The sequence below is a fragment of the Myxocyprinus asiaticus genome, chromosome 30, assembly GCF_019703515.2.
Source record: "Myxocyprinus asiaticus isolate MX2 ecotype Aquarium Trade chromosome 30, UBuf_Myxa_2, whole genome shotgun sequence".
Taxonomy (NCBI): Eukaryota; Metazoa; Chordata; class Actinopteri; order Cypriniformes; family Catostomidae; genus Myxocyprinus; species Myxocyprinus asiaticus.
The window spans coordinates 3,497,373-3,619,268 of NC_059373.1; the positions used below are offsets into that span (position 1 = coordinate 3,497,373).

Below are 121,896 nucleotides of genomic sequence, written 5' to 3' on the forward strand. Positions count from 1 at the left end.
GATTTAGTCAACTTTATTGACTTGAATGCTCAAGTTTTGAATGACCCGCTCTTTGGAGATATCCAGGATGTTAAAGTGGAGAGAAAAGGAAAGTCCAGTTCTCCAGACGGGAAGGGCTTGAAGAAGGGTGGCTTCAAAGGTAGTATTTTTGCCACAAATGTCTTGCCAGCTGGCAAGGACAAAGCAGAATACTCACAGCGAAAGAAACAGAACACAGAGAAATCTGATTCTGCAGTCCAAAGATCTTGTTTGTTCTGTTACAAGGAACACACACTGGATTCCTGTGTTAAGCTTAAAGAGCAAGAATACAAGGAAAGAATTCAGTTTCTCAGAAGTAAAGGTCTGTGCTTTGGCTGTCTAACACAAGGACATATGAGTAAAGATTGCAAGAAGAGAATGTCATGTCCAGATTGCTCACTAAAACATCCAGGTGTCCTTGTATTATCAAACAAGAAGATAACCAAGGTGAAAGGTCTGAAGACCACTACTTTGGAGTTTCAAATGCTCTTCTCTCACTGAGTCAGGAAACTTGTGGATACACGGGGGCTGGTGATGGTGAGTGCATCCTCTCCATTATTCCTGTAAAGGTGAAATCAAAGAAGAGTGAAAGATCAGTAGAGACATATGCTTTCCTAGACCCAGGAAGCACAACCACCTTTTGTACAGAAGACCTCATGCATCGACTAAACATGCAGGGCAAGAAGACTGATTTCCTGCTTTGCACTATGGGTCGACAAAGAAAGGTGCAAGAATACTTGCTGTCTGACTTAGAGGTGTGTGGTTTAGAAGAGAATACTTACATCGATCTACCCAATGTCTTGACTCAGCGCCACTTGCCTGTAAAAGAAGGAAACCTTCCTAAACAAAAGGGTATTGAGAAATGGCCTTACCTGCATGAAGTTCGTCTTCCACATATTGAAGCTGCAGTGGGGCTACTGATAGGAGTGAATGCTCATAAGGCCATGGAACCATAGAAGGTGATAAACAGCAGAAACAATGGCCCTTATGCAGTGAAGACGGCTCTTGGCTGGATAGTGAATGGACCAAAGGAAAAGAGCATCAAGACAAGAAAATCTGGTATACACAGCTATACAGTGAATCGTATATCTGTGGAGAAGATTGAAGATTTGCTGGTGAAGCAGTTCAGTCTTGATTTTCCTGAACGTCGTTATATGGATAAGTCTGAAATGTCTCAAGAAGACAGACAGTTCATGATGTCTGTGACCAAGTCTACTCAGCTTCTGAATTGTCACTACTGCATGAAATTGCTTCTGAAGAACGACAAGATCCAGATGCCAAACAACCAGGATGTAGCAGAACAGCGTCTTAAGAGCCTTCAAAAAAGACTCAAAAAGAATCCTGAGTTCCATGAGGATTACACTGGATTTATGAACAACATCATTGAGAAGGTACCTGATGAAGAGTTGCACCGTGATGATGGAAGGGTGTGGTACATTACCCACCACGGGGTTTATCATCAGAAGAAGAAGAAAATCCGTGTAGTCTTCGACTGTAATGCATCTTACCTTGGATTTTCTTTGAATGATCAGTTACTTCAGGGGCCCAACCTCACCAACACGCTTATCGGAGTCTTGGTCAGATTCCGTGAGGAGCCTATTGCAATGATGGCTGACATTGAATCAATGTTTTATCAGGTTTGAGTACCGAGTGAGGATGCAGACTTCCTGAGGTTCCTTTGGTGGCTGCAGGGCAACCTAGATCAAGTTGAAGTGGAGTACAACCTCTTCACCAAGTTGTTCTTGTTATGCTCTTCAAAGTACAGCAGAAGATGGAATCAACGACACTACTCCAGAAGCAGCTCAGACACTCTTGAAGAACTTTTACGTAGATGCTTGCCTTAAATCAGTGGCAACTGAAGAACAAGCAATCACTCTTGCAAGGGATATCAGAACGCTTTGTAAGCAAGGTGGGTTCCATTTGACAAAATGGACTAGTAATAGCAGAGCTGTACTTTCGTCCATACCTGAAGAAGAACAAGCCACTTACGTGAAAGACCTCGATCTTGATAGTGAGTTACTTCCCATGGAAATAGCATTGGGAATTCGCTGGTGTACAGAGAAAGACACATTTCATTTTAAGATTGAAGTGCAAAACAAACCACTCACCAGAAGAAGTATATTATCAGTTTTTGGCTCTGTTTACGATCCCCTTGGGTTCCTAGCACTGTTTGTGCTACCAGCAAAGCTGGTGGCTGTCCTGGCTGGAAGATTTGCAGAAGCTCTCAAACTTCAGTGTGAGTAGATGTATCAAACCTGCAGGGTTTGGGCATGTCAAGACTTTTCAATTGCACCACTTTGCAGATCCTAGAGAGAACGGCCACGGGTCTGTCACATACCTGTTGTTGACAATCGACCATGATCAAAAGAGCTGCAAATTTATGATGGGAAAGTCCAGAGTAGCGCCACTCAAGCAGTTTACTATTCCAAGAATGGAGTTGACAGCAGCCACCATCGCAGTCAAAATTGATAGAATGTTGAGACAGGAGCTTCAACTTGGTCTTGAAAAGTCTAACTTTTGGACTGACAGCACCACGGTCCTGAAATACATTGAGAATGACTTTTATTGAAACTGTTTATTCTGAAATGGTTTGCTCCGATTTAGTATTGGACTGTCTTTAGCGCCTTTAAGATTTGGCGTTCCCTTTAAGATTGGCACGTTTTCTTTAAGAACGAAAGAAAGACGGAGCAACACAGTTTTAGCCACGGAGTTTATTTTTGTTCTTTTAATTGTGCAAGAATTTTCAGTAAACAATTGAAACTTGTATGAATACCCGAGTCAATTCTTTGCCCGAGAGAATAACGAGAAAATAATGAAGGATTATTGCTACTACATTGACCAAAGGGGACACAGATCACCTTAATGTTGACATCACACCAAACAAATATGCAACAAAACAACAAGTAATACTACAAGAGAGCTAAAACCTCTATAAATTCTTAATAACAACTATTTAAATGGGATTGTGGGTATTTCCCATAGCCTCAATTGTTTGAGTTATTAACACTTAAAATCTTAAGTCTATGGATTGTTAGAAAAATTAGTTCAAGGAATGTAAAAATTTGAGTTATGAGCCTAAAACTTGACATTTCTAGTAATGTTTATTGAAAACAACTTGATTTTTCCAGAAATGACAACATTAGGGTTTACAGTGTGTATTGATAGTTTGTGGAGTGGTACATTCCTGTTAAAAACTACAACCAGGGGGCCTGGGTAGCTCAGCGAGTATTGATGCTGACTACCACCCCTGGAGTCGTGAGTTTGAATCCAGGGCGTGCTGAGTGACTCCAGCCAGGTCTCCTAAGCAACCAAATTGGCCCAGTTGCTAGGGAGGGCAGAGTCACATGGGGTAACCTCCTCGTGGTCACCATAATGTGGTTCTCACTCTCGGTGGGGCGCGTGGTGAGTTGTGCGTGGATGCCGCGGAGAATAGCGTGAAGCCTCCACACGCGCTATGTCTCCATGGTAACGCGCTCAACAAGCCATGTGATAAGATGCATGGATTGACTGTCTCAGACGCGGAGGCAACTGAGATTCGTCCTCCGCCACCCAGAATGAGGCGAGTCACTACACCACCACAAGGACTTAGAGCACATTGGGAATTGGGCATGCCAAACTGGGGAGAAAAGGAGAGAACGATAAAAAAAACTACAACCAAACATGCTTCACATTATTCCATTAAGCTAAAAAATGCATCAGTTTACTCACTGACAAATGCACATGTCAAATAAAAACATTCCAGGCAATCATTCTGGGACACACCTCTTGGCCTGAATTCACAACGGAAAGACAGAAAGCACTTAACATTTATGTTTGGCTGATTTTACGTCATTCACACAAGGAAACGTTAGTCAGCTCAGACAAATCGGAGACCGTCCAGCACCCAGGATTCCAGGACTTTGACAAGAACACACACACACACGTTTACAGCAATGAAGACATACCATAGACTTCTATTGTTGTATATAAAGCTAATTACAGTGACAACAGACAAACCCAAAACCTAAAAGAGTATTTTTAGCATTTTAAAATAAAAACATTATGTTTGATTATTAAAAACATTATTATATTAATTGTTTTTGTCATCCCCAATCAGGGATGTCCCCAAATATGCCCAACAGGAGGTTTTGTCAGATTTTGTCCCGAAAGTATGGCTCAGTAAATTAACAAGTCATAATAAAAGTACCAGATGGCAAAATCGTAAGAAATCGAATGAGTAGGCTTGTACAAAATTGTATGACTTTTAATAAACAAACCAACAAAAAATGTCATTATGATCTTCCACAAGTACAATATATCCCCTTATCCAAACACTAACCCTAAACTAGGATTTTAATAGAAAATAACTTTTGTGTGTCACAGATGAAAGAAAACATCAGGGATTGGAACGAGACGAGGGAAGCATATTACAGGTGATTGATATACATCAGTCATATGTATTGCATTAAAGGTATACTGTATGTAAATGAGTAACCAAATTTGTTCACTGACATTTCCTTTCTTAAAATAAAGTGTTCAACCTAGTCTCATAGAATGAATGTTACTATGCAGTGTAACTACATTTTTGCAAACTGACTTTTACATGCCGCGTTCTACATTTTGTCTCAGTTTCCTGGTGAAATGAACACTAGAGGTGCTGCAACAACTGTGTGTTTTATTCACATTCACACAAATCACGAGTACAACGGCTGATTGTGACTTTATAAACATGTCATTTTAACTCTTTTACTCACACATTGCTATGTAATTTTATCAAAACACTTTTATGCATTATTTATAAAATGATAAATTTGAACGTTTGTACAGTATTACAGACCCACCTACATTTACACACTTATTCCAAAGTGTTTAGCTTGCGCCATAGCTCACCTGAATGAGTGTTGGACTTTGGACTCAGAAATTCGCAGTTGGAGCCCAGCCAAGCACACAAGCAGACACGTGAGACAAAAGTACGTTTTGGTACGTTTTACTGATTAAAACCATCTAATATTCACCTTAAAAACCTCGTTTGATTGCAACACCATTTCACTCGCTTTTGGCGCCCCCTGCTGGACTTTTCACTGGGAAACTGCAACGAAATGTGTAATAAGGCGGCACATAATTTTGTTTTGCAAAAATGTTGCCATGGTCACGTAATGTTCATAAGATCACGTGTTGTAAGTGTTGGATAGGAGGCATATTACAAGTTGTCATGCATTAGACTATGTTGTATGTACCAGATAAGTAGTTGACAGACATTTAACATGCATTCTTTATTTTCATATTAGGATGTCTGCTGTTCCATAATAAATCAAGATATTCAATTCCTGTGGTTACTGTCCAAAAGATGTGTCTTTTAACACCTTGCAAGCTTCCGTGTGTTCTGTTTTTTTATGCCAGATATGAGCTTTCTGCTGCCCTGAGGGGCATAAATGCCATAATACATCATATGGACTTCTGCACAGAAAAAGCTCTGTTTTAACAACATGATCACACGTGAAGTCGGCATGATGTTTCCCATAGTTTCGGTTCCCTAGGATCGGCGACTGTATGCCGACACACTGACATGCAGCATTCTTATCAGACATGTTTGCAGTGGTTTCATTGTGTTTGCTTTTCCACCTGGTGGATTGGCAGCACATTGCATCAGCTGCGTGGGAGACTAGTGTTCAAAGTCTGGCAGTAACCACGTTTAAATAATCAATGACGAGCATGATTTGGAGGTTTCATTTTTCCCTCTAACATTAATTTTTTACGCCACTAATGGTTAAGGTAAGGTTTGTGTTTGGGTTGGGGGATAGAATCTGTAAATGTATGCTTTTCTCTTCATTGTATAACGTCCTGTAAAGCTGAAAACAACTTGCTTCACTACTAGCTTTTGGTGACCTCTCCTGGACATAAATGGAGCTCACACGTTCCCTTATGCCCTACAACACTTACCGCTTTGGCCACTGGGGGCAGTGTTTCGAAATTTCGGTCAACGTATACCGATTTTGACGAACGAAAAGTCGGTCTACTCTTTCCGATTTCACTATGAGATCAGGCTAGTTTTAAACAATTGCATAGAGGGATCTGAGTGGAGCATAAAATCTGTTTCTGAATTAATTTTATGTCCATTCAACAGAAAAATCCACTCATGAACCTGTTGACAAGATCAACTACACTTTTTGTAGTACATTAAGGTTTAAAAAGGCATTTTTGTTAGCCTGTCAACACCTATATGAATGAGTAAACACTCACTTTATGAACAAGAGTGTGGCGTGCCAAAAATCTCATTCACTAGAGAGGCAGTAAATCTGTCGTAGCTACACCCGCAGGATATAGAGACACTGAGACGCCTGTCATACAAACGCAACTTACAGTGAAGTGCACAACAAGATAACTGAGCATTTAAGTAGAAATAGCTTTCCAAATTGTAGTTCTGTACAGTTTGGAAATGAGATTCAATGGAGAGTCTCCAGCTTCTCAGATGTTTCTCCAGAGAAAATGACCGCGGTAGAGTTTCAGGAGAGATCTCAACAATGTTTCATATTTGTGATAAGATTTCCCAAGTCACCAAAGTCTGCAATAAAACATCAGAGATGTCAATATGAAATCAATCATTCCTCATGAAACTCTTCCAAGAGCAAATGATCTGAGCTTTGCTATTCACATTAGTTGTATAGCTCTATGCTCTTACTGAGTTCCAAAAATGGTTTCATTTGTGTTTATTTAGTTTTTTCCCCCTAAAGGAGATTTGAATACCATCATTCTGAGAAACTCAAAAAGTACCTGGAAAAAAGTTTTTGGTGACTTGCAGAAGGTGTACTATTACCAATTCATCTACTGGCTCCTAGTGGTCATATGTGCAATGCAACTGCCAAAACAGGTCTGGAATATTATGTGGGCAACTCTTTAAGTCACTTAATGTTGATTCCATTTAAAATGTGATCATTGGTGCTACAGATGTTAAGGGCATACCAGGATTTAAAATAATGTGGGCTGTTTTTTACATTTAAAAACAAGGCATTAAAAGACTTACAAAGACAGTATAGACCTTATTCACAGCTGCGCCATCTTTGATTTTTAATGGGAATGACAAGAGGCTGTGAGAAATTTGTTTACCGTCTCTTCAATTGACTATTGCAGTTTAAAGTGTTTTTGGATCATTCTGCGGACAAAACATTGGGGAGAAAAAATCTCTCTGAGAACATTCAGCTGACATAAAAAACTCCAGACAACATGAGTTGATCAAGCAGCTTTTTACATGTTTATACTGTTCGTGCCATTGGAGAGATCACAGCCTCGTTGTCATTCCCATTAAACATCAAAGATGGTGCGTGAATAAGGTCACCAACACTTGCATTTTTTAATCCAAACTTTGTAGGTTGAATGCACAGTGTTTCACATCATGTTTATGAATAAGCTACTTAACAAAAGTATATATTTACAGTATATTAGATTAAAGGTGAACTTCTTTTTTTTCCTCATTAAGAAAGTTTAACTCCTAAAGTTATTAATTGCAATTTTGAATCATAAGTATATAATCATGATGACTCTTGTAAAATGAAGACTCCAGTCATATCAGTAACCTTATAAAAGCTCTTTTATTCCACAAGGAGAGGGTCCCCTCAAGCAGGCTGCCATGTTGAGATCACATGACCAGCAGGATACTACTCGCCTAATCTCAGTAACTGCTGTGTTATTGGACACTTTCTCTCGTGGATTAAATTAATAATGGCTGACTCATTGTGATTTTTAACCAAACACTACTGCATTTGAATGATGCTGCATCCAGGCTGCTAGGTCTGTGCTTTTTGGAGCTCTAAAGGGCTGGTCACCATCGAATTGTATTGTACAGACCTACAGAGCTGAAATATTCTTCTAACAATTTTCATTTGTCTTCTGCAGAGGAAAGTCATGCACATCTGTAGGTGAGTAAATAATGAGAGAATTTTCATTTATATGTGAACTATACCTTTAAAGCTGTAAAAAGTGTGTAATATCTGCACCACTAGTATCGCCATCAACGGAATTGCAAAAATAGACATTCAAACAGCCTTCTGCATACGCCCCTAGTCTCCTGTGAATTGAACCACCAGATAGTCCCACCCCCAACTCATTCCATTGGTCGAATCAATGTTGTTGTCGGCCTGGATGGGTCATTCAAAACAAACAGAGGAATTTTCATAGAGCCACAGAGACACAGTATTTACAGTTTTCCAGAAAATTAACCTTTGAATCCGATCTGCATATCAAGCAAGGCTAGGAGAAAGTATTTTAACACTGAAAAAGTTACACACTTCAGCTTTAACAAAGCTTTGGACACTGTTGTTACTGCCGTTGTGAATTTTCAGCTTATGCCTAGGGTGCAACTTTTTACACAACCACCAGAGAGCATCACTGACACCAGTTTCAGCTTTAAAACACCAGTATCACAGAATTCAATGCAAAATGCCTTTATATAAATGTCTTATGATTGCAATAAATGAACAACTATTAAATTCACTTTAAAATGTCATTTTAAATAAAAAAAAAAAATGGAAACAATAAACATTTTACAATGAAATATACAATATATCTATTCTTTCAATTAATTAAGACATGCATTCTTGCTGAGTTTGGTATGGCATACTACAATATTACTCTTACTTTATTTGCCATATCTATATACAGCAAATAAAGTAAGAGTAGTACGGTAGTACAGTGCTGTAATAAAGTATTTGTCCCCTTTTTTTTCATACTAAATTGTTTTAGATCTTCAAACGAGATATAACATAAAACAAAGACAACCTGAGTAAATACAAAATACTGTATTCAATATATATATTATTGAAGCAAAAGTTATCCAACACCTTTATCACCCATGTGAAAAACTAACTGCCCCCTTAAATTGAATAGCTGGTTGTGCCACCTTTAGCAGCAACAACTTCAACCAAACGCTTCTGATAACTGGAGATCAGTCTTTCACATCGCTGTGGTGGAATTTTGGCTCACTCTTCTTTGCAGAACTGCTTTAGTTCAGCCACATTGGAGGGTTTTCGAAAATGAACTGCCCATTTCAGGTCCTGCCACAGCATCTCAATCAGGTTCAAGTCAGGACTTTGACTAGGCCACTCCAAAACTTTAATTTAGCTTCTTTTGAGGCATTCAGAGGTGGACTTACTCCTGTGCTTTGGATCATTGTCTTGCTGCATAATCCAGTTGCGCTTGAGCTTAAAATCACGGACTGATGATCGGATGTTTTCCTTTAGGATTTTCTGGTAGAGAGCAGAATTCATGTTTCCCTCAATTATTGCAAGTCGCCCTGAAGCAGCAAAGCATCCCCACACCATCACATCACCACCACCATGCTTGACTGTAGGATTGATGTTCTTTTTGAGGAATTCTGTGTTTGATTTACACCAGATGTAACGGGACCCCTGTCCTCCAAACAGTTCCACTTTCGACTCATCAGTCCACAGAACATTCTCCCAAAAGGTTTGAGGATCATCAAGGTGTGTTTTGGCAAATTCAGACAAGCCTTAATGTTCTTCTGGGTTAGCGGTTGTTTTCACCTCGCCATTCTTCCATGGATGCCATTTTTGGGCAGTGTCTTTCTGATAGTGGAGTCATGAACAGTGACCTTTATTAATGCGAGAGAGGCCTGCAGTTCCTTGGATGTTGTCCTTGGCTTTTTTGTGACTTCCTGGATGAGTCGTCGCTGTGCTCTTGGAGGAATTTTGGAAGGTCGGCCACTTCTGGGAAGATTCACTACTGTGCCAAGTTTTTTCCATTTGGAGATAATGGCTCTCATTGTGGTTTTTTTGAAGTCTCAGAGACTTTAAAATAGCTTTGTAACCCTTCCCAGACTGATGTATTTCAATCACCTTTATCCTCATCATTTCGACCTTGAAATAGTGTGCTACTGGGTGAGACCTTTTAGCCAACTTCATGCTGCTGAAAAAGTTCTATTTAGGTGTTGATTTGATTGAACAGGGATGGCAGTAATCAGGTCTGGGTGTGTCTAGTCCAGCTGAACCCCATTATGAATGCAGTTTCATAGATTTGGGGATTTAGTACTTTTTCCACACAGGCCCAGTTGGTATTGGATAACTTTTTTGCTTCAATAAATAACATTGTAATTTAAAAACTGTATTTTGTGTTTACTCAGATTGCCTTTGTTTTATGTTAGATTTTGTTTGAATTTTTGAAACAATTTACTATGAGATATACATAAAAACAGAAGAAATCAGGAAGGGGGCAAATACTTTTTCACAGCACTGTATTTTGCAAGTTGTTATTGTGTGTACACACTTCCCAGTTCTGGACCACCACACCTCCCAAGAACAGATTGCGCACACACACACATACAGACAGACACACACATAAACAAATGAACAGAAATCTATCATCTTTCTGTGATGTGCGACAGACACGAGCCTAACCTGCAGATAAGGTCTTTTTTTTTTTTTTTTTTGTGCAAATGTGTTCTGAATATTACAGACAACAACAGTTTTAAAATATGGATTTGGATGAATAAGAAATTATCTTGTCAGGTAGCTTTCCATTGAAAATGGTGGTTTTAACTGGTAAAGCTCATTTCAAGGGAATGTAAGAACCAAATAAATTTGTTTATGTCAAATATGTTTAGGCCCTGTTTTTGTGACCGCGCTAGGAGCTGCACAACGTGCAACAACCATGTGCTATGGCTTATCCAATTTCCGTGAGAGCTCTAATTCTAAGCATAATTTTCGTGCCAGCGCAAAGCGCGAGTGGGCGTGGGTGGGAGTGTTTGCGCTATCTGTGGGTGTATGCGTGCAAACTGTGGGTGTATTGCTTGTTAATGAAGTGGCACAAAGCGCAATTTGCTATTTTCCTGAGAAATAGGTCATTGCACTAAGACGTCTGAGAAGCACGTCTAATCTCTGCGCAAAGTCTTAAATCAGTTCCTGCATTTGCAGTTTGGAGATTCTACCAACAGGTGATATTAAAGAGCTATCGATCACTTTTAAAACCATGATTTCTGTGTCACTAGATCTAAAAGTTTATTTTGTATTGGCCTTTCCAATGCTCAAGGACGCTTTACAGAGATTAATCATAAAACATTAAACAGAGAAACATATAACAAGTATACATTACAAAACAATGAACGATGGGAGAGCAGTGAAGCATCAAGCATCCAGTAACACTGTCAAGACTGCAGGTGAGACAGGCCAATGGAGAACAAAGAGGACACACAAACATCCTTGGTAGTATTGGAACGATGGCAGACAAAACGGGAGAAAGTTCACGGCAAACATGTAGTTATTGCGCAAAAGAACATAAGACACAAATGGTCCATATTTCTATTATTCTAATGCATTACAGTTACACCCATTTACACAACCAAATACTTATATATAATTGTTATCAACATTACTTCTCAAGGAATGGACTATATTGGACGCAGACGGTGCAATAACCGGAGAAGGACTTCAGAAATAAATTGCACTTGACCCAGCCTATTAGCGCTGTGTGCACGTGATTTTGCCAACCCACTTCTGCCTAGACTTAGCACATGCTTGCATGAAAATATCAAAACTTCATGGCCATGACCACTGACTTCGTGTGTATGACATATTGCTTAGCACTAGTGCTCTTAAAATAGGGTCCCCAAATGTCTTTATTCTAAGGCCAAATATTTGAGCTTGTATTGGCTTTGGTAAGATCAAATGTGAGTTAAATGTGTGCATTTCGCAAATTGTAAAAAATGGTTCAAGTATTTCACTTACACGGGCCCCAAAAATGTATTTGGACACCTGTACCACTCTTAAAAATGTCTGAGTATCATTGGATAAGATAAGAAAACATTGCAAAACAAGTGTCTTCTGCAAAATAAATTTAAAAATTGTAATTAATTTTAACCAACTGGTGTCAAGATGATTTTTAGTGGATGTTTGAAGACCACACAGGTGTCCCAGCAGAGGAACCACAGGTGTATTTCATCATATTAACTATGGATATGTTCCACCAACATTTGACAACCAAAAAGTGTGTCAGATACTCAAGGGTGTAGATTTGGCTTGAAAATTGGGGGAGTTACAGTGTGACGAATTTACATGTTTCCATTGATCATTGTATAAATATTGGGGGGTTGTACTTGCTTGTTTTGTTTATTGGGGGGTTACCTCCCTCCCATCCCCCCAGAATCTACACCCCTTCAGATACTTCATGTTGAACTATATTTGTGTAAACTCTTTTTTTATAAGATATTTTGCTTGTTAAGTGTACTAGTGCTATTTTTCTTTCAAATAAAAGTCAGTTAGATATTTTGTTTTGCACATTTTTAAGTGTCCTAATACATTTTGTGGGCCTCTAAGGTGCAGCCATGAAACCTACATATAGCAGTCCTAATTATATTCGACAGTTATTTAGCGCAGTGTTTGTTTATTTCCTTTATTGAACAATTGTGTTGGGCTACGTGTGGTTAAGGGCGTGTATTTTGAGTGGGTTGTGCGTTTATTCGACGAACTGGGCCGATGGTTCGTGTTTCTCCACCCGTTTCCACTCGCCCAACCCCCACATGCCACAAGAGCCCGCCCTTCTTCATTCCGAACAACCGAACGTGATAACACCCCCTTATGGAACGTCAAGCACGTCAACGTACAGCGTCATTGGAGTTGTAGTCCTCTTGCAACTGGAGCGAACGGGCTTCGCTCTCTGTTAAACTACAAACCCCATACGTCACCGCGCCGGCAGTCGGTTCCCATCCAATCTGAATATGTGGGCGGGGAGCATCCGCCCACAAAAGCCATAGCAATTTTTAGTGAGGCTCCAAAGGCAATAGTGCACTAAAAATTGAAATTTCGTGAGAGAATTCCGCGGAATAATCCCATTCAAACTCATCCTGGGCCGATAGAAAAGAGAGAAATAGACCGGACGTGATGGTTTGGCATTCGTAGATATTTAAATGGGAGTGGGTGGGCCTTCGCGCGCACGGAGCTCGCTGACAGACCTGCAAATATATATGCGGAGGAATATCATTTAATTCCGAGGCGCGCAGCACAAATAGGGCGGATTTTAACGCGCACAGGACCGGTTCTGTTGGACCCGACCGCTTGGACTCCATTGGCATTTTGTGCTCCGTTATTGAAGGGTGTTTTTGCATTGGCACCGCCCTTCCTGGCGGGGTGGGTCCGTGCGTCAGAGCTGCGCCACAGTCTGCGGCCGCTGGAGAAAATAGGCCGTCCTTCTTCTGGGCCGCTGCCTGCCTTCTTTCCACGGCGTCCGGCCTTTTTTCTCTTAAACAACTCCTCTCCGGGTTTTATTAATGCGGAATGAGTGGTACGTACCCTCCCCTCCTTATGCGTCTCCACCCCTTATTTCTCCAAGCGTGCATATGTGCCATCTATCCATCTGTGTCCCACCTTAGGTTCATATGGGATCTGCTGTTTATTTGTGCCCATTGATCAGTTTTGGGGCTTGTGCAATGCTTGTTAAGGAGATGCATGTATGTTTAGATATCTAGGAAGGTTTTGCATTGTAAAACTTAATATATTCATCAAGTTGTTTTAAGTGTAATGTGTTATTTGCATTCATTTAATTTGCAGTTCCCCACACACATTTCTTTGACTCTGACATAAAACTCTTTTTACAGAGCCAAAGAAGGAAGCAATGGCCACAGATGGGGGGGAAACCAGTGGGGAAGGGGGTACGAAAGGGAAAAGTTCTGGATCACAGGTATTAGAAATGCAAAGTTTTGATTGAAGTGTGTTGCTTGTGTGCCAGCTCAGTTTTTGCACTGAAAGCACTTCCTGATTATTGCTTGGGCACAGTTACACACTGTTCCTGTCTTATCTTGTTATGCCTTGTGTGTGCAATTATTACTAAGTCTTAGATGAAACATTTGTGAACTGTTATGTTACACTTTTAAGCATTTTAGAATTTAGAATTTAGAATTGTGATGCATTTGTACAAAATGTGTAGGTGCTGGGATTTTTAAATTTAAACCTGGAAATAAAGTTTAAGGATTTTGAAATATTTAAAACAAAGAAAGTTTGTAATGTAAAATGAATTCGAAATAGTATGCACTGTTTCTAGATCACTAATCTAAGCAAAGAGGCAAATTTGTGACATGTTAGCTAGTGGTGCACCGATCAGGAAATTGGAGGCCGATACCGATCTCTGATTTTTTTAACACTAAGATCGGCCTATACCGATTTTTGTTTAAAGTGACCTTTGCCACACTTTTTCAAGTTATATGCTACAGTTATACGTTTATGCCCCACACAGTAAAATTACGGTAACACTACTAAAATGTTCCATTTGTTAACATTATTTAACAACATTGCTGTAGTTAACATAAACGAATGTATTTAATGTTATTTACAACATATACAAGTTGTATTAGTTAATGCACGTTAATGCACTATGAGCTAACATGAACTAACAATGAACAATTGTATTTTTATTAACTAACATTATCATTAATAAATGCTGTAAAAATATTTTGTTCATGATACCTAATGCATTAACAAATGTTAACGAATGGAATCTTTTTATTAAGTGTCACCAAAATTACATTAAAATTACATTAATTGTGAATTGCTAACTTTTATTTGTATTAAAAACAGTCATGAATAGCTTTTGTCAATATCAAAAGGTCATCATGACATATTGGCAACCAGTAAAAACCATGAGAGCATCACACACAGCAGAGATACATTCAAAATAAGAAAAAGATATCCATTACAAGCTTTAAAACTGCTCCAGTGAGAAATCATTAATATCTATGATTTGTTTACCGTCATTGACATCTTGTTGTAACACAAATCACTATTTATTAAGCAAATGCGTGAAGACGCGGTGCCGTTATTGAAGGTTAAACAGTTACTTCTTATTATCTGTTATAAGTGGTATTGTGACCAACATTAATCTGATTTAAATTGGGATCCTCACAATGCTGAGATGAGTGACTGATGAGATATTGAGAGCGCGCATGTTTGATTGATACCACAAGTGAGCATATTGAATAGTGATGGGTCGTTCATGAACGATTCGTTCATTTTGAACAAATCTTTTATGTGACTCAGAAGAACGTGTAGTCTCAGAGAGTGATTCGTACATTTTGTGTTGACTGCGCATTTGCATTGCGCAACCTCCGTTCGGTTGTTACGTGAAAACCGCATAGGCGCTGTACAGGAAACAGAAATGATTAGTTCACCTTTCAACTCTTTTGGTCAGAGTCGTTCGTCATTTTGTCACATGACAGCCGTATATGCTATGGTCAGAGTTGTTCGTTCTTTTGTCACGTGACAGCCGTATACGCTATGGTCGGTGTCGTTCGTTCTTTTGTCACATGACAGCCGTATACACTATGGTCAGAGTCGTTCGTTATTTTGTCACATGACAGCCGTATACACTATGGTCAGAGTCGTTCGTTATTTTGTCACATGACAGCCGTATACGCTATGGTCAGAGTCGTTTGTTCTTTTGTCACGTGACAGCCGTATACACTATGGTCAGAGTCGTTTGTTCTTTTGTCACATGACAGCCGTATACACTATGGTCAGAGTCCTTCGTTCTTTTGTCACATGACAGCCGTATACACTATGGTCAGAGTCCTTCGTTCTTTTGTCACATGACAGCCGTATACACTATGGTCAGAGTCCTTCGTTCTTTTGTCACATGACAGCCGTATTCGCTTTGGTCAGAGTTGTTCGTTCTTTTGTCACATGACAGCCGTATACGCTATGCATTGCTCATACAGGAAACAGAAATGATTTAGTTCACCTCTCGAGTCTTCTGGTCCGAGTCGTTCATTCTTTTGTCACGTGACAGCCGTATACGCTATGGTCAGAGTTGTTCGTTCTTTTGTCACATGACAGCCGTATACGCTATGGTCAGATACGTTTGTTCTTTTGTCACGTGACAGCCGTATACGCTATGGTCAGAGTCCTTCGTTCTTTTGTCGCGTGACAGCCGTATACGCTATGGTCAGAGTCGTTCGCTTTTTTGTTACATGACAGCCGTATACGCTATGCATTGCTCACACAGGAAACAGAAATGATTAGTTCACATCTCAAGTCATCTGGTCCGAGTCGTTCGTTCTTTTGTCACGTGATAGCCATATACGCTATGGTCCTTAAACGGCTGTCACATGACAAAAGAACGAACGACTCGGACAAGAAGATTCCAGAGGTGAACTAATCATTCTGTTTCTCATAATTTGCCCTTGGCTGCATTATAATTTTTTCCTTATTGGGACTATAATTAAAGCTTGCATAAGTAGACGTGTTGGGGGGATTTGGCAATTGAAAATTTTACATTTTAATTTAATTCTGCTCAAATGAATGAAATGACTTGAATAAAGATTACAAATCATTTTGCTGAACGAGACTCAAAGATCCAAGTCAGTAAAATGATCAGATTTTCCCATCACTAATATTGAAGCTGAATGTGCTCATGATCGCTCAAACAGTCTCTATCGCGCCACACGTCTGATTGTCATGACTCGCATTACAACACAAGTACTCAGATTTGTATTTGCATGTTTATATGTTGTTTAATTAGTTTTTATACCCGTTCGCAGCCTCTTCCTGCTCACTGTGCAGCGAGTCAGAATTACTACTGTAATGTGCAACTTAATATTCATACACGTGTAATTCTTAACACATTTTTAAATACAAAATGGCATATTCACATGAATTACATTATGTCTAAAAGTTTAAATTTGTGAATGCTTAGAATTGCCAACAACTCACCCTCCAAAGGCCACTCTGTCATGCTTCAAGGGCTGAGCAAGTGCTCATTTATTAGAGTAGCAGTGCATATGTGATTAACTGCATGCTGCAAAAAAGATCAGCCCTGATTCTAGGCACGATCATGGATTTAAGACAAATATCGGCTGATTTCGATCAGTGCACAATGTTAGCTTATTTGTACAGATGGTCATATTTCTATGCTTCCATTGAAGCATTTTTTAATCATACTGGATAACATGATCAAGTTTTGTACAAACTTGTGGAGTCCATACCAGCTCGAGTGCATACTGTCATTAAAGCAAAACATGGAACATACCAAATATTGTTATGTTGACAGTATATTTTGTTATGAGAACAAACTGTATTAAATACAAAAAATGCAAAATAGAAGCATTTTCACTTGTAGCCCCAAACTTTTAGGCCACACTGTACTTAGATTGTTGGATATTTTTATTTATAATAACTTGGTTTTATCTGAAATGTCTTAGAATGAATTTTGAAATGAAGAGCTTGTCTCTCGAACCTGTGAAAGACAAATGGAGAGATTGTGGTTCATATGCCCACCAGCTCTTCCTGTAAACCCACCCACAACTGCTGACATTGACATCACACTTTTTTTGTGTGTTTGTTTGTGTGTGTAGGATGCACAGCCGTCCCCCCTCGCATTGCTTGCAGCGACATGCAGTAAAATAGGAGGTGTTGGTGGCGATGGTCAGGGTGCCACACCACAGCAGATAATTATCGACCCGAATCAGGGTCTGCTGCAACTCCAGAACCCTACGCAACAACTCGAGCTAGTTCCTGCGCAGTTAACAGGAAATGGCTGGCAGATCATTGCGACTTCCCCTGATGCTGCGACCACAACCAAGGACAACGTCCAGCAGTCAGGGGTTGCAATCAGTGAAGGCACAGCTGGACGAAAGATCAAGGCGGTCACTTCAAATAATGCATCTGCTGGACAGCAGCAGCAACAATTTCAAATCATCCAGGTGCAGAATTTGCCTAACTCAACGGGCGGAATTCAATATCAGGTGATTCCTCATTTGCAGACCGCTGATGGACAGCAGATCCAAATAAGTCCAAATAACCCCTCGACCTTAAGTGTTCAGCCGGAACAGATCCAGCTCATCCCTACCGGAAACAACCAAGCCATTTTGGCCACGCCCCAGAGGGCGGGGTCGGCCAGCATCGTCACACAGAATCTAGCCAATCAGACCATTCCGCTTCAGATCAGGCCATCATTCCCTCTCCAGTTGCAAACTATTCAGGGTACGCAAGCGCCAATGGTGACTACGTTGCCCATCAATCTTGGTGGCGTAACGTTGGCTTTACCGGTTATCAACAACGTTGCCGGAAGTGGTGGGTCTGTTCAGCTAGTCCAATCAAGTGACGGAAGTATTTTGAATGGCAACCAGGTGATAACGTCAACCATCGCTAGTACTGCTGAATCTTGCACAACGACTTCGTCGGGAACCGATTCAATTGTTGTATCCTCTACGGATGGTACAACATTAACAACGGCTACTGTGGTGTCCACTGGATCTACAGAGGCCCAGAAGGATGGCGAGACGGACATCCAGAACGTTTCTCAATCCAATGGGCTTCAACTTGCATCAGAACAAACTGGCCAAATACAGCAATTCCAAATCGTAGGCCACCCTGTTTTCCAGCAGATTCAGATCCAATCGCCACAGCAGCAGGTGGTCCAAGGATCCATACAGATCCAACCGGGCCAGACTTTACAACCAGTTCAGCAGAACCTCCAGCTTCAGGCCTTCCAGAACCCAACGCAGGTTCTGATCCGAACGCCAACTCTCACGCCCTCAGGGCAGATCAGCTGGCAGACCGTTCAGGTGCAGAATGCGGGCGTACCCCAGCAGCTGACTCTTGCCCCAGTGGCATCAAACACAAGCGGGAGCACTTTCACGAAAATTGCCCCACTGACGCTCGGTGGGTCGCCCATCACACTGAGCGCAGCACAGCTGCCCTCCGGGACGGGGGTGCAGATGTTGAATATTGCGGGTTTGGGTACAGCTGGAGTCCAGGTGCAGAGTGTACCACTCACCATCACCGGTGTGCAAGGTAAGAGCGTCTGGCCTGTTCAGAAGTATCGATACTTTGGTACCAAGTCAATGCTAAAATAAAAAAGATTTAACAATGTCAGTGTTTCTCCAGTACTGGTAGTACAGAGCACCGAGTAGTAGATGACAGAAGAGAGCGCACATTTACTGTAAAGCACACAGCGCCTCCAGACTACATATTTATAGAATTAAATCGCAACATTCTGCGCTTTAATAAACACACTTATACGCCATATAACAAACGTCTTATCTGGAGGTGTGAAACTACCGTCAAAAACACAGAATGGAAAAGCCTTAATATCAAAATAAAAGTGCAATTGAAAATACAAGCTTGATGGCAGAATTGAAGAAATTGCTAAATATATTACTACTGCATAGTACAATGTAGTATTTACTGTAATAATAATAATAATTATTATTATTATATTTAAGAAATATCTCACAAGCAAGAATGCTGTTGTATTGAATAAAAGTTTTTATTTAGAAAAAACAAATAAAACCGATTTCATAGGGTCAGACTTAAACTATTTGTTTGGGTAGTTTTGCATTTATGGACTGGCCCCATTCACTTCCATTGTAAGTGCCTCACTGTAACAGCAATTTGTGCTTTTTTTTTTAATTAAGGAGGGGTGAGTCACAATTGTTATAATTTTTTTAATGTGCTTTGATTAATAAATGTTGCTGATGTTTATTTGGTATTATGAGCTTTTCTTGAATTCACTTTGAGTCAGCATGAAAATAAAATGTTTGTATATTTATATATATTAAAAGTTTAATATACGTTCCTGTTTTTATTGTGAATGAATCATCAGTGCATGTTATTCCATATGAAACATTTTATATTTTCATATTATTTTATTTATTATTTTTTATTACATCAAAATGCCTCTGGAATGACTTTTAGGCTGACTTTTTTTTTTTTTTACCCCATCCCTTAACATCATTTACAACCTGTCATTTAAAGACCATTTTTCACAATACAATCAATTCCAGATGGAAATAACAAAGTCCTGCCCTACATTATTTTTGTTGAATATTCTTCCACTCATAAATTTGTCAGTAAAATTGGTTGTGAATGCTGTTTCATGTTGGCTTCAAGGATCTGATTGTGAAATTCTCAAATGATATCAATACATTTTCCAAGAATTATCACATCACAAACTTATTCTAACCATACATCCATTTTGGTTGTCTTGGTTGTATTTGGTGTTATTTTGAAAACGACTATTATTTAATACAATTTTCTAATATTTGAATTTCCTTTTCTTTTCCTGTAAATCAGCTGTAAACAATAGCATAAAATGCAGTTATGTCTTTTTCCATGGTCTCTTTATTACTTCTGCAGTAAAACGGCAAATTAAGCCATTTATATTTTATGAGTTGGAGTCTGAATGTTGTTTCCGAATCCTTCGTTTGGTGTCAGATTTCAGACTCTTTGTTCAAGTTCGTTCCCACCCTTCTCTGGCTTTTCTGAGGAGAAAAGTTTGGACAGATTCCTGAGATGTACTTTACCTAGGTAGCATCGGACCATGTTACAAAATGGTATTAAAAATATAATTATAGAATAATTCTATGTTAGAATTATAAATAATTTCAGTACATTGTTATTTATTATTTGTATAATTTATTTATTTCATTATATGATATACTATTATATTAGATAATTTTTATATTTAATTTTAAATATTTTTAATTAATTATATTTTTAATGCAGTGTAAAAATAATTATTTTATTATATATATATATATATATATATATATATATATATTTTTTGTTTTTTTTTTTTTGTTTTTTTTGGTGTTTCCCTAAACTTGCCATTGTAGTTTTCATCCATTGACATTTGAACCAGTTCTTTCAGTCAACCACTCAGAACCTGATTTAATCACCTGCACTGTTTCATCATTCCCACAGGTCAGCAGCAGGGTCAAGAGGGGGTCAAAGTTCAGTCGGCCCCAATGACGGTCACTGTTGGCAACATCAGCAGCACGACCCTGAGTGCAGCGAGTCCGGATCAGATGGGGCAGGTCCAGAGCCCGTCTGACCAGGAAGGTCAACCCAGCAAGAGACTGCGCAGGGTGGCCTGCTCCTGCCCGAACTGCAGAGATGGAGAGGGGAGGTACAGCCGAGAAGAAAAGGAGAGGGAAAATGAGAGTAAAGGAGTGTAATATGAGAGTTTTCAAGAGGAGGAGTGTACCAGAACGGAAGGGGTTTTACACGCAATGTAGTTTTTGGTTTACACTCAAGTATTTCGCTTTTTATGCTGTTTTTTGTAAAAGAAAGTATGAAAATGCCAAGATGTACTTACACTGTAAAATAGTGGTGTTTGTGAAGTATGGCTGCAACTAACGATTATTTTTGATAGTCGATTAATCTAACGATTATTCGGGCGATTATTGCAACGATTAATCAATAGCTCTTAACCGATTATTCGGCTTGTGCCCCGACTTAAAAGGTTGTATTAAACATGCTTACTAACAATAAAGAGGACAAAATCATCTTTTAAAAATACCTCTAAATGACATTCACTGAATTAAAGGAAAAAATACTTTTTGACGGCAAAAAATCCTGTTGATATCAAGTGTTTTTGTCTTGTTTTCCATTTTAAAATTGTCTAAAGATACATTAGCTTGAGAAACAACATAAGATATTTAGACTTAGAATATAGGTGTATTTTATATATAAGTGTATTTTTTTCACTTGGTTATACTTCAGTGAGTGCAGTAAAGACAAAATATACTTATATTCAAGATATATTCTCTAAAAGCAAGTCTAAATATCTTATATGCTGCTTCTCAGGTCAATGCATCTTTTTTTAAAGGATTTTTACATATTTTAAAATATTTATTATTATATTCAACATTCTCAGATAAAAAACATTTTCTTAAAAGAAAATGTACATTTGTTTAAAAGGAGTTTTAGATATTTATATTGGAAAACAAGCCAAAACAAAAACAAATCAAAAGCTCATCCATCTTTAACTCAAACTTTCTCTTCTTAATAGAGCTGCGTATCACCGATTTCTTCACGAAAAGATACACACCTTGACAAATATATTATGATTTAATACGTCGTGAGTCATCACTTTATAATCTAGCTGCAGCAAGAGAGAATATTCATCAGCCAGGTGCAGTCTCCATCTCTCCCCCTTAGATCGTGTCACTTCACGCGACTCATAGAAGAGGTGCTGACCGCACAGAGAAATGCCAGTTTCGGAGTTTGTCCGTATTTATATGACATGCTTCTTTATTATTTGAAATTTAATAAAGGATGCATTAAAGATATAATGCCGGGGTGTTGCCTTTAAAGACGCTTTGTAATGTAAGTTTTGCTTAAGCTCCGGCTCCACAACGAGAGTATTTACTTACTTTGTATTTTTGTATAATTTCCTCATACTTTGCGATCTACATCACCTGAAGCTGTTCGGAAGGTTTGGAGTCATCTGGACTGTGAGCTGTGTTTTCTTCCTCTCCTCAATCAGGTGTGAGCTGCAGTGCTGCTCTCACGCATCATCACTAGAGTTTCATATGATCTTATGTTACGTTAAATGACATCAAACGACTATTCGACAACAATTTTTTTTATTGTTGATATTGTCGATAACGTAGATTAATCGTTTCGGCCCTATAGCGAAGGCATCACTACTGTTATTGCTCATACGTTGGGCTTGAACAAAGCCCTAACCCTAAGTATTAAACTTCCCATAACTTGTGCAAACATATGTGTTAAGGTCAAAACAACTGGACTAGCAGATGATAAAACGAAATTCAGAGACCTAGCAACCACCCAGAACACCCTAGCAACTGCTCAGAATACCCTAGCAACCACATTGCAACGTGCATGCTTACACTTAACAACACCCTGGCATCGTGGAGCACCACTCATCTTTGCAAAATAGTAAAATGCACAGAAAATCTACATTGCAAAAGACCCGTTTTTACATAAAGAAACGTTTCGAATCATTTTAGAGTTTTATTGCGGGTTAAATGTGTGTTTGAAAAGGTTCTGTAAATCCGTTTTCTGTATTGTGCTCTTATAACAGAAACAACAGCGACCCCTCAAAGAAGAAACAGCATGTGTGTCATATGGAGGGTTGTGGGAAGGTTTATGGTAAAACATCTCACCTGAGAGCCCACCTCCGCTGGCACACGGGAGAGAGACCTTTCGTCTGCAACTGGATCTTCTGCGGAAAACGCTTTACAAGGAGCGACGAGCTACAGCGACATCGCAGGACACACACAGGTACACACACCTGAACAGATCCACACAGAGGCTGAAACGAACATTTAGGGGTTTTAGCATGCTTAACAATTGCTAAAAATCAGTAATTCGCACTAGAGATTGACTGTTGTATCGTTAATTTTGAGATTATCAGCTTCATATTTACCTCATATCTACAATCTATATCCTAGTGTGGATAATGCACATTTCTGTTTTCATATATTTTAAACAATTTTAAATAAATGCTAGCTCTTTTCCAAAACTTAGTGAGAGGCCTTGTCTACTGCCTGTCTTCTTAGGGGCTGTTCAGACCTAATGCATCCTTGCGTTAAAAATCTAGGTGCAGCGTAACAAATATAGCAGAACACAGGTGTCTCGAGAACTCTCTTTTAAAAGTTGACATTATTTTTAACCTGACACGGCATTAAAATCAATGGCACTCCTGCACAAGACAATAAAAAGTCAATCAAAGATGTCCATCTAGCCCGTTTAGACAGAAAAACCTTTGGAAAGCGGCCCCTAAAGCCTCAACGTAATTGGAGTGGAGCCTCATGAGTGAAGCGCACAGGAAACTCTCAATAAGTTTGATGATGACAAAACTCTAATAAACGTACAAATACATAGTACACACAAAAATTAGTACAAATAGACCATTTTTAATTAGAATAAACTACCTGTTGATAGTTTTCAGTATTTAATTAAATTGAAGTATAATTATAATCGAATTTCAAACTTTTCTGCATAGGAATAATGCAATGTTTCTTTATAATTTGACCAGAAATTGTATTTTAATTGTATTATCATTTTTACATAATTGTATTATTCTGAGTACAAAACTCAATTTTAATAAGATTGAATTATTTATGGAAAGTCTTTAGGATTGAATAAAACTGAAGTGTTATTATAATTTAATTTTGAACTTATCTGCATTAGATTCATGCAACTCTTCCTTAGAATTTGGCCAGAAATCTTATTATTTATCATACTATAATTATTTAATAATATACGTATATAGATATAATATAATACAAATTAAATATATATTATTATATACAGTATTTTGTATGATTATTTTTATATAATTTGATTATTCTAAATATAATAGTGCATTTTTATTAAAAAAATATAATATTTTTTTAGATAATTTAATTATATAATTAAAATTATTATAATTGTACTATATAAGTATTAGATCATTTGATAACAAATAGTATATAAGAAATTGTATTATATATACACACACACACACACATATATATATATATATGTATGTATGTATGTATATACACTGATCAGCCACAACATTAAAACCACCTGCGTAATATTGTGTAGGTCACCCTTGTGCTGCCAAAACAGCGCCAACCCGCATCTCAGAATATCACCACAATTGTACAGAGCAGTTATCCGAGTTACCGTAGACTTTGTCAGTTTGAACCAGTCTGGCCATTCTCTGCACCAACAATCATGCCACGGTCCAAATCACTGAAATAATTTTTTCCCCATTCTGATGGTTGATGTGAACATTAACTGAAGGTCCTGACCCATATCTGCATGATTTTATGCACTGCTGCCACATGATTGGCTGATTAGATAATCGCATGGATGATTGTTGGTGCCAGATGGGCTGGTTTGAGTATTTCTGTAACTGCTGATCTCCTGGGATTTACACACACAACAGTCTCTAGAATTTACTCCGAATGGTGCCAAAAACAAAAAACATCCAGTGAGCGGCAGTTCTGTGGACGGAAATGCCTTGTTGATGAGAGAGATAAACAGAGAATGACCAGACTGGTTAGAACTGACCAAATCTACGGTAACTCGGATAACCGCTCTGTACAATTGTATTTAGAAGAATATAATCTCTGAATGCTATTCTGAGATGCGGGTTGGTGCTGTTTTGACGGCACGTGGGGGACCTGCACAATATTAGGCAGGTGGTTTTAATGTTGTGGCTGATCGGTGTGTATATATATATATATATATATATATATATATATATATATATATATATATATATATATCAGCATTACATTGGCCACCCTGCTCTCTAGGTGTCAGCATCAGGCATTTACAAAACAGTATCTGTCGATCAGTAACAGACACAACTATTATCTTTTCTTGCATCAGTCTACATAAACGAATCATTTTCCCTGTCCCACTCAGGAGAAAAGAGGTTTGAGTGTCCAGAATGTTCCAAGAGGTTCATGCGGAGCGACCACCTTTCAAAGCACATCAAAACCCACCAGAACAAGAAAGGTGGAGCAGCGCTTACCATCATCACCACAGAGGACATGGAGGAAGAGGTGGACGAGGTCCTGGGCTCGCCGCAGATCGTGACCGTGGCATCACTCTCGCAGGATTCGAACCCAGCCACGCCCACGACTTCAAACAATTTAGAGGAGGAGTTTGAGTAGTTTTCCCTGCAAATATTATTAGAAAAAAGCACCATGATATTGTTTGTTTATATATGTTCATTTGTTATGTTTGTTCTTTTTCTATTGAGAATGGACAGCTGTTTGAGCGTGGTAAATTTTTTTTTTTCAAATGGAAATTTAATACTATCAAATATTATGACAAAGAATAATCTAAAGAAAGTATGGAAATAACATAAGCTGTTAGAAGACATTACGCATTGAATGATGGAGTTTTTTATTTCGAGTAGCACAAGAAGTTCCCAGATGACTGAAAATGTGTGGCTATGCAGAAAAAGTATGTTTTAAAAATCATCATGAATTTAAAATACACTTTGTTCCAGTCGGGGATGAAAATCTTGTCTTGGAGCCTCGCATTTCACAGCTGCAGTCGCGCATTGGTCTGTCGTTTTGCATGCGATAAGGCTAGGAGGTTGCACACGATCTGTGTTGGTAGTGACCAGACATGTTAAAGGGATAGATCACCCCAAAAATTAAAGTTGTCATCATTTACTCACCCTAATGTTGTTCCAAACTTTCTTTGACTTTCTTTCGTGGAATTCAGAAGGAACTTTTTTTAGTCTCAATTAGCTTTCATTACATCTATATTTTCCATACAATGAAAGTGAATGGTGACTGAGGTTGTCGTTCTGGTTAAAATTTCCTAAAAACAACATGAGGATGAGCACATGATTTCAGAGTTACATTTTTGGTTGAACTATCCCTTTAAGAACCTTAGCACAAGCTTTTTGAGTGACGTGGTCTGTGATTGAAGTGCGTTCATCAGCCAATCATAACCTCACATACAGAATGGTTTAGGGATTAACGCCGTGCGTGTTGGATGCTCGACTGTTCTGCATTGAACCTGACTTACAGTATTTAATTATAATATTTTGCACTGCACAAGAGGAACGTGGCCCGACAGATTCACCTTGTGCAGATTTGCAGCAGTTAAATCAAATTTATGTATGAGAAACAAGAGTATAGAAAAGGATTTAGGGGCTATTTAAAAGAACAACAAAAATAAGCACATTAGATTTACAAACGATGCATTCCAGTTAAAGGGACAGATCACCCAAAAACGAAAAATCTTTCATTATTTACTCAAATGTACCTTAAATTGTTCCAAACCTGTATTACTTTCTTGCTTCTATGGATAAAAAGATGCAACGAACGTAAATGTTGACTGAGGCGCTCAGTCCATAACATTCAGCTCCAGGCAAGGGCGACATGGGCAGCTGCCCAGGGCGGCATCTTGCGGGGGGCGGCGGCATCCCCCGTGAACAACTTTGCGGGCGTGTTGAAGCGTGTTTCGCCCAGGGCGCTATACAAGCTAGAACCGCTACTGTTCAGCTCCTTTTGTGTTCCACGGAAGAAAGAAAGTGACATGGTTTGGGTGAACTATCCCTTTAAGAATAGATTATGATTTGAAAGACGTTTCTGTTTAAAAAAAACAATAGAAAGAAAAAGCTTTCTAAGACATGCTCAATGTTCAGTGAAAGCAATACTATAAAGACAATCTTCGTAAAACCATGTTTACATTACCGAGGGGTAGAATAGGTGTCTTTACGGAAAAACATCTAGAGACGTTCTCCCTAGTCATATGAACTGTACTCTGATGCCTTAACAAAGACTGCAGTATCACTACGTTACAGCTGGGTGGCGATGTCGGCTTCGTTTTAAAATATATTTATGTGCAGTAGTGCCCAGCTGACCACATAATCTTTTTATACAGCTGAATACTGTGGTCTGTGAAGACGAGATACTTCGAATGAGGTTATCAGAGTCTCGATTATCCGGCTGAGATGTAGATAAACCCAACCCTCGACCCACGTCAGTGCTCGGCTCTTTTATTCAAATGTGTGTCCACCTGTTGCCCATTGACATTTGTGATCACTTTATGTGCAGTAGAGATTCGACCCTGTTACATGCAGAAATATCCACGGTACCGAATGTCTTTATTCACTTTTCCACCATCAGGTCGAACTGTTTTCGTTGCAGAGCAAATTTATACAGAATAAATCCAGGCTCGTTGGCTCGTTCAAATGAAGATTTGAAAGGACTGACTGGGCAAGTGACAAATCGCCGCTACGTACGTAAGAGTAACCGGAACGGTTTGTTATCGTACCGAACCGTGCTCAAGTGCAAATGCAACTCAAACCGATCGGCCCGACGACGGAAAAGCGGCTTTGAGGTGGAACACACCCCTAAAGCCACTCAGTTCAGTTCGATGTTCAGAAATATGTGTGGTGGCGTTCTTATTCGTGAGTTTTCTAGCATTCTTTATTGTTATCTTTATTTTTTCATTTTTAATTTGAGGCCCCGCGTTTTGGTTACCACACAGCACAAGTAGACGACGCTGTGTGTGTGTAATTTATTATTTATCCTAAATATTAGTATTTGCTAATGTGTGTTGTGTGCTGTTAATGCAGATGACGTGCTGCATGGTTCATTTTCGCTAACGATCTATTTAGTAGCGATCTGTTATTTCTAAACGTGGTCCTTTTAGGAAGTAAAACCATGGCTTTTAATTTATCTGACTTTTTCACACCATAACATGTTTCAAAGAGGAAAAAAAAAAAAGTTTAAAAAGTGGTTGATACCAAACAATTATAAATAGACGTTTTTTTTTTTTTGTTTTTGTTTTTTTTTTTTTTTTTGGTAATATTTTCTGTGGCGACCGATTTTTCTTTAATATTTTCTAGTGACACCTCATTTGTAAATCATTTTTCTAAGATGTTTCTTTGTCCTCATGGCATTTGATAATGGGTTTTTAGCCAGGTTAGCCTGAAAGGCTGCAGTTTATTGATATTTTTAAAAATACCTTTGTACAAACGTGTTATGGTAATGGGTAAATAAAACGAGGAAAAAGATTACAAATATTTGCCTGCATAACACTTGAAATTAAAGTGAGTAATTCTGTCTTAAATATTCCATGTCTAGTCTAATTCTTTATTATTTATTTTAATCTGCACGGGGAACATTTAAGCACCTAAACTATGCCATGTACGGGTATATTAGTAGTTCAGGTTTCTGAAAGAGAGGTAGCCAAATTGTATAAATATTTGTTTATATATATGCTGAAAGTGAGTGAAAGCTGCTGAAAGGTACTGACAGGAGAACAGAAGTGAGGTGTGTGTGTGGAGGCAGAGATGAGCTCAGGTGGGGAGGTGGGCGGCGCTCTTTTGTCTTTCTCTTAGTTTGATTGACAGCTCTGCAGTGCTTCAACAAAGGGAAGCTTTTATCCCGCTAAACAGCTGCTGAGGTCTGACTGTTTAGCAGAGGTGGGCCACGTCTATTAAAATGAATGGGAGAAATTGGAACGCCCAACGGGTGTAGAATTCCCGCCTTACAGGTAGAAGAGTCAATTACATTTCCGATACAGACATCGCCTGTCAATCAACTCTAGAACGCGCGTGCGCATTAGCTAGACAAGCCGGGAAAATTGCGTTTTTAGCGAAATATGAGGTAAAGAATCATAATTTATGATACCAGTATTGTAAGATTTCATTGATGATTTAAAATATGTTCTTTGATCGTAATCTTGACCAACCGTATTTGATATTTAGGTCTTTCCCCATTCAAGTAGATAGGAGCTGCACTGGTATGACTGGAAATAGCCTCACGAGAGCGTTCCAAAGATGGCCGACAGTGGACTGACTTGCTAGAAAGACTTTGGTCGAGACTTTCTCTGCCTGCGGTGCACCTGCCTCTTTTCAATAAATGTTAATTTGACAGGTCTCACCCAGATTTTGTGTTAATATTTCTTATTATAGGAGAACCAGGTGAAGCATAGAGGTTGGTTTGCAAAAAGACCTGGCTTAAAGGTACTGTATGCAATTTTTTTTTCATGGAAAAGTATGCAAAAAATGTTCCTACTCCCTTAAAGATTAATAAAATAAGTGTCCAGAGATATCTGTGACAGCTGTAGACTTTGTAAACAGCAAACACATCTGTGTCCGCAGGCTGCAGACATTGACGCTTTTCACCTGTCAATCATTTTGCTCGTTCTCATAGTGTTGTATTTGAAGGATCATTGAGGCTGTGGTTCATAATGTTTGTCAGTTGAGGGCGCTATTGTGCCACTACTGAATTTGACAGCCACAGGAACAAACAATGCTGATGTTTTGCTCGGTTTTGGTCTCAAAATTATCTTTGGAGGGCGGGGTTTTGGAATGAGGGGGCGTGGCTAATTCAATGGCTCAGTCACATGAGAGCCTCAGAATGCCAAAATCGCTTACAGCACCTTTAATATCTAATTATAATATAATATTTCCACCTACTTAAAGTTTAAAATAAAATCAATGTGGCTTTGCAAATCAGGGACTAAAAACGGTTCAAGGAATGAAAACGAAAACCAAAAAATGAACAAAATTTTTAGTAGAACGTAACCGAAAATCGGAACAAAGCGATTTCCAATTGTTCCGGAGAGAAAATGATATTTTTAAATGCTGGTAACCGGTTAATTTTGTTCCGGTAAGTTTTTCATGAAGCCAAAGGGTTTATCACAGTACATTTTTGGACAGCACTTCATGTTGCCTGTAAAAATGAAACATGTGCTTTGATCCTGAAGGAAACTGCTACTTATTTTCACTTGTTTTGGTGAGGCAAGTGGCCAAGGGCATAGATTTGGCTTGAACATTGGGGGGTTGCAACGTGAAGCATTTACATGTTTCCATTGATCATGATATAAATATTGGGGAGGTTGTACTTGCTTGTTTTGATTATTGGGGGGGGTTACCTCCCCCCCATCCCCCTGGAATCTACACCCTTGCAAGTTGCTCATTTTGGGCTGTTTTTTCCAGACCATGTCGCTTGTTTCACTTGCAAGATCTGGCAACACTGCAATTGGTATTTCACTCACCCCTTACAGCATAGAGTACTGTTCTTTTATTTTATTCTAACCGGTTACCTTTTGGAAAAGAGGCTGTGGAATTTCTGAACCGGAAGGAAAAAATACAGTTTTTGCTCAGAGCGAACCGAAATTTTGGTTCCAAAATTTTTGGAAACTTAGGTTTCAACCTAGCAAAGTATGTAAAAAAAAAGAAACATGAATTGCTAACATGTTCACTTGTCCTGATGAGCTGAAGTTATTTCAGTTAAAAGAAGTCTAACATTACGTTTTACCAAAGCATTTTGGAAATGTGATTGGAAAGATTGCAAAGTGTTGCATTGTTTGTCAATATAACATTGATAGATCATTTTACATAAACATCAAATTTGATCTAATTTCACTCAGTAAGAAAATGACTGAATCTGAAATGGAAAGACCTTTATTAAAACTTAGCAACAGTTTACAGAGAGAAAAACTCAAACAGTGCAAATGAGAGAAGAGTATGCAATCTTAACACAAGCATGTTTTACCTGCTTTCACAGCTCATTTAAAAATGGCAGTAAAAAAGTTCAGTATAAAATCAAGTATAAAAAAAAAAAACTACTGATTTGCATATCTGTGCTGAACACTAAGACAGTGTGGCTGAACTTTAAAAGTATCGATAGTAAAACATCAGATGTGGGGCAGTATCAATCCTAATCATTTTGATTCCAAACAAGTGCGTCTCTTTCACAAGAAGACCAGATGATCCGCTTTTACTCCACGTTGTTCTGTAGACTATAAACAAAAAACATTGAGACATACTCTATACAGACTCAATCATTAAAATGAGTGTCTGATCCAATAAGACTAACTCAATTAAACGTCCCTTTAACTGGTAAACTGAAGTGTTATATTACCTCTCCAAGTACTCCTTCACGTTGTCATGGCCGTAATATTTGGCTAATCTTGTGAGAGCGCCTGTAGCACAGCGTCCATCACGCTTCCTGCACAGACTGCAGTTACACACGCCTCGACAGATGGGGCATTCCCACAACTGCGACGAAACAAAATTATCAGCGCAGTGCACGACAAACGGCATTAATGAAATTATTCAATCCAGACATTTGGACTCACAGGATCGAGTAGGGCCGTACGGACGTCTTCCCCGTAGCGGTTGCGCAAACAGGGGCCGCAGAACTGACCTTTGACCCCCTGGCAGTACAGGCCCCTGCATTCAGTCTTCGTGTCGAGAGTCTTCTGACGACACTGATGACACGTGCTGCCCTGAAGGATATTAATATCTCATATTTAGCGTGCAAATAGCGATATGATTTGTCAAAATAAAACATAAATTCAGAATAACTCCAAGTTACATTCTCTTTATCAAGGATTTTGTCTTTGGCGCGATCTGCGACGTTCTCCAGTTCTTCTTCGGTGATGTCCTCGGGCATACGGATGGACTGACGAGTACGCCGTTTCCTCTGTTTGGGTCTGACGTCTCTGAGACCGTCCTCAACCTAGAGCGAAATCAAACCAATTAATAAGCAATTATGAATAAGAAAAACTAAATCTTAAAGAGCAAACTGCCTCGGGTTTTGGTGCGGAGTAGGGCTGGAATATATTGAATATTCAATATTACGCAGATGGTATAATATTAAAAATATTACAATTATTTTTTTTATTTCTAGTTGGCCATTAAAGGGGTCATGGCATGAGGAATTTAAATTTGCTTAATCTTTTCACATGTAAAAGTTCATTGTACTATAAAAACATTTCTGTAATTTGTGTCCGAATACGAGATCCACGTGACCCATCGGTCATTGAATAATATCGCTTTTAATATCGTTTCTGTTCTTTACAGTCAGTTGTTGATCAAAAATAAACATTTAAGTCTACTCACACATAGCACGGAGGAGGTAAAGCTGTTCGAGTCTCTCTCATTAATATGCGCTCATTTACAGACGCTCTTTACAGAACTGCCAGTTTTCTTAAAGAGACAGTACCGGTTTTAGCACATGTTCATCAAATCAATGTAAATACTTGTAAATGGTACAAATTATGCAATTAAACAAACCCGTCACAAAAAAATGATATATGCAACATAATATCATATTAATTGATTGAATTCATGGATTTGTTCATTTTTCAAAAGCTAAAATGTGACCAAAATTATGAAAAATTAATAAAAACGTAATTAGTCAAATTGATATTTTTGTATTATACCTAGTTAGAAGGTCTCCTGTATAATTAACAGCATTAGCTGGGAGAGACTTTCTTGCATATGTAAGCAAAAGGGACATTATAACTGAAATAAACCCATATGAATCGAAATCGAATCGAGAGCTTGTGAATCAGAATCGGATCGAATAATCTGTATCAATACTCAGCCCTAAACAACACATCAACACCTACTTTACCTTATTACTTCCGTAACCCCGCCCAGTAATAGCGAGGAGTGAAAAGGGAGGTCAGTCAAGAGCAGAGAGCCAATCAGAACAGTGGGCGTTTACTGGCAAGTCTTAAAGGAGAAGAAGCCCCAAAACCAAGCGTTTCTGACAGAGGGTCAGAATGAGGATGGAAAATGATCATGCTTTACAATTATATGACTTTTTTTGTGCAAAAAAAAAAAAAAACTTTACTAATATCATAAGTGAGCCTCAAGGAACAGTTTAAAATAATAAAAAAGGCATGTCATGACCCCTTTAAAATTCCTTGATATCGTACCAGTAGACTCGTTTTGCACCAGCTTCTTGTATCTCAAAGAGCTTTGATTTATTTCTGCGAATCATGCGTTTTAATTAATCCGTTGAGAGGCGTTTTGAAAAATGTTTTAATAAAAAAATGTCGGTATTAATATGTATTGTTATATTTGGTGCATATCAATAAAATATTATAAATAATTTAGCATGCAATAAAAATGCTTTCAATTAGTGAAAGAAAAAAACATGACTTGATATTTTCTAAGAAGATTACTGTATTTTACCACTTGCTTTAAAAATGTTAAATATATTTGGTTATATTATATATTTGTTTGGTTTAAATGGTGAATTCTCTGAATGTCATGCGTGTATGTGTATGTGTGTGTGTGTGTATATATATATATATATATATATATATATATATATATATACATACATACATACATATATATATATATATATATATATATATATATATATATATATATATATATACACACACACACACACACACACACACACACACACACACACACACACAGTATATACACACATATACATAGCCACAAGCCATTCCAGATCACATATAATTAATCTATTGTTTTTATGTATTTGTAGATGTCATTTTAAAAGGTATATTGTGCAGCCTTATTGCTCAGCTCACTTTAAAGATACACATTTGTTTCTCACCTCCATCAAACGCTTGGTGTCGATTTTGCCGATCTCTCTTTTTTGAGGGGCTGGTTTCTCTTCTACTTCCAACCCGAAATGTTCTGGAGGTCTCGCCTTGCGGCTTGGGTTACGTCTCTCGTTTTTAACATCCGGTAAACGACGTTTTGGAGTGGATGGCTTCTTTTTCTTCTGTTTAAGGCACACAAAAAAACATTAAAAATCTAAATGACCCACAAAAAAAAACATCATCTCACATATGTTTCAAGTTGTTTGTTTTAATGCAGTTTTTGGTGTATTCTGTGTGGTTTGAGCTCTGTGTTTGGTGCAGGTGATTGTGGCTTCTTACCGTTGGCGTTGTTTTAGAAGGAAGTTCAGGTAAAGCACTCAAATCTGCAAAAAGTTTTGCAAGCTGCAAGATTAAAAGATTTTTAAAAATGAATAAAAAAGCAAAACTTGTATATTCCCAACAATGAATTAAAACAATTTAAATATTATACTAAAAAGGATTATTTTGGGTTCAATACAAATCGACAGCATTTGTGGAATAATGTTGATTACCACCAAAATTTATTTCAACTCGTCCCTCCTTTTCTTAAAAAAAAAAGCAAAGATCAAGGTTACATTGAGGCACTTACAATGCAAGTGAATGAGGCCAATTTTTGATGGGTTTAAAGGCAGACATGTGAAGCTTATAAAAGCACACATTATATCTTCTGTTAAATCTCATGTATTATTTGAGCTGTAAAGTCGTTTAAATCACCGTTTTTATTGTAGGTTTAGGGTTTACGGGAGCTATGTCGTCATGGCAACCAAGTTGTAAAATTGGATATAACTTCACACAGAAAAGTTTGGTTAGTTATTATGACACTAAAATCATGTTAACACTCATATGGTTTTTGTCTTGTGTCTATAGTTTTGAAAACATTATTTTAACGTTTACTGATTGGCCCCATTCACTTCCATTGTAAGTGCCTCACTTTAACCCAGATATTTGCTTTCTTAAAAGAAAAAGAATACATTTTTGTGGTAATCAACATTATGCCACAAATACTGTTGATTGAGCTCAACTTCTATTAAACCCGGTATATTCCTTTAAGATAATAAAGTGGCTTAAAAATACCATTGCTTTATTTTCTTCAATGTTTTTGGCTCTTTTGTTCAATATTTGCATTTCTTCATCCGTCAGTAGACTCTCAACATTGGCTGTTTTATCAGAGGGTTTGGACTGGACCTCGGTGCGTTTACTGTCATGTAAAACTAGCTCTTTTGTTTGTCCTGGCTCGCGCTTTCTGTTTCTCCCTGCAGGTTTGCTGCTGATGGGCGGGGCTGTGGGCGTGGTCTCTTTGGTGCCTTGTTTGGCCACTTTCTGTTTAGGGGTGGGGCTTCTTTTGGTAGGAAACTTGAACATGACACACAGTCCAGAACTGCGCTGCTTTTTCGACGCTGGCTCCTCACCGTCGGAATAAAATCCGATGTCGTCACTGTCTTCGTCAGACCCCGCAGTCTGCCAGCATGAGAAATAAAGTTATTTCATTATTTTAGAGAAGACATCGTTTTTGTTTTGGGGTTTTTTTCTTGGTTTTTTTTAGAATAAGGAAGACAGATTTTTGTACCGCAGATTTCCCCGTTTCAGAGTTGTCATCGGAGAAACCCTCAAATTCCCCCTCGCTGTCCGTGTCCCTAAAGATCTGAGCCAACTCATCTGTGATGTCTCCGGACCTGAAGCAAAGATCCTGCCAGAGAGAGAGAGAGAGAGAGAGAGAGAGAGCGCGCGCAACACAACACATTATTACTCCTGGTTTGTGCGAAAACCAACTAAATTATTGATAGCGCTGTTTCACTGCTACTGCCAAACAGCATGAAGGAGACCTGCCAGGGTTCTGTACTGTGTCTAATTAGAATATTACACATAAAACTAAATCGATGCTTATTCATGGACACTAAAGAAAACTAATTCAATTTCCTGGATCAACCTTCCAATTAAATGTTGGAAAAATATAACATGATCGGGTGAGAAAATAAGGCAAAAATGCCACCGTAACTGGATGATACTTACAGGTTTCCAGGATCTCTTGGACTGGATACTGTCTCTGCTGTCCTCGGAGAGATCTGTCATGTCCAGCTGCTTTGCCTGAAAACAAGAGTTTTATAGGAACAAACATAAAAGAGTATTGGTCATTAGTAACATTATAAGTATATTGTAACAACTGATTAATTAGATTTGGCTTGAACATTGATCATTTTAATTTAGGGAACACTAAAGAAACTGCCTACCAACCACCTAGCATTGCCCTAGTGACCAACCAGAACACCCTAGCAACAGCCTAGCAACCACCTAGAACACCCTACCCCATCCATCTATATACATAAATAATTCCTCTGATTTCGGGTTAGGGCATTTACAATGGAAGTGAATGGGGCTAATACAAAAACGTTAAAAAAAAAGTAACAATTTAAATGTGAGAGGTTTTTCTTTTTTGTGAAAGGTTATATCCAATTTTACAATTTAGTTGACATGACAACACAAGGCTGTAAACCCCAGAGATTATTTAGCAGAGACGGGCCACTTCTATTAAAAATGAATGGGAGAAACTGGAACGCTCAACCAAGGAGCTCTGAGCGCCCAACGGTCAACGGATGTAGAAAGGAAGTCCCGCCTTACAGATAAAAGAGCCAATCACCTTTTAGATCCAGACATCACCTGTCAATCAACTCTAGAACGTGCATGCGCATTCGCTATACAAGCCAGGGAAATTGCGTTTTTAATGTAATATGAGGTACAGAATCACAATTTAGGATACCAGTATTGTCAGATATTATTGCTGATTATGAAATATGTTCTTTGATCGTAATCTTGACTAGCTGTTTTTGAGATTTTGGTGTTCCCCCATTCAAGTAGATAGGAGCTGCACTGGCATGACTGGAAATAGTCTCCCAAGAGCGTTCCAAAGATGGCCAACAGTGGACTGACTTGCTAGAAAGACTTTGGTAAACCCTAAAACGACGGCAAAAATAATGATTTAACTTTACAGCTAAAATGATACACAAGTGTTAATAGAAGAATTAATGCAAGTGCTTTTATAAAATTATAAGCTCCAAATTTCTGCCTTTAAACTTTCCAAAAAATTGCCTCATTTACTTCCATTGTAAGTGCCTCACTGTAACCCCGATCTTTTTATAAAGAAAAGGAGGAACGAGTCTAAATGTTTTTTTTTGTTGTTGTTTTTTTTTTTTTGTGGTAAACTACATTTCGCCATGAATGCTGTCGATTTATGGAGTTACATATGTGCCACAATTCTGCATGCGCAAAATTATATTTTGAGCGCACAATAATGTTCTGCGCGTGCAAGATGAAATTGAGCACACAAAAAGTTATTTTGCATGCGCAAGATGATATTCAAAGAGCACAAAAATGTTTTTGCATGCGCAAGATGATATTTTGAGCGCACAAAAAGGTATTTTGTGCGTGCAAAATAACTAGATGATATTTTGAGAGCACAAAACATTTTCTGCATGTGCAAGATGATATTTTGACAGCACAAAAAAAATTCTGCATGTGCAAGATGATATTTCGAGCGCACAAAAAGTTATTTTGCACGTGCTTAAACTCAGTTTTGTAAAGCAGTGTATCTTCTTGCAAAGATAAATTCATTTTGAGCAAATGAAAATCAATTTTGCGCTTGGATAAAGTTTATTTGAATGTGAATTTGCTCAGAATTCTTACATTTTGCTTTCTCCTTCTACCCACTCTGCATGCAAAATACCTTTTTATATGCTCAAAATATCATCTTGCGCACGCAGAACATTTTTTGTGCGCTCAAAATATAATTGTGCGCGCGCAGAATTGTGGCACAAGTATAACTCCACATCGATTGACTTAACATGCATTGAACCCGAAATACTACTTTAATAGCATTTTCAGGTATTAGTTTGGCGATCAGTTTATGCATCTCAATAGATAAACATACATAAGATTTAGATCGTGCTTTATATGTCTTACTAAACATGCATTAATGGAAAGTTAAAACTTTCTGCATGTAAATGTCTACATGCGGTTTCTCAACTCTCGCTCAAAACTATCATCGTTGTTTGTCAGTAAGACTTTAAATATTCTTATGAACTAAACAAGCGCTTACTGTCGCTCTTACCTCCATAGCCGTTTTGCGGGTTTCGATCATTTATAAGAAAATAAATAAATAATATTGTTCGTATATATCAGTGTGTGCGATTAAAAGTCTTCAATGAATGAATGGTTTAAAAAACAACATGAGCGGTCTGTATCCTGTGGTAGTACGGAGGGGTGACTGAGCCCGCCTCTGAAGATTTTACAAGTTCGGGTAGGATTGGTAATTATTGCGAAATTCCACCTGAGATAAACGTCAATAAGTAATACACATTTTCAAGAAATATAGAACATAAGAAAAAAAAAATATGGACGTGAATTTAAGAGTTGGTTTCACCGCAACCCCCCTTCGCTCTGAATGGAACAGTCCAAAGTGCGTCGCTCTGCAGTTTCGCGGGAAATGTGGCACGCCCATCTCATTCCCAACACGCCCTGGCTGGCAGGGCATCTGGTACAACGTGGCTAAAGGCACATTCGATTTTATTGTCTCCCAAAATATTAAATGGCAACTAAAATTACCTCAGTACTTTCCTAAACACCTGTTTAGTCTCTACCCACTGCAAAATCTTCTTGATCGATGACATCACAGCGTGCAATGTCTAAAGGTTGATTTTGAGACAATTTGATGTGACGTTTAATAATTTCTAAAATGTTACAAATGTATTGAGCTAATGAAAACTCCTGAAATTATCAAATTTCTGCGATAACTGTCCAGAAATTTAAAGGTTAGTATTTGGGGTAAAAAGCACACATTGTTCTGAAATCCCTAATGTGATTGAAATTAACAGGAAATGATGCACTCTTTTCTGAAGAGGTTATTTTGAATATGCATTCTTAATTTGTTACTCAAAAAAGCATCTTGCTGTCTCAAGACATATTTGCAGAATACCCACCCTGGGGGCCCTTTACTCCATATTATTTCTTTTCACACAAATTATGTTTCTCCATCAATTTAAATTTTTTTCAATCTTGATGCAGATTATGATGCCCAAAAAAGCTAGTAGACAGTTTACTAGATGTTTGTGATGCCCAAAATGCTGTGCCGGTCCTCCCTATAAGCAAGTTGCTTAGGGCCCCTGATCCGCCAGGGGGCACCCAGATTGTCAAAGACATTACAAGTAGTGTTACGAACATACTGACGGGGGGCCCCCACAAGTAGTGTTACGAACATACTGACGGGGTCCCCCACAAGTAGTGTTACGAACATACTGACGGGGGGCCCCCACAAGTAGTGTTAAGAACATACTGACGGGGTCCCCCACAAGTAGTGTTACGAACATATTGACGGGGGGCCCCCACAAGTAGTGTTATGAACATACTGACGGGGGGCCCCCACAAGTAGTGTTACGAACATACTGACGTGGGGCCCCCACAAGTAGTGTTACGAACATACTGACGTGGGGCCCCCACAAGTAGTGTTACGAACATACTGACGGGGGGCCCCCACAAGTAGTGTTATGAACATACTGACGGGGGGCCCCCACAAGTAGTGTTACGAACATACTGACGGGGTTCCCCACAAGTAGTGTTATGAACATACTGACGGGGGGCCCCCACAAGTAGTGTTACGAACATACTGACGGGGGGCCCCCACAAGTAGTGTTATGAACATACTGACGGGGTTCCCCACAAGTAGTGTTATGAACATACTGACGGGGGGCCCCCACAAGTAGTGTTACGAACATACTGACAGGGGGGGCCCCCACAAGTAGTGTTACGAACATACTGATGGGGTTCCCCACAAGTAGTGTTATGAACATACTGACGGGGGGCCCCCACAAGTAGTGTTATGAACATACTGACAGGGGGGGCCCCCACAAGTAGTGTTACAGACATACTGACAAGGGGCCCCCCACACAAATGTTTTGCTTTTGGCCCCCAGAAAGCTAGGACCAGCATTGTCTAGGTAGGCAGCTCTCTACCTATGATGCTCAAAGTTTCTATAGATAGACAGCTTATAGGTATGTGCTGATGATGCACAAAAATGCTTTGGAGACTGCTTGGTTTTTGAGACATATGCCTTGAAATGTCTGTAACAGTTTACTAGCTCAAAAATGCTGTCTAGATGGGCATCTCACTGGGTGCCTATGATGCTCAGAACTATAGGTAGCCAGTCAGCACACTAGTTGCTTTTGATGCCCAGAAATGGTGTCTTAGTAGATAGCTTGCTAGGTTTTGAGGTTCATGCCTAAAACTGTTTTCTAGGGAGGCAGAGATAGCACACGTACATCTCAGAGATGTCAGTTTAAGAGCGTTTCATCTGGAAAGCATCACGTTCTGATCGACATCAACTAAACATTTTAAAAATATCAGATTTACAAACATTCTAAATCATAAACGTCTCTAAGACATCTGCGGAATGTCTTATTGACGTCTGTCTGAGACTAAATATCTTGTAGATGTATTGCAGATGAGCAAACAACCTTAAAAATGCATCTTCCAGATGTAAACACACACATCAAATACACATTTGGGAGATGTAAGTGTGCTATCAGGAAAATGTTTACTAGGTGCCTATGACCCAGGTAGCATCGATGCTCATTTTTGCTGTGTAGGTAACTAGACGATGATGTCTCAAAATATCTTACAAACCAGAAAAACTAGTTTGATATACTACAGCAGTATAATATTGCAATATAATGCACTAATGTGCATTATGCAAAGTATATGTAGCCAATAACATGTATGATTATCTGTTTACATTTCTTTTATAGTCACTACATGTAAGCATGTTTCTCTTGTAAATGAATCGGATGATTTATAAAGTCATTGGAAGGTAGAAATCGATCCAGTCTAAGCTAAAAGTTCATCAGATGTTGAGTTGTGTATTGTGCTATATTTGACATGTGATTGCTGTCGTTGGATTGAAAGAGCATCTCTTCGCCCAAAAATAATGGCTGCTTCACGCTTCCTGTTCATTTTATCTGCTCAATTAGTACCTAGTGGTGCGCTTTTTCTCATTTGTCAGCTCAAACACCTGCATCCGGAGACATCCCCCATCAATACTTCTTTATTCCACAAACCTTCACTTATGCGCTCAGCGAACGGTCGCATGGATGACAACGAAATGATATGGTACAGGCGCAATCTGCGAGGGAAATCACAGGGCACGCGGGCCACCCGCGCAGCGCGCCAGTTTCACAGCAGGTAGCGGCTGTTTGTGAGCAGCACATAAAGAAGGCAAATTACAAACAGCTGGTTAAGCTTTGTTTAGCTCACTTTCCTTTGTGTTTTCAAGCACTTGGCAGAAGTTGGCACTCAAAGTTAAGACTCCAGTGGCTGTGTCTGCTACTTAACATTTGTGGCATGGTAGTAGGCACCTAGTGAGCTCCCTACATAGACAGTATTTTAGGAATCATCATGGGCACATACTGAGCTGCTTTCCTAGACGGTAGTTTGGGCACGTGTGTATGTATCATGGCCGGGTCAAAGGGTGGGCAATGCTCCCCCACCCCCCTTGCCCACTTACAAATGGCACTAGAAACAGCCTTCTTGATGATCTGCCTACTTAGACATCACATTTGGACATAATAGACTCATTATGAGCTGTCTGTATAGCAAATATGTTGGACATATGTTGGGCATCTACTTGATCTGCTTACCTAGACCTATTAGGTTTTGCATAGTGAGCGGCCTACATATACAGCATTGTGGGCATCATTGTCACCTAGTGAGCTGCTTACCTTGGCAGCATTTTAGGGCATGTGTGTCAATCATAGTGAACTGCCTGCATAGAAAGCATATTTGGGCATCGTAGACACATAATGAGCTATCTATCTACTGTAGCAAGTATTTTGGGAACCATAGGCACCTAACTGATCAGCCTACCTAGGCAACATTTTTGGTGTCCTTGCGTATTGGGCTGCCTACCTAGATAGCATTGTGGGCATCATAGGCATCTAGTGAGCTCCCTATGGGCTATCATAGGCATCATACTGAACTTCTTACCTAGACAGCAGTTTGAGCATGTGTATCAATATCTAGTGAGCATTTTGTGCATCACAGGCACTAGTGAGCTGCCAACCTAGACAGAATTTACAGGGATCATAACCTAAAGATCTGGCTACTGATACATCATATTTAGGCATCTTGGACAGCTAATGAGCTGCCTATCTTGCAAGTATTTTTGTCATCGTAGGCACATTATTGATTTGCCTACTAGACAACATTTTGGATATCCTTGCAAATTGAGCTGCCTACTTAGACAGAATTATGGGCATCATAGACACCTCATGAGCTCCCTATGGGCAATCAAAGGCACCTGCTGAGCTGCTTACCTAGACAGCAGTTTGGGCATGTGTATTAATATTTAGTGAGCATTTTGGGCATCATAGACATATAGTGAGCTGCCAATTTAGACAGCATTTACAGGCATCATAACCTAATGATCTGGCTATATAGGCATCATATTTAGGCATCATAGACACATAATGAATTGCCTATCTAGCAAGTATTTTGGACATCACAGGCACCTAACTGACCTGCTTACCTAGGCAACATTTTGAGTGTCCTTGCAGTGAGATGCCTACTTTCTAGGCATTTTAGAGGATGCGTCTCAATAGTGAGCTGCCTATTTAAGCATATTTTTTTTTTGCATCATCGACTCAAAATGAGCTGCCTTTCTACTGTATTTTGAGTATGCTTACATTTTGAGCTGCCTGCCTAGACAGCATTGTGGGCAACATATTAGATCCTAGTAAACTCCCTACCAAGACAGAATTTGTGACATCAAAGGCACCTACTGAGCTACTTACCAAGGCAGGAGTTTGGGCATGTGTATCAATATCTAGTGAGCATTTTGGGCATCATAGCCACATAGTGAGCTGCCTACCTAGACAGCATTTACTGCCATTATAACCTAATGATCTGCCTACTTAAACATCATATAAGGCATCATAGACACCTAATGAGCTGTCTATTTAGCAGGTATTGTGGACATTTTGCACTTACTGAGCTGCTTACCTAGACAGCATTTTGGGTGTGTGTATCAATATCTAGTGAGCATATTTGGACATCTTTGGCACCTTGTAAGCTGTCTACCCAGACAACATTTTTGCGCATCACACCCAGAGAGCTGCTCATCTAGAAAAGCATTTTTGGGGATCTTAGGCACCTGGTAAGTAGACCATGTCACCCAGACAAACATTTTGGCCATCAACATATAACAAGCTCCCATACCTAGACAGCATTTTGGGCACATGTACCAAAATCTACTGAACCTTTTTGGGCATCATAGGCACCTAGTAAGCTAGACAGCATACTTCAACATAACCAAGTGTGTTGCCTGCTTAGCATCTTTGGGTATCCTTACCTGGTGAGCTGCCTACCTAAACAGCTTTTTAGGCAATCATAAACTGGTGAACTGCAGAATTTATGGGCATCTTTGGCACCTAGAAAACTGTCTACCCAGACATAATTTTGAGCATCACAGGCACCTGAGCATTTCTGGGCATCTTAGGAACCTAGTAAGCTGTCTACACAGACAGCAGTCTACCCATTCTGAAATCCGAGCTTTGCTTGAGGCCCCAGAAATGATAATGCAGCATAGGCACATAGTCAACTGCCTACCTAGACAGCATTTTTTGACATGTGGTTTAATAGTGCAGGTTCTGCTGTGATATCTGTGTGGATGTTACCTGTGAGCCCTGAAATCATCACAGCATTTATTCTTGATAGTTCATTGAGATAAAGAGATATGGTTTCATACTACTCATTTTGATTTTCAAGATTATAATACATCATAGATTGGCCATAGACATTTAGAAAAAAATGGTACTTAAAACATTTCTTGGCAAGCACAGAATGCTCGTTCAGTGCAGAATAAACTAAGAAAGTAAACATTACATTATCAAAATACCTAAATTAACAATTACATTTAAAAAAAAAGATAAATTAAGGATGGAAAGTCTATAGTACACTACTGTGAGCAGCAGAGCTCAATAAAAGTTCAATGGCGCCATCTAGACATCAATATAAAGAATTGTTGTTTTCTTGATGCCAAGCATAAAATGTGGGAAAACGACAAAATACAGAAATTATTTATTCGGACACGAATGTAAATAGAAAATTCCAAAACACTTTATTTCTGAATTTCAAATTGTATAATTAAATTAAGAAACTTTCTCTACATTTCTGTTTAAAACTGTTGCATAAACAAAAAATGAAAATAGCACATGACAGGTGTATGGCAAGCCGAATTGACTTTTATTCATTCGCAGGATATGAATCGTTGATATCAACAATTCAGTTTTCACTAGTTAAAATTGTAATTCTTGATATCAAGAATGTAATTTTCACTAGTGGAAATGGCAGTTGTTGATATCAGTAATTACATTTCTACTAGTAAAAACCACAATTCTTGATATCTGTAGTTGAATTTTCACTAGTAAAGTTTCACACTGATATGTCATTCACTCCTATTCAAAACACAATTATTATATTAAAAATGTGTTTCTTATTATTTGAAAGTCCAGTTTCATATATTAATAATTCTTTTCTTACTAGTAAAAATATAATTTTTGATATCAAGCATGTAAATTCAATTTTTGATATCAACAATTGAACTGAATCTGCAATGTAATTGTTACTAGTAAGAAAGTCTTGTTAGATACACTATATTGCCAAAAGTATTCGCTCACCCATCCAAATAATTGAATTCAGGTGTTCCAATCACTTCCATGGCCACAGGTGTATAAAATGAAGCACCTAGGCATGCAGACTGCTTCTACAAACATTTGTGAAAGAATGGGCCGCTCTCAGGAGCTCAGTGAATTCCAGCGTGGTACTGTGATAGGATGCCACCTGTGCAACAAGTCCAGTCGTGAAATTTCCTCGCTACTAAATATTCCAAAGTCAACTGTCAGTGGTATTATAACAAAGTGGAAGCGATTGGGAATGACAGCAACTCAGCCACGAAGTGGTAGGCCACGTAAAATGACAGAGCGGGGTCAGCGGATGCTGAGGCGCATAGTGCGCAGAGGTCGCCAACTTTCTGCAGAGTCAATCGCTACAGACCTCCAAAGTTCATGTGGCCTTCAGATTAGCTCAAGAACAGTGCGTAGAGAGCTTCATGGAATGGGTTTCCATGGCCGAGCAGCTGCATCCAAGCCATACATCACCAAGTGCAATGCAAAGCGTCGGATGCAGTGGTGTAAAGCACGCCGCCACTGGACTCTAGAGCAGTGGAGACGCGTTCTCTGGAGTGACGAATCACGCTTCTCCATCTGGCAATCTGATGGACGAGTCTGGGTTTGGCGGTTGCCAGGAGAACGGTACTTGTCTGACTGCATTGTGCCAACTGTGAAGTTTGGTGGAGGGGGGATTATGGTGTGGGGTTGTTTTTCAGGAGCTGGGCTTGGCCCCTTAGTTCCAGTGAAAGGAACTCTGAATGCTTCAGCATACCAAGAGATTTTGGACAATTCCATGCTCCCAACTTTGTGGGAACAGTTTGGGGATGGCCCCTTCCTGTTCCAACATGACTGCGCACTAGTGCACAAAGCAAGGTCCATAAAGACATGGATGAGCGAGTTTGGTGTGGAAGAACTTGACTGGCCTGCACAGAGTCCCGACCTCAACCCGATAGAGCACCTTTGGGATGAATTAGAGCGAAGACTGCGAGCCAGGCCTTCTCGTCCAACATCAGTGTCTGACCTCACAAATGCGCTTCTGGAAGAATGGTCAAAAATTCCCATAAACACACTCCTAAACCTTGTGGAAAGCCTTCCCAGAAGAGTTGAAGCTGTTACAGCTGCAAAGGGTGGGCCGACGTCATATTAAACCCTATGGATTAAGAATGGGATGTCACTTAAGTTCATATGCGTCTAAAGGCAGATGAGCGAATACTTTTGGTAATATAGTGTATCATTAATTACACTCCAAATTATTGAGATCTGAAATCCATTTCCAGATATCAGAAATACCAATTGTAACATGTTGAAATTCATTTACAGATATCAAGAATTAGCATTTTAACTAGTGCAAATGAATTAATTTAGATCTAATATGTGCTGTTTTTACATCGATTTTGATTTGATTACTAGCTAAAACATTTAACGGTAGCCTTTTCAACACTTTGGACAACACTGGGGTAGTGGTGGCTCAGCGGTTAAGGCTCTGGGTTACTGCGCAGAAGGTCAGGGGTTCAAGATGCCACTGTTGGGCCCTATCATGGCTGACCCTGCACTCTGACCCCAGCTTAGCTGGGATATGTGAAAAAAAGAATTTCACTGTATATGTGCAAATGTGTGATAAATAATTATAATTCAAATTAATTACTTCAGTAAGGTTTCATGTGCTAACATTAGTTAATGCAGTAGGTTTCATGAGTAACAGCATTTATTAATCTCTGTTAATGTTAATGGATAAAACAATATATATAATGTTAACATTTACAACTTATAATTAAAGAAAACATATTAGTAAATGTTGAAATTAACATTAACCAAGATTAACAAATGCTGTAACAGTATTGCTTATTGTTTATCAAGTTAGCAAATGTAGTTAACTGATGTTAACAAATGAAACTTTATTGTAGAGTGTTACCCATTTGACTATATTATATGTGATCATTTGATTTCCTTCCTATTCATAAAGTTACAAAGAGTACTTCAAAAAGACACAAAGAATGGGCATTTAACGTCACATGTATTTAATCAAGGTCTCGCAGCCCAACAACTTTGAAAACAAATGTTTGTATATGCTTAAATATGTGGGTCCCACATCTCAACAGGCCCCTGTGACTATGAGGGCCCCCAGCCCACTTACAGGACCAGTGTCGGACTGGCCATTGGGAGAACCGGGACTTTTCCCGGTGGGCCAGCCATGAAATGGCGCCCCGATATGTGGAAGGGGGCATGTTTCCATGCTCTTCTGGAAGTAGAAGAACTTGTATAATCATTTCCAAAATAGCTACCTTCATATTTTGATGCACTCATCTTTTTTTTATGTGTAATCTCTGCTGATTTTGATCAAGTAAAATTAACAATAGCATTTATATTGTTGCTGATATTTCAAAAGTAGTGTTTATTAAATTCAAGCAACATTTAAAACAGGTATAAAAAAATATAATTTTATAATGACTATTATTTCATATGTTAGGCTTTATATGGTTAAGCTCAATTCTTTGAATAAAAGGGCTGTCGAACAAAATATTTTATTATATTATTCATTGCGACAACTGCATGTTTGCCCTACGTTACAAAAAAAAACTTGACTTAGGTGGTTGGGAAAAATAATATATTGATATTTTACTTTGTGGTTCAAAAGTACTGACTAAACTAGATTTGTAAAGTTTGTTGAGACAAACTATAAATGTTGGTTTGACAAAACCTTGTCTGAAAGTTTTAAATAGTTTTAAATGCTTGAAGTTAGACATTTTTACAGGTTTAATAGAAAGAAAGAAAGAGCATCTTAAAGCAGATTAAGCGATTTTTTTATGAAAAAGTATGCAAAATATTTCCTACTCCCTTGAAGATATTAATGAAATAAGTATCCTGAGGTATCTCTGGTTGCTCTGTGACAGCTGTAGACTCAAACAAAAATGTCTGAGGACATTGACGCTTGTCACCTGTCAATCATTTTGCTCGTTCTCATAGTGTTGTATTTGAAGCGGATCATTAAGGCTGTGATTCATAATGTTTGTCAGTTGAGGGCGCTATTGTGCCACTGTTGAATTTGACAGCCACAGGAACAAACAATGCTGCTCTTTTGCTCGGTTTTGGTCTCAAAATTATCTTTGGTAGGCTGGGTTTTGGAATGAGGGGGCGTGGCTAATTCAACGGCTCAGACACATGAAAGCTTCAGAATGCTAAAATCGCTTACAGCACCTTTGAAGGGCTTGTGTGAAAGCTTTGACTGCTAAAGTTTGAAATTACGAATATTCCCAAACGGACTCGAAGCTCATTTAAATATTCTGCCAATGTAATGTAGTCTAGGTGATTTTTGGACACTTTGAAAAGGCTTAAATGATGTCTTAGCAGGGTTTTTTTTTATGGATGAATAATAATGGTAGGCAAGTTGTAGGGTCATTCCAAGCAGAATTTGAGCACTATTTTTTAGCCCACACCTTTCAGCCCTTCAAAACTCTCACAATGGAGGGTAAAGTCTTTGAAGGAAATAGGAATGCACCCCATCATTCAGATGAATTAGGAAAGATATAGCAGCATGAGCCAGAACTGCCTGAACTCTTTGCTGAATTTTACCAAACCTGTAGGACTCTGTAGGAGCTTACTGTATTTGTTAAATGCATCAATATTTAAAGTGTTTGATGAAGTCAAAATATTTTTTCAAGTGAATTGAAAGTTCACGTTCAGTTCGAAACACCTGGCCATTAAAGCACCACGCGGCCACCGTCAACCATAGCAACAGCTCCAGTACCCACACAGGCACAAGAGTTTTCCCATTTAGGCTTACAAAATCTTATGAAAAGCTCTTTTATATGATATATTTTTACATTATATATAATATTTTTGCCACATGTAAATAAAGCATTTCACGGTTTTTAACCGTGGATTCTAAATTCTTACGGTTAAATTACCATAAAACATAAAGTTAAAACACGATGTGAACTATGGACAGGCTGTGTTTCTGGAATTCGAACAGAACGTTTTTTAATGCTGGTCTGTCATGCACCTGTCTGTCATGTGGGACTGTGACATCACACCAAACGCACAACTTTCATTTAAAATTCCTGCATCTTGAAAAATGGGATGTTGAGGTACAGTAGGACACTTGTTTTTGTGATTACCGTACAAGGTTTTGCAGGTGGATTCGATTTAAAAATGTCAAATGTCTTTATTTAAACATGAAATCTTTAACTCGAATATAAATTGGGTCTATATGACGGAAACACCTTGAAGTTTTTCTCTTTCAGTGTTTTAGACCTCAGTAACGGAGAAGATTCAGTATAAATTCTGTTTGTGAACAAATTCAGTATTGATCCAGGAGATTTGTATTTTCAAACTGGTTTCACGCCCCAGTGGTTTAGAACAAACCAGAGCATTTCACTTACTGTAAAAGTAGGTCAGCTGTAAAGCAGGATTGACCAACAGAGGAAAGTAAACATTAAGCAACGGAGATTATTATAGCACACTCAAAGTATGTGGACTGAAAAGTTTTTGTTAAATCCTGTTTTGTAATCTTAATGCATTAGTAATAATGACTATAATGGCCAAAATAATTAAAACCTGTTACCTTAGAAAATATATATATATATATATTTTAATAAAGTTATATAAGGTCTGTTTTTATGAAACTTTCTTCACACCAATCTAATACATATATAATAATAATTATAAAAAATGACTTCCATCACTCCTGCTGGTTCAAAAACTTTCTTTTTCTCAAACGTGATACTGCATTTGTTCAAAAAGTATAATTCAGTTTAGTATAATATTTATTACTTTCACAGAGAACCATTACTTACATCTAATGGGGAAATGCATTATCAGAATCTGCGAGACAACCCCGCTCAGCTGATAATGGTCAGTTTTATTAAATCTACACATAATCTCTCAGAAGAATTGGTTCTAAATGGAGCCAAAAATGTTTTTTATTACTCACTTCATATTTGAAACACCTAAAAGCAGGGCAGTTTCTCACCATAAGCGGTATGAGTGGCCGCTTAGGGCCCCTGAGCCACGAGGGGGCCCTGCAAAGCATTTTATTCAAATATACTAAAAGCTAAGGATGAAGGCCCCTGCACACTTCCTGCGAAATCGAAGAATGAACAAGTGTGACGTCATTTAGAGCAAAATCTGGCCAGAGAGAATGTGCTTTTAAGGTCTGGCAGCCCATCAACTTTGAAAACAAATGTTTATATACGCTTAAATATGCGGCCCCTACAGCTGTCAGCTTATATAAGGCCCCCTCAGTAGGGCCCTGTGACTATGAGGGCCCCCAGCCTGCTTATAGGACCCTTTTGCCTTCATGTTACTAATTACATTTTTTGTTTTTTTGTTTTTGAGCCACTCTTTAAAAATGTTACATTTGTATTTTCTGACTATTATTTCATATGTTAGGTTTTATAGGATTAAGCTTTATGCTTTGTATGAAAAGTGCTGTCGAACAAAAACATTTATTATATTATTCACTGCTATAACTGCATTTCTCCCCAATATTACAAAATATAACTGGGCTTAAGTGATTGGGAAAAGACGATATTGATATTTTATTTTGTGTGGTACAAAAGTACTGACTTAGAAATGTAACGTTTGTTAAGATAAACTATAATGTTGGTTTAACAAAATCTTGTCTGGAAGTTTAAAGTAGTTTTAAATGCTTGAAGTTGGACATTTTACAGGTCTTGCAGTAAGAGAAAGAAAGGGAGCATCTTAAAGCAGATTAAAGGGCTTGTGTGTAAGTTTGGACCTTGGAAGTTTGAAATCATGAACATTCAAAAACAGACTCTTATCATTTAAAAATTCTGTTCATATAATCTACTCTAGGGGATTTTGGCTTACATGATGCCTTCACAGAGCGTTTCGATGGGAGAATAATAATGGTAGCCAAGCTGTAGGGTCATTGCTAACAGAATTTACAATAAAATGACCGAATGACCACTATTTTTGAGCCCCACACCTTTCAGCGAGAAGTCAGAAGTGTGCGCTTTGTTTAAAACAGAGGAACGAACGTCACGCGTGAGTTAGGCCATTTCAAACAGGAATACAGCGCTGGCCGGAAGCAACGATTTAAAGTTAAAAACGTTTTAATTATCGACTACACTAATTGATTGACTGGAGTCGTGTGGATTACTTTTATGCTGCCTAAATATGCCTTTTGGACCGTCAAACAACCAGCAGCCTGATGGCCCCCGTTTACTTGCATCGTATGGACAAACTGAGCTGAACTCTGCTTATAAAAAGCTTCACTTCGGTTCTGCTGAAGAAGGAAAGTCATAGACATCTGAGATGGCTTAAAGGTAAGTAAATCATGAGCTAATTTTCATTGGGTGAACTAACCCTTTAATATCAGTAAACATGAACACAATGGTGCGCAGTTATTAGTGAGCTGGTGCACATGTACTCACATCTGCACGATCATTCGCGTAGAGACGTTTTCTAAGAACGTCATTCAATTTGTTTAGTTTAATTAGTCCACAAAAGGAATCAAATCTACTCAAATACTCTTGAGTGCCCATTCTCTCTGTTGTTTTAAATGCTGTCCATGTGCCGTCTGCTGCCGAAAGTGATTCACACATCTGCCCAAAGTAAGATATGCCTCTCTTATCATACTCTGGTAATATTGACCTTAAGTCATGCCAGTCTATTACATACTGTGGCAACTCAAAAACAAACATAAAGACAATGTTAAGCTTCATTTAATGAACCAAATAGCTTTCAGCTGTGTTTGATATAATGGCAAGTGATTTTCTAGTACCAAATGATCAAATTAGCATGATTACTCAAGGATAAGGTGTTGGAGTGATGGCTGCTGTCGAGATTTGATCAAAAATTACTTTTTTCAAATAGTGATGGTGCTGTTTTTTACATCAGTAATGTCCTGACTATACTTGGTGATCAGTTGAATGCCACTTTGGTGAATTAAAGTACCAATTTCCTTCCGAAACAGCAAAATCTGTACATTATTCCAAACTTTTGGCCGCCAGTGTAATTCTAACCCTAACCCATTAACACTCTAATACAACAGTTTTTGCAGTAGAATCGTTGTCATCATAAATTGCAATAACAGAGTGTAATCGGCAGATATTATGGCCACGTATAGCGTGTTAGCACATTACATGCAGAATGTAAACAAGACAAATTACACATTATCTACTGCATTACCTTAAATCATCATCGAATATTGTAAAAAATTATTAAGAGGCAAGAAGGCATTAACGACACATTTTAATGTCATATTAGTTGATGTTTTAAAGTCTTACAGTCTTACAGTCTTGTCTGAATGTTTGCGAACAGTAGGTTGTGGCTCTGCTGTTTCAAACATCTGAACGAAGAATGAAGGAAAAACTCTGTAAGTGTGCTGGGGCCTTCAAGTTGGATTTCGCATAGGGCCCCCTTATGCTCAGAATCTATCTGTCTGTCTGTCTGTCTATCAGTTCTTTGAAGTATTTAATATGTAATTAGTTTAGACTACTCAGTTCATTTGTATCAGTTACATTTTTATACATACAGTACATTTCATAAAGGTATCAATAACCAAAGCGAGGACAGGCAGGTTTACTGCCCAGAATGTTGATGTTTCTGACCTCAACCAGCGTTTCAAGGATGTTGCGGAAACGTTCAGTAAACAGCAAGAGCGCTATAACATCATGAAGGAAAATCTGCAGAGCATCACAAAATGCTACAATTGCCCTACAAATGACAGTCGGTCACAATGCTTGAAAAAAATCAATGTAGAACATGGTGAGACCCTCATACATGAGTCATCGCCTGCAGAGGGCACAATCTGCCCAGAGGACAAACACACATCAGAATATGATGAGAGAATGTGTGCATTTTACGCAACAGATATCCAAGTACTGTTAAATTACTACAGTACATTTAAAGCATAACATTATAAATCAAGTGTTTTTGGATATATATCAAAGCACCATGCTAATACCATCTGATAACTTGACTGTACCATGGTACCACTGAATGCAATTGCTTTTTTTTTTCATTCTTTTTTGATATGTTGTCTTTCAGTTTTATTTAGGTATTTTTCGTACAATCATGCATTTAATTAGTTAATTGTTTTTGGGTAGCATGATAATACCATGTTTATTTGAAAACGTACCATGGTATTATCAAGTACTGTAGAGTACCATGTAAATATCATATTACACGAATATGGTAATCATTCAGTACTATGGTATATATCAAAGTTCCACGGTATTACAATCTTTTTTATTATTATTTTTTATTATTTTTTGTATTCATTTAATTAAATGCATTGATAATAATCTTTTTATTTTAGCCTATTTTTGGCACAATGTTGCATTTAATTAGTTACATGTCATTCAAAAACTAATTTTATAGTCAAAGTAAATAAATGCACAATATGCAGTATTAGTGCAATGGTGACACGGGTGCTCAAAAATGTATATACATTACATTTTGTTCTTTACGTTGCATTATAACTTGGGATGTCAATTGAGGCAATTTTTTTTTATCAAATTAATTAAATGAGATACTGAATAATTAATCAAATATATAAATATTTGCTGAGAAATGCCCCCAAGTAAAGATAATTCAATATATAAAAATCAAAATATTTTGATTTACTTAACACTAGTGGTGTGGGGCATGGGTAGCTCAGCGAGTACTGATGCTGACTACCAACCCTGGAGTTGTATATATATATGTGTGTATGTGTGTATACATATATATACAGTATATATATATGTGTGTATGTGTGTATACATATATATACAGTATATATATATGTGTGTATGTGTGTATACATATATATACAGTATATATATATATATGTGTGTATGTGTGTATACATATATATACAGTATATATATATATATGTGTGTGTGTATACATATATATACAGTATATATATATATATGTGTGTATGTGTGTATACATATATATACAGTATATATATATATATGTGTGTATGTGTGTATACATATATATACAGTATATATATATATATGTGTGTATGTGTGTATACATATATATACAGTATATATATATGTGTGTATACATATATATACAGTATATATATATATATATGTGTGTATGTGTGTATACATATATATACAGTATATATATATGTGTGTGTGTGTGTGTATACATATATATAAAGTATATATATGTGTGTGTGTGTGTGTGTGTGTATACATATATATAAAGTATATATATATATGTGTGTGTGTGTGTGTATACATATATATATATGTGTGTGTGTGTGTGTGTATACATATATATGTACAGTATATATATATATGTGTGTGTGTGTGTGTGTGTGTATACATATATATAAAGTATATATATATATGTGTGTGTGTGTGTGTGTGTGTGTGTGTGTGTATACATATATATATATATATATGTGTGTGTGTGTGTGTGTGTGTGTGTGTGTGTGTGTGTATATAATATATATATATATATATATATATATATATATGTGTGTGTGTGTGTGTGTGTGTGTGTGTGTGTGTATACATATATATATATATATGTGTGTGTGTGTGTGTGTGTGTGTGTGTATACATATATATATACAGTATATATATATATGTGTGTGTGTGTGTGTGTGTGTGTGTGTGTGTGTGTGTGTGTATGTGTGAGTATACATATATATACAGTATATACCTGCACGAATTTGGGGACTCATAGACAACTATTACAAAAGACTGCACGCTGTCATTGATGCTAAAGGGGGCAATACACAGTATTAAGGACTAAGGGTATGCAGACTTTAGAACAGGGGTCATTTCATTTTTTTCATTGTTGCCATGTTTTGTTTTATGATTGTGTCATTCTGTTATAACCTACAGTTGAATATGAATCCCATAAGAAATAAAAGAAATGTGTTTTGCCTGCTCACTCATGTTTTCTTTAAAAATGGTACATATATTACCAATTCTCCAAGGGTATGCAAACTTTTGAGCACAACTGTATATACTGTATATACACAGTATATATATATATATATATATATATATATATATATATATATATATATATATATATATATTACATTCCATATTCCAGGTTTTATTTATTTTAATGCATTTTATTAAATACTTCTGTTTTTACAACTGAATAGATACACTTATCATAAAGTTATTTTGGTAATGAAACATGTTTATTCCGTCAAGAATTACACACAAAACATTACCGCACACATTTCACATTACTTACAACAGACAGAAACAACCTTCCTCGCTATTGGAAACTAACAAGCCCCGCCTTCAGAATCATTTGATTGGCTGCTATTTGCGGATGCGAGGTTTGCTTTTATAAGCTCCTCCGCTATTGGCCCGTTTCGCTGTCAATCAGAAATCCGAACTCGCTCCATGTTAGACTGAAGTGTGTGAAAGTGCAGTTGAAGGACTCGCGTGCGCTCAGTCATTTAGCGCGTTTATGGAGACGTATCTGAGACATAAACAAGACGAGCAGGTGGGTATAGCATGATAAGTAAGTTAATATTATAAAACAATCTTTATATGACCTTTAGTTTGTCTTTTGCGCATTTGCTGATGGCGTGGCGGTATCTCATGCGTCTGTTTATTCAAACGGAGGTTTTAAAGGCATCTCTGATTATAAAACTCGTGCATGTGAGTGTGTTTGCAAACTTTATATGTGCATTTGCATTTACATACATGGGCAGGTTAGATGAGAAGGTTACATGAAGGACAGTTTTTGCATTTGGTACATAAGTTGACAACGCAGCTTGTAGTGCACGAGCTGTCAGACTGAAGTGTGTAGTGTACGCGCGTGCATGTGTGTGAATGAATAAATGCGTGTGTGTGTTTTAGCTGCTTGTTTTTTGGGGAATTCAAGTGTTTTTTTTTTATTTTGCAAAAGTGTATATATGTGTGTGTGTGCGTGTGTGTTTGCGCGCGCATGGGTTTGAGTGTTTATGTATGCATGCATGCAGTGGGGTTGTTTGAGTGCTTGTTCATGTGTGAATATGTATGCATGTGTATAAGTTCTTGTTTATGTGTGTGAATGCGCATATATATATATATATATATATATATATATATATGTGTGTGTGTGTGTGTGTGTGTGTGTGTGTGTGTGTGTGTATATGTTTTGGTGTGTATGCACATTTAAGTGCTTGAATGCATGCATGCGTGCATGCAATATGTCTGTGTGTGTTAGTGTTTTAATGTGACTTGGACACACACACACACACACACACACACATTCACACAGTTTACTTTCCTTTCCCAGTCAATGAAAGACATCTGATCAAACTGTTTTTAAGGTGACGAGATTATAAAAGAAAATGAGCCATATCCTTTGAGAGAAAGCACTCATACAGCTATATGAGTCGTGTACAATGAGTCTGGTCTGTTTGCATAACTGCAGAAAATCACAGTAGTGTCTGCTCATTGTCTGACTCCGAAAATATTCATGCTCAGATGGGGCTGGTGCTTTGTGTACTTCTGACTGACAGTGCACCTAATTGTGTTACAAAGATGTGTTCCTTTTTAGCATGCTTTGTGATCTCCTGGAGAGGATTTGACAATATTGCACAGAAAAAAGACAGTTTGGCAATATGCAATATAATTGGCTGGCTTTACGCAACTAAGCAGTCAGAGTGCATGAGCTCTTGAGGAGGGAGGTCATTGGGTTTGTCAAAGTTTACCAGGTGTCAAATACCTGAAATATATTTAGAGTTTTGTTTGGGGGATTTGGTAGCAATGAAACTAAATATCCACAATCAGAATTGCATAGTTACGGTGATGTAATGTTGCCACGTACTTATTTTATTCACTCAGTTATGTCGTAAAAATGACATCTTTTCTCATAATAATGAGATATGTCATAAAAACCAGATGATCTGTCGTTTTGATGTTTTGAGCATCTTACAAATTAACTTTGGCTACATATCACTTTACATGTTCCAGCCCACCTTTGCTTACAGTTCAGTTTAGGCTGTTCGGTGGTAAATGAATCCTACACATAAAATTGTTTTATTTTGTAACATTTTGTCAAGTCAGCATGTATTTGGGGATTTTTCTCTAGAATCGGCAGGGTTTAGAGGAACATATACCAAAAAATGAAGCTGGACAATGTTTTCTGGACCGTGTTAGTGTAAACTGCAGGCCAAGATGTTTTGAAGTGTTCGCAAAAAGGACGAGAATATAATATTTGCTTTATAAAAAAAGATATGATAGCGTAAAATCATAAAAGTAGCTATTTTAATGACAATTAGAAAATAATGCAATTCATCGATTACTTATCAAACAGATCATGTTACAAATGATTGCATATGATAAATATATTGAACGTGTTTATGATTGGTTGTTCATCGTTCATGCACTTCACATCAGTTATTCTTTAAACAACGAATATATAAATATAAATGCAATCCAATGTATTGTTGGGCATTTAAACGAATAAATCTACAGAGGCATTGTAATGACAATAATAAAATAAAAAATAGTTTTTTGTTGACATTTTATTCGCCACTTAATAAATTGCGCAATGAAGAACGTTTTTTTTTTTCATTCAAAACTATTAAAGTAAAGCTATATTGTACATTTGATATTTCGATGCATTTTGTGAATCTAAATGAACTTACACTCCCATCATCATTACAAGATCTTGGCCAAAAATAAATGCAACTCTGGACGGAAATAACGTTGTGACGTTGCATAAGGTTGTCGAAACAATGCCATGACAAATGCACGCCATAATCAAAGGTGGTATTGACGACGGGAGAGTCGAACCACTCCGTGAAGTCTTCTCCAGCACATCCCAAATACTTTCAATGGGGTTGTGGTGGTCAATTCATGTGTGAAAATTATTCCTCTTCCTGAGCCACTCTTTCACAATCTGAGCCCGATGAATCTTGGCATTGTTGTCCTGGAATATGTCCGTGCCATCAGGGAAGAAAAAATCCATTGATGGGATAACCTGGTCATTCAGTACATTCAGGTAGTCAGCTGACTTCATTTAATTGACATATAATGTTGCTGAGCCAAGACCTGACCAATTGAAGCAACCCCAGATCATAACCATTATTTAAATTCAAATGGCGACTTTTTTTTTTTTTTTTTGGCCAGGCAGTGTATATGCCTGTTAACATCTCAAAATAATATATTGTAGTGTTTCATGACCCTTTAAGGCATTGTGAATGATGTTATCGAAATAAAAATGATGGAAAACTATTGATTGATTGTTGTTGACTGTAAGTATAGAAACAATATATTTAAGGTATATTGCAGAACATTCAGATATATATATATATATATATAAAAAAATAGTAGTTTGAGAGTAGGGAGACTGAACAGGAGTGGGCAGTTGCTGCAGAGCTCTTTTGCCTCGATTCTCTGATTGGTGCATTTTTCCCTCAGAATCATGGGTACTGTAGTTCGTCACTAGAAATTCTGCTATTAAACATGATTTTTCAAAAATGAACACATACTGATGGCGTCAACAGAAGCATACACCATTGATTAACAACTTCAGAGTTCACGGTAGGTCTGTCTTTAAAGGTGTATAAGTTATCACCAATAATCAATTCCCCTATGGAAAAAAATTATTGGATTATTACTTCCGAAACCAGGCTGTTGTGCTGTACTTTTGTGGTAGCAACAATTTGAGATAAACCCGCGCTTAAACTGTACGTATATCAAAACAAACTTTGGTTGGACTCTTTAGATCAGTGGTTCTCAACCTTTTTTTGATGAACGCTCCCCTACTTCATTTCCTAAATGTAATAGAGCTGAAGTAGTGATATAATAATATTTATTATCGATCTATTTCTGCCTAAAGTACAATTAGTGTTACTATAATAAATTCAAGGGCGGTAATGTAGAATTCTGTGCTGAATTCAAATGGTTTCCACTTCTCATGCTTCTCACTGATTCTCGCAAAACTACACGTCTAAGACCTTGAGCTTTAAGAGCTTTGCGCTGCTTTGTCCATTGAGCCATATCCATCTACAGAGCCTTACAGGTGCATTATCCAAGGTTGTGCCTCCGCCTGTGTATTTGACACTGCTAAACCAGATACTTGCATCACTAGACTTCGAAATCTGATGAACCATGGTACAAATGTGTACCAACACGTATAATTGAGAACCAACTGATACACTTCAAGTCTAGATAAACGTTTTAATGTATAGAGGAACTTGATGCTAGATTTGATTATTATGACTGATAAACGCCCCTCATTTGTAAACTGATACCTCCCTCTCTACTAATTGGCATCCTTTGAACGCCCCCCATTGAGAACCCCCTGCTTTAGATGTTGCTCAGACAGCCTTTCCCTGTCTAAGTGGGAGTTCTTGGCAGAATAAGCTGCAAAGTGACCAGACTTCATGCTGATAGTCAGATATCACTGTTATCATTCCAAGCTTTATGGTTTGGATTTTCCTCCCTATGTCTGCTTAATGTCTGACTTTTAAATGGCATGTTTTATTTAGAGTGTGTGCACTGGTTGTTAATGTGTAAATTAAATTTAGTTTGTGCAGGGATCCGTTTCATTACTGTCAGCACTGCTGTCCACTCTCTGGTCTACATGCACAACACACGGGTAGTTCATTAATCTGTGATTTAAATCGATACGATACAGTGTGAAAAGGCAGGAAGTGCAAAAATGCAAGTAGGATTAGTTGTAACATATTAGAATCTCTGTGGTGTAATTGCCACTGACAGTGACTCTAACATCCTGGGGCTCTATCGCTTTAGAGCACAAATGCAGGGCTGTCATAAAGGATAAGAGCTTCATAACTCATCGCAGATATGACAGCACGCTCAAGGCTTGGAGAACAAATAAGAAATTTGCTGCCGCTTTATCTGCAGCCTTGTTGAAAGTATTTTCTGTCACGTATAGAAGCTGAGATAACCATGAAATGGGCACTGATCAATGTTAAAGCTTTCTCTTGTAACATACTAGGTTTAAAAGAATCTTTCACTACTTGAAGGAATAGTTCTGTCATCATTTATAGTGAAAATTTGCAGTGAAAGTTTACTCACCCTGATATCGTTTCAAACTAGTATGGTTTTCTTTGTTCGGTGGAACACAAAAGGAGATGTTTTGAAGAATTGTCAGGTTGCTCTCTTCTATACAATGAAAGTGATTTTGGGGATCAAAACAGACCCTGAATTGGCGTTGTTCTTATTGGACAGGTAAGCTTACATAACTGCAAAGCATGTGAAATATAGTGCCATAAGGATTGATCTGTGTAATTTTAGCTAACTTGATCTTGACTGCTAACGCTGACGAATTGCAAGCTACCTTGCTTTGTAACTTTCAAATAATTTCAACGATCTTCTCTTTATACTAAAAGTCGGGTATACAGCATAAATGTTTTTTTTTTCTCCCAATTTGGAATGCCCAATTCCCAATGTGCTTTTTAAGTCCTCGTGGTGGCGTAGTGATTCGCCTCAGTCCGGGTGGCGGAGGACGAATCCCAGTTGCCCCCGCGTCTGAGACCATCAACCCACGCATCTGATCACGTGGCTTGTTGAGCGCGTTGCCACGGAGACATAGCACGTTTGGAGGCTTCACGCTATCCACCGCGGCAACCACGCTCAACTCACCACACACCCCACCGAGAACGAACCACATTATAGTGACCATGAGGAGGTTACCCCATGTGACTCTACCCTCCCTAGCAACCTGGCCAATTTGGTTGCTTAGGCTGGAGTCACTCAGCACGCCATGGGATTCGAACTAGCAAGCTAGCGAACTCCAGGAGTGGTAGTCAGCGTATTTTACCACTGAGCTACTCAGGCCTCCGGTATACAGGATAAATTTAAGCAATCGTAGTACAACATATGACATACAAAACATACAATAGTGCAACATAACAGTGCAACAGTAAACTGTGTTATAGTTTGGTATTATGTAGCTGTATTTGTGTATCAGTATGCTATGTTAGCTGATGAGTAGTTTTAGTTTAGCCTCATCTGTGATCATGATGCCGGTGAATCACGTTCAATCTCTTTGTACTTTACACCATTGTTTTGGATGCTTGCTCGCTCGCGTCCCTATGGAGTGTGTGCACGAGCAACAGGTAGCTGGCTGCAGTTCACTATATAATTGGGATGAGGCCGTTATGGCACAAGTACATCTGGTGCCCTAACTTCGCTTTCTTTGGACTTGTGCTCTATTAATGGTGCTTTTTATATTTAGAATAAAAGCGTTTCAAAATGGCAGTGAAAATAATCAACAGTGATGTTTTATCCTGCTTTCTGATGTTCACCTGAACAACCATCACAATACCTCAGCCCCGTTTTCACCCTTGGACGGATTGTTCATGGATCGTCTAATGCATGTTTCACACAAAAATGGGTAGAGAATTCTCAAAATGACAAGCTTCACTCTGTTTTACACAATTTTCATGAGTCAGGTTGCATGTTTATCTCAAAATATTATTCTATTCAAGGCCTAACTAGTAATGGATTTACACACTGTAGTAGGGCTGAAACAATTAGTCGATGTTAACGACAATTTTCCAAATAGCTTCAAGTGACGTAGATCGCAAAGTATTAGGAAATTATACAAAAATACAAAATAAGTAAATACAGAAACACACTCGTTGTGAAATAATGTGGAGCCTGAGCTGCCATTAAAGTTCAAATAATAAGGAAGCAGATCATGTAAATAAGTACAAACTCCAAAACTGGCATTTCTCTGTGCGGTCAGCGCCGCCTCTATGAGTCACGTGAAGTGACATGATCTAAGGGGAAGAGACTGAAACTGCATCCCGGCTGATGCACACTTTTGCGAGGGGACGCTTGTCCTTCGATCGCACGTTTGATGCAGCTAAATGAAAACGTGTTGGCTCGCGACATATTGAATCATAATATATGTTGCGGTGTGTATCTTATCGTAAAGAAAATCGACAATACGCAGCTTTGTTAAGCAGAGAGAAAGTTTTTTTTTTTTGTGAGTTAAAGATGGATCGCAGTGTACAAAAAGGTGCGAGAGGGTAGTCTTCTCCCCTTAAACACTAACTGCAACAAAATGTTTTTTATTTGTTGTTGTTTTGGCTTGTCTAAAACTCCTTTAAAACAAATGTACATTTACTTTAGGAGCTATACTGCTGAAGAACATTTTTTCATCTGAGACTATTGAATATAATATTTAAATATTTTAAAATATCAAAAATTCCTTAAAACAACATATATTTGCCTAAGAAGCAACATATTACATAACATATACGATGTTAAGACTTGCTTTCAGAGAATAGATCTTGAATATAAGTATATTTTGACACTTCTGCACTGACAAGTATAAACAAGTTAAATAATACACTTATATACAAAATACACTTAAGATACGTTCTCTTAAAGCAATTTTTAATATCTTCTATATTGCTTCAAGTAAATGTATCTTGTTTTAAGGATTTTTAGACAGTTTTAAATGGAAAACAAGAAAAAAACACTTGATAATAATAGAATTGTTTGCATTGATTTTTTTACTGAATTAAACTTAATAAAAAGTATTTTTTCCTTCAATTTGGTGAATGTCATTTAGAGGTATTTTTAAAATATGATTTGATCCTTTTTATTGTTAGTGAGCTTACATCATTTTAAGTCTGGTCACAAGCTGAATAGTCGATTAAGAGCTAATGATTAATCATTGCAATAATCGCCCGAATAGTCAAATAATCGTTCTAATAATCGTTAGATTAGTCCATTATCAAAATAATCATCTGTTGCAGCCCTACACTGTAGTATCCATTGAGAAAAAGAATGGACCAAAAATATTGATGACTCCTATTGCACTCAATCGATTTGTACAATCAAATGCTTTCTTGAATAAGAGTGTTATATTCTGGGTAGAGCCCGACCGATATGGCATTTTTGAGACCGATACCGGGAAAATTCACCGATTATCGATATGGTGACCGATATAGTTAATTTTTGAGCTGGAATGTGGATTTTTCACCGATTTTGCACCGATATGACTGCAAAGATACTCAGAAGGCTGCTTTCTTAAATATGTTTTATCAAAGAATATTTTACATTATTATTATACATTGTCAACAAATTCTAGAAATGAACACTGAGAAAATAAAGAATAAATAAAAATACAATAAATAGCTTAATAGACATAAGTACTGTTAGTATAAGTCAATTGCTGACCATTTAAATAAAGAATAAATAAAATAAAAATCAGTGCTGTATGTTTAGTATCAATCAGTGGCTGACCATTTAAATAAAGAATAAATAAAAATACAATAAATAGCTAAAACATCAGTACTGTTTAGTATCAGTCAGTGGCTGACCATTTAAATAAAGAATAAAAATAAAATAAATAGCTAAATAAACATCAGTACTGTATGTTTAGTATCAGTCAAATGCTGACCATCAAAATAAAGAATAAATAAAAATGCAATAAATAGCTAAATAAACATCAGTATGAGAGGAGACTGCTCAAATCTGCACCGTTTAACTCCGCCCTGTCTGCAGAGCCACCGTCAGTTCAGAGTCAGCTCTGTAAACAGAGTCGGAGCGCGCTCTGCTGGACAAACTACGCTATGACACCAATTCTAAAGCATTGTTTTTTTGCATTATATGTTCTGAAAAAAGTTTTCATATCAGCGCATATCGGTAAAATATACGGCGATACCGATATATCGGTGAAAGGCTAATATCGACACTAATTCTGGGTATATTCTGTTTTTTTGCATGCCATTACGTCTCGCACATGGTCGAGCGCTCAGCCTTTCGAAGTATACTCTTTAATCGCAAGCACATACGGACATTGCTGACGCATATGCGCTACGACTGCTTTGTTATTCTCTTTAGTATAGTCAACTCCAGACATAGGTGCAGACAATGCACAAATACGCAGACTGTCCGCATGTCTAGAAATACTGGACTGCACGCGGATATTCTGCGCGTACTGTGACGATGAATACATTTGCGATACGCATGCTGTGTGAAAGACGTAGCGGCACGCGGAAAACCATAGTATACTTTGGCCTTAATAGAACCTGTTAAGTACTAGCAGTAGCAGGAAGTCATCATGTTTATGTTTGTGGTGTAAACTAAAGGCTGTTGGCTTGTTACAAAAAAAAAAAAAAAAGAGGACAAGCCCTTCAATATGTCATGCCCCAACTTTCTGTTTCAATAGGAAATACGTCAACAAAGGAAAGAATGTCACTCATTTAACCATTGCATGGGGTCTTAATGCACATTATGTTAATACACAAATATTAACGCACATTAAACGTTGATCAAACTGTAGCTTCACTAAACTCTAAACCATTCTGTCCCTTGAGTATATTAACCCCAATTCTTTCACATGAACTTAACATTCAGTGCTCTTTTTTTTTTTAATTTATTTTTTTTTTTTTTTTTTATTTCTCTCTCGTTCTACTATTATCCATCAACCCCTGAAGCTAAAGTCCAGGATACTCCTGTGCAGTCATGACCTGCTGATAAAAGCTGTTTCAGAGGCTTTCCTGCCATTATTCAGCTATGTGTAGTGGTGAAAGTGTTTTAATGGACTCTTCTGATGTCTTAAGCACCCACTCAGGTCGGTGGATTTATTGAAGCGGTGGCCTGAGGGCCTGAAGCATCATGTTCATTCAAACTTGAGCCAAGTGGATTTTGAACGCAACTTCCAAAACAGGAGAAATGTGTGTTGTGTGTTTAAAAGATCTTGATTCTTATAATCACCAAATCTTGTACACTATGCCAGGATGCTTATGAAGTAGATCACATGCTCTGAGTGCTTGCAGATTATATGCCTAAACGGTAAAATATACAGTTGAAGTCAGAAGTTTACATACACCTTAGCCAAATACATTTAAACTCAATTCTTTGTTGTCCTTAAGCCATTCTGCCATAACTTTGGAGGTATACTTGGGGTCATTATCCATTTGGAAGACCCATATTCGACTGAGCTTTAACTTCCTGGCTGATGTCTTGAGATTTTGCTTCAATATATCCACATAATTTTCCTTCCTCATGATGCCATCTATTTTGTGAAGTGCACCAGTCCCTCCTGCAGCAAAGCACCCCCACAACATGATGCTGCCACCCCCGTGCTTCACGTTTGGGATGGTGTTCTTCGGCTTGCAAGCCTCACCCTTTTTCCTCCAAACATAATGATGGTCATTATGGCCAAACAGTTCAATTTGTGTTTTGTCAGACCAGAGGAAATTTCTCCAAAATGTAAGATCTTTGTCCCCATGTGCACTTGCAAACTGTAGTCTGGCTTTTTTATGGTGGCTTTGAAGCATTGGCTTCTTCCTTGCTGAGCAGCCTTTCAGGTTATGTCGATATAGGACTCGTTTTACTGTGGATATAGATACTTGTGTACCTGTTTCCTCCAGCAACTTCACAAGATCCTTTGCTGTTGTTCTGGGATTGATTTGCACTTTTCGCACCAAACTACGTTCATCGTTAGGAGACAGAATGCGTCTCCTTCCTGAGCAGTATGATGGCTGTGTGGTCCCATAGTGTTTATACTTGCGTACTATTGTTTGTACAGATGAACGTGGTACCTACAGGCATTTGGAAATTGCTCCCAAGGATGAACTGGACTTGTGGAGGTCCACAAATCTGTGGAGTGGTTAAAAAAATGAGTTTTAATGACTTCAACCTTAGTGTATGTAAACTTCTGACTTCAACTGTACTTTGAAATTCTGTGAAAATGTCCATCTTGGTGAGGTATTCATATTGAAAATTATGTTTTCATTTCAAAAGGTGTAGTTCACCCAAATACATTTTCATCATTTACTCATGTTGTTTCAAACCAGTATGTAGGCCTGTCGCGATTTATTAAATAATCGTCTGATGGCGGGTATTTGATCTAACCGGTTATTTGAATATTGTGCACTTTAAACAATCACATTTTAATGGCCAAATAAGGGAATTTTATGTTAATATACAGTATAAATGCCATGAATGGCGCATTTATGTGTCATTAAGTTTTGCTCCAAGCGTCACTGTGACACACCGTGGATGTAAACCAGACCAGCTCCTGTCCGGAAGAGCACGTGAAGTGGAGGCTTGCGCCAAACTCCTGCAAAAATATAAACTAGCAAATATAAACTTGAACGCAAAGCGCTACGGTTTCACTTTAATTTAACGATCGTGTGATGGAAAATGTTCCTAGTCATATCAGGTTCATACATGTAGTGTTAATGACACGCAATGACACAGACGAGGATGGAGTGATATAATGATGAAATTAAATTTCAGAGGTTTGGCTTCATGACAAATAAGGGCTTGTGGGTTTAATCAGAGCATTAAAATAAGAGAGAAAGTGAAGAAATTAGGACAGACATATTATTGCATAATGTAATATAAATATAATAAATAATATAATTATAAATTTTTACAAAAAACTTTGAGTTCCAAAAGCTACAGTGTAAATGCAAAATTGACCAACACTAAAGTTGTCCAAAAAGAGAGATATATTTAAAGTAGTTTGATATGAATGACATAAAAAATTATGTTTTCAATAAGTTTTTTTTAAAGCCTTAAAATGAAATCAGTTTTCCCTATTTTATTATTTGATTTATATATTTGAAGTTAAATATGTAAAAATGACTTCTTAAGGTGTATAAAGCACACATGCATCTTAAGAAAAATGACAATGACAATTAATCGTGAAGCCCTAAAAGAGAAAATAAATTTTCATAATCGAAGTTATTTATTTGACAATTAATTGTCAGTCAAATTTCAGAATCGTGACAGCCCAACGAGTATGACTTTCTTTTTTCTGTGGAACACAAAAGGAGATTTTCACTTTTATTGCATCTTTTTTTACCCCATGAAATGAAAGTGAATGGTGACTGAGGCTACCTAACATCATCATCTTCCACAGAAGAAAGTCTTATGGATTTGGAGCAGGACATATGTCACTCTACAGGGCTTGAAATGAACTTTTTTCCTTGGTAGGACTGATGCTCCCAACATCAAAAAGTTAGGAGCACCAGCAAAAATTTAGGAGCACCCACCGAAAACTAAGGAGCACCACAACTACAATTTATATAATACTAAATAGGCTATATATTTTTTTAAAAAAAACATCCTCACCATCAGCATTGACGTGTTCCACCTCAACATGTCCGACGAGGATGTTTGTGGTAGTGATGGGTCGTTCATGAACGATTCGTTCATTTTGAACGAATCTTTTATGTTACTCAGAAGAACAAGTAGTCTCGGAGAGTGATTCGTTCATTTTGTGTTGACTTCGCATGTGCATTGCGCAACCTTCGTTCATTTGTTACGTGAAAACCGCAAACGAACGAAGGAAACAGAAATGATTAGTTCACCTTTCAACTCTTTTGGTCCGAGTCGCTCGTTCTTTTGTCACGTGACAGAGAAACGAACGACTTGAACAAGAAGATTCAATCCAGAGTTAACTAATCATTTGTTTCTCATAATTTGTCCTTGGCTGCATTATAAATGTTTCCTTATTGGGACTATAATCAAAGTTTGCGTAAGTAGACGTGTTGGGGGGATTTGGCTATTGAAAATGTAACATATTGATTTAATTCTGCTCAAATGAACGACATGAACTAAATGACTTGGAAAAAAGATTCGTTCATTTTGCTGGACGAGACTCAAAGATTCAAGTCTGTAAAATGATCCGATCTTCCCATCACTAGTTTGTGGGCTGTCCATCAAGCAGGATGCGGACATACACTATCACACACTCCTTGACAGACAGGTCGGCGTCTCCATCAATGATGAATGAGATGTACTGAGCTGACGATACTTTAACTGCGGTGTTCTCGCAGATGGTATCTGCTATCACGCCGATGATGTTGGCACATGACTTGTCATTTACGTACATCATGTTGATCTCAGTGCCGTTCATTTTCATGAGCTGCAACATGGGTTTAAATTTAGTGAAGGCGAACTCTTCTTTGGCGATAGTGTAGGCGGTGTTAAATTTAATGTTCAGCTCTGCCAATTGAACGGAACGTCAGGATGCTGCCGGACGATTAAAAGCTTCAACAATCGAACTTGATCCTGAATCCTTTGCCACACACTTGTCCCGGCATTTCTTGTGCTTGGCGCGCTCCCCGTGTTTAATCAAGCTCTTGCGCTTAAAATGTGTGGATTCAGTGGCGAACGCAGTGTTACCTGCGACCTCTGTCCCATAGGCTTTACAGTGAATGCAGTGCATTAAGCCATTTTCATAGCGGAGCCACTCAAAGTCTTTCAGCCGCTCTCTCCGAAAACTGCCAAGCCTTTTTTTCCGCTGGTGGATCCACATTCACCACATGATCGCCATCACCAACTCCAGGAGTTACATTTATCTGTAACTTTAGGCGGCTTACAAAAGAAATTGCTCCGTGTTCTTTTCATCTTCTCTCTTCAGCTCTTTACATTTCATGCACTATTTAGCTCCGTCACGTGACAAAGGGAGTGTTTGACGGCTAATATTAACCAATCTAAAATCTGCATTAAAGAATGTAAAGATGAAGTTTAATTGGTTATGTAACGTTGAATAGAACGGTGGACAGGTCAGTGTATCAGCTCACAGCAGGCACATAGTGCAGTAATTAGCGAACGTTTTGTAGAGAAATGAAAACAGGTCGCACCACAACAATTATTTGCACTTGCACAAATGCTCCCAAATATATTTTGAGGTCACACAGATTAAATTTCGGGAGCATATGCGACCATGCTCTAAACAAAAACTCTACCTTTGAACTATCATCACTCCTTACTCTTAAATAAGGAACTGCTATGTTTTTAAATGTTGTTTTTTCCTCTGGTTATGTCTCATCTTGCTGAGGGCACTAAGTGAGCCAGAACTGCCACTGGCGTCCCCTGCATGACGGCACTGTTCAGGGTTGTCTTAGGGGGATTTCTGTGCTGTTGGGTCATTTTTGGTCACGTTCCTCTCAGGGGGCCTTTTGAGCAAGAATCGTGTCACATCCTGTTAATTCCCTGCTTGTTTTCCTCTTTTGAAAACCCTGTGGTTGTGGAGTTTTGTGTGTGTGTTTGGCATAACTGTGTCAGTGGCATGCTTCTGGCAGCACTGGTTGAAGCAGATGGGGCAGATTTCTGTCACACCCCTCCAAAAACAGCCTCCCTGTGCTCTGATTGGCTCTCAGACTCCCTTGAGTCATGTGAGTGCCGCCCAGGCCTGCGTAGGTGGGCGAGGCTTAGAGGGTTTGAAACAGGAAATGAAGAAAAGCTTCTGCAATGAGAGGAGTTTGTCTGTGGCTGTACTGGGATATTGCTCTGTCATTTGAACTTGAGGGGTTTGAAAATAAAGTAAGTACACTGAAAATACAACAGGAATAATCTATCAGAATGAGTATGTGGCTTTGAAGCTGTGTGTGTGTTTTAACGTTTCCAGTCAGAGTATGTGTGGTCAAGTGAGTCGCACATACACTAAACAGTGATAACTTGAGCTGGTATGTTTGAGTTGTCTCCGTTGTGGGTGTGGGGACCTCAAGCTAATCGAGAAGTTCTTAATCTTCTCAAATGAGCAAATCTTCGTGGGGTTTCTTTGTGTGAAACGCTGTGCTTCTTGGTAGGGCTTAAATGAATAGTTCACAAATTCTGTCATTTATTTACTAGCCCTCATATAATTCCAAAGCCATGTTCCATTTGGAAGGACATGAGGAAAGGGGAACATTAGAGATGCGTCGGTATGACATTTTTTGGCCGATATGATACTGAGAACTATAAAGGCAGCAGTTTTGCAACTTAACTTATTTTGTCGTCAGATCACTGTTTTGCTTAGGAACTATGCTTTACAAAAATGTACAAAGAAGTAGAAAAGCTATTTTACTGTTCTGACAATAAATAATTTCCATTGAAAACGGATTGAATCTTCAACAGATGACAGGCCAAAATTTGAAAAGAGTCATGATTCAAGAAAAATAAAAGATAAAAACATAAACATAAGAATACATGTTAACATGACGATTGATGTGGGAACATTTTATTTTGCCCTTCTGTTTTTGCAGTTCAAAACAGGGACAAAAAAGGCAATGTTTTTCATTCCGGTTCGTTCTGAGCAGAAACTGTATTTTTTCATTTCGGTTCAGGCGTTACTTTTTGGTAACCATTTAGAATGAAATTAAAGAATGGTTAGTAGAGCCCGACCGATATGGGAGTTTTGAGACCGATACCGATTTTTAGAGAGGGGAAAATTCACCGATTACCGATATTGTGACCGATATAGTAAATTTTTGAGCTGGAATGAAAACAGACCTTTTATATGTGGATATTTCACCGATATGACTATGCAAAGGTACTTAAATATTTTTATCAAAGAATATTTTACATTTATTATTATACATTGTCAACAAATTCTAGAAATGAACAATGAGAAAATAAAGAATAAATAAAAATACAATAAATAGCTAAATAAACATCAGTACTGTATGTTCAGTATGTTTAGTATATTTACCCATGTGGAGAAATGATCCGCATAGAAATAATAACAAAATGAATCAAACGCACATGTTTGTCATGTTCAACTAAAAAGAAAGAAGCCTAATTTTTTGGGGAACAGGAAGTGGTGTAACTCCAAAAATGTACTATGATAAACCTTGTAAGTACTATGAAAGACTTTGGTTTCATGTAACATTTTCGAAATAAATTAAACAGTTACCAACATTTAAAAATAATGTTTTCACTCCGGAAACAATTGAAAGGGACTATGTTCCCGTTTTTGGTTACGTTCTGCAAAAAATTTTGTTCATTTTCAGGTTTTTGTTCCTTGAAACATTTTCAGTCCCTGGTTTTAAACAAAAAAGCTCACATTTTACATATTATGATAAAACATTACAAATTTGTATTCTGCATAGTCAACATGCTTTACTTTTTCGGATTTCATTTATTTAGCTATTTCGTTAAATCAAGGGAAATGACCAAATTAAGCCCACCCAAATCTAAGTTTGACATGTTTTCATATTGAAATGTTAACAGCCTTGCAATAAAGTGAGTATTAAATCAAAGACTAATCTCTCACATAACACTCATGTTTTATCATAAACTGACAAAATTAAGTTAATTCATTTAATTGCAAATATGAAAAGTCTGGAGTACAGTATATGGAACATTTGTACCATTTAAGCCAGGGGTCGGCAACCTATGGCACGCGTGCCAGCTTTGGCATGCGGAGGGGTAATCACTGGCACGCTAGCAATGGCAAGAGAGGAGTAGACTATTTTATTGATATAAATTTCGCACCTGCCTTCCAATCTACATCTTGATGTAATCCTTCATGATCACGCAGCGTGTTTTCATGAGCTGAATGGGAGGCTAAACAAAAAGTTAAAATGTGACAAGACTGTAGTATACCCAACAGACTCGTGCAGCGCGTCAAGCCATTCGCGCATTATGAGCCGGCAGTGCTTCACTTTCGGTTAATCACGCGAGTAAACGCGCCCGTTTTGTTCGGTCAGGCTGCGCAGATGACAGCCTATATTTCGTGTTTCATTTGTTTCTTTTTGCTTTCAGAACAACACGTGTAAGGAGGTACACCCTCCTTAAACCATGGTCACACTCAAAATTACATTAAACGATTAAAAGAGAAAACATAAAGTCTATTCAAAATATTAATTAAACCTGGAAATAAAGTTTTAGGATTTTGCATTTGCGATTCACTGAAAAGGGCTAAATAGTTGATCGGCTTCTGATGCACAAATGGCTTGCACACCATTTTGACCAGGAAAACAAAAAATGGCACTCCATGTCAATGGTTGCCGACTCCTGATTTAAGCCCACATGTGTTCTTAATAAGCCCACTATGCTTTTAAAATACACACCTCATGGAAATATTAGCTAATAAGTATAGCTTTGCAGAAAATATGAAATATTGTTAGATTGTCTCTGTCTCTCTTACACACTGTCACTGATTACATCCATTTTAAATATTTTAAATTAAAGCTGTATTTTTCTAAAATAACATTGTCTCTGATTACATCTAAATATTATTTTCAAAAATCCATATTTAATGCAAGTGCATGCTTATCCAGTTAAATAATGTCTACTTAAAATGCTAGTGAAATATACTGATGAAATCAAGTCATGACATTTGATATTGCATAGCATTATAGATATTCAGAATTACATATAGTAGATTAATATGGCACTAAACCTCTGTAAACTTTAATTTTCACTGGCGCAGTCAGAGCAGATCACTCGATCTTGCGCATCAGACGGACATCAGAGGACGTATTACTGTAGGATTCTAACTTTAGAATCCTATTTGTTTGGTAACCATGGCAACCTCAGTTAGTATCTCATTCAGGACAAAAGCTATTAAAGAATAACTTTTTTCTAAATGCATTATCATATCTTTACTACAGATAGGAAAAGAGCGTTACGGAAGCATCCTAATTTGCCAAAAATCTTAAATAAGTGTCCTAACTAGGTATGCCCAATTGATTGGCGGCCATATTGGTATCGACCGATAAATGTGCGTTTTAAAGTTATCGGTCCGATAATAAAATTTGGCTGATATTTTAAAACTATAGTTTTACTATTTTACTATAGAGGATCATACTGGATCTGAGTAAAAACACTCCATTATACAGTCTTATGTCACTTATGTCAATTAAAGCATATTGTTGTGTTAAGAGTGAGTTAGAGACTTGTTTTCTTCTAAAGCCCCATTGACTACCTGCCTGCTCTGAATATTGGATAATTTAATGCACGAACTGTGTGGACATTTATTTTATGTTATAAAAAAAAAAAAAAAAAAAAATCTAGTTTTTGGGGTGTTTTTTTTTTTTTTGCATTTATTAATTAATAGAATAAAAAAGAGATCCATATCAGATTTTTCTGGCTATTCTCTGATCGCCCGTTCCCGTCCACATCTCATGGAAGTACCGTCCGCTTCCGCCTTCAATTGGAAATTTAATCCCACACCTCAAGAAATCTAATTGGGTCCTGCGGGAGTTCCGCGGGAACGCAAACCTCTTCATCTTTGTGAGCATGTCCTGCACTAGCTCTACATACTCATGAAATCCATCTTCTCAAAGACAAAGTGTTGCTTTTAGATACAAAGTAAATAAATAATATCAAGTTGCATTTGATTTATGAATCTTATTTTAATTTTTTTTTATCATTCCTCGCATGGTTTGTTCATCTGATTCCAGAAAAAGTATTTTTTGCGGTCATCAAAAACAGAGAAGTTTTGGAGCAACTTCCAAAACGGCCGCCAAACAGTTGCACATGTTCCCAAATAACTCAAGAACGAAACATTTAATTGGCTCCAAATAAAAAGTAAAATGAGTCCAACAAATGTGTGTATTTCCTCCTCAAAAATGAATTTTTCTCTTGCTTTGTCTTTTTTTTTTTTTATATTTCAAAAAAACATACAGATTTCACCTACATACAGATAAATTATTATAACATTTATACAATGCAATAAATTTGTGTAGTTATATATAAATAAATAAATAATAATTAATCAAAAATATTTTTTTCATATCAGCGTTTTCACGCTTATGGCTGATATGTCGATGACTAAATTAAAACCAACTAAATTAGCGCTTTTTCCGTATAGCAACAGTTCATAGTGACCACGATTTAAATTTGGTCAATAGTTGGCCAATAAATATTGGTGTATTTTTAAATGTCAAGTTTGAAAAAGTAAAAAATCACCTTAAAGTACCATGAAGGCAGACTTGAACACATTGATATTCACAAGATTATTGAAATGATTGGCATCTCTCTTACGGCCAAAGTATGTTCTCTGCATGTCGCAAGATTTCGCGCACCATGCGCGTGGCGCAAATTTCGTCATTGGCACAGTAAGCGCAGACTGTCTGCGTATAGCCCAGTTTTTCTAGACACGTTGACAGTCCAACATGATCACACGTGAAGTCGGCATGATGTTTTGGTACCCTAGGATCGGCGACTTTATGCCGACGCGCTGACTTGCAGCATTCTTATCAGACATGTTTGCAGTGGTTTCAATTTACCTTTCCACCAGGCATGATTGGCAGCACGTTGCACCAGCTGCGTGGGAGACTAGGGTTCAAAGCCAGACAGTAACCACGTCTGACGAGCATGATTTGGAGGTTTCATTTTTCCATCTAACATTACTTTTTTACTCCACTAATGGTTAAGGTAAGGTTTGTGTTTGGGATGGGGGATAGAATCTATAAATGTATGCTTTTCTCTTCATTGTATAACGTCCTGTAAAGCTGAAAACAACTTGCTTCACTACTAGCTTTTAGCGACCTCTCCTGGACATAAATGGAGCTCACACGTTCCCTTATGCCCTACAACACTTACTGCTTTGGCCACTGGGGGCAGTGTTTCGAAATTTCGGTCAACGTGTACCGATTTTGACGAAAGAAAAGTCAATCAACTCTTTCCGATTTCACTGTGAGATCAGGCTGGACAGACCTCATCTTTTTGTACTGAAGAGTATAACAAAGCAGTGGTTGACTAGTGTGGTCACCATTCACTTTTATTTTATGGAAAGGAGCAGCTTGGACATTCAGCTGTTAATATCTCCTTTTATGTTTCTCAGATATGAGTGACATGAGGGAAATGAATTTATAACAGACTTTTCATTTTTTAAAAGTGAGTTATTCCTTTAAATGATGGCGAGACCTGCTCATCTGATTCGAAAGAAACTGACTCTGCGAATATATGAGAGAATAATGTTCTTGTGCCCATCCCATGTCATGGTTCCTTCTTTTGTTTGTGAAACCTTTTGGTTGGTTAAGTGAAGCTTGAACAGCTTGTAGGCCGGATACTTCATTTTTCCTGATGTCATCATGAGGATGCTGTTTTATGCTTTGCATTTCTTTGATTTGAAGCTGAAGGGTTTAATTTTTGCGATGTAATAAACTTTCTCGTATCCCAGACTCAAGTGGCTGAACCAATGGTGTGGGTTTGGGTTTGGGGCAAGACTATCTATTTGGCTGACCAATGGCAGATGGGCCATTAAACTAACTTTTAAATCACTGGCCATAAACATCACAACATGGTGTTTTCGTGTCTTATTGGTCTATTTGATCCTGCTTTGATTAGATTTTAAGGGTGCAGTTGTTTGATGTTTTCTCTTCTTTTATCACTGAAATGGATGAAGGAACCACATATTATCTACAAAATCAGTTTCGTGGCCAGCAGGTGATGGATGTTTTAAAATCTGATTGAATTTTGAAACAAATGCTGCACCTGTTTTGCACTGTGGCCTTCATACATGCCAGTCATGTCTGTTTGATAGACGCATCATGAGTTTCTGATAGTATCTCAGTGTTATGTGGTTTCACTGGTGTTTGGTGATTTAAGGACTATAATACCAAAATAATTGACAAAATAATGTGAATCGGCAAGAAAATTCACATCAAAACTATTCGCGCGTACAACAAATTTTCGTTAGTCTCTGAGAAAAGTTTGCAGACCTGAAATAACCCAAAATGTGTTGCATTCATTCACTTGCTTTAATGCAAAATACAGCACAACTGTGAAATTGAATGAATTTTGTGTTTGATCGGAGTAAAATCTGCGCAACTGGAATATATCAAGGTATAACAATAGTAATAAGTGGTCTACTGTTAGTAATATCAGCAAATTTATGGTAATGAATATGATGCTAAACAGGTGTGTGTGTGTGATGTGTGTGGTGTCTGTGTTAACTCTATTTTGTCAGCAGATTCGCCAAATCCCTTTTTTCACTGTTCTAATATGGCGTTTTTCTCATTGAATATTCTGTTTTACTCAAACATGTCACGATACCGAAATCAAATGGAGTGCGAACGCTGTTTTACGTTGACTTTAACGTCTTTTTCATTCTTTACTATGACGACAGTTTGTTGCTGTCAAAGTTTTTGTCTCCAGCATAACCATGGTGTCGGCTGCGGGTTTAACTCAATGAACTCAAACAGCGGGGAGCACAGAAGTCCCTCATTACTGTCTCAGCACCCCGTATTTCGCCCTCAGCTCTTAGCGAGTGGCAGCGGGGATGCCATATTTACCTCAGTGTGGGCTTTAATCATCGTCTGTGCCAGTCTGTGAGGTAATTTGAACAGTTGAAGCTGCGAAGTGTCAGAATTGAGTTCTAATGACGTGCTTTCTGTTGGGTCTAAAAGCCTCGTTACCTTTAACGAGCCAATCAGAGGGCAAACGGCGACGGTTGTCACTGGAAATCAGTTTTCCATTATAGAGTAATCAGAGCGCTTAACTCTGAGGAGATGTTTAGTGCTCATATAATTGTCTTATTGCTCTCTCTCTTTCGTTGTCCTTAAATGGCATTCTGCATACTGCATTTACTGTATACTGCAGTGTTCTCTTGTATTCTGGTTTGGAGTTCACGTCTGAGTCACTAAATCCTTCCTTGACACATTCTATAATGTGTTCCATCAACATCTCTGGTGTCACTAGGTTCTGGGCTTTTTTCCTTGGCAGAGACTATTTTTGGTCAGTCTTTTGTGATGTGCAAGTGCTCAAGCATGCATTGAGTTTATCTGCATCTTTCTGGTCCAAGCTGGACCCAACAATCAATCTGTTTAAGTTTTTTGTTTGTTACTTCAGTGCAACACAAAGTCAGGTGCTCAGCAGAATGTCCTGGCTGCTATTCTTCATACAATGAAAGCGAATGGTAACCAGTGGCTGTGGAGCTACTTAAAGGACAAAATGCATCATTAAATTACTCCATAAGACTGGAGGATTATATTCCATGTTTTTTGAAGCCATACTAGCCATTGCTTTGTGTAAAAAAAAAAAAAAAAAAATAGACTGAAATATTAATAGACGATACATTTAAAAAAAAAAAAAAATTAACAACTGCTACTTGAACTTCCTGTGTTTTTACCTGAACTTTTTTTATTTTCTATTTTTTTAATACTTGCGCCCTCAGTGAGGGCTTGTGGTTGGAGTTGATTACTGCTTCCTGTTTTCTGCAGAAGACGGGAGTTTTTCATTGAGGTCTCTAATTTAACAGGTTATGGTGACCACGTCTATTTTTGGAATGGATTATGTCGGTACTGCTTACTGCACACTATAAACTGTGCTGCCTGCAGTTTTTTTAGTATGTGAAATGATATGCATTATGCAATGATGAGCATTTCAAGCAGTACTTTACTACATTGCTGCCACATGACATAAGTTTATTGTGTCTTTAAATCAGTGAATGTGAATCATTAGATTTCTGTATCCTTATCTCTTTCCATCCAGCCGTCTCCATTTGGGTTTAGTATTTTTCGTTTTTTTTTTTTTTTTTTTGCGTTTTTAATTTAAATATACTATATCGAAAAACATAGCGCAACCAGTGTAGTGTGGTTTCCGTACAAAGAACGGTTCTTAAATTTTGAGCTGGTTCTTAAATCTAAAGCGTGTAATGTACAGCTTGACCAATGTAGTCTGATTCCTGAAAGAAGACTCTTATGAGATGGTTTATTTTAATTCGCAGCGCTAAACATTCAGGGCGACCAGTGTAGTCCGAATCACGAACGAATGACTCTCATGAGCCGGTTCATTTGAATCTATAGCACGAAACATACAGCATGACAAATGCAGTATGATTCCTGAACGAATGACTCTTATAAGCTGGTTCTTTTGAATCTGCAGCGCAAAAGATACAGCTTGACCAATGTAGTCCGATTCGCGAACTAATGACTCTTATGAGCCGGTTCTTTTGAATTTATAGCATGAAACATACAGCGTGACCAATGTAGTCCGATTCATGAACAAATGAATCTTATGGGCTGGTTCTTTTGAATTTATAGCATGAAACATACAGCGTGACCAATGTAGTCTGATTCACGAACTAATGACTCTTATGAGCCGGTTCTTTTGAATCTGTATTGCAAAACATACAGCTTGACCAATGTAGTCTGATTCACGAACTAATGACTCTTATGAGCCGGTTCTTTTGAATTTATAGCATGAAACATACAGCGTGACCAATGTAGTCTGATTCACGAACTAATGAATCTTATGGGCCGGTTCTTTTGAATTTATAGCATGAAACATACAGCGTGACCAATGTAGTCTGATTCACGAACTAATGAATCTCATGGGCCGGTTCTTTTGAATTTATAGCATGAAACATACAGTGTGACCAATGTAGTCCGATTCACGAACTAATGACTCTTATGAGCCGGTTCTTTCTACACTGCAAAACATACAGCTCTACCTTCCAAATATTTATTTCTCAAAAGTACTAAAAGAATTGTTAATGAAACCGTTAAAAGGAACCAGAATTGTGAAGTTCCTCTCAATCTTTATCTATTTATATATCTCAATAGATTTCTCTCTCTCTCCCTTTAAAGGCCTGTGCTCTCTCTACCGAACATCTGGCACAAGACTGCACACACACACACACACACACACACCCACACCCATCTGCTGCCTTCTAGTCTATATTAAACTGACTGTGAGAGAGGTGGAGTACTGTTCTACAATCAGTTTGGTTACGGATATCGTTCCTTCCTCTGTTTCTACCAGGTCAAAGGACGTCCATATAAAAATTCCTCAAATGAGTCGTCATGTGATAAATGAGTGCTTTTGATTAATAATTAATCAGCCATTCTAAACAAAAGCAATTTAGTACAAGTCTTTTTTTCCCCTATCAATGCAATCTTTGTGCATCCTCCTTCCTCCAAAGCTGAGTGTTTAAAATAATCACAGCACACAATTCGGCTTCGGCCACCATAGAATGAAACACGAGCAAAGTCCCTTTCCTGAAACAGAAAGCCGTTCCTTGCACTGCGATGGGTAATCCAATAGCTCGCGTTATGGATCAGGCATCACAGACACACACACACACACACACACACACACACAGCGCAACAGTTTGTTAATCCATGAAAGGGGGAAGGGGGTGATTCAGGCTAATCAATAAAGCCATGAATGAACAAGTGTGTTTACAAATTTACCCGTCTCTCTCTCTCCTGATTCTGCGGTAATTAAAGAGGCTTTTGAGACTTAACTGGCTGTCAGACAGAGGTGGAGAAATGTTCACAGTAAGACATTGTAGTGGTTAGAAACTTATAAACCGTTTTGTGGAATGACCCAAAGAGAGATCACTGGAGTGAATAGAAATTGGCATAAAGACCCGCGGAGGGGGTGTATGTGTATCTCTTTGGCTCGTAACGGTGTTTGAGATATAAATCTGTATAAAGATCGTTCCTGCATGCTGAGGGGCCGAATCTTTGGCTGGAAAAGTGAATGTCTCCTACTGCAGAGGCAGATGTGTTATGCATCGCTGTGAAATATCTTTGGTTTATAAAAAGCTTTTTCACCTGTGTGTGTGTGTGGGTGTTTTTTGTACTTGCTTTGGGGCAAAGTTGTCTCCAGAAGTTAGCCAAGTCTGACAAAACCTCCCTTTGGGGACATCCTTGGAAAATTGATTAATAAATGATGTTTGCTAAGGCAGTCATCACTATTATTATTGCTCGTACTTCACATTAATGATATGACCAAACCCCTAATAATAATAGGGATGTGCAAATCTACCAATTTTCATATGTCTAATTCTGAACCTCGAATATGTGTTAAGGAAGACATGTACGTGTCATGGGAAAAGACAGAAATCTCCAAAATGGTTGGTCACGATTATGATTGAACATATTTCAAATCAGCAGTAAAATCTGACAACAATGGTATCATAATTTGTGCTTCTTTACCTCAGATTACCAAAAAAAAAAAAAGCAATTTTCCCGACTTGTATAGCTTACGTGCACGTGTGTTCTCGAGATGATTGACAGGTGATGTCTGTATCTAAAAGGTGATTGGCTCTTTTACCTAGTGACGAGGAGGAGGGCCAATTTGGCTAATCAGCCGAGGAGAGGGATAAGTGCAGCGGGATGTGGCAGTTCGGGAGAGAGAGAGCTTCTGGCCATGCCTGCCGGCAGGCTTTTCCCCACCTTTCTAGGGCTGGGGAGGGGGACGAGGGTAGGAAAGAAAACAAAAAAAAAGAGGAGAGGGAAAGGGCAAGGTGGAGTGACAGTGAGAGAGAGAAAAAAACTTGCTCGCCGGTTCCCAGACATGCCGTCGCCTGGTCCTCGATCACTCCTCCGACCCCTGGCGGATGGAACGCCCCTCCGTGTTTTGGCGGCTGGTAGGGAACTCCTCCGCCCCTGGCAGTGGCTCCACCGCTCCAGGTGGCCGGCAGCGAACCCCTCCTCCCCTCGTGGAGGCGGCCGTTCCTCCGCGTCCAGGTGGCCGGCAGCGGCGACTCCGTCCTCCGGCAGATGGCCGCGGCTGCTCCTTTGGGTGGATGGCAGTGGCGAGGACTCCACGACAGCACATCCCTCCTCCTTCCCGGGTTTCGTCACCAATGTAACGAGGTTCAAATGGGAAAAGGAGGTGGCGGGAACCGACTGAACATTCAAAGTAATATTTAATAAAACAAAAACATAAACGCACACATGGCAGCTGCATGTGGCGCTCTCTCACTCGAACTGCCACATCCCACTGCATTTATCCCTCTCCTCAGCTGATTAGCCCAATTGTCACCTCCTCCTCGTCACATACCTATAATCCATTGGGCACTAGAGCTCCATTTTCTCCCATTCATTTTAATAGAAGTGGCCCGCCTCTGCTAAATAGTTTCTGGTGAGTCGCTGTGTTTAACCAAGATTTGTATTAAAGGGGCCATGCGCCACATTTAGCCTTTAAATTTTTCCCCATGAAGTCCACATGTAATGTTAGTGAAAGTTTCTGGAAACGTAAACAATAATTTCATTTTTCATATACGTTTTCCCGCCTCTCTTTGATCCTTAGACTGTTTTTGCTACTGGACCTTTAAGACTTCTATTTGTAAAGGATTTCTGTTATGGAGCTTTGCATTCTGAAAGAGTATGTTTACATTGTATAGCAAACGTATTTATTTCAGAAGAGTAAGAAAAATCCCTCACACGATTTCACCTCTTTGAAGGGGGCCTAACATCGCCCAATAACCCATCACTATATCAACAGTATAGCACGATTTCATGTTAATTGGTCAATTAAGATTCATATGGTGTATTTTGAGTGAGTTTAAGGTGTGTTTGTGTATCTGTTTCAGGTTGAAATCTCCTCAGATGAAGGAACATGTTGGCCATGGATCAAGGCGTAGTGGAGGAATGGCTGTCTGAGTTTAAGGTAAATTATCTCCTTTTTTCAGTTTTATTCCTTCTCTGAGATCTAGCTCGAGTTATTTCCTGAACGCTGACCCATGTGTGTGTGATAGACTCTTCCAGAGACGGCCGTCTCCAGCTATGCCGTGTCTCTGAAGGAGAAGGACTTTCTAGTTCCTGCACTCTACAAAGTTATCCGGGAGAATTACAGCGATGTAAGTTGGTTTCTCTTAAAGGAATAGCTGACTCAAAATGTACACGCTGCTGTTTTTCATACAGTTAAAGCATTGAGCGATTATAGTAGGGGTGGGTAAAAATACTGTTCTCGATATTGATTCTTAAATCCCAAGATCGATCTTTCACTCAATGCGCAACTATCTACTACAATGAGAGGAAATCACTCGCATTTGCAACCAAATTTCACGCTATGTGGCTAAAGTGAATTTATTTGGCAACTGGCTGGTGAATGTTTACATTTCACTCACCAGTAATTGTGTAGTTTAGCCGCGAGATCCTTTCACAGCGTGTTGAGAGTAAAAGTCACTCCGTGTAATGTGTGTCCAAGACGAGATCCACTCAACCCAATTATCATTGAATACTGTCTCTTTTAATACCCTTTCTGTTCTTTACAGTCAGTTGTCGATTAAAAACAACTACAAAAAAAACATTTAATTCTGTTCACGCATAGCACAGATGAGGTAAAGCCATTTGAGTCCTCTCATTAATATGCGCTCATTTAAAGGCGCTGTTTACAGAAATTTTTTGTTAAAGCGACAGAACCGGTTTTAGCACGGGTTCAGCAAATCAATGTAAATACTTGTAAATAGTACAAATTATTCAATTTTATTGATTGAGTGCATGGATTTGTTCATTTTTAAAAAGCCAAAATGATGAAAAGTAATAAAATATAATTAGTAAAATTAATATTTTCCTAATGTATCTAGTTAAAAGGTCCCCTGTATAATTAACAGCATTAGCTGGGAGATAATTTATTTTATATGTAAGCAAAAGGGACATTATAACTGAAATAAACCCATAAGAATCCATATTGAATCGTAATCGTAATCGAATCGAAAGCTTGCGAATCGGAATCGAATTGAATCAGGAAATCCGTATCAACACCCAGCCCTAGATCACCACATATGCATCATAACAGTAGTACTTACAACATGCAGGCTTTATTCAAAGTCTTTAGAAGTCATATGATAGATTTGTGTCAGGAACAGACCGTATTGTGATGCGTCATATTTGAATATATGTGTGAGTGTGAATGAGATTTGAGATTGATATCATTAAGGTATTTGTCTTTGTAGCACAGCTAAAGATGTAAATGCCACAGTTAGATTATGCAACATTGTATAGGTATTACGATACGATACAGTGCTCTTTCATTCAACAGGGCGTCCGTTGGTTTGGCAACATTACGATTATGAAAGACGGAGTTGTTTTGCAGAAGAACAGGTGTGTCTGCTTCAGGCAGAACTGTCAGTTTATGCAAGTATCTCATGTTAGTTCTCCTCCTGACTAGAAACAGCCCTACCAGTGACATCATCATGCAACAATCTCTTAAACTACAGACAGTCTATGAAAGAGTTCAGAAAAATGACGTTATGCATGTCTTTATGATCAGTCTGAAGGTCCCGGATCAAGATAAGAGTGAGAGTGAATCTGTGTTTAGGACAGTTTCATAATTCAGTCTCTGAGAAAAGCCTTTAGGTGTTTTATTACTGAAAAGCAAGCACTGTCACAGCGTCTCTGAGAAATTCTATGAGCTTTTGCTTTTATAATTGATTTACAGTCAGGCCGATACTTAAACAAGTTGAAGATGGCTAGTTTTATCTCAAAGAAATTGAAACGACTTTTTGTGCTCATAAGGCTGCATATGCAGGGATATAATTTACCAGTAAAATAATTTCATGCAATATCAACCTACTTTCTGTGGTCCAATAATCGTAATTAATGAAAGGAGTGAAGCATCAGCATTACCCCGGCGTCGTCATGCGCACGCAGTGCCAGTGCTAAAAGCAAAACGAGTGTTCTGTAAAAGTGCTTTTAATGTGGAGTTCAAAGTGGCGTGAATCATGTAAATGCCGCTTCACAATTGCTGTAGCAAAGTGGATAGCCACTAATAATATTGTGGAGGATGAGGGTTTAAGAGATGTAATGCCTATTGCAAGGAATAGGCCTTCTCAACCTATGTGGACTAGTCTTTCAATAAATCAACCTCCCACTTAGACTTTGGGAAATATTTAATGTTACTTGAATTGGTGCTATTTTAGTGCATTTCTATCTTTATATTGTCAGGCTTTGTTTGGAAAATTTTGAAAGGCATTAAATTGTTACGTATTTTTTTGTTTTCTTTCATAAGAAGGAAATAAATGCATTTTGACAGGAAAAGAATATATATATATATATATATATATATATATATATATATATATATATATATATATATATATATATACAGGTGCATCTCAATAAATTAGAATGTCGTGGAAAAGTTCATTTATTTCAGTAATTCAACTCAAATTGTGAAACTCATGTATTAAATAAATTCAATGCACACAGACTGAAGTAGTTTAAGTCTTTGGTTCTTTTAATTGTGATGATTTTGGCTCACATTTAACAAAAACCCACCAATTCACTATCTCAAAAAATTAGAATACATCATAAGACCAATAAAAAAAAACATTTTTAGTGAATTGTTGGCCTTCTGGAAAGTATGTTCATTTACTGTATATGTACTCAATACTTGGTAGGGGCTCCTTTTGCTTTAATTACTGCCTCAATTCGGCGTGGCATGGAGGTGATCAGTTTGTGGCACTGCCGAGGTGGTATGGAAGCCCAGGTTTCTTTGACAGTGGCCTTCAGCTCATCTGCATTTTTTGGTCTCTTGTTTCTCATTTTCCTCTTGACAATACCCCATAGATTCTCTATGGGGTTCAGGTCTGGTGAGTTTGCTGGCCAGTCAAGCACACCAACACCATGGTCATTTAAACAACTTTTGGTGCTTTTGGCAGTGTGGGCAGGTGCCAAATCCTGCTGGAAAATGAAATCAGCATCTTTCAAAAGCTGGTCAGCAGAAGGAAGCATGAAGTGCTCCAAAATTTCTTGGTAAACGGGTGCAGTGACTTTGGTTTTCAAAAAACACAATGGACCAACACCAGCAGATGACATTGCACCCCAAATCATCACAGACTGTGGAAACTTAACACTGGACTTCATGCAACTTGGGCTATGAGCTTCTCCACCCTTCCTCCAGACTCTAGGACCTTGGTTTCCAAATGAAATACAAAACTTGCTCTCATCTGAAAAGAGGACTTTGGACCACTGGGCAACAGTCCAGTTCTTCTTCTCCTTAGCCCAGGTAAGACGCCTCTGACGTTGTCTGTGGTTCAGGAGTGGCTTAACAAGAGGAATACGACAACTGTAGCCAAATTCCTTGACATGTCTGTGTGTGGTGGCTCTTGATGCCTTGACCCCAGCCTCAGTCCATTCCTTGTGAAGTTCACCCAAATTCTTGAATCGATTTTGCTTGACAATCCTCATAAGGCTGCGGTTCTCTCGGTTGGTTGTGCATCTTTTTCTTCCACACTTTTTCCTTCCACTCAACTTTCTGTTAACATGCTTGGATACAGCACTCTGTGAACAGCCAGCTTCTTTGGCAATGAATGTTTGTGGCTTACCCTCCTTGTGAAGGGTGTCAATGATTGTCGTCTGGACAACTGTCAGTTCAGCAGTCTTCCCCATGATTGTGTAGCCTAGTGAACCAAACTGAGAGACCATTTTGAAGGCTCAGGAAACCTTTGCAGGTGTTTTGAGTTGATTAGCTGATTGGCTTGTCACCATATTCTAATTTTTTGAGATAGTGAATTGGTGGGTTTTTGTTAAATGTGAGCCAAAATCATCACAATTAAAAGAACCAAAGACTTAAACTACTTCAGTCTGTGTGCATTGAATTTATTTAATACACGAGTTTCACAATTTGAGCTGAATTTCTGAAATAAATGAACTTTTCCACGACATTCTAATTTATTGAGATGCACCTGTGTGTGTATATATATATATATATATATATATATATATATATATATACACACAGTGCCTTGCAAAAGTATTCAGACCCCTGACCAATTCTCTCATATTACCAAATTACAAATGGTACACTGAAATTTCATTCTGATTGATATTTTATTTTAAAACACTGAAACTCAAAATCAATTATTGTAAGGTGACATTGATTTTTGCTGGGAAATATTTTTATGAAAAATAAAAAAACTGAAATATCTTGCTTGCATAAGTATTCAACCCCCACACATTAATATTTGGTCGAGCCACCTTTTGCTGCAATAACTGCTTTAAGTCTTTTGGGGTACATATGTACCAGCTTTCCACACAGTGACGAAGTGATTTTGGCCCATTCTTCTCTGCAATTTTCAAATAGTGTCACAGATTCTCAATAGGATTGAGATCAGGACTTTGATTGGGCCACTGTAGGACATTTATATATTTGTTCTTGAGCCACTCCAATGTTGCTTTGGCCTTGTGCTTGGGATCCTTGTCCTGCTGAAAGGTGAATTTCCTCCCAAGCTTCAGTTTTTTAGCGGACTGAAGCAGGTTCTCTTGCAGTATTTCTCTATATTTTGCTCCATCCATTCTTCCTTCAATTCTAACAAGATGCCCAGTCCCTTCTGATGAGAAGCATCCCCACAGCATGATGCTGCCACCACCACACTTCACTGTAGGGGTGGTGTGTCTTGAGGCATAGGAAGTGTTAGGTTTGCGCCACACATAGTGCTTTGAGTTTTGGCCAAAAAGCTCTATCTTGGTCTCATCTGACCACAAAACCTTCTTCCTCATTGCAGCTGGGTCACTCACATGCTTTCTGGCAAACTCCAGATGTGCTTTCAGATGGCACTTTTTGAGTAATGGCTTTTTTCTTGCCACCCTCCCATACAGGCCAGCGTTATGCAGTGCTCTTGATATGGTTGACTGGTGCACCATTACTTCACTCCCAGCCACTGAGCTCTGGAGCTCCTTCAAAGTGATTGTTGGCCTCTCTGTGACTTCTCTCACAAGTTTCCTTTTTGTTAAAGCGCTGAGTTTTGAGGGACAGCCTTTTCTTGGCAGTGCTTGGGTGGTGTGGTGCAGCTTCCACTTCCTGATTATTGGTCACTGGGTTATCCAAACATTTGGATATTATTTTGTACCCTTTCCCTAATCTATGCATTTTTATTACTTTATCTCTAACTTCTGTGGAATGCTCTTTGGCCTTCATTTTCCTTCAGATTGACAGACTGACCAATGATCCTTCAAAAATGGGTTTTTTATCCAGAAAATGTGATTGTAACTTTAATGATTCACAGGTAGATGCCAATGGTAAAGTAATTGTGTCCTCATTAGGGCAATTTCTTTCATCTGTGTAACCTGGGCAGCTTTCACAGCACAGGGCAATACTTATGCAAGCAAGATATTTCAGTTTTTTTTATTTTATTATTTTTATATTTCCCAACATAAAACCAATGTCACCTAACAGTAATTGATTTTGAGTTCCAGTGTTTTAAAATAAAATATCAAACAGAATGAAATTTCAGTGTACCATTTGTAATTCAGTAATATGAGAGTATTGGTCAGGGGTCTGAATACTTTTGCAAGGCACTGTGTATATGTGTGTGTGTGTGTGTGTGTGTGTGTGTATGTATGTATGTATGTATGTATATTACACACACACACACACACACACACATTACTGGTCAAAAGTTTGAAATGTGTGAGTGTGTGTGTGTGTGTGTGTGTGTTATATATATATATATATATATATATATATATATATATATATATATATATATATATATATATATATATATATATATATATATATATATATATATATATATATGCTTTGGAAAACAATGACGTGAAACTGAAAATGCTGTTTTCAAATTAAAACGGATTAGCGTGGACGTGGCCCAAGGCTGTTTGGTCATACTAACAAAACTGGTTTATTTCACCAGATACTTCTGTAAATATGTCATCTAAATCAGAGTGAGGAAGAAGTACGTTTTTGTTTGCATGTTTGTTTTTATTTGTAATATTAATTCATTTCTCTCTGTCTCTCTCTCAGCTATTGGAGCCGGTGTGTCATCAGTTGTTTGAGTTTTACCGCAGTGGTGAACCGCGTCTTCAACGTTTTACGCTACAGTTTCTCCCTGAGCTGGTATGGAGTTATTTGTCCGTCACGGCGGCACGAGACCCTCACTGCAGCAGCTGCATAGAAGCTCTTCTGCTCGGCATCTATAACCTGGTCAGTGCCCTGCTAATCTCATTCATATTGCACACAAAAATGGAAGCTTCAATCTGATTGGTTGGCTTCACGCAATTTCCGGGAGTGAGGGTGCAACGGTTTTTGAAAGCCTGCTGGGAAACAAAATCATGTTTATAAGGTACCAGGCTGCTACAGTGAGAGTTTCTGAAGAGCTAGTCACTGTATTTGTGAAGTTCATAGTTTTGAATCGTTGTAATATGTTTGAGGAAGATATCTTTATGAGATTTGAGGTCCTTGAACACAGCTGAATATTCTAGTTGGTATATTAACCTCCTGAGACCCGAGTGCATCTGCTGTGTGCAGTTTTCATTTCCCTTTTTGATTTGTAGATAGTGGCACCTAATGATTATGCAAAAAAAAAAAAAAGTTTGAATGTCCTCGTATGTGGACAGCAGGCCTAAATTGTGACATTTTTTAAATAATCTCAAGCAATAGCAAGTCAGCTTTTTTTTATGAAATAGTTTGTTTCCAGGAGTGTGGGTTATTCATGTTTGAGACGTTACAGACATTACAGCTGATTTTCTGTAAAGCTGCTTTGGAACAGTGTGTATTGGGAAAATCACAAAATATAAAACTATTAAAAAAAATAATAATAATAATTTGACTTGATTTGACTTTTATGTTACAAGTTTTTTTTTCTACTTTGGCACCAAAATCTCAATATTCTCTATTTGCACAGACAAACAAGTGATAGCCAGTGCTGAAACATTTTACCAATCAGGAATTAGCATAAATAATTCTGATTCAAAGTAATGGCCAGCATTGTCCAATCACTGCCAGCCATGTTAAAATAAAATTATACGTTATAAATTCTGAATCTAAGCACCAAAACATGTTGAGTGGTGCAAACATCATCATCTGCAGCCTGAAACTGAACTTTTGGTCAGAAGTTCAGAGTGAATACTCTTGGCTGCATAGGAAATCTATAGGATGGACCCTTGTTCCCTTATTAGTGAATGACTTAACCTCCAGTGTGCTGTCTGACTACACTGGTCTCAGCTTGATATACAGCCTCTAAAGCAACATTTTCCAGCTTTTAGATGAACCCATTAATTCTCAATGTGAGAATGCACAGTAAATATAGGATTTCTAAAGGTAATTAAGGCTCATTGTCCTCGCAGGAGTGTTTAACAGTGTGCTGTTTTATGATAAATCGCAGACATTTTTTAAAAGGCACATCGAATGAAACTAGAGATGTTACTCTTTTGATACAAATAGGTTTCAGTGTAAAAACTTAATGAGGATTCTTACCAGATGTAGTTTTCTGGCATTTTTCCCAAAGACAAACTTCACTGAGATCGGCGCCATATTGTTTTGTGACTGTGCGTCAAAAGTTTAACCCTTTGACTGATCTCAGTTCAGGGCAATCTGGGCTGTCAGTAGTTTAAATGTAATTGAATTATGCGTTGTGTATAGTGAAGCCAAAACACGATGTACGCGCATGTGGACGCGGGGTCGCACGAGGTTAAGTTAGTAGTGCTGCTACTTGTAGTTAGTTACCCAAAAGTCAAAGTATAAAGACTTCAGTAGAAAGTGACAGAGTGAGTTTAATTAAGAGAGCAGGGTTGTGGTTAATTTTAGATGAGTGTTGTCATCTGTGTGTTGATCCATTGGAGAGGAAGTTGTTTCTGAGCAGGAAGTGAGAAAGGAAGCCTGGGGTGGTTTTGCGGTCAGGGGTCTTTCATGGCTTTACACCCCTTGGACTTTCCCTTCCTTCCCACCTCATCCTGAATAACGGAGTAGGTCACCTGTCAATGAAGTGCCATCCAGGGTGTTGGAGAGCTTTTAATCATCCTGACATTATTGCTTTTGAAATCGCCTGTGGGTGACACACACACACACACACACACGCACACACGCGCGCGTGCGTTTGTTCTGCTAAATGGGGACATTCCATAGACTTCTATTGTTTTTATATAAAGCTAACTATAATGACTATAAACTAACCCTTACCCACACCCTAATCATAACCCAAAGAGCAAACTTTTTGCATTATTATAATTTAATCATTATTTAATTTATTGATTGATTTGTTTTTCCAAATGAGGACATCCCAAAATGTCCTCAAAGGAAGGTTTTGTCCGATTTAGCTTACTTTTGGGTACAGATTTGTCCCCAAAATATTAAGTAGCTACACACACACTCTCTCAAACACATTGTGAAGTGTCATTGCTCTTGTTTGTCTTTACACCTAAAGCATTCCTGATTCTTGTACGACCAGAACAGTGTTGCAATTCATCCGTCTTTGATTTGCTAAATGTGTTTCAACATCTTGTTACAGTTCATAGCCTTTGCTGTGGAGTACCAAGCTAAATAAAGTTACAACACCACTAAAGGCCAAAGTATACTTTGGTTGTCTGCGTTAGCGATTGCTCCGTACACAGTATGCGTGACATTTCGTTATTAGCACAGTCCGCGCAGCCCCAGATTTTCTCGACACTTTTTCATGATTTTTGGCTTTTTAAAAATGAACAAATACATGTATTCAATCAATAAATAAGATATTATATTTCATATATTATTTTGTTACATATTTATTGTTAAATTTAATAATTTGTACTATTTATAGGTATTTACATTGATTTGTTGAACACTTGCTAAAACCGGTACTGTCTCTCTCTCTCTCTCTCTTTTTTTTGGGTGGATTTTCTCCCCAATTTGGCATGCCCAATTCCCAATGTGCTCTAAGTCCTCGTGGTGGCGTAGTGACTCTCCTCAATCCGGGTGGCGGAGGACGAATCTCAGTTGCCTCCGTGTCTGAGACTGTCAATCCGCGCATCTTATCACGTGGCTTGTTGAGCACGTTACCGCGGAGACATAGCGCGTGTGGAGACTTCACGCTATTCTCCGCGGCATCCACGCACAACTCACTACATGCCCCACCGAGAGCGAGAACCACATTATAGCAACCACGAGGAGGTTAACCCAATGTGACTCTACCCTTCCTAGCAACCGGACCAAGTTGGTTGCTTAGGAGACCTGGCTGGAGTCACTCAGCACGCCCTGGATTGGAACTCGTGACTCCAGGAGCGGTAGTCCACGTCTTAACTCGCTGAACTACCCAGGTCTCTTTAACAAAAAACTGCATTTCTGTAAACAGCGCCGTTAAATGAGCGCATATTAACAAGAGGACTCAAATGGCTTTACCTCATCTGTGCTATGCGTGAATAGAATTAAATGTTTTTTTGTAGTTGTTTCTGATCAACAACTGACTGTAAAGAACAGAAAGGGTATTAAAAGAGACAGTATTCAATGATAAATGGGTTGAGTGGATCTCGTCTTAGACACTCATTACACGGAACGACTTTTACTCTCAACACGCTGTGAAAGGATCTCGTGGCTAAACTACACAATTACTAGTGAGTGAAATGTAAACATTTACAATACAGCTGCCAAATAAATTCACTTTAGTTGCATAGCGTGAAATTTGGTTGCAAATGCGAGTGATTTCTTCTCATTGTAGTAGATAGTTGCGCATTGAGTGAAAGATCGATCTTGGGATTTAAGAATCGATATCGAGATCGTTCAAATGAAGATCACGATTAATCGGAAAAACAATATTTTTACCCACCCCTAGTCAGAAGCGTATACTTTAAAGTCAACGCGGTTGACCAGGCGCAGTCTGACACGGAACACACAAAAACGGAGTATACCCGAACCTTAACTGTTCACTAATTTTAGTAGCAGGACAGTTGCAAAAATAGTGTAGCTTTTCTGGTAAGAAAGTAGCAGTGTAGAGTGTATTGATTCTTTATTTTTATGCACTTTCTATATGAATGCGCAAAGTTGCTATGTTGCTTAGCAACAGCGAACAGCCTACGGTTTAGCGAATTAGCTACTTCATGGATGAATTGTTTATTCGATTATTAATATTAATACATTTGTAAATTTATTTCATATTGCTGACTGTTGCTGACCTTTCATGAAAGCAATTAGCTACTTGTGGCTGTGCATTACAGGGATTTTACCACTCTGCTTTGCGTCATGCTAACAACGCATTTTTATGTTATTTTATATATATAAAATATGAAATACTGTTAAGTGACATGCCCACTGAAAATGAAATGTCACAAAGCTTGTGCTTAAATGGAAAAACCCAAAGATTATGCTAAAACGAATATGGATGCCAAATAGTGATAAATTTAAATGCAAGCAACATTTATTTTTGATCTTTTTAGTGATTTAATGATAATATATATTTTAACTTTTTCATTATGCATTTAAATATTTTTAATGATTCAATTTTGAGTAATTTGACCCTCCATATCAAGTGTTTTTACTGCTTTAAAATAATCTCATCATTGTGTAATCAAGCTATTGTCCCTTCAAATAGCTCCAACTAACTTATTTTTGTTAGTAAATTTAAATGTAGCTCCTTTTTTAAAAGTGTATCTTGACTATAGTTGAACTATTTGAACATTTATGTGGAGCTTGTATTTTGGTAAACTACAATTTCAAGATAGCTTTCACAACTAAATATGACATGAGATTTTATTTATTTATTTATTTATTTTTTGGAGCAAGCTATTGCCATTATTGTGTCTTTATGACATGGCACATTTGTAAGTTTCTCACACGGATACGTTAAGGGTGGAACACGCATGTGCATGCAAGAGACAATCTAGACGGCCAATCATGTTTTTCATTCGTTTGTAATCATCTCTCTTTTCTTTTTTCTCTTTCTTTCAGGAAATCGTTGATAAAGATGGGCAGAGTAAAGTGTTGACTTTCACCATCCCTTCCTTATCCAAGCCGTCAGTGTATCATGAGGTCTGTTAATCAAACATCCTGATCGTGTGTGTGTGTGTGTGTGTGTGTGTGTGTGTGTGTGTGTGTGTGTGTGTGTGTGTGTGTGTGTGTGTGTGTGTGTGTGTGTGTGTGTGTGTGTGTGTGTGTGTGTGTGTGTGTGTGTGTGTGTGTGTGTGTGTGTGTGTGTGTGTGTGTGTGTGTGTGTGTGTGTGTGTGTGTGTGTGTGTGTGTGTGTGTGTGTGTGTCATTCACTGCAGCTGTTCAGATAAACATTGTCTCTCTGCTCCGCCCCCAGCCCTCTTCCATTGGCTCTCTGGCCTTGACGGAAGGAGCCTTAGCCAATCACGGCTTGAGTCGAGTGGTTTACAGCGGGCCACACCTCCAGAGAGAGACCTTCACAGCACAGAACAGGTGTGCGGCACATCAAATATTCATTCTGAGCTCAATGCTTTTGTTTTACTTATCCATTTTTAATCAGTAAATGGGGGAGGAGGGAGAGAATGTATGCATATTCTGTGCAACTTTAGATATGTCAATGAGTAGAAATTTTGCTATACCGTTTATACCATGGTAGATATACAGTACCAGTCCAAAGTGACCCTTTCCGGCATGGTAAAAATGTAATTCAAGTCTCATGTGAGACGCGTTTGCAAAGTGTGAAGAAGTGAGAGTTGTTACTATTATTATTTACATTAATATTTGTATTTTATGTAATAAATGGAGATCAAATTATGCACTGCATTATTGGTAGCATTAAAGTTATAGCTGTCCACTTTGCTTGCATACAGTATGAAAGAAATTATCTTTCAGCTAATGCTGTTATTCATTATACAGGGGACCTTCTAACTTGTTAAATTACGGACATATCAATTTTACAAATTTTATTTTATCATTAGTTTTTTAAAATGTTAGTGATATTTTAGCTTTTTTTTTTTAAATCCACATGATCTATAAGAAAACGTGATTCATCAGACCAGGCCACCTTCTTTCATTGCTCCATTTTCCAGTTCTGACACTCACATGCCAATTTTAGGCGCTTTCGGCAGTGGACAGGGGTCAGCATGGGCACTCTGACCGGTCTGCGGCTACGCAGCCCCATACACAGCAGGCTGTGATGCACTGTGTGTTCTGACACCTTTCTAACATGGCCAGCAGTAAGTTTTTCAGCAGTTTGTGCTTCAGTAGCTCTTCTGTTGGATCGGATCAGACGGGCTAGCCTTCACTCCCCACGCGCATCAGTGAGCCTTGGGCACCGATGACCCTGTCGCCGGTTCACCGGTTGTCCTTCCTTGGGCCACTTTTGGTAGGTACTAACCACTGCATACCGGGAACACCTCACAAGACCCACCGTTTTGGAGATGCTCTGACCCAGTTGTCTAGCCATCACAATTTGGCCCTTTTCAAAGTCGCTCAGATCCTTACATGTGCCCATTTTTCCTGCTTCCAACACTTGAAATTCAAGAACTGACTGTTCACTTGCTGCCTAATATATCCCACCCCTTGACAGGTGCCATTGTAATGAGATAATAAATGTTATTCACTTCACCTGTCAGTGGTTTTAATGTTGTGGTTGATCAGTGTATATTGCATATATACAGTATATTGTTACATGTTTGTTGTTTACATGCCTAATTTTTACTGTTTACAAGTATTTACTTAGATATGTAAAACAAGTGCTAAAATGGTACTGTCTCTTTAAGACATGTGGCAGGGACTTTGACAGAAGTGTTTGTTTGGTCGAATGGCTTCTTTACAGCATTCATGCTATGTGTGATTAGAATGAAATGTTTCTTTTGTTGTTTTTGATAAATATCTTACTGTAAAGAACAGAAAGGATATTAAAAGAGACATTATTAAACAGCAAATGGTTTGCTTGGACCTAGTCATTGGACTCACATTACACAGGAGGAGTCAAAACTTTTACTTTCAGCACAAAGTGAAAAGATCCCTGTGATGAACTTCTATGCCACATCACCACTCTAACACTGGTGAGTGAAATCTAAAAGGTTACCAGCCATTGGCTAATCAGAGACGTTTCTGTAGCAAATGGGTAGTGTTTATGCACATCTGATTGCTGGGGTTTGTAGATAGATAGAAAGAGCGATCTTGGCATTTTAAGAATCGACATTGGGACTGTACAAATGAAGATTAAGTAGAAAATCAATAATTTTGCCCGGCCCTGGATTCAAACACATGAGAGAGGTCCAGCATGTCCGTGAGAGAAACAGTGAATCCTGCAGGATCAGTTTGCCTCATAGAAAAGCCTTTGACTGCACTGCAAATATCACGATATATCACGAAACATGGATCTAATTATCGATGCAATATCGTGAGAAAAAGTATCGCGATGTATCGATATTTAATTGTATCGACACAGCCCTATTTGTAAAACACTTCTCGAGATTCCTGCATTCGGTGTTGAGCTAGAACCCGTCCTAATCTTGTGCTGTCCGCTGTGTGGTTTGATGCCTGTACAGATGGAGTTTCACTTACTGCCCCCTGCTGAAAACATGAAATGAATTGCTCCGATGTATTCCTTATCACGGTCCGAGGGCATGAATAATTGCGTTCATTTTTTGGATTTAATCTCACTGAATTAATGCATTAAATTGACACCCCTAGAAACTTTATTTATTTTTTTTTTTTTCAATTCATGAATTCATGAGCTTTAACTTTAATGCTACCATTAATATAGTGCATTGTATGATCTCCATTTACAAATCAAAATGTTGAAAATAAGTATCATATTTATCATTGTTAATAAAAGTAACAGCGCTCTCTTTCTTTACATGCATGAATAGTAGTTGTGATACCATTACCGGAAAAAGTTCTCGAGCACTTTTACAGCAATTTAACAGGTTACGTGTGTGAGAGTGGCTAATGTGAAGCAGCTGTTTTTGCACTGATGCCAGATTTAACTTTAATTATATATTTCACTGCATTAGCAATTTCCAGCAAAAATGACCTGTATTGTGAAAGTGATATGCTGTTTCTGTTATATAAGTAAATGACTTCTATGTGCATGTATTGCAGGTTTGAGGTTCTGACGTTTTTGCTGCTCTGTTATAATGCTGCTTTGAGTTACATGTCCAGCTCATCGCTGCAGTCTCTGTGTCAGCTCAGCTCCAGGTAAGACATATAGACACACAAACTAAAATTAGCATGGTATTGTATCAAAGGACCATGGTTTTACCATTTAATACCATCACTGTGCCATAGTGCTGCCACAGTACATTTTTAGCAAGAGCACACACACAGATAAAGTGCAAAGAAAGCATTAGGAGAGAACGTTAGGAAGAAAAAGAGTGCATGCATAACTATTTCGCCAACAGTAATATAAGACACTAATGTTGAATAAATATTTGAATTTATAAATAATTGGAGTAAACAGTTGCAACACAGTGTAGTATAGTTCATTAGTCCAGCTATGGTGTGTTTTTGGTGCATTAACATAGAAACTGATGTTTATTGTGTATATTGGCTATTGTACAACAACAATGAACGTGGCTCATCCAATCAGATTTTGGTGCAGAAAGTCTGTTTTATAATGATCGATCCCTGAGGGTGAGTTAAGGAAACGCGTATGAGATTTCTTCCACCTTGGTATTATTACTGTACGCTGTTCAGGTTTGGTCAGGTGTTGGTGTGTATAAAGCTTTTCTTCATCTCAAATCCCCCATGATCCTCTCTGCTTCCAATCACGCTGATCCTCTTACAGACTTGAACCTGAAAGAGTCTCAGACCTGAAACTGGTCTTTTCCCACAATGTTTTAAGCCATGCGTGATGATCACATGACTCAGTACGCAACCAATCAGCTGATGTTTATATCCGAGAGAGCAAAGATCACAGATTGAGCAGGTCAAAGGCCTGGGAACAGGAAACATGAAGAGACTCCATTATGATTATAAATTGAAACCAGTGATCAACCAATATGAGTTTTTCAATCTGAAAGGCAGGATGGCAGATAATCAGTATGATCCACATTGAACATCTGGGGTTCATAATCAAATTTAAACCTGAATATAAACACAAGTTTTAGGATTTTTAAAAATGTTAAACAAGCACATGGTGCAAAATGAAAGAGGAAAAAACTGTAAATTCTGTAAATTCCAAGTCACTTATAAAAAAAGCACATTTGTGACATTGAGCATGTTAAATCCTTTGTACAAAAGTAGGTCTGATTTCTATTAAATCTCTCTGAATCTTCCTTTAAACTCTTAATGTGAGCAAGATGATAAAATCCAATTATCTCTGCGTTCACGTTCCTCATGAGGTCAAAATGCAAGAAATGGACATTCTTACTGCTTCTGTTAAAGGTCTGTTGACTAATGTGTTATTCTCTTTTCAGGGTCTGTATCTGTGGGTATCCACGGCAACAGTTACGGCGGTATAAAGGCATCAGCGCGCGGTTGATGGTCACGTCAGAGTTTCTGGTGCAGTTGATCACGGGGATTCATTTCGTGCTGTGAGTGATTCAAAACAAAAGTCGCTATCTTAGTTTACAAATGAAAGTCACTTATTCCAACCAAACCGGTTATTTAACATGTTTCTGAGAATTACTGCAGGGCGCGTGGTCATCGTGACACCCCGCCCACATCAGCGTCATTTTAAACAGAGATGTGTTACCTTAAATGTGACCGTGCTTGTAAAAAGGAAACCAGTTAAAGCAGTTCTGTTTGTTTGGAAAGTGTATGGGCCTGTTTACACCTGGCATTGGAGGGTTAGTTCACACAAAAATGAAAATTGTGTCAATTTATTGAATAATGCAATCCGTCTGGTCAATACAAAGGCAGTTCATAGTGACTCACTTAAAGCTCACTTAAGAATAAAAGTAGCCTATGCGACTCGTGCAGCAATTCCACGTTTTCTGAGAAATAATCTGAAATGCATTCATGAACCAGTTCAAAAGAGTCATTTGTTTGGAATCATTCTACTCGAGCTGTATGTTTCGCACTGTAGATTAAAAAAATAACAATCTCATAAGAGTCATTCATTTGAAATTGGGCTACACTGCTCTTGCCGTATGTTTCGTGCTGCAGATTTAAAAGAACCAGTTCAAAAGAGTCATTTGTTCAGAATCAGACTACACTGGTAGAGCTGTATATTTGGCACTGTAGATTCAAAAGAACCAGTTCAAAATAGTAATTTGTTCAGAATCAGACTGCACTGGTCATGCTGTTTGTTTCACCATGTAGATTCAAAAGAACCAGTTCAAAAGAGTCATTTGTTCAGAATCAGACTACACTGGTCATGCTGTTTGTTTCACCATGTAGATTCAAAAGAACCAGTTCAAAAGAGTCATTTGTTCAGAATCAGACTGCACTGGTAGAGCTGTATATTTGGCACTGTAGATTCAAAAGAACCAGTTCAAAATAGTAATTTGTTCAGAATCAGACTGCACTGGTCGTGCTGTTTGTTTCACCATGTAGATTCAAAAGAACCAGTTCAAAAGAGTCATTTGTTCAGAATCAGACTGCACTGGTAGAGCTGTATATTTGGCACTGTAGATTCAAAAGAACCAGTTCAAAAGAGTCATTTGTTCAGAATCAGACTACACTGGTAGAGCTGTATATTTGGCACTGTAGATTCAAAAGAACCAGTTCAAAAGAGTAATTTGTTCAGAATCAGACTACACTCGTTGCACTGGTTCGCACTGTAGATTTAACCCTTGTGCATCAATAAAAAAAAGTTAATCAGAGGTCCTTAGAGGACAAAAATGTCTGTGCCAAAAACTGCCATAATAATATTATATATTAATATTATTTTCCACTTTCACTGACTTTTTTAACCAACATCAGTCCTGATCATAACTTCCAAATATTCATTAATTTTCAGGATTTTAACCCTTTAAATGCCAGTTTGTTTATATAATGCCACTGTTGTTTTTTACACACACACACACACACACACACACACACACACACACACATTTCTCAATACACACATACAAAACACACTCTGACATCCATACCAACACACCCACACAGTTTTAGCTGCATCATTTATTCAATTGGCCTGCAGTGCTCTATAAATACAGAAAATAGGGGAAAAGCTTGTATTTGCTCCATAGGATAAACATGAGAAAAATGGTGCCATCTGGTGGAAAAAAAAAGAAAAAAAAAAAAAAAAAAAAATATATATATATATATATATTATTTTGAAGCCAGTGCTCCAGAATGAAAGCATAATATAATACAATTCATGATTTTATGCTTTAATGGCACTGGGATCAAATATTGCAGTTTTAATGGGTTTCAATGGGGACATTTTTGTCCTTAAGGTCCTGAGTGTAACTATTTTGTGTACACAGTGTATTATAGATGTATTATAGGAACTGAGGTTGAAATATCAAAATTCCCCCAAAAATACACACCTTTGGCAAAATGTATGCCGCTGGCATTAACACAGCCAAAATTATAGAAAAGACAAAAATGGCCCAAAGGTCGCACAAGGGTTAAAAGAACCAGTTCAAAAGAGTAATATGTTCAGAATCAGACTACACCGGTTGTGCAGTATTTTTCACACTGTAGATTCAAAAGAATCAGTTAAAGATGAAATATTACATAAAAAAAAAATTGGTTCTGTACTTCGGGACTTGTGGTGTCCGCATGTGATCAGATCACCCAAAGCTTAATACCAGGTGTAAACATGGCTTATGATTTGTAAATGGTTAAAACCTCTTTCTCTCTGTCTCTGGTGTGCAGGTGTAATGGTGAAGCAGAATTGGGCTCTAAGGCTCTGGATGACGTGCTGTACCGTGCACAGCTGGAGCTCTTCCCAGAGGCTCTGCTGGTGGGTGTGAGATCCCTCACGCTTGAGCAAAGATTACAGACATCCTGCTAAAGCTTCACAGATTACCATCATTTCTGAAATTCATTCACTGATGCCGTTAGGATGGCAGATTTGAGCATTATGACAGGAACATGACCACTTACAACTCCAAACTCGTATGACTCTCTTTTTTTATGCAAAACACAAAATGAAACTGTTAATTTTTATTTTGATCTGTCTTGTTAATACAGTGGCAGTGGATAGTGACTCACTTTCAAGCTTAAAAAAGGACCAAGTGTATCATAAACAAATGTCAATGCAACTTGTGCATCACAATTCTATACTAAATGTGATGAAATCTGAAATTTGAGCACGTTTCAGTTTGATTTGAGATTGTTGTTGTGGTACGATTTATTATTTTACAACTGAAAATAGGTCATGGATTGGATGTTTTGGATAAGAAATAATCAGTGTAGGGGTCCCGTATCACTCAGAATGAGTTTGTTCTGCAATTTACTCGCTTATTTAAATAATTTCATCTCAAATTAATAATTCATGTCCATTTATTGGTTTATTTGGTAAGTAGTTGTGTAATAAGTGGAATATTGTACAGACAGCCAGTCATTATTGCAAATTATTACAGGCTCGCTGGAATACTTGATTCTGATTGGTCAACGGCGCCATCTAGTGGGCTGATATTTCTCTGTAATAACCGCACATCCACGTATCAGAATCAAGTATTCCAGAGAGCCTGTTTAATAATGGATATTAATTTAATGTTTGCTTGACAACCTACATACTGTTATTCTACATGGTTTAGGGTTTTTCCAAAATCCTTTAAACCAAGACCAAAAGGATCAATTGTAACTCCTAGAGCTTTCAAGCTATATCCAGCAAACTTGGCGCAGACCTTCAGACTGTTCCGACTTGCGTGGCTGTGTCTTTTCTAACTGATTGAGATAACCGTTTTTGCACAGCGGACCATCAAATATCCAAAAAATCCTATGGACTTATATTGACAATATTTAAACAGGCCAACAGAATGCTCATTATTTCAAATTCGAACTTTCAAAATTCAAATGTAAACAAATACAAACGAGGTCTGTCATATCATGACTTTAGTTTACAGTCCAATTCTATCCATCTATCTTTTTGAAGATTTTATCTGAATTTTATATTTTTAAAACTTTCAGGTTTTGAAAGTCTTGACAAATTTGACCCATTTTTCTCCCCCTTTGGAATGCCCAATTCCCACTACTTAGTAGGTCCTCGTGATGGTACGGTTACTCACCTCAATCCAGGTGGCGGAGGACAAGTCTCGGTTGCCTCCGCTTCTGAGACCCTCAATCCATGCATCTTATCACATGGCTCGTTGTGCATGACACCACGGAGACTCACAGCACGTGGAGGTTCATGCTACTCTCCGCAATCCACGCACAACTTACCACACGCCCCATTGAGAGCGAGAACCACTAATCGCGACCACAAGGAGGTTACCCTATGTGACTCCAACCTCCCTAGCAACTGGGCCAATTTGGTTGCTTAGGAGACCTGGCTGGAGTCACTCAGCACACCCTGGATTCGAACTCTTGACTCCAGGGGTGATAGTCAGCATCAATACTCGCTGAGCTACCCAGGCCCCCCTTGTTGCTGATTAAATTCTGTAATCATTGCATTTGAATTTTCATTGCAGAGCCATGCATGTAACAATGCGTGTGTTTACATGAACAGCAATATGCTGATAACTACCAAAACGAAAGAAAACTGTGTTTACATGAGACTTTAAATCATCTGATTATTCTTTGCTTCTGATGTCAAAATGTAAACAGTCATGCACACAACACTAGCACTCATTGGATAACCCATTATGTGCAATGCAAAATCTTTGTGTGCTGACCGTTTTTTGCTAAAACCGTTTATGACATTACCGTAACATTATATGTTGACGGCTTTATAAGCATAATCCGTGTACGACTGTGCATGTTAATGCGGCCAATATGTTTTCACACCCCTATTAAATTCATCATCTATTAGTAAAGAAAGGTTTCCTTTATGTAGCCGAAGTGAACTGCAAAATATTGGAAGTTGTTGTTGCGTTTACAGTGTTCTGTGGTCTTCTGATTGGTGAGTGTCTTAATCATTCTCAGGTGGGAAACGCCATCAAATCATCTCTTCACGGTGCCTCTCTGAAGTCTAATAAAGAAGGATCTCGATCCATCCGGGTGGAGATCACGCCCACGGCCTCTCGGATCTCCCGGAATGCCGTGACCAGCCTGTCAATCCGAGGACATCGCTGGAAACGCCACGGTGAGCGGCGCATGGCAACACACAACAGCTGTGGATGATGAGGGGGATGATGGTGACTCAAACATCCTGAAAACAGCTGATGGATGCATGGACATGCAATAGAATGAAAACTCTAAGACCTCCTGATGTTTAGATGACTCGGGAGAATGGGGGATTCCTTGACTTAATATCATTTCAGCGTAACATTATGTAATTGTCTTTTTTCGGCTTTTAACATGGGTATTATGTCATAGGAATGCAGTCGTTCACAGTCGAAAATTCTCTCTCATCCGAACAAAGAACATCTGACTAATTACTGCTCAGTTGATTCAGATGTAGATAAGGGTTTTCTGTTAGTAAGGTGCAATTAAGCACCAAACGCTGTTATTAGTGGTGTTTGATAAAGGCGAGCATCACTCTTACTATTGCTCATACTAAGAGTTAGGGATTTAAAAAAACCTCAGACACAAAGTATTAAACGTTGTTGCGTAACCCGTCCCAAGTCCCAATGAATGAATCCTCTTCATTCAAGACCTCTTGAAATTGTTTGACGAGTGCTGTTTTCTGTCCTGTGTTGACTTGCGTGGGAAATATCGAAGGGCTCTACCCTTTTTAAAAAAGTGCCAAATAGGCTTTAGTTTTGTCATAGCCATGAATGTGATTGCTACTTGCTGGTCGGTCGAAGGGAGGTGGACGTTTTCATTCTAGAGAACTTTGGATTGGACAAAAATCTGTGTAGTGTTGTTCTATGTCAAATCAACAAAAGTTTAGAAACTTGATGAAAGCTAAAATATTAAATGCCTTGGATCAATATTTACTGAGCAACCCATTCTTTTGTAGAGGGGGGTCAAAATGAAAATTTTTGTCTATAATTTTGGAGCAAAACTACAAGTAACATTTTTACTTCCGACTAACGAAAATGTGTAAAATTGTATAATTCACACGGAGCCACATTGAAAGCCCCATATCTCAGGGATTTAACCATATAGGGCCTTAAAAATTAATAAATAAAAAGGAAAGTTTGTTCTAAACCAAATAATAAAAGGATATTAATATATCTTTAATACTTCTGGAGTTTTAGGCACTCCAACTTACAACACTAAGTATTGTTGTTATTTTATTATTTATTTATTTATTTCAATTTTTGAACACCATTAGCATATAATGCAACAAGGGGTGCTTTTGCCAACTGATTTTAGTACCTACAATTTGATTTTTGATTTTTTGCCTACCGAGTTTTGTGTAAAAATAGAATAATAAGGTTTTTTTTTTTTTCTTTTTTTTTTGGCACAAAAATTGTCATTTTTATCCCTCTCTAAGAAATAATGCATTACTTAGTTAATACTGATCCATGGCATTTAATATTATGGCTTTCATCATGATTTATGTATGTGTGTGTGTGTGTGTGTGTGTGTGTGTGTGTGTGTGTGTGTATACACACACACACACACACACACACACACACACACACACACACACGAAGTCAGATGTTTACATACACTTAAGTTGAAGTCATTAAAACTAATTTTTAACCACTCCACAGATTTAATATTAGCAAACTATAGTTTTGGCAAGTCATTTAGGGCATCTACTTTGTGCATGACATGAGTAATTTTTCCAACAATTGTTTACAGACAGTTTCACTTTTAATTGACTATATCACAATTCCAGTGGGTCAGAAGTTTACATACACTAAGATAACCATGCCTGTAAGGAGCTTGGACAATTCCAGAAAATGATGTCAAGCCTTTAGACAATTAGCCATTAGCTTCTGATAGGAGGTGTACTAAATTGGTGGTGTATCTGTGGATGTATTTTAATGCCTACCTTCAAACTCAGTGCCTCTGCTTGACATCATGGGAAAATCAAAAGAAATCAGCCAAGACCTCAGAAAAAACATTGTGGACCTCCACAAGTCTGGTTAATCCTTGGGAGCAATTTCCAAATGCCTGAAGGTCCCACATTCATCTGTACAAACAATAGTACGCAAGTATAAACACCATGGGAACATGCAGCCATCATACTGCTCAAGAAGGAGATGCATTCTGTCTCCTAGAGATGAACGTAGTTTAGTGCAAAAAGTGCAAATCAATCCCAGAACAACAGCAAAGGACCTTGTGAAGATGCTGGAGGAAACAGGTAGACAAGTATCTATATCCACAGTAAAATGAGTCCTATATTGACATAACCTGAAAGGCTGCTCAGCAAGAAAGAAATCACTGCTCCAAAACTGGCATAAAAAAGCCAGACTACAGTTTGCAAGTGCACATGGGGACAAAGATCTTACATTTTGGAGAAATGTCCTCTGGTCTGATGAAACAAAAATTGAACTGTTTGACCATAATGACCATCATTATGTTTGGAGGAAAAAGGGTGAGGCTTGCAAGCTGAAGAACACCATCCCAGCCATGAAGCATGGGGGTGGCAGCATCATGTTGTGGGGGTGCTTTGCTGCTGGAGGGACTGATGCACTTCACAAAATAGATGGTATCATGAGGAAGGAAAATTATGTGGATATATTGAAGCAACATCTCAAGACATCAGCCAGGAAGTTAAAGCTCGGTCGCAAATGGGTCTTCCAAATGGATAATGACCCCAAGCATACCTCCAAAGTTGTGGCAAAATGGCTTAAGGACAACAAAGTCAAGATATCGGAGTGGCCAACACAAAGCCCTGATCTCAATTCAGGCAGAACTGAATAAGTGTGTGCGAGCAAGGAGGTCTACAAACCTCACTCAGTTACACCAGTTCTGTCTGGAGGAATGGGACAAAATTCCAGCAACTTATTGTGAAAAGCTTGTGGAAGGATACCCAAAACATTTGACCCAAGTTAAATAATTTAAAGGCAATGCTACCAAATACTGAAAAAGTGGATGTAAACCTCTGACCCACTGGGAATGTGATGAAAGAAATAAAAGCTGAAATAAGTCATTCTCTCTACTATTATTCTGACATTTCACATTCTTAAAATAAAGTAGCGATCCTAACTGACCTAAGACAGGAAAAGTTTTCTACGATTAAATGTCAGGAATTGTGAAAAACTGAGTTTAAATGTATTTGGCTAAGGTGTATGTAAACTTCTGACTTCAACTGGATATATATATATATCAACAAATATTTTTTTTAGCCGGTTACCTCTGGTTGACTTGACACAGAATGTGACATCTATGCGCATATTTGCTAAAAGTGAATTCTGTCAATGTTTATGAGGACACTTGCTTCAGAGCTAATAGACATTGAATAAAAACTCATTTTGATTTCTTAGGGGCCTTTAAAATGACATCACACCTCTTGCTGTTCATTAACTTGATGATCAAGCTCGTTTTATGATTCATTTCATTGTCATTTATGTCAGTTTTCTTTGTCATTTGTCAGTTTCCATGTCATTTTGAACTATAATTTATGTCCGTCTTAAAGGCATAACTCACCCAAAAATGAAAATGTAAATTTTTCATGTTGATCCAAGCCTTTGACTTTTTTCCGATGACTTTTACTGTGATTTTATGTTGTTTCATTGTCCTTTTGGAAGCTTGATGGCCCCATGATGTGGCTAAAAGCTGTAAGAAGACTTAAAATTGTTGCTTTTGTGTTTCACATTAGAAAGTCTTTGAAGTGACATTAGGCGGAGTAAAAAAAAAAGACTTGTGAATTAAAATTTTTGGGTGAACTATTCCTATAGCATTCAGATTTTATTTTTATGTGTGTTGCATCAGCCATCATGCATGTATCTGTGTGTGTTTGTGTCTCTGTATGTGTTTGTTTATCAGAGTCACAGGAGAACAGTGTAGAGTCCCCTGACTCATGTCCAGCGGGGCCCATCCCTGAGATTAGTGTAACGGGGGTCACCGGAGAGCGGATGGCCAATGGAGAGGCTCTTCGCAGCAGGACGGAGGGGGAGGCGCTAGTGGGTGCCACAGAGGTGGGCGCCGACCCTAGAGGTCAAGAGGTCAAGAGGCAGAAGTCTGTGCGGAGGCACCTAGAAGATGGGACGCCCTCCGCGGGGCGGGTTCATTTTTAGAACTCCTCCCCCCTTGTCTTACACACCCCTCCCCTCGGGCCCAGAGGTACTTGTGTGGGGTAAAGCCATGCAGGCTCTTAATAAGCGTGCTAATTATTTGTTATTAATGAAATGTTTGCGCTTCTAGAGTATTAACGAGCGAAGAAACCTTGCCATCAACAAATAACTTTCCTAAGAGAATTACAAAGTCTCTCCTTTTGCCTTTAAGTTTAAGGTTTGCTTTTTTTAAAGGGGTGTTCCAAGTTCAATACAAGTTAAGCTCTATCGACAGAATTGGTTGCATTAAGTCGATTACCACAGAGGGTAATTTTGACTCATCCTTCTGTTTGTAAAAAACAAAGTAGCATCTGAAGTATGGAAGCATGTTTCCGTCACATGGAATAAAAATCGTGCTTTGATAAGTCATAATTATGAGATACTAATTCGTAATTAAGAGATAGTACGTCGTTTTTTTTTTAATGTCATAATTATGATTTTTTTTTTCATGTGGCAAATGGAAACGGGCTTCCACAATGAAGTCTATGGGGCCCATAGGGGCCATTCACACTGAATATAATTTTGCATCCATCCGCCTTGTTTTTCCATTTTTCTGTGTAAACATGCACTAGAGCAGAGGTACCCAAACTTCTTTCTACGAAGGGCCAAATATCCAACTTGAGGGCTGTGGGCCGAATAAACGTTGCATTATATCAAACTGTATTATATTAAAATATAAAAGTTGCCCTCGTTTCCCTCCTTTATGATTTCATAATATATATTTGCGTTGCAATCTGCTTAACTAATGCAATGAAGAGCTGGGTCAATGGCATATTTTTTGAATTGTTTTTCCTCTTGTCATATATGGCACAGTGGGTCAACTTTGGCCCACAGGTCCTGGTTTGGGCATCTCTGCACTAGACGGACGTCTTTGACCGTTGCGCTGTCTCTGCACTGCAAATTTTTTCAGCATCTATGACACTAATCGCATGTTAATACGTATGTTTAAGTCTTAATAATAGTTTAAATGCCAGAAATGCTGTTGAACATTGTATTGAACCCAGAACATTCCTTTAAAAATGCTATTAACATTTCCCCTTCAATCTTTTCCTAAAGTTTTTGAATGACCCTGGATTCATGATGCATCTCACACTGTCATGTCTATTTCCGTCTCATCCGTCGACTCGTTTCATATTTACACTTTTCGCCCCTGCCTGTCAGTGTTTTCATCCAAATCAAACCATCTGAACTCACCAGCTCACCGATTATGGAAATGACCCGCACTGTTCAAATCCAACTCACAACGCTCCTTTCAGAAAATTGGTTTATGAAACCTTCTTTCCCCAACACTTATCCACTGGGTTGCCCTGGGAAACCACCTCCCATAGATGCTTGAGAAATGAGACAGATTGGCAGGAAATGAGTGTGCCATAATCATACAGGAAACCTTCAAAGCAAGAGAGAATATTTCATGGAAATGAGAGCAGAATATTGCAGATATAAGCAGATATTGTTTGAGTTCGATAAACTATTCATGATAAAAATATTTTAAAAATGTGGTACTGATTTATTGTGCATCCCTCTGCAATCCAGTTCTGAAGGTTTTAGTTGTATAGACTCTGATCTGCCTGCCGGTCTGTTCTCTCTCTCTCTCGTTCTCTCCCTCTCTCTCGCTCCCCCTCTCTTTCTCTCTCTCTCTCTCTCGTTCTCTCCCTCTCTCTCGCTCCCCCTCTCTTTCTCTCGCTCCCCCTCTCTTTCTCTCGCTCTCTCTCTCTTTCTCTCGCTCTCTCTCTTCCTCTCAATTCAATTCAATTCTCTCTCTCAGCACTATTCTTTTCTCTCTGGTTTGTGATGTCTTGATTCCTTCTCTCTTTCTCTCTCTCTCTCTCTCTTTCTCTCTCTCGCTCCCTCTCTCTCTCTCGCTCTTTCTCACGCTCTTTCTCTCGCTCTTTCTCTCGCTCCCTCTCTCTCTCTCTCTCTCTCTCTCGCTCCCTCTCTCACTCCCTCTCTCTCTCTTTCTCTCTCGCTCCCCCTCTCTCCCCCTCCATCACTCTCTCTCTCCCCTTCACTCACTCTCTCTCTCTCTCTCCCTCTTTCTCTCGCTCTCTTTCTCTCTCCCTCTCTCAGCACTAGTCTGTTCTCTCTCTCTCCCTCTCAATTCAATTCTCTTCAATTCTCTCTCAGCACTATTCTGTTCTCTCTGGTTTGTGATGTCTTGATTCCTTCTCTCTTTCTCTCGCTCTCTCTCTCCCTCTCTCTCTCCCTCTCTCTCTCCCTCTCTCTCTCTCTCGCTCTCTCTCTCGCTCTCTCTCTCGCTCCCTCTCTTTCTCTCTCTCTCTCGCTCCCCCTCTCTCCCCCTCCATCGCTCTCTCTCTCCCCTTCACTCTCTCTCTCTCCCTCTTTCTCTCCCTTTCTCTCTCTCTCTCTCTCTCTCTCTCTCTCAGCACTATTCTGTTCTCTCTCTCTCCCTCTCAATTCAATTCTCTTCAATTCTCTCTCTCAGCACTATTCTGTTCTCTGGTTTGTGATGTCTTGATTCCTTCTCTCTTTCTCTCTCTCTTCTCTTCTCTCTCTCGCTCCCTCTCTCTTTCTCTTTCTCTCGCTCCCTCTCTCTCTCTCTCGCTCCCCCTCTCTCTCGCTCTCTCTCTCCCCTTCACTCACTCTCTCTCTCTCTCTCTCTCTCTCTCTCAGCTCTGTTCTCTCTGGTTTGTGATGTCTTGATTCCTTCATTTTTTTCCTTAAAACAACCTTCTGCCAACAGCTGCATCTACTAAAGCTCTTAAACACCTGCTACGCTGCCCATTATTTCCTTTAAGAAAATGTTTCATTGTCATTCAAAGATATACGTATAGTTTGAGGTCTAGAGTTACATATGTATTCTCAGCTGTCTCTAGTGGTGATTGTGTTTTAATGTGATTTGTGCACTTTAATGTTCCCTGATTTTTTTATTATTATTTTCAAAACTTGCATATTGATAAGAGTAAAATTTGTTGGTTTATTGGGGGAATTAAAAAGAAACTGATTTATAAATTTTTTTGCAAAGTGACATTTATTTTCATAAAAATTACGAATTTTATGCTGCAAATTCTGATTAATGTAATGTGAAATAAAATGTAAGTTTTATTACTGTCATGGCAGTAGTTGTTGCACTGTAATGTAATTAATGCTGATTTTATTAAATTAAATTACAGTGCAAGAAAAAAAATAGTGTCTGGACAGAATGATTTTTATTACTTTATAAGAGTAATGAGAATTAGATTTTACCTTTTTTTTATTTTTTTTTTTTTTTATTACTGTTGTCCAATAGTGAGAGGAAAATGTGCTTAATTGTCATAATTAAGATAATAAGTTAATGTCACACTTCCAAAAATCAATATTCTTGGGGGGAAAAAGTAATTTTTTGCTTTACAGTAATGAAAAGTTGAGAAAAAGGGATATATTGTCATAATAAAAATAGAAATACTGTCACAATTCTCAAAATCATAATGTTCCGGGGAAATAAATGCAAAACAAAATTTCTTATTTTCTTCTTTTGATTTTTAGCAGTGAAATTTTAATTATTTTAATTATCCATGCCATCTTTTAAAGCGCTTTCATCCATGTAAGAATAAATATGTGGAATTTGTTTTTTAACAAGCAATTCGCTCTCTTCTGCCCCCAGACGCAGTGGATTTGGGTTCCCCGGACGAGCTGACGGAAATCGCGGAGGTGGACGAGGGTATCTGTACGCAAGCATCGGGCGGTCAGGCCAGCCCACCCATGATAGTCATCAGCAACAGCGCCGTCACCACAGCGTCCTCTGGTGGCAGCGTGGGAAAGCTGGCGGGAAAAGGTCTTCGTCGTTTGACGGGAAGATCGAGCAAAGATAAAGAAAAAGACAAGGATAAAGAGAAAGATGCCGCCACCACCGATATGGATCAACTTTCCCGTAAGCAGGCTGCCATTCGCGCAATGAGCGAAAACCTCGAGCTTCTGTCACTCAAACGGCTGACGCTGACGGCCAGCCAATCAGTGCCTAAGAGTGGTTCGCTCAGCCTGTCGCGCACCGCCAGCGCCGTCTTCTCGCGCTCTTTCGAGCAAGTCAGTAATGCGCTCGCCGTCGCCTCGGGCAACCAGCCTCCCAGCCGCACGCCGAGTCCCACCTCGAACCACCTCGTTCCTGAAGGTGGACTCCAGGAAGAGGGTGTGGCCTATTCAGAGCACTTGAGCCCCACCCACCAGCTCCGGCAGCGGTCGCCCACCATCAGTATCCATGTGACCTCTGACCTGTGACCCCTAAATCCACCCTATAAGGACTGGTCGCATTGAGTGCAGTGCACAAATACAGATGTGGCACTGCTGCCCCCTTATGGCACAAAACTGCAGCACCTTAAAGGAAGTCTGTTTTTATCCCCTACGGTTTTGTCAGTTGTGTATAAATACCAAAGTAATGTATTTTTGAAGTAAGTGTTTTTAAAAAAGCTGAAAGTTTTTCCTAAATTCTTCTTTAAGGTGACCATGAAGTCTAGATGGTGTCTCTGTCTGTATTTAAGTTGACACATGAAGTCTGAATACGAGCTGTATGTTTCTAATGATGTACCTACAGTATGTGCGTGTTCGGGAAAAGACTTACAGAAGATGAAGAAACAGCCATTTTCAGACATACTAAACGTGGTATTTGTGTGCGATTTTCATTGCCTGTGTGTGTGTGTGTCTGTGCGTGTGTGCGTGTGCGTGCGTGTGTGCGTTTGCAGCTCAAACGTGTTCTGAAATTGAGCTGAAGCCATCTCTTCACTCTGTTTCCACGGTTATCTGGATCAATCACAAAATTCAAACAGAAAATCTGGTGGAATTGGATACCAAACAGAAGTAGTCTTCTTTGTTTACACTGTTATTCATGCAGTATTTGAAAGCAATATCATTACTATGTGAACTGCAGTACGAGAGCTTCCGTATGGCCATAATAGATTCGATTTTTGGATACATGAGTCTGTTGGGTTAAACCAGCTGCTTGGGTGTCAAATTGATGTCATGCTCCGAAAGCAAAGCACAAACGATAGAGACCCATTAAACAGTGTGATTATAAGCCACAAATCATTCCTTAAAAAAAAAGATAAATTATTGGTTAATGTAATTTTCTTGAATTAATTATGGCATCCATATTTTTCCCCTTTTGATTGGTACATCACTGTGGGAATCATGCCGGTGTTTGTCCTGTTTTATTTATTTATTTTTTTTGTTTTTTAGGAAAATGAGTTTCCTTGTTAAATCGAAACATTCTTCTGGTCATAATGGATTGTGCTTTTAAATATGAAGTATTTACGTGGTTGCGTCAGATTCTTTTCAGAACGTGAACATTTTGTGAATTGTAAATATTACTGTTCTGAAGTCATTTTTGTTGCCTTTCAACAAAAATAACATGATTACAGTCTGAGAAAATAAAGATTTCTATTTCAAGATGGCTCAACTTTTTCTTGCATGAAGATATATTTTCTTTTTGAGTTTTAAACATGCAAAATAAATACACACTTTGACACCTAAGCCAAACTTAATGGATAAATGGCATATAGATAGACAGACAGACAGACACAGAGATGAGAGACAGACAGACAGACAGACAGACAGGTAGGTTGGTTGATTGATAGATTTAAGGAGACAGGCTCATTTATTGTATTATAATGCCTATATTTTAATATTTGGACTTTAAATACTATTCTTCCCACTTCTAGTCAGTACTATAAATTAAACATTTTAATATTATATATATATTTATTTTATCTTTTTCACATCAACCTACACTCCATACCCCATAATGATAAAGCAAAAACCAGATTTTTGATAACTTTGCAAGTTTATTAAAAAGAAAAAACTGAAATATCACATTGACATAAGTATTCAGATCCTTTGCTATGACACTTTAAATTTAGCTCAGGTGCATCCCATTTCTCTGGATCATCTTTGAGATGTTTCTACACTTTGATTGGAGTCCACCTGTGGCAAATTCAATTGATTGGACATGATTTGGAAAGGCACACACCTGTCTATATAAGGTATCACAGCTGAAAATGCATATCAGAGCAAAAACCAAGCCATAAGATCAAAGGAACTGAGACAGGATTGTATCGAGGCACAGATCTGGGGAAGGCTACAAAATGTTTTTGGCTGCACTGAAGGTTCCCAAGTGCACATTGGCCTCCATAATTCTTAAATAGAAGAAGTTTGATACAACCAGGACTCTTCCTAGAGCTGCCCGCCTGGGCAAACTGAGCAATCGGGGGAGAAGGGACTTGGTAAGAGAGGTGACCAAGAACCCAATGGTCATGCTGGTTGAGCTCCAGAGATCATGTGTGGAGATGGGAGAATCTTGCAGAAGGACAACCATCTCTGCAACACTCCACCAATCTGGGCTTTATGGCAGAGTGGCCAGACGGAAGCCACTCCTCAGTACAAGACACATGCTGCTTTGAATTTGCAAAAAAGCACCTAAAGGATTCTCAGACTGTGAGAAACAAGATTCTCTGGTCTGATGAAATGAAGATTGAACTGTTTGGCCTCAATTCCAAGTGTCATGTCTGGAGGAAACCACGCACCCTTCATCACCTGTGCAATACCATCCCAACGCTGAAGCATGGTGGTGGTAGCATCATGCTGTGGGGGTGTTTTTCAGTTGCAGAGACTGGGGGACTGGTCAGGGTTGAAGGAAATCTGAATGCAGCAAAATACAGAGATATCCTTAATGAAAACCTGTTCTAGAGCGCTCAGGACCTCAGACTGGGCCGAAGGTTCAACTTCCAACAGGACAATGACCCTAAGCACACAGCCAAGACTACGCAAGAGTGGCTTAGGGACAACTCTGTGAATGTCCTTGAGTGGCCCAGCCAGAGCCCAGACTTGAACCCAATTGAACATCTCTGGAGAGACCTGAAAATGGACAGAGCTTGAGAGGACCTGCCAAGAAGAATGGCAGAAAATCCCCAAATCCAGGTGTGCAAAGCTTGTTGCATTATACCCAAAAAGACTTGAGGCTGCAATCGCTAACAAAGGCGCTTCAACTAAGAACTGAGATAAGGGTCTGAATACTTATGTCAATGTGATATTTCAGTTTTTTATTTTTAATAAATTTGCAAAGTTATCAAAAATCTGGTTTTTGCTTTGTCATTATGGGATATGGAGTGTAGATTGATGTGAGAAAATATAATAATAATTTAAAGCATTTTAGCTTATGGCTGCAACATAAAATGTGAAAATTCGTCTTTCCATGTCTTGAATTTCTTTATGTGGCCACTGGGTGTCGCTGCTGTGGCTCCTTCGTGCAACTGTCGCAAAACGCCATCCCACAGCAACACAACAGCATACTTTGCGACACCCACGTGTTTCCTGCGCTCTTCCGTGTCCTTCACGCTGCTCGTTTGATGCAGAGCCATTCATTCAATCTGAAAATAATCCAATCATGGCCAAACTGAGTAAAGAGAGCAAGCAGCGTCTGCAGCAGGTGTTCCAATGCGGCCAGTTCATCATCCGCTGGGGCTTCATCCCAACTGTGCTCTATCTGGGTCAGTATATTAGACTTGCCTGTGTGTGTGTGTGTGTGTGTGTGTGTGTGTGTGTGTGAGAGAGAGAGAGAGAGAGAGAGAATGTGTGTTTGTGAGAGAGAGAGAGAGTGTGTGTGTGTGTGTGAGAGAGAGAGAGAGAGAGAGAGTGTGTGTGTGAGAGTATGTGTGTGTGTGTGTGTGTGTGAGAGAGAGAGAGTGTGAGAGTATGTGTGTGCGCGCGCCCGCGCGCGCGCCTCTGATAGACAACTGAATCGTGTGTGTTGATGTGATTAATATGTAACTTATGATGCTTTAATATTAGTCTTATGAATGATTTGTGAATCGTTTATGTTTTTATGAGTCTTATAAAGCGTTTTTGAATAATATGTTTTTTTATATGAATTATGGTGGATTTATGAATCAGATTTAATTATGTGTATTTGAGTGTTATGAATCGTTTGTGTTCATATGACTCGTATGAAGTGTTTTTGAATCAATTGTGTTTATATGAGTCTTATGAAGGGATTATGAATCATTTGTGTTTATTTGAGTCTTATAAAGGGTTTATTAATTATCTGGGTTTCTATTAGTCCTATGAAGGATTATGAATCATTTGCGTTTATATGAGTCTTATGGAGGGATTATGATTCATTTGTGTTTATATGAGTCTTTTGAAAGGTTTTTGAATCATTTGTGTTTATATGAGTCTTATGGAGGGATTATGAATCATTTTTGTTTATATGAGTCTTATAGAGGGATTATGAATCATTTGTGTTCATACAAGTCCTATGAAGGGATTATGAATCATTTGTGTGTATAAGAGTCTTATGATGGGTTTATGAATCATTTGTGTTGTTTATTTGAGTCTTATAAAGGGTTTATGAATTATTTGGGTTTCTATGAGTCCTATGAAGGGATTATGTTTCATTTGTGTTTATATGAGTCTTATAAAGGCTTTATTAATTTGTTGTGTTTATACAAGTGTTGTGAAGGTATTATGAATCATTTGTGTCAATATGAGTCTTAGGGAGGGATTATGAATTATTTGTGTTTATGAGTTTTATCAAGGGTTTATGAATCATTTGTTTATATAAGTTTTATAAATGGTTTGTTAATGAGGCTTATCTTCATGTAAATCGTTTGTGTGAAGGGTTGAATCATTTGTGTTTATATTCTTGCAAATGCACAGTCATGAATTCGTTTTTGCGCAACTACATCCCGCATCACTTCCTGAAGCTGTGATTGAGACATTGAAAATGAATTGTAATTGTCATTACATTGTCACTTAAAGGGATAGTTCACCAAAAAAAAAAAATATATACTGTCATCATTTACTCACCATCATGTTCCAAAGCCGTATGACTTTCTGTCTTCAGCAGAACACAAAAGGAGATGTTATACAGAATGTTAGCCTCAGTCACCATTCACTTTCACTGCATCTTTTTCCGTACATGAAAGTGAATGGTGACTAAGACTGTCATTCTGCCTGACATCATCCTTTGCTTTTCTTCTTTAAAAGAAAGAAAATCCTACAGGTTTGAAAGTTGAAACAACAGCAAATGATGACATTTTTTGGGTGAACTATCCCTTTAACGAAGCAGTCAGTGGTCTTTTCTTTTTTTTTTTTTTTTTGGACAGAATGTGTTTGCGTCACTGTTTGTACACCAGAGTTCAAGTGGTGTCTTCATCCTGCAGCGTCATCACTGTTAAATGAGAAATGAGGAAATATTTACGAGGCTTTAGGGACCAAACTCTTTCATCCTCATTGATGTTCAACAGAAATTTGCTCGTCTGCATATTTTTGGCACGGGTGGACGTTTTGAGGTGAATGAGATGCAAAAGGAAGGTTTTTTTTTTTTTTTTTTTTTGCTGGTTGAGCTGATTTACAGGGAAAAGCCCTGCAAAAGCTATTTGCTAATAAGGGAGTCTCAGAATTAAGGTTTTTGGAGAATGGCTTAGAAAGCTAACTATATGACGTGTGTTGTTCTAAAAGAGTTTTGATGATAAACTAGTCTCTTCTGAAGCTGTAAAAATGCTCTGTATTGATGAACTCGAGAATCAAGCCATATACCTGTAGTCATGGCTGACTACACAGCTGACTACATAGTTCTTTCAGCTGTTACAGGCTGGCTCCGGGAAGTAAAAATCCCATTCATTATTTTCCATTGGGAAATTGATTATTAACGCTATCTTACAAACCTTTAAAGGGATAGTTCACACAAAAATGAAAATGCTCTCATCATTTACTCACCCTTATGCCATCCCAGATGTGTATGACTTTCTTTCTTCTGCTGAACACAAATGAAGATTTTTAGAAGAGTATCTCAGCTCTGTAGGTCCGTACAATTGCAAGTGAATGGTGACCAGCACTTTGAAGCTCAAAAAAGAACATGAAGGCAGCATAAAAGTAATCCATATGACTCCAGTGGTTAAATCCATGTCTTCTGAAGTGATATAAGTGTGGGTGAGAAACAGTCACAATAATGTTTATTGTAAGTCCTTTTTAACTAGCTATAAATCTCCACTTTCACTTTCACTTCCACATTCTTCTTCTTTTGTTTTTTTTCGTGATTTGCATTCTTCATCCATATCACCACCTACTGGTCGGGCTTGTCAAAGGTGCAGATTTATTGTAAAAATGACTTAAAGGAATAGTTCACCCAAAAATGAAAATTCTCTCATTATTCAGTTATCCTGATGCCATCCCAGATGTGTATGACTTTCTTTTTTCAGCAGAACGCAAATGAAGATTTTTAGAAGAAGACAGAGCTCTGTCAGGTCTTTATAATGCAAACCTATCGGTTTGCTTCAGAAGACATTCACTGATCGACTGGAGTCGTGTGGATTACTTTTATGCTGCCTAAATGTGACTTCGGGACCGTCAAAGTGCTGGCACCCATTTACTTGCATTATAAGGACCTGACAGAGCTCTATCTTCTTCTAAAAATCTTCATTTGTGTTCTGCTGAAGAAAGACAGTCATACACATCTGGGATGGCATGAGGATGAGCAAATGATGAGAGAATTTACATTTTTGGGTGAACTACCCCTTTAAATATTGATCTATTTCTCACCCACACTTATCACTTCTGAAGACATGGATTAAACCACTGGAGTCATTACTTTTATGCTGCCTTTATGTACATTTTGGAGATTCAAAGGTTTGGTCACCATTCACTTGCACTGTATGGACCTACAGAGCTGAAATATTCTTCTGAAAATTGTTTGTGTTCTGAATATTTGTAAATATCTGAATATTTTGCAGTAAACTTCAAAGTATGTAATGATGTGATTGACCTCATAACTGGTTGGTTTGGTTCGTGGCTTAGAAGTTTTTTATGAAAGATTTTATGAAATCCCTGTAGAAAAAAATGAATGAGAAAAATACTTCCAGATTCCGGAACCAAGATGGCTGAAAAAATGGGTGGGCTTCCAGGACCAAAACTGTCAATTTTATTCCTCAAAATAAAGCAAAACAGTGTGCTAGCTATATTATTGTGTCATTCCGCAGGAGTTTTGCAAAGATTGTTTTTTCATATCTTGCCCAATAAATTTGCATGCGATTTTGATGAATCGTCTATGACGTCTGATGTCTTAGAGATGTTGTCATTGAGTGAATAAATCCAGTGGTGAATGACAACAGGAAGAATTGCATGGGTTTGGACACTTCCTCTGAGTTTTACTCATTTTTTAAACCCACTTCTTGTGTCTTCCATTTGGAGTCACTTCCTGTGTGTGTCCTGCAACGCAGGACTTTTCTTTCTCTCAACTCTCGTCCGGATCTCAGCGGTGCCCATAAAAAGGATGTGAGGAAAGAAGTTTCATGTTGCCAGTCTAATTATCAAATTGTTTTCATGCAAGTTCTTGAGAATGAGGAATCCAGTCTTGCATGAAACAGAGTGGCGTTGGTTTCAAACTGTGTTGCAATAGAAAAAATGCTTGCCAAATGGACAATGCGTTATTACCCGATGTGTGTTATGCACCTCAAACACTAAGTAAACTGTTAAAAATAGGTTAGAAATGGTTTGGTCTTTTATTCTGGAGGTTTCCAGTTGTTTCAGGGGACATACTTCTTGCAGTTAGAGCCAATAATCTCAAAATAAGCAAAAATCGACCGATTAATCGGCCGGACTGATATATCGGTCTATCACAGGCTCAGAGGAATTAATTTTTTTTTGCCTTTACTCTCAAATAGTTCCTCTACCTAGCATTTAAATTAGTGATAGACCTATGACCCAGCTGATATTTGTGCATTTTGTGATTATCGGTATAAACCGATAAGTGTGCCGTACAAAAGGGCTTTGTATTGATACAGATTTCTCAATTCGTTTCCGATTCAAAAGCTCACAGTTCGATTTGATTTTGATTCTGTATTGATTTATATGGGTATATTTCAGTTATTATAATGTCCTTGTTTCTTACATATGAAAGAAAGTCTCTCCCAGCTAATGCTGTTAATTATACAGGAGACCTTCTAACTAGGTATAATACAAAAATATAATTTTGACTAATTACGTTTTTATTAGTTTTTCATAATTTTGGTCACATTTAAGGTTTTTAAAAATGAACAAAGCCATGTATTCAATCAATAAATATGAGATTATATTGCATATATCATTTTTTGTTACATGTTTATTGTTTGATTGCATAATTTGTACTATTTACAAGTATTTACATTGATTTGTTAAACGTACTAAAACTTTTTATCCCTTTTTCTCCCCAATTTGGCATGCCCAATTCCCAATGCGCTCTAAGTCCTCATGGTGGCGTAGTGACTCGCCTCAATCCGGGTGGCAGAGGACGAATCTCAGTTGCCTACGCATCTGAGACCGTCAATCCGCGCATCTTATCACGTGGCTTGTTGAGCGAGTTACCGCGGAGACGTAGCACGTGTGGAGGTTTCACGCTATTCTCCACGGCATCCACGCACAACGCACAAACCCCACTGAGAGAGAACAACATTATAATGACCACGAGGAGGTTACCCCATGTGACTCTACCCACCCTAGCAACCGGGCCAATTTGGTTGCTTAGGAGACCTGGCTGGAGTCACTCAGCACGCCCTGGATTCGAACTCGCGACTCCAGGTGTGGTAGTCAGCGCCAGTACTCGCTGAGCTACCCAGGCCCCCCGGTACTGTCTCTTTAAGAAAACCGGCATTTCTGTAAACAGCGCCTCTAAATGAGAGCAAATGAACTAGAGAGATCTCTGCTATGCTTGATTAGAATTAAATGTGTATTTATTTATTTATGTTGATCAACAACTGGATCGCGTGGATCTCGTCTTTGGACACACATACACAGAACGACTTGGATCTCACTGCTGAATACTTAACCGCTATACCACACAATCACTAGTGAGTGAAATTGAAACATTTACCAGCCAGTTGCCCAATATATACATTTTAGTCACATAGCGTGAAATTTGGTTGCAAATGCGAGTGATTTCCTCTCATTGTAGTAGAGAGTTGCGCATTGAGTGAAAGATCGATCTTGGGATTCAAGAACCGATATCGAGATCATTAAAATGAAGATCGCAATGCATGGGAAAAACAATATTTTCACCTATCCCTACCGTAGAGACTGCCTTACCAATAGATAATGCACGTTTTCTGCTTTAAAATGTGTTTTAAAGAATTTTGAGGAGGTTTTTTATTTAATCTATGTAATTTTGACTCATTTGCTGTCATCCACTTGTATTATAACATGTACAATACCAATACTAAATAAAGGCACACTTGACTGAATATATGTTTATCATGAACTGTATGAATAGAAATAATAAACAGAGTAGGTGTGTCCAAACTTTTGACTGGTATTGTATATAATCATTATCTGATTGACTACTAGTTAACATGTCTGAATGCCTTCCAGGTTTCCATGGTAACGCATGTTATTTATTTATTTATTTGTGATGTCTTTCCAGGTTTCAAACGGGGTGCAGATCCGGGAATGCCTGAGCCCACCGTTTTAAGGTGAGTTTTGATTACACAATTTAATGCCACGCTCACACTTTATGAGTGGGCCCCTTTTCTTTCGGGAGAACATTTTAAAGTTGTTTCTTTATTTCCAGTTTGCTTTGGGGATGACGATGCACCGGACAGCCGCCACACACACACACATCTGGATCCTCTCTCATAGACGAATGTCTTCCATCCTCTTGTCTTCGGCACTTTGGATCTTAATTGTTTTTTTGTTGTTGTTTTTAATGTAAAGACCGCGTCAGCATAATATACTCTTTTTTTTTTTTTTTTTTTTTTTTATTTTTCCTTTAGACTCGTCATAAATGTTTTCAGGGCTTCTTCTGTCCAAAACATGTATTGTCATGAGATACACACAAAAAATGTAACCAAATTGTCTATTTCAAACAACTGAAACATTAAAAGTTTATATTTATAAATATGTAACAGTGCAGATTTCTGTGTTGTCGAAATGAGACAAAGTACAGACGCGTAAAAATGATATGTAGCAATAAATATTTATTTCAGTGTTGTACAAATGAGAAACATTAACATTTACTTTCAATAACTTAAAAGTACACGCAGCAATCACATCATTTAAAAGTCTGGTGCTCAATAAATATATATTATAAATATCAAATAAATAGTTGTTTGATGTGCTTCTGTAGTTAGTTCTTCTCTGAGACGGATTCACTGGGTCTCTTTCTGTTTTTCCCGTGGTGACTGCGTCCACTTTTCCTCTGGCTCATGTAACTGATTGCTCGGCATGTATCGATCATGACGCTGGTGAAGTTGAACAGGATCGAGTGCGTGAACATCTTGCTTGTCCACTCCGATACGACGGGTGGAGGAGTGTTGGAGATGCCTTCAACCTGTATGTCTCTCAGCTGGAGCTATAGGTATAAATAAATATACAGAAATGTGTTTATAAGCCACCACTTACGAAATATATAAATATCAGTAACACTTTACAATAAGGTTCTATTTGTTATGTTTTTAATGGCATTACTAATTTTGGTTAATGTTAATTTAATAATGTATTATTAATAAATAAAAAAAAATACAATTAATCAATTAAAATTCATTGTATTTTATTGTTGGTTTGTTTGAGTTCATTTTTGATTTAATGCTAACAAATCCAACTATTCATAAAAAATAAAAAAGTATAAGTAATATGTTGAAATTAACATCAACCTTGATTAATAAATGCTAAACAGGTGTTGTTTATTGTTTGTTCATGTTAACTATTATGTTAACTAATGTCAAAAAATACAATCTTAATGCAAAGTGTTACCAAAATATGTTTATAAACCACCATTAGACTTCTAAACCCACCCCCCCATCCCCCAACAGTGGGGCATGTTGTCTCACTATATGGGGCATGTTGTCACAATGGGTTCCTGATAAAACAGAGCTTATTTTAGACTTTGCAGTTAAATTTCATGAAATGTAAAAAGGAACAATTAAATGCAAACTATTGTTTTTGGGCAGCAGATATTGTGATAAAATAATTGGATACAATTACAGTTTATTATTTTGATAGAAGCCTGACCTGACCTTTATGAAACTGTATGCTCTTGTCCTGTAAACATGGTTCTTGGTTCAAATATAATGGGTGAATCCAGCATACAAAACCACTGCTACAGAAAACACACATTTGTGCAATTTGACTTATGACTCATGCAAAGTTTAGCACTGCTGAGATATAGCCCTTGTGACAACTTGCCCCGGCCTCCCTATATATATGATATAATACAATTTTTATACAATTCAGGGGAGTTCTGTTGAATGAGTTTTGCTTTGATTGATAAATATTTTCTTGAGCTTCAACATGCAGAAGTGTGTCAATATTTTGTCATTTAAGTATCAAAACTAACAATTTTTAAATTTCGCCACCGGTTGGAAACTTTAGAGGGGAACGCAAGTAAATAAAGATGTTAAATTCATCCCAGTGGCCACTTTTATAGAATGCACTATAATGTTCAGGTGTGTTTACCTGGCTGTTAATGGACTCCAGCAATCGTTTCGTCCCGTGTTTGACATCGTTTATCAGGGTTGAGGTCAGATTTTCTCTCTCAATGTAACTCATATGCTCTTTATACCACATCAGGACACTGTAAATGCGCCTCAGACACCTTTCCTGAAACACGCAACAACATTACACAAGGTTATTTTTCATTTAGGGCTACTTTTGACCCTTTTCAAAAGATTATCAGTGAATAACAACTTATATTTCTGTCTTTTACTCACACATTCTCTTTTTGTATTTGTAAACTTTGTGAACAGCATTTGGAGTGACTTGAGTGTGAGTAAATAATTGCTTAGTTTACATTTTTGGGCAAATTATTATTTTAAACATTCGATTAAAAAAAAGTTTAAGGCTATTATATATCCTTCAGATCTAATATGATTGATGTTTGAAGTTATTTGTTCTTTGAAATAACTCTAAGATGAATAGTTCCCCTTATTAAAGAATCATCCGTAAATATATCACAACCAAAATAACTACATGTTGATCTGAAAGGATGTTCTTACTGTGCTGAAGTTTCTGGAGAGACAGCCATCTGAATGTTTGAGGAGTGGAGTGCTGATTCTCACACCTTCATATGAAGTCATATTCAGCATTTCTCTCAAATCTTTCTCAAACTGAAGAGAGAAGAGCATGCAGGGTTAGTTTAAGGCAATCAGCAATGTGAACGCAACTTTAATTCAATCTGTACTGAAAAGCACCTGTTCATCTTGCAGTGTTTTCACATCCTTGTGCAGTTGTTTTGCCATCAGGTGCCATTTTTGTCGTTCAGTTGGAGGTCTCTTGATATCAACATGCTGAAGTTCCTCCCCTGATGTTTCAGATAATTCTCCCATACTGCTGTACAGAGCTGCTGCATCTGTAACACTGATGAACACTGCCAGTGTGAGAGACAGGAAGACAGCTGCATCTGCAGAGAGAAGTGAGAGAGAAAGTGAAGAGAGCCGTCTATCTGCACACTACTGGAGGATGTCCGATCTGTCTTACGCCTCCACTTACTTAGAGATGACGGCATCATTAAATTGAGCAAGATTTGCACGGTGTCTTCCAGAAAACCCAAAGCTACTGAGGTTTTTCAGAGTTTTAGAGTTGGTTTTATACACAGACTTCAGGAATTTCCACCTCTCCACCCGCCTTAAACACATTATTCATTGGTTAAAAAGAGGGGAAAATGGCCTTGATTCTTATTTTCATAAATTATTTTCTTTTTCTAAAACTGTGTTCCCCTCTAAACTCATCGGGTACAAGAAGTGGTGGCTTTTAAAATAGTTGATGGGTTTTGGTACTTTTAATAAATATGAATTGCTATACTAATATATATATATATATATATATATATATATATATATATATATATATATATATACACACACACACTATATAGCTATAGTATATACTATACAAAGTATATAAAATACTGTAGTATATTTTAAATAATTAGTAACTAATAGTGTTTTCTATACAGTAAATATATGTATTCTGTTTATGTATTTGTATATGCTGTATGCTGTATTTATATGTATAATTACTGCTTTACTATATACAGTGCTGTGATTTCTTCTGTTTTTGTGTGTATCTCATACTAAATTGTTTCAAAAATTCAAACAAAATCTAACATAAAACAAAGGCAATCTGAGTAAACACAAAATAAATTTTTTAAATTATAATGTTTTTACTGAAGCAAAAAAAGTTGTCCAATACCAACTGGACCTGTGTGGAAAAAGTATTTGCCCCCGTAGTTACTAAATTCCCAAATCTCTGAAACTGCATTCATAATGGGGTTCAGCTGGACTAGACACACCCAGACCTGAACCACTGCTAACCCAGATGAACATTAAGGCTCGTCTGAATTTTGCCAAAACACACCTTGATGATCCTCAAACCTTTTGGGAGAATGTTCTGTGAACTGATGAGTCGAAAGTGGAACTGTTTGGAAGAC

The 121,896-nt window shown here is 38.2% G+C and overlaps 5 protein-coding genes across 10 annotated transcripts; 3 read left to right on the forward strand and 2 right to left on the reverse strand.

Moving 5' to 3' along the window:
- The first annotated feature begins 12,734 nt into the window (after window positions 1-12,734).
- On the forward strand, window positions 12,735-28,463 carry LOC127420867 (transcription factor Sp4-like). The gene is made up of 6 exons (XM_051663452.1): window positions 12,735-13,281; window positions 13,595-13,677; window positions 17,342-18,782; window positions 20,694-20,898; window positions 22,822-23,021; window positions 25,164-28,463. The coding sequence occupies exons 1-6, from the start codon at window positions 13,275-13,277 to the stop codon at window positions 25,412-25,414; spliced, it is 2,187 nt and encodes a 728-aa protein (XP_051519412.1). The 5' UTR covers window positions 12,735-13,274; the 3' UTR covers window positions 25,415-28,463.
- A 2,026-nt stretch (window positions 28,464-30,489) lies between these two features.
- Window positions 30,490-38,026, reverse strand: LOC127420878 (cell division cycle-associated 7-like protein). 2 transcript variants are annotated; one of them, XM_051663468.1, is made up of 10 exons: window positions 37,735-38,026; window positions 35,655-35,729; window positions 35,212-35,331; window positions 34,719-35,102; window positions 33,945-34,007; window positions 33,617-33,787; window positions 31,601-31,744; window positions 31,362-31,511; window positions 31,145-31,281; window positions 30,490-31,022 (listed from the first exon to the last, which is right to left on the reverse strand). In XM_051663468.1, the coding sequence occupies exons 1-10, from the start codon at window positions 37,774-37,776 to the stop codon at window positions 31,001-31,003; spliced, it is 1,308 nt and encodes a 435-aa protein (XP_051519428.1). In that variant the 5' UTR covers window positions 37,777-38,026; the 3' UTR covers window positions 30,490-31,000. The 2 variants fall into 2 exon arrangements, with proteins under 2 accessions (XP_051519428.1, XP_051519429.1); XM_051663469.1 differs by having other exon boundaries at window positions 30,491-31,022; window positions 37,747-38,025.
- Window positions 38,027-54,674: 16,648 nt separating this feature from the next.
- Window positions 54,675-109,895, forward strand: LOC127420872 (hyccin-like). 5 transcript variants are annotated; one of them, XR_007893888.1, is made up of 12 exons: window positions 68,470-68,565; window positions 80,282-80,358; window positions 80,447-80,548; window positions 86,458-86,637; window positions 91,348-91,428; window positions 91,703-91,818; window positions 94,441-94,536; window positions 95,757-95,873; window positions 98,113-98,200; window positions 100,327-100,486; window positions 104,233-104,542; window positions 108,121-108,266. XR_007893888.1 is itself a non-coding variant. In XM_051663461.1 (12 exons), exons 2-11 carry the CDS (start codon window positions 80,308-80,310, stop codon window positions 104,481-104,483), a joined length of 1,242 nt encoding a protein of 413 aa, XP_051519421.1. In that variant the 5' UTR covers window positions 68,470-68,565; window positions 80,282-80,307; the 3' UTR covers window positions 104,484-104,529; window positions 108,121-108,266. The 5 variants fall into 5 exon arrangements, 4 of the variants coding, with proteins under 4 accessions (XP_051519419.1, XP_051519420.1, XP_051519421.1 ...); XM_051663461.1 differs by having other exon boundaries at window positions 104,233-104,529; XM_051663459.1 differs by lacking the exons at window positions 68,470-68,565; window positions 104,233-104,542 and adding an exon at window positions 54,675-54,796 and having other exon boundaries at window positions 108,121-109,895.
- A 1,906-nt stretch (window positions 109,896-111,801) lies between these two features.
- Window positions 111,802-118,336, forward strand: LOC127420906 (mitochondrial import receptor subunit TOM7 homolog). The gene is made up of 3 exons (XM_051663516.1): window positions 111,802-111,991; window positions 117,895-117,943; window positions 118,042-118,336. Exons 1-3 carry the CDS (start codon window positions 111,889-111,891, stop codon window positions 118,055-118,057), a joined length of 168 nt encoding a protein of 55 aa, XP_051519476.1. The 5' UTR covers window positions 111,802-111,888; the 3' UTR covers window positions 118,058-118,336.
- Window positions 118,337-118,540: 204 nt separating this feature from the next.
- Window positions 118,541-121,212, reverse strand: LOC127420890 (interleukin-6-like). Its single transcript, XM_051663488.1, has 5 exons — window positions 120,957-121,212; window positions 120,659-120,867; window positions 120,464-120,574; window positions 119,925-120,068; window positions 118,541-118,821 (listed from the first exon to the last, which is right to left on the reverse strand). Exons 1-5 carry the CDS (start codon window positions 120,973-120,975, stop codon window positions 118,597-118,599), a joined length of 708 nt encoding a protein of 235 aa, XP_051519448.1. The 5' UTR covers window positions 120,976-121,212; the 3' UTR covers window positions 118,541-118,596.
- Between the last annotated feature and the right edge of the window lie 684 nt (window positions 121,213-121,896).

What these genes read in the sequence shown, in the direction of transcription:
- LOC127420867 (XM_051663452.1), top strand. An exon ending in GGAAAAGTTCTGGATCACAG is followed by an intron (nt 13,678 to 17,341) that starts GTATTAGAAATG and finishes TTGTGTGTGTAG; the next exon opens with GATGCACAGCCGTCCCCCCT. An exon ending in CACCATCACCGGTGTGCAAG is followed by an intron (nt 18,783 to 20,693) that starts GTAAGAGCGTCT and finishes TCATTCCCACAG; the next exon opens with GTCAGCAGCAGGGTCAAGAG.
- LOC127420906 (XM_051663516.1), top strand. Translation starts at nt 111,889, where the DNA reads ATGGCCAAACTGAGTAAAGAGAGCAAGCAGCGTCTGCAGCAGGTGTTC. An exon ending in CCCAACTGTGCTCTATCTGG is followed by an intron (nt 111,992 to 117,894) that starts GTCAGTATATTA and finishes ATGTCTTTCCAG; the next exon opens with GTTTCAAACGGGGTGCAGAT.
- LOC127420878 (XM_051663468.1), bottom strand. Translation starts at nt 37,776, where the DNA reads ATGATCGAAACCCGCAAAACGGCTATGGAGGTAAGAGCGACA. An exon ending in TTGAAGAAAATAAAGCAATG is followed by an intron (nt 34,008 to 34,718) that starts GTATTTTTAAGC and finishes TTAATCTTGCAG; the next exon opens with CTTGCAAAACTTTTTGCAGA. An exon ending in GTGAAGGAGTACTTGGAGAG is followed by an intron (nt 31,023 to 31,144) that starts GTAATATAACAC and finishes TTTTGTTTATAG; the next exon opens with TCTACAGAACAACGTGGAGT.
- LOC127420872 (XM_051663459.1), top strand. Translation starts at nt 80,308, where the DNA reads ATGTTGGCCATGGATCAAGGCGTAGTGGAGGAATGGCTGTCTGAGTTT. An exon ending in AGCCGTCAGTGTATCATGAG is followed by an intron (nt 91,429 to 91,702) that starts GTCTGTTAATCA and finishes CTCCGCCCCCAG; the next exon opens with CCCTCTTCCATTGGCTCTCT. An exon ending in CTGTGTCAGCTCAGCTCCAG is followed by an intron (nt 94,537 to 95,756) that starts GTAAGACATATA and finishes TTCTCTTTTCAG; the next exon opens with GGTCTGTATCTGTGGGTATC.
- LOC127420890 (XM_051663488.1), bottom strand. An exon ending in AAACACTGCAAGATGAACAG is followed by an intron (nt 120,575 to 120,658) that starts GTGCTTTTCAGT and finishes TTCTCTCTTCAG; the next exon opens with TTTGAGAAAGATTTGAGAGA. An exon ending in TGGAGTCCATTAACAGCCAG is followed by an intron (nt 118,822 to 119,924) that starts GTAAACACACCT and finishes TTATACCTATAG; the next exon opens with CTCCAGCTGAGAGACATACA.